This window comes from Homarus americanus, unplaced genomic scaffold (assembly GCF_018991925.1).
Source record: "Homarus americanus isolate GMGI-L3 unplaced genomic scaffold, GMGI_Hamer_2.0 scaffold30858, whole genome shotgun sequence".
Taxonomy (NCBI): domain Eukaryota; kingdom Metazoa; phylum Arthropoda; class Malacostraca; order Decapoda; family Nephropidae; genus Homarus; species Homarus americanus.
This window is the reverse complement of record NW_024737697.1, coordinates 3,530,815-3,657,396: the sequence shown is the minus strand read 5'-3', so window position 1 is coordinate 3,657,396 and position 126,582 is coordinate 3,530,815. Positions and strand designations below refer to the sequence as shown.

The window sequence follows — 126,582 nt, the reverse complement described above, 5'->3', positions numbered from 1 at the left end:
ATACACCTACCTTAGAACGGAAAGAGGTATAAAGGTTGTAGTTGGAGACTTGAAAAGGCTTGGAAGTTACTGCATTTTTTAATGTATTATGTATGATGTTTAGTGTTTATTAAAGCAGTTTTGGAAAAGTTTATGGGTATTTCAGTGTTTCTTGGCTACTGGAATCAAACTAATTATTTCCATTTAAATCAATTAAAATATAATTCGTGATTTGACAATTGACAATGCCTTCTGGTATTTAACCCATGAAATATTGAAACTCCACAGTAACTCTTGGAACAATCTACCAGAGAGTGTTGTGATGGCACCGAGTGTGAGCTCTTTCAAGAGAAGACTTGACCAACACTGGAGCGGGTTCAGGTACATTTAGGAGCCGGTGCATGCCCAGTATTTGCCAACAGTGCGTGACAGAGACGTGACCGATCGCCCGGGTGGCTAGCGAGCCGACCTTTTGGTGAAGAAGATAAATGAAAAGGAAAAGTAATCAGAGACGTGACCGATCGCCCAAGCGGCTAACAAGCCGATCAGTAGCGAAGAGGATAAAAGTAAAAGAAAAGAAGGCAAATCCAAAAGTGTTCTGGAAGTATGTACAGACAGAAACAAGAACAAAAGCTAGAATTGCAGATCTTTACAAGGATGAGAAAAAAGTACAGAAGACTGTGAATGATCAAGAAAAGGCAGATGTACTCTCAGAGCAATTGTCACAAGTTTTAATCAAGGAACCAGATAGGGGGATACCAACAGCCAACAAGAAAGACGTGCCAGCTTTTCAACACCTGGAGATAACCGAGGGCAAAATAAGAAAGGTGATTCAAAAATTGAAAAAACAGAAGTCTCCCAGTCCAGATGGGTTACATCCAAGAGTCATTAAGGAGATGATGGAGGAACTACTTCAGCCTCTGAGGATCTTCTTAGAAAGCTCTTTTCAAGAAGGAAATATACCCGAGGACTGGCGTATTGCATATATCACAGCTATCTATAAGAAGGGAAGTAAAAGTGAACCAGGAAACTACAGGCCAGTCAGACTAACTAGTGTAATCTGTAAATTATTGGAGCCAATATTACGGGAAGAGATGATATCCCATTTGAAAAAATATGGATTGTTTAGTAATAAACAGTTTGGCTTCATTTCCGGCAGGTCAAAAGTCCTACAGTTGATTAGGGTACTAGACAGGTGAACGGAAATTATCGATGACATTCAGGCTGTGGACATAGTGTATTGTGACTTCATGAAAGCTTTTGATAGAGTACCCCACAAAAGACTATTAGAAAAAGTATCTAGTTATCGCATTGATGGAAAATATCTTGATTGGGTAAGGAATTTTTTAACTAAGAGAAAACAGAGAGTTGTGATAAATGGAGAAGTATCTGACTGGAGAGAGGTCACTAGTGGGGTCCCTCAGGGTTCTGTCCTCGGCCCCCTGCTGTTTGTCCTTTTTATCAATGACCTGCCTGAGGCAATTACACACGACAGTGAGGTATATCTATATGCGGACTACACAAAGATTTTTAAGAAAATAGAACGAGATGAGTATTGTGACATGCTGCAAGAGGACCTGGATGGGATCAGGAGTTGGACTGAGAAGTGGATGCTGAAATTTCATCCAGAAAAAAGTAAATACATGAGGATAGGAAGAACAAAAGTTGCTGACCAGGGATATCATATGTACACCACGATCAAGATGACCACTGTAGAGAAGGATATAGGGGTAGTCATCGATGATAAGCTGACGTTCTCTGACCATCTAGCTGAGAAAATCAACAAGGCTAATAAAATAGTGGGCATTATTAGAAGAACTTTTGTTCACCTGGATGCACCTGTATTCAAGGCTCTGTACACTGCTCTGGTTAGGCCACACCTTGAGTATGCTAATCAAATTTGGTGCCCATATCTCATTAAGGATATTGAAGCAGTAGAGAATGTACAGAGGAAGGCTACCAAATTAGTACCACATATCAAGGATTTACCTTATGAGGAAAGACTAAGGAAATTACAGTTACCGACACTGGCGTACAGAAGACCCCATGGACACAGTGTGGCTGGCACTACCCGGGGCAACACAAGAGCAAGGCTAAATCTCACAAGGTTGCTAATGGCTTACCTGAGTGGGTAGTGAAGTTTGAAGCAAAATTAGATAAATACTGGAATAATCAAGAACAAGTATATAATTATAGGACACAAATATGAGCCACACGCAGCCAGTAGAGAAGAGGCTATTGAGCCGGAGTCACAACCTCTTCCACAAGATCATCTGTGAGGATAAGGTTTAAGGTTTATGTATATTTAAGGTTGTTAGTCCTACATTAAGACATAAATTGAGGAATTATTATACTCACAGTAATCTTTATGGGGCGTCTCAGTTGTATCACAGGTATTAGACAAAAGCTTTTGTTGTGATGCTGACGTCAGTAATACAATGTTGCCAAAAGCGACTATCAAATAAAATTATTTTTATTTTTCCCTTAATATAAATTAACCGTCACAATATAATAAATCTAATATAAGTTTAATTTAATTATGTCTATACTAATATTGATTATATCTAACTTAATTGGTTTATTTTTATTTGAATATATTTTGATATGTTCGTGGTATTATTTTAAACATTCACTACAAATAAGATACAAGCATATCGTACATCTTGGCTTTATTGTTATACTTAAATAACTTATCATACTATATATTTCCCCAAATTTCTGTATTTTATATATTTGTTCCTTCCTTTCCGTCTCTATTTATTAAGCTTCATTCTTGTTTCATAAGAACATAAGAACATATTCCTTTTGTTCCTTATCTCTTGTCTTATGCCATATACTGACAAAACAAGCCTCAGGGGTGAGTACAGACTAAAATAGAAGTGCAGAACAAGTTATATATATACAGAGGAGGGTGAGAACAAGTCCACAGAGGTCAAGTATAGGTAATGACCCTACTAATCTTTACAAAAGCACCGCAGCGGTCGGTAGTCAGGTCAGAGGGAAAACTGACCCAACCTTCTCACCTGGTTACAAATCTTCTTAATTACAAAATTGTCCAGTTTGTACATACCGTTACTCAAATTCATGTTAACGGATTCGGTATGTTTAATGAGACTAGATTCTATAATGTTCCTACATGTCACTAAAGCAGATAAAGCCAACACAGTAGTGATTTTAAACAAAGATGATTATATTTCTAAAATGAATGACCTTTTATGTGATGCTGAAACATATTCTAAGCTCATAAATAATCCTCTCAACACAGTTAACACCCAGTTCAACAAAAAAGGTGGTTCCCCTTTTGTAGCCGCCAGGTACCATTTGGCTGATTGGGAACCAGCGTTGAATGTGTGAAGGAAGCCCTAAATGGAAGGAGGAATGCAGGATAGCCAAGGCTCGTCTCGAGAAGAAACTGAGCTACAAAGAAGCCCTCCTTGCTGTACGCTCCCAAGAAAAGAAAAAACCAGCAGAAAAGAAAAACCAAGAAAAGAAAACTCAAGAGAAGACGCCCACCACACAGAACCAAGAACACCACGTGGCCCGTGGAGCTGAAGCCCACGTGGTCAACCTCACCGTCTCTGACCTCTTCCACACCTATGAGGACTTAAAACACGAGCAAGACGAACAACAAGACCCAAACACAAACGAATGGACACTTCAAGAGAGCAAGAAGAGGAGGAGAGTGAGAAGAAAATCGACATCAAGCTAAGAAGACCAAGACATTTCCTCCACACAAGAAACCAACACACACAATCAAGCCGACCAAGCACTGAACATCCATTGTCCAACCCAACACGCACCTGACGCTAGCCTGGCTCTGTCTTGTCGCCTCCCGGCCGCGTCCAGGCGAGTTGCTGCTGCCTCCATCTTATACTCCCTCACGCAAGCGGTGTTTAGCCACTGCATCTGTTCTCTCCTCCTAACATTCACTTCAATCCTCCCTTTATTCTTCCCCTGAACCTCCTTCCCCCCTGTCACTAGCATTTTTCGATTCGATTCGCTGTACGCTGATTGGTGGTAGGTGCGCGGCCGGAGCTCAGTTGGGAGTTGTAGGGGAGAGGATCCACTACATTACTACAACTACCCTTACACATACATAAGAACATAAGAAAATAAGGAGTCTGCAATAGGCCGGTTGGCCCGTGCATGGCAGCTCCTGTCGAGAGTAACTACCATTCTCTATCATCCATGAATCTATCCAGCCTCCTTTTGAAACTTTCCAGAGTTCCCGCACTTACTACAAAGTTGCTAAGCTTGTTCCACTCGTCCACCACCCTATTTGTGAACCAGTTTCTTCCTATCTCCCTCCTAAACCTAAACTTATCCAACTTGAATCCGTTGCTCCGAGTCCTATCCTGCTCGGATATTATAAGAACTTTATCTATATCCCCTTTATTGATTCCTTTCACCCACTTAAATACTTCTATCATATCTCCCCGCACTCTTCGTCTTTCTAGGGAATGCAAGTTAAGTTTCTTTAACCTATCCTGATATGGAAGGTTTCTAAGTCCCGGAATCATTTTTGTCATTCTTCGCTGCACCGACTCAAGTGAATTGATATCCATTATATAATAGGGGCACCAGAACTGAACCGCATAATCGAGGTGCGGCCTGACTAGCGCAAGAAATAGTTGCATGTAGATCAAGTGCATGTACCTAACCTAATCTAATCTAATCTAACCTAACCTAACACAACACAACTCAGATTAAATTAAGTTTACCAATTTTTTGTGACTATGACACCAAATAATAATCGAGAAGTGATTCACAGCCCTATTTATTCATGTAGGACCATTATTTGACTTCATTGTGGCTACATTTGGGTAATCAGTTGGACCGGTGGTATCAACTATATGGAGGCGTATCATGACACTATAAACAACATTCATTTAGGACAATACAGTAGTGCAAAAGACTGAAATTATATTATCGGGCCATTGTGAGAAGAAGTTAAATAAATTATCTGTATTTTAGGATATATTTAAGGTATAAACTGTAATGAATGTGTGCTCGTAGCTCCTTGTGTTTACTGTGTTCGTATTGCTTGACTCAATCCTCGATGTTTATTAATTACATAAAGTTCTTTGTTATCTCATAAAATTTATGAATAAAAATACACAAATTGTTTATAATAGAAGAGGGCTATCTTTTAATCCTATATTAGTCATTCATAAGAATCATAAATATTGTATTACAAAGGTACGATCGAGATTACGTGAAGGTATTGAGATGCCTTAGCTAAGTGTCAATGGCAGGAAGTGGTTCACCTTACTGTGTGAACAATGAATGGTGCCACGTTTATCTTATCAAAAGTAATATTAACGGTATCGGGTTTAAGATTGGTGACAAATAGTTTTTTCCTGTTATGATGTTGTTAGTTATGCCTACAAGAACCAACAGGAGACTGTAGGAGCCTGTAGGAGCTACAGGAGCCAACAGGGACCTCCAGGAAACTCCAGAAACCTACAAGAACCTACATTAGCCGATTGGAACCTGTAGGACCACAGGAACCTACAGGACTCTATAGAAACCTACAGGCGCCCACAGTAACTTGCAGAGTGGCCATTCACGGAACTTTATATTGGTTATATATAGGGAGATAGAGCAAAGGCAAATAAGGGTAAAAGTGGAGGAGACATTTAGCACCAGAAATGACTTATGAAATTACAGGAATCTGCAGAACTCTACAGGAACCCCCAGGAGCCAACAGGAATCTAAAGGAGCCTAAGTCATAACATAAGTAATCATTATTTATTTTTGTTAATTTATGAGGAAACTGTTGCCACCAGAAGGAGTTGTTTAGTTTCGTTTATGTTTTCCACAGATGTACTTTTAAAATATCATAAATTACCAGTAGTGTACAGGGTATGAAGGATGAGGGAAAGTGCCAGGTAAAACACTGAAAAAGTGATCATATGACACTAAAATGATGTCTGTGTGTGCTTTGTATGTGAAGAAATTAATTATTTACTGTAAATACTCCTAAAAAAAATATATGCTGTTGTCTGCGCGCGTTGTTGTCTGCTTTGCTTGTTTACATCCGACCTGTTCAGTCTAAGCGTACTCTCACTAACTCCAAAGAAAATTTGCCAAAAGCCCCATAGCTTTCGGTGTTGCTTACCGAAGCATCAGAAATAGGGTAACTGAAGCAGTTAGATGTGCCAGATGAAGATATTATACAAATAAGCTCAAGTCAGCTTTGAGCAACAGTAAGAAAACTTGGAGTATCATCAATTCTATTCAGAATAGGAACACTCAACCTAAGGCCCCCCCACTCAGCTTTTATGATAAACGATACAGTTATAATGGAACCCTCCCTCATTACTAACCGCTTCAATAATTATTATATCCATGTTGGCAAAAGTCTACCAGAGAGCATCCCTGATTACCATAAGGAATTTAAAACAGACAGCAAAATGAGCTGTTCTTATTCCCTATCACAGCAGATGAATTACTAACCATCATAAAAATGTCCAAAGATGCAGCAGCAGACAACAATAATTTACCAATGAGCATCATTTAGAAAGAATCCTATTTATTTTTATTTTTTTTTTGTATATTCAGGATTAGCCCACCAGGGCATAGGTCGTTGATTCACATTGGGGCCTGGGGGGAAAATATAATAATAAAAATAATAATAATAATTAATAAAAAATATAAATTATAATAAAAATATAAAATAATAGGGTGAATTTATAGTATCACACCGGACTTTATTTCCATATTAAAAATATGTATCTTGTTATGTTTCCACAATTCTAAGACATTTTTCTTCTACGGTATTTCCACCGGAAATTAAAGATAACCGATATATTGATTTTTCAAGATTATTACTTTCGCTCAGTCACAAGTATTGCCATGGTTTATTTACTTATGGCGGAGGTGGTCTGAACTCCTGCTCACGCATCGCTGCAGACCTCCGTCTTCGCTCTTTAAGCGTCTGGGGCATGAACAACAGGTTAGGTTAGGTTTTCTTGGTTGGTTGGTTGGTTGGTAATATAATTTGTTATTTATTCTAAAAAAAAAATCCAACTTTTTCTGTTATGATTTTGGGGGGTATCTAAAACACGTGATTTCGGTGGAAATGAATATCTAATTAGTTCGAACATCATAATACAGTCGACCCTCGTTAATTCGACTAATAGGGGTGTCCGTTTTAGCCGATTGTCCGAATTAACCGATTTAGGTATTAATATTGCATTACTGTATATTTCAAAGTCATTGTTTTCATCACGATTTTATCCCACTTTCCACTGTAATACGTACGTAATTTCAGCAAAAAATATTACATTTCCGTGAATGTATTATATCAAGCACAGTATGAATAGAATATCATTGTAATATAACAGTATTTTAACCGAAAACTTAAAAAAACGAGTAACATCTCTTGAACATCGGAAGGTTAGGTAAAGTCTTTTGTTTTCGTCATGTATTTTATCCTATTTTACATTGAAATATATCACGTTTCAGCAAAACTACTATTTATTTCTGAGAATACATTCATTCGGGCGCAGTTTAGGTAAAATATACATGTGATGTAACTGTTTTTTAACTGAAAACGATTCGAAAAACACATACCCTCTAGCCCTGTTCAAGGAGAAGACTGGGAGGAGCTGTTTGGTGCTGAAGACGAAGACAAGGAAAATGATTTTGATGGATTTTAATGAAAATATTCAGAAATATGGTATCGTAGTATTTATTCAAGTGAATTAGGATAGAATATTATTGTAATACAACAGTAGTGACGATGTGGAGGAGGCGGGGAGGAGTGGTGACGCTGGAGGCGGGAGCAGGGATGAGTGGAGATGCCAGCCAGTACATTACGGGTGTACAGTATTAATTGTTTTTATAGCTCTTTTTGCATTTTAATATTAAATACTGTACATTACGTTTCAACAAAACAATTATTTATTTCTGAGAATACTGTATGGAAATGTAATATTTTTGCGCATTAGGTTGCTCTTACGTTATTGCTGATGTGTTATGATGTATTGGACTGTGATTGGGCCACGCATCCTTACCTCCCTCCGCCGCTAGCTGTGATTGGTCTAATGTAACATGACGTGCCCTGCCACCAGAGGGAAGAAGTCGCTGACCTAGCTGGGCCAGTCTCATTGTTCTCAGTTCTCCGCGTATACTGTTCTCTCTTGTGCCCGCTATTCCCTCATAATGGCTTCCGCTGGACCCCCACCACCCCCGAGAAACCTTGAACTACCTGGACCAAGCCATGGTTATGTGAAGGAAGTCATCGAGTTGGGGGAGAAAATCAAGCTCATCCTTGACAAAGACACAGTCAAGCATCAGTATGAAGTGTCTTATAACCTTCTGTCGAAAATTATGGAGCCGCATGTCCAGATGTATCACGACAACATCAATGATAGTTGTCAACTTAGTATTACGGACTTCTTTGCCCGCAACCCACCACAATCACAGCCAGCCCAAGTCAGTGATAGTGACAGTGAGGATATGGACTTTGAGGGGTTTGTCAGGGAGGCCCTGCAAACCTCTGTGAATAGTGATAGTGATTCACTCGGGGCCCCTAATCTGCCCTCTGCCTCCGAACCAGCCGCCATCCACGTGTGCCGACCCATCTCCTCTACTAACATAAGTGTTAAACACCTTTATATTTGTAGTTTTTTATTTAGATATTATGCATGTGTCAATACCATCATAAAATTATGATGTTATTTTTAATACAAGGTACGTATTGTTTCGGAAGAAGTGGAGTTTGGGAGTCGGCCCAGTCTCTATTCAATTAATCCCATATGTTCTGTTATTTCGTTTACGCGTTTCTCGTTTTACGCAGACCTCCACTGGTTCAATTGACCGCGTAAATGCAGACTATACTGTGCGTATAATTCTGGTGACTGCTACATTTTTTTAGGATTTATACAACCTAAGGTGAACCCACCTAACATGACCTGCCTCACCTTAGCCACTGTAACTTAACCAGTGGTAGGCACGGTTCCGCTAATCCGCAAACCGCTAATTAGCGAAGCTAACTTTCTCGTTAGAGGATTACCGTTTTCACTAACCATGGAAACAATTAGCAGACCAATTAGCTTCTGCTAACTTTAAGTCCGCTAACAAAATTTATACATGTTTGTTCCTGTCTGTTGTAAGCGTGTGACGCCGCAACACGTGTCTCCCACAGCCAGTTGAGCGCCTATTCTCTCTTGGCAAAGATATCTTGAGGGCCAAGAGAGCCACCCTGTCAGATGGCAACTTTGAGAGGCTGATGTTTGTGAAGGGCAACCGGCATCACGTCGAGGCGATGGAGAAGGCCCAGCCACTGCAGCCGGAGTGAATGGAATTTTTCAAATATTAAAGTTTAATATGTACTTTTTTTTTTTTTTACAGTAAATAAAGACTGTCAGTGTATGTTGAAAGAGTCATAGAATATACTGTAAGTAGTCCCTCGGTTAACGAGCACAATCCGTTCCAGCAGGTTCCTCGTTAACCAAAACCATTGTTTCAATGGGTTTTTGGGTAATTGGTTCCAGCTCACCGAAAATTGCCTAAATTCAACAAAAAAGGTAGAAAATTACACTTACTTTGAGGTGTGTATGTAGAAGGCTCCTGGATGATGATGCTGATGTGAATTTGAAGTTGGAGGTGGAGGAGGAGAAGGGAGAAGAGAAGGAAGTGGAGGTGGAGGAGAAGCATTTTACTGCTTCTTGGAAGGTGAGTCACCTTCCATGAAATTGTCAGGAACCTCTGGACTGACAGATTCTCCACCATGAACATCCTCTTTCCTTCTTGAAGTGGAAGGCTGAGGGATAGCATCTTGTTCCCTCTGCCTTTTACTGAAGAAAGTGTCAATTGTGGTCTGTGGGGCATCTCTCCTCCTCACCATTAACTTATGTTTAAAGAGGGAGACCATTGTGTCCTCAACATGACACAAAGTTAGTTCAGATTTTTCCACATCTGGGTGCTTTGAAGTCAGTTCCCTAAACTTCTCCCAGTGGTAAATCACATCTTTCAACTCTTTAGTTCACATATGGTCATCACTTTCCATTTCCTCCTCACCATTGTCAGCCTCTAACATCTCATCCAGTTGCTTCAAGTCATCAGGAGTAAGTTCCTCCGTATGAGACATCACAAGCTCTTTGACATCATCCTCTTCCACTTCAAGGCCCAATGACTGACCAATGAACACAATCTCCTGGTCCAACTCTTTGTCATCCTGAAATCCCTCAAAATCATGGACTACTGATGGCCACAGTGCTTTCCATGAAGAATTGAAGGATCTAGTGGAGACTTCTTGCCATGATGACACAATCAATTTTACAGCCTCCAGGATGTTGAATTGTGTCTTCCAGATACTGGTAGATTTGTCTCTCTCTTTCACTTCTTTAAATTTGTCTTTCTGTGCAAGATTTTTCGACACAGTTGATGTCGACATGCCATATTCTTTGCCTAGCGCATTTGTTCTAATGCCTTCTTCATGTTTCTTAATAATTTCCTGCTTGGTTTGGATTGAAATCGCTTTTCGTGATCTCTTAGGCCCCATGCTGGATTCAAACAATGTCAACACGTGATCTTTTAAGTTTAAACTAGCTGTAAATAAAGGATATTTTCTTTAAAATAACACTGCACTGTGCTATATATTGTCAATATGTAAAATAAATTTCAAAATGACCAATAATTTGCTTGGAAACAGAAAAAAGCGTTTAGTTGAAGAGAGTCTCAAGCAAGATGTTACCTCCACTGAAAACAGAGAGAGACTAACGCCTGTTTGGTGTGTTAAGAGACTGGATGGTGCGCCAGAAACTAGTGACCTTACCTTCAATTATGTTCAATAATTGTTAAAATGACTAAAAAATTTAATATTAAACTTTTAAAATTACTTATATTGAATAGTATAAACTTCTTGATATTTACTAAAATAGTAAGAAATTTAAGCCCTAGAACCGATTACTGTATTGGTGGACTGATACTAAAGCTGGTTGCCCGGTCAGTGCAAGCGAAAACATGTTCAGGTCGGCTCGTAAGAAACTCGTTAATCGAGGGATTGCTCGTTAACCGAAGTTAAGAATCTTATGGGAGGTAACTCGTTAACCGAAATCTCGTTAACCGAGGGACCACTGTAATTGTAAACTAATGTATAATTTCATTTCTCATTTATTTGTTAATTTAATTAGGATTTTTTTGTGTCAATATATTTGGTTATGCTAAGTACTGCATTAGTTCATAACCAGGATGTCATCCAAGGTGTGTGCCAAACAAAATTTTCTGAAAACTTACTTCTCACTAAAGTTTAGAGTTTTCTGTTTATTTAGCTGTGCCCACCACTCAACCTAACTTACCTAATATAGTATTATGTTACACTATCATTAAGTAGGTTAAGTTGATTCATCTTATTCCATATAAATTATCCCAGGAACTAACCTTCTTATTCACATTATTTCTTATGAGAATAATTTATTTGTTTCCTATAATTTTATTTAAAGTTGCACTTCTCAAGAATGTACAGTACTTATAATGATAACCATAGAAGACCTTTTGTACTGTGTCTTTATCCTGCCTTGAGATGTTAATATCTCCATGAAGACCAGAAAGGACTTGAATTATGATAGATATTATTCAGGTAGAGATATTCTCATTAAATACTAAAGATAACTATTAATATTTATGTTACAGAATAGTGGTACATTATGAAGGATGACTCACCACCCTGAGTCAAGTGATGAAGGTGTAGACCCAAAAGTGCCTCAGCAGGAGAATTCTTTAAGGTGAGTCTATTTGTGTTGCTACCTCTAGAGATGATGGTTCCAGGCCAGGCTACCTAACTGACAACACTACCATGAAACTTATCATACTTTCATGACAAGTTTGGTTAAACAGTATGACTTAGTGGTGTACAGTATTTTAAATGCATTGGCTACAGCTATGGTAGGTGGATTGCATTATTTTATATGCAGACAAGAGATAAAGATTGTTGTATATTAGTGTACAGTACTGTAAAACATTTTATAAAAAAGTTTTTCAACTGTATTTTTGGGTAGATTTACATAGATTTCTTCATTTATTTTCATCCATTTACATGCACACACCATACTAAAAGAAACGTAATAGAAATAAATGACGTTAGTGCAAAGCTGGGGTGCATATGAACTAATTTGATTACGGTACTAAAATTGTTTTGTCTAGTGCAAATTATAGCATGTTTATATTCAAATTAATCAGTATGTTACAAGAATCCCAGCTATGTTAATTATATTCACCCAGGTCATTTCACTGGCTTTTTATAAGAGAGAAGCTTAGTCACCTAAGAACTGATAAATATACACGCGTTAGACCTGGGCCTGTGCCAACTGTCAAACGTACTACCTCCTCTCCCCCCACGCTCCCTCGCTCGCTCCCACCCCTTCCCCCATCTGCTCGGCGTTGCTGGAATCCTTGTAAAACAGTGAATAATTTTAATATAAACGTCATGTATTTTGCACAAGAGATAAAAATTAATCACCTGTATCACATTACAGTAGTGATTTAACAGTAAAAGTGTATATGTGCGTATATAGTATTCCACATACACATAAGTATAAATAAAAAGTTTATGTGATGATTGGACAACGTCCATTTCGGTTAACGTCACGTTTCCAAGAACGTATCTAGGACGTTAACCGGCGCATGACTGTATATCTATCCAAAATTACGAGTTGAAAAATAACCATAACATAACATGTAGCTTCCAGGTGGGGAATGGTTGGAAATATCCCCACTTGTCCCAGGAATTACTTATGGTGCTTCTTTTAAATCTTTTACTGAATTTAATTACTATGTATTGTTTATTTGTAGCCATGCTGTTAACACTGATGTTGGTGATGAGGCACTGGAAGACAACAGTGGGGATGAGATGGTTCCTCTCATTCCTAGGACAGTGCCAGCATATAGGTGAGTACTTGTGACCTGGCTCATTTTTTTATGTGCTTTCCCTGGATGTATGCTATCTCTAACTAGGTAGCCTCTGTTATTGTGCATGTCTGGTGTGTATGTCTTACTCCACAAGGCAGTTGGGAGCTGATCTTTTAATCACATACATATCTTTCCATCACAACCAGTGGCAGGAAAAGTGGGAGACTAGATAGCAAATTTGCCTGTAGACCTCATGCCCACCTTGTCAGTACTGTACACACATATTGACAGCTACAGGCCACCATCTTGTCAAATTTTAGGAACAGTCCTTCAGTTGCATTTAGTCCCTTGCTGACACTCACAGACATAGACGTCTCTCCAGGCTCCTTCCTGCTATTGAGCCAAATGTCTACCTCACATTGTGCCACTACAAGGGTAGGTTATTTGAGGATGCTACAGAACTAGTGTGTTACCTTTTGGGGCAAGGCAGATACAGTATATGATCTTTTGTGTATCATATTGTTTGGGTTTGTTTACTTGAGTGGTTCTTAAACTTTTTTGCCTCGTCCTCCCCCCCCCCCTCCCCCACCCTCTGATGCAACCCTTGGTTATTATAGAGTGGGAGGGATGAGCAATCGTGTACAAGAAGCGTTCAGTTCCTGACCAGACTTTTCCCTCTGACCGCTCGCGCCCCAGTTTAGGAACCACTGGTTTATTTCCTTCATGACCCATTTGTAGATTGCTGGTGGTCAACACTGTGCCTGCACTTCATGACACAGTAAATAAACCTATGGTAGGATATAGTTTTATACTTGATGCAGGGTCTGGCCTAGGGCTGCAAAAAGTATGTCCTGGTACCGTGGTGGAGAGTATTTGTGGTGGGGAGTAATTTTGGTGGGGTTTCAGAAAAGTTCCCACTTAGGGGTAGTGTCAGTTATGATTCTATCCTTGCTTGTTATTACAGTATTAGAGTTCTCTCACCTAAAACATTTGCCATAGATGTTGTAATTCTTTCTTGTTATTCACCTTACTGTTACAACTCACCAGTACAGTACATACAGTAATATACTGGTCTTGGGAGTAGAGCATTGACGCTGTGCTGCTTTTGCTTAAAGGCTTATTTCATGTGGCATGATTCCCGACTCACTCCATTGAGCCTTATACTGTATAATAGTCTCAAGAACCTCATAGTAATTGCTGGGGTAGTTATGTGATTCCTCATTTGACAGTTATAGGACCAGAGGTTCTTGCTAAAGGAAGTTTACCATTGATGCTTTACATAAACTAGGAATTCGACATTGTCACTTGGACCATTTTCTTTCACTCCAGCTGTGTTCTGTAAGTTTTATAAGGTCACATACTTTTTCCTAACCATGAAAGAATGTTAGGCTCCAGGTATGGAGTCAAGTCAGGATTGAATGATATTGAAGTGGGTGTAGCTTCACCTCACCGAGTGTGTAGGGAGTGGCAGACAAGGAAGGATTGGTTCAAAGACTTGGTTCTTCTCTGATTTATTTTGGGGTATGAGAATGATGAATCTAACTGTTCATTCTTCCTTCCTGGAAGTTTTCTCGATGACTCTGGATATCAAGTGTCGATTCTTGTCAAGGAACAGTGCATGTAGAGGCTATGGTGTAGTACTTCATAGTACAGTAGGGATATGATCCTTTTCAGTAGGTTTCTCTCTTCTAGAAACAACATTATTGCTGTTGTGGGCACTTAGTATATGTATCTTACCCTATCATTGGAGTTGTCGGGATACACTGTTTTTTAGGCTGTTTCCATGTTCTAGAGCACACTTTTGGAATGCTGGTTCCTTCCTTCAGTAATTTGACTTTGGTCATGTGTCAGATCTGTTAGGACAGATCTTAGTAGTTTGGATGGTCCAGTGTGTGTGGCAGTTTGCCCTTAAGCTCCTGATCTTCATTCCTTTTCACTTGATCTTTCTGTTATTGTTTCTTTAAATCTTTCAGTCACATTCTCTTTATTCTCCTTATCAACTTTTTGTAACCTCACTTTTCTGATTTTCTTTCACTCTGAGCCTTCCATTCAGTTATTCTCAGTTCTAAATAATGCAAAAACACTCCTGGCACAGCTCCTAATATCATGCATATCATTCATAATACTTCAATACAGTGGTCCCTCGGTTAACGAACGGTTCGGCTAACGAAATTTCGTTTAACGAATTACCTTCCATAAGAATCTTCAATTTGGTTAACGAACAAAAATTTGATAAACAACATCCTTACGAAAATCACGTTTTGTTGTGAGCATCAGCTGATCAGCTGATGGGCTAGTCTGCCAATTCAGTAATCTGTTCTATGTTTACATTCGTTTCCAATGGAGTAAATATCAATAAAGTTGTGCTCTTTAATATTTTTGCATGTTTTATATTAAAATTATTATTTATTTTAACATTTATTTAACATATTGATAATATGTATATGCAGTACAGGGAACTAGTTTGTTGTGCGCCCATCAGATGCGTGAGTGGGCTACAAGGCGTAAGTTGGGCTTTGAAAACAGTGGAGAGAGCATCTATTTTGTTGGTGTCTTGAATATTTTTGCATTTTTCATTGAAATTATTGGTCATTCTGAACTTTAGTTAACATATTGATAATATTAGCACAGTGCAGTGTTGATTTAAAGAAAATAATCTTGAATTACACCAAGCGAACTTAAAATTTATTGGTGAAATTACTGCATCAAGCATGGGTCCCCTGAAATGTGATTTCTCCTCCATCTCCACTTCCTTCTCTTCTCCCTTCTCCTCCACCCCCACTTCTAATTCCCATCATCATCATCAACCAGTGATCTTCTACATACACACCTCAAAGTAAGTGCACTTTACTGCATTTTTTTTTTTTTTTTTACTTTGCATGTTCTTTTCGGTGAGCTGGAACCAATTTCCCAATATCCCATTGAAACAATGGATTCGGTTAACAAAATTTTCGGTTAACGAACGACCTTCTGGAACTACCAGTATATTTACCCAGGAATATCTTTCATTTTGAGCCATCTACAGTACAGTACATTATTCTCCTCCACCAAATTCTATGAGTGCATATTATTATCAGTCTCTCTTCATTTCTATTAATGCCTGACATTTCATGTTTCTCTATAATCCCTCATTTCTATTAATGCCTGACATTTCATATTTCTCTATAATCCCACCCACTTTCCTATCACTCACTCACGTTTAAGTCTAAAGTCACTATTACTGCATCTTTCACAATTAAGTTTTCAGTCCTCTTATTTCATGGTTCAAAATATGGAATTTAATATGAACTACTGTATTGTATTGTATGTGAAATGTTCTTGTGTTGGAGGAGTGGAGGGGTCAATTAGTAGCTAGGTAAGTACCCGGTACATAGATATAGAATGGCTGATAGAGTCACAGATATAGTATAATGTTGGGTATGATGGAGCAGTGTGTGTGTAGAGATTACAATGTTAAGTTTTTTAATAATAATGTTGTGCATGACTTGAACCATCTTGAAACAACATTATTTTTTGTGTATAGCTTAATGTGATGGCAAGTTATGTGTGTTAGTTGTTACAGGCCACCAATGCATATACTGTATTGTACAGTACTGTATTAGATAAACTTAAAAGTACTGTCGCTATTATGAAGGTTATGTTGTGTTGTGTAAGGTTAACAAACTTTTCAAGATTTGACACTACAGTACAGTCGGCCCTTAACATACGCAGGGGTTAGGTAACAGAGATACCCGTGAATGTTAAGAATCCGCGTATTTTTGCTGCCCCTCTAAAAACACCCATGGTCCCCCATGTCCTTATTTACCGTATATACCTGTGTGTAGTTCGAGTTTTTAAGACCAAATTTTTTGGCAAAAAATTGGGGGTCGACCTCTAAACGGATAATAGTTTCGTTAACCTTCCGATGTTCAAGATATGTTATAGTCAACCCTCACTTTACGCGGTTAATACAACCCACAGGGTACCGCGGAAAGTGAGAAACGCGTAAAGTGAACAACATAACATATGGAATTAATTGAAATAGAGACCGGGCCGACCCCCAAACTCCACTTTTTGACGACACACAACTATGTTGTAGTAAAAATTTTATCTTAACTTTATGATGGTTTGCACACACAATTAATATAGAAGAGGTTAGGTTAGGAAAAATAAAGGTTAAGTTAGGAAAAATAAAGGTTAGGTTAGGAAAACTAAAAGTTAGGTTTAACACTTACGTTAGTAGAAGAGATGGGTCGGCATACGGGGATGGAGGCTGGTTCCGAGGCAGAGGGCAGGCTACTGGCCCTCAGGTGAGTCACCATCACTGTCATCCACACTTGTCTGGGCCTCCCTGACAAATCCCTCAAAGTCATCTTCACTGTCTCTACCTCTGTCACTATCACTGGCTTGGGCTGGCTGTGGTGGGTTGCGGGCGAAGAACTCTGTTATGCTTTGCTGATGGCTGGTGTTTATGTTGTCGTGATAAACCTTGAGGTAGGGCTCCATAGTCTGCAACAGCTGGGTAGTGAAGATTTCATACCTGTTTGCGTCAGGGTCGTCGGAAAGGAGGAGCTTGATTTTCTCGATACACTCGATGGCACCCTTAACATTACTATGGGATAAGCGGTGTTCTTCTTGGGATGACGCACCACCTGCCTCTTCACTGACGTCATCATCATCTACCATCTCGTCGGTAGTCACATCAGGATCCCTTATCACCTCCAGGATGCCGTCGTTGGTGGTCTCGGAGAAGCCTGCAGCTGTAACACTCTGCGCAGCTTCTCTGGCAAGGTCCACTGCTACTGCAACAGTCTGAACCTCACCAGTCACAGATTGACTCTGCCTAACGGCCGGAATGCCTTGCAACACATGTCTCCATGCGTGACGAACAGTTGCTACAGACAGCTGATCCCATGCCTCCACCAAGAAGTCCACAGCTTTCTTGATGTTGAATATTCTCCAGAATTGTTTGAAAAGTATTTTTTGCTCTGTCAACTGTTGATCCTCGTCGTCTTCGCTCTTGCTATCGGTGGTGGTGTCACTCGGGTTACGCAAATCTTCCATGGTGTTGGTGTAGTCGTTCAGGAGCTTGAATTTTTTAGTTGAGAATGCAGCTTTTACATTACAGATTAACTCTTGGTCCATGGGCTGTAATATAGACGTAGTGTTGGGAGGAAGGAAGACCACTTTTACGTTGGGGTGACGATCTAACAGTAGGGGCGAGTGTCCTGGTGCGTTGTCCAGCAGCAACAAAATCTTGACTGGCACATTCTGTTGCTCACAGAATTTCTTTACATCGGGAACGAAACAGTCATCAAACCAGGAGAGGGACAGTGTAGAGAACATCCACGCCTTACGTGCGGTCAGCCAGTGGACATTTAGCTTCGTCATGTTCATGCTCTTGTAGGCGTGCGGCTTGCGGGCTGTGTGGATCACCGATAACTTGAGCTTTCAGGTACCGGAGGCATTGGTGGTAAACAGGACGGTGATGCGCTCCTTCTGCAACTTCCAGCCCCGAATCTTGCTGGCATTCTTCACAACGAAGGTCTTGGAAGGTAGCTTTTTCCAAAAAAGACCAGATTCGTCCATGTTAAACACCTGGTCGTCGGTGTACTGTCCTTCCTCCATAATCTCACGTAAAAACGGAGGAAATTCCCTAGCCGCAGCACGGTCAGCACTAGCTTCTTCACCACCAATGTTGATATTGGTGATCTTGTTCCGCATCTTAAACCTCTGTAACCACCCAGAGGAAGCATTAAAGGGTTTGGGCTCTGTAATTCCCATCTTTCGTGACACTGCAGCATACAGCTCACGTGCGTACTCCTTAGCAGAGCGCGTGTCCACTGCCATGTTCCGTCGCGCCTGACGCACCAAGTAGCTCACAAGTAATTTTTCCGTCTTGAGAAGCACCTGGTTGTGGAAATACTTGATCATAGAAACACCTGTAAACTTTGTGATCTTCATGTGCTCCTTTATCTTGGCTGCATCCTTCTTTATCGTCCGGATCGTAGATTCGTTCACACCATGCTGGCGCGCCAAATCAACCTGTCTTGTTCCTTTCTCTAACTCTTGAATGATCTTGTACTTCACCTCGTAGCTTAAGGAACGTCGTGTCTTCTTGGGCTTAGGGCGGCTGGGTCCAGGCAAGGAAAGGTTTCTCTCTGGGGGCGGCGGTCCGGCGGAAGCCATTTTACAGAACAATGGATGCACGACTACACGGTGTGGCCTGGAGGGATGAAACTGCCGCGGCTAGGTCAAGCGTCGTCTTTCCTCCCTCTCTCCCTCCCCCGGGTGGACACGTCATATTACTTTAAACCAATTACAGCTAGCAGCGGAGGGAGGTAGGGATGCATGGCCAATCACAGTCCGATACGTCATATGACGTCACTGATAATGCAACAGAGACATGCACCGCGCAGCTTGCCCAAGCGGAGGCGGGAGCAGGGGCGAATCTAAAAATAGCGTCGATCCGGACACTCTCCGCGTAAAGGGGTACACGCTCTGCAGAATGTAAGCATCCCGGGGTCCGGCAGGGCACCGTGGAAACGCGGAATGTGGGACCGCGTAAAGTGAGGGTTGACTGTACTCCTTTTTTTAATAGTTTTCGGTTAAAATACTGTTATATTAGTGATATTCTATTCATACTGTGCTTGATATAATACATTCACGGAAATGTAATATTTTTGCAACTACAATGCTGATGTCAACACAAGCGTGGTTACAGCGAGACTGACTGACTGAGGGAGCGCAGGAATGCGGGGTGGTGTGGACGATGTGTGTGTGTGGTGTGCAGTGTGTAGTGTCGCGTTCGATTTGAATAATGTATATTCCTTTTAATGTATATTCCTCCAGCGGCAATCCGCGTACAGTATTTGCAAATCCTTGTAAGTTAAACCCGTGAATGTTAAGGGCCGACTGTATACAGGTAGTGTAGTGCTTGATGGTTGATCACTACAAGCTACCACAGTCTTCTTGATGTCTCGTTTATTTAATGCATACTGTACCGGAGATAAAATACAAGTAAGGATAGTTCACCAAGCACAGCTCAGAGATGTCACTGTTGTAAACACATGTCATCTGGTGAGCTCCGTGTGTGCCCACATCTGCTCACATGACCAGTGTATCAACAATTATGATAATTTGTGCAATATACAGGTGCACCAGCAATGCTCAAATCCCAAGCAGAAAGCACATCAAATATTACAGATTTCCCAGAGATAAGAAAACTTGTAACAAAGTGATCTGGTAAAATAAACACTAAATTTGCTTGTGTGTGTTCTTTCCACTTCAAAGAAAGATATTACAGACTTGAATATCGAGTAAAGAAAGTGCAGTCAAAAGTTTCACCAAGAAAAAGTAGATCACTGTATCCATGGGCTGTACCAACCCTACAACTTCCAATGGCAAAATCAGATGTAGGTATGTATTTCAATATCAATGTTCAAGCATTCTAGTCCTTGCTATATAAAATCAGGAAATATGATGTCATGTCTGATTCATACTACGTACAAGGCTATGAGTGCAAAACAAAAATTTTTGCATTGCTAATACAGTATGCTAAAAATTGAGTTGCTTCATCCATGTCATCAGCGAAATGCCCGATATCCCCTGGGTGTATCCTTGTAACAGTTTACTAATTTTTTTTTTTCAATATTACTTATTGTTTTGGAGGACTCTAAGAAAATATGGCATTCATTTTGTTATACCTGGTCACAGAAAAGCCTTAGCCTTACGATTATTATTATAAAAAAATTAAGCAATCAAACGTCAACAAAGACAAGGCTGGGAACATCTGTGACTGCCCCCCAATTCTCCAGATGACAAGTGTCACTAGTGTAACATCATTGAACGGGGTGGAGCTAAAGCTTGTGACATTACAGTGGTCTGTCCTTACTGTTTACAGTTCTTGTACTGTACAACATAATAAATAACTTATGCATGATCAAAACCTCAAGAGAGTTAGAGCGTACAGTAAAGTACAGTACAGTACAGTACTGTGAGGGAGAGTTAATGCAAGAAAAGTGCAGACACAACAAGTAGCAACACTTTACATAATTATGCTTTCTTACACCATCTATGTACAGTCTCGTTCAAGATTCTTTGAACACTGCTGGAGACAGCTGGCAACTCAAGGCCGTTTGTTTACTATAGTATGTAGTATAATATAATACGAAACAAAAAAGCCCAACCAGTAAATAAAGCAACGGGGAACTAAGTAACCAATCACTGATCACTTTTACATTTTATTCTTAATTTTTACAACGTACTATAGAAAACAAACGGCCTTGAGTTGCCAGCTGTCTCCAGCAGTGTTCAAAGAATCTTGAACGAGACTGTACATCACCCAGTGTTAATGTTGTACATCACCCAGTGTTAATGTTGTACATCACCCAGTGTTAATGTTGTACATCACCCAGTGTTAATGTTGTACATCACCCAGTGTTAATGTTGTACATCACACACTGTTAATGTTGTACATCACACACTGTTAATGTTGTACATCACACACTGTTAATGTTGTACATCACACACTGTTAATGTTGTACATCACCCAGTGTTAATGTTGTACATCACACAGTGTTAATGTTGTACATCACACAGTGTTAATGTTGTACATCACCCATGTTGTACATCACCCTGTACATCACCCAGTGTTAATGTTGTACATCACCCAGTGTTAATGTTGTACATCACCCAGTGTTAATGTTGTACATCACCCAATGTTGTACATCACCCAGTGTGTTTGTTGTGTTAATGTTGTACATCACCAGTTAATGTGTACATCATGTTAATGTTACATCACCCAGTGTTAATGTTGTACATCACCCAGTGTTAATGTTGTACATCACCCAGTGTTACATCACACACTGTTAATGTTGTACATCACACACTGTTAATGTTGTACATCACACACTGTTAATGTTGTACATCACACACTGTTAATGTTGTACATCACCCAGTGTTAATGTTGTACATCACACAGTGTTAATGTTGTACATCACACAGTGTTAATGTTGTACATCACCCAGTGTTAATGTTGTACATCACCCAGTGTTAATGTTGTACATCACCCAGTGTTAATGTTGTACATCACCCAGTGTTAATGTTGTTCATCACCCAGTGTTAATGTTGTACATCACCCAGTGTTAATGTTGTACATCACCCAGTGTTAATGTTGTACATCACACAGTATTAATGTTGTACATCACCCAGTGTTAATGATGTACATCACCCAGTGTTAATGTTGTACATCACCCAGTGTTAATGTTGTTCATCACCCGGTGTTAATGTTGTACATCACCCGGTGTTAATGTTGTACATCACCCAGTGTTAATGTTGTACATCACACAGTGTTAATGTTGTACATCACACACTGTTAATGTTGTACATCACACACTGTTAATGTTGTTCATCACCCAGTGTTAATGTTGTACATCACCCAGTGTTAATGTTGTACATCACACAGTGTTAATGTTGTACATCACACAGTGTTAATGTTGTACATCACACAGTGTTAATGTTGTACATCACCCAGTGTTAATGTTGTACATCACACAGTGTTAATGTTGTACATCACCCAGTGTTAATGTTGTACATCACCCAGTGTTAATTATTGTACATCACCCAGTGTTAATGTTGTACATCACCCACTGTTAATGTTGTACATCACAGTGTTAATGTTGTACATCACACAGTTTTAATGTTGTACATCACTCAGTGTTAATGTTGTACATCACACAGTGTTAATGTTGTACATCACCCAGTGTTACAGCGGCGGTTTGCTGTACTCAGGATTTTCGTGAACATTGACCCAGTCACCGGACCTTGGAATCAGCTGTGTCTACTGTGAGCGACACACACACAAGTCTCCGGGATTGCGGCAACAATTTCACATTATCAAGAAATTCTAGAAAGGATTCTTCAATCAAGCCTACAAGATATAGGTAGTATCTAGGCATACATAAAGTATATACACACATTTACACGTTCAAGACATGCCATCACATTGATAGGACATCAATAGGTTAATGTCATTGTTGTAAGTGCTTACTTATGTTAATACATACTAAGGTTTCAAACTACATATTTTAATGATGTCAATGACACATCTTCTTAAAATAAAAATGTGATAGTTCTACAAAAGTATCACAGACTTAAATTTTCAGCCATGCCGTGTAGTACCCTTCACAACTCAGTACCATTGCTCTCCGCAAACATGAATGTTTCGTTGAAAGAGTCTTAAGCACCACACACTCATTCATCTAGTGTGATGACAGTAGCAAAAGTTGTACATTGCTCAGAAGGTGCGTTCTTAACCACGAAATAGGCGAAGATTATTTCTGCCATGTTGCTTTTGATATTGGCAGTAATGTTTGTGTTTTACATGAAGTTTCTTTCCTGTTTTCAGTCAGTGTCATCCAAGATGAAAATTGTTCATAACATTTTAACCCAAAAGGCACTAAAGTATAGGTCCTCTGTAGTAGCTAATACCCCTACAGTAGTAGAATCCTCAGCTTAGTGTCTACACCTCTGTTTATAACATGGCTAGGGTTGCCTAGGATGTACTGTACTCTGTGAGTTATTTAGGCCTCACGGAGCTTGGCTGGTAGGTGACCGAGCGATGTAATGGGCCCCTGTCTCATCAACAGAACATATTATATAAATGGGTCAATACATCTGATATTATATTCAGATTCACCACCCTGTAACTTTCCACTGGCTATGAGGTGACATGTTCAATGTACGTGATAAGGTGTGCCCACGGGAAGCTGCGTCATACTATGCTGAGTAAAGGCATAAGTAGCCGGCTCTCTGGCCACCTGAAGCGAGCAGTAGTTTGATATCCTTGACTAGAGGAAGACGTTAGTTGAGAGCCGCAGTGGATGGCTCCGTCTTTCCTCGAGGGGGAACGATGTACCCATACTGTTCTCCCTCGATGGGTCACTACTCATGAGTCACTCACAGCAACTTATATCGTAAGGACGTGAGCTAACGTTTATATTACATAAACGCCTTCCCTTTCTCATTCACTCATATATAGTGGAACTTACGGTTGATCTACACTCAGGAATTATAGATACAATCCTTTTAGAATAAAACAAGGAACTACAGTTTGGGTTTCGTTACTTAAACCCAAATAATAAATATATGTGAACGGCCTGGTTAATTGGACAATCCAGCCGATTCAATGTTGTACATCACCCAGTGTTAATGTTATACATCACACAGTGTTAATGTTGTACATCACCCAGTGTTAATGTTGTACATCACCCAGTGTTAATGTTGTACATCACACAGTTTTAATGTTGTACATCACTCAGTGTTAATGTTGTACTTCACACAGTGTTAATGTTGTACATCACCCAGTGTTAATGTACATCACCCAGCGTTAATATTGTACATCACATAGTGTTAATGTTGTACATCACACAGTGTTAATGTTGTACATCACACAGTGTTAATGTTGTACATCACCCAGCGTTAATGTTGTACATCACCCAGTGTTAATGTTGTACATCACACAGTGTTAATGTTATACATCACCCAGTGTTAATATTGTACATCACACTGTGTTAATGTTGTACATCACACAGTGTTAATGTTGTACATCACACAGTGTTAATATTGTACATCACACCTCTCACGTTCTCCAACTTTGTCTTGCCTTGCAAGACCGACTGGAGAAGGTTGAGAAGGAAGTCCAGAGTCTCAAGGGCGAAAACTTAGCCTTGAAGCTAGTTTTAGAGAAGAAAACCTTTGCCAGTGTCGTGAAGGACGGTGAAGTTGAAGTGGATTCATGGAAGGTAGTTGCTGCTAGTGCTACAAAATGCACTCTAAAAAGGCACTCAGCTGTAGACCTAAACAACAGGTTCAGCACCTTAAGTGACGAGTGTGAGGAAGGTGCTATTAACACCACGAGTGCTACTCCCTCTGTTAGTGTGGAGAGAGGGAGTAGCGCAGGTAAGAAATCACCACACTCAGGTAAGGTCAAATGTGTTTCTGTCATGGGAGACTCGATGGTGAAGTATTTAGGTAACAATCTCTGCACTAAAGCTAGGAAGCTCGAGTGTCTCCCCGGGGCAGGGATAGGTAGAGTACTGGAGAGAGTGGAGAACGTCATTGATGACTGTGGAGACAACCCCATAGTCTTACTCAGTGCAGGAGGCAATGATGTAGGTAAGCTTACCAGTGTCGAACTGCGTAAGCTGTATAGGGAAGCTCTAGATAAGATTAGGGTGAAGGGTGGAACTCCTATTGCTTGCTCTATCCTACCTAGACATGGTGCCAGTCGTGAATGGATGTCCCGTGCAATCGGTTTCAATTGCTGGTTGGAAAAACAGTGTAAAGAGCTGTCGACGCCATTCATTGATAATTGGAGCCTGTACTATGGTGATGATAGTATGTATGCAAGGGATGGGGTGCATTTAAGTAGGAAGGGGGTGGCCGTGCTAGCGAAGATAGTTGACAGGGTAGTAAAGGTGGGGTTTTAATATGTCCAAATCCCATCAATGGTAAAGAGAGGAAAATACCATGTGAAAATAACAGCAGTGAAACAGAAGTAGATAATGCTGAAAATATAGTTAGTCATAATAACAAACATCAAAGTAATAAATGTAAAACAGATAGAAACGGAAGAAATATATTGAGTGTTTATTATACTAATAGTGACTTTGAACACCTTCAAAGAGATCTAGATACCTTACATGAGTGGTCAGTAGACTGGCAAATGAATTTTAATACTGATAAATGCAAGGTACTACAGATAGGGAAGACGAATACAAACGTTAAGTATAAACTAGGTAACACGGAAATAGAAAACTCAGATTGTGAAAAAGATCTAGGTGTATTTGTTAGCAACGACTTGAAACCTAGAAAACAATGTATTAGCGTTCGCAACAAGGCAAACAGGATTCTTGGGTTCATATCTAGGAGTGTGAGCAACAGAACTGCTGACGTTATCTTGAAACTTTACCTAGCATTAGTGAGGCCACACATGGATTATGCGGTTCAATTCTGGTGTCCTTATTATAGAATGGACATAGATTCTTTGGAGAGAGTACAAAGAAGAATGACAAAAAATGATCCATAATATTAGAAACCTTCCATATGAAGAAAGACTGAAAAGCTTAGGCTTGCATTCATTAGAGAGGCGTAGAGTTAGGGGAGATATGATAGAGGTGTTCAAGTGGGTAAGTGGGATTAACAAGGGTAAAATGGAAGATGTTCTGAAGCTCAGTAATAACGAAATAACTAGAACAAATGGCTTTAAATTAGATAAGTTCCGATTCAGAAAGGATATAGGCAAGCACTGGTTTGGTAATAGAGTTGTGGATATGTGGAATAGGCTACCGAGTGCTATAGTAGGATCGGGGACGCTAGGTAGCTTCAAGACAAAGTTGGATAGGCACATGGAAGTGCTGGGATGGGTGTGAAAGGGATCTGCCCTGTATGGGCCAGTCGGCCTCCTGCAGTATCCCACTTTCTTATGTTCTTATGTGTTATGTTGTACACCACACACAGTTAATGTTGTACATCACCCAGTATTAATGTTGTACATCACCCATGCATCACCCAGTGTTAATGTTGTACATCACCTAGTGTTAATATTGTACATCACCTAGTGTTAATGTTGTACATCACCTAGTGTTAATGTTGTACATCACCCAGTGTTAATGTTGTCCATCACCCAGTGTTAATGTTGTACATCACCCAGTGTTAATGTTGTACATCACCCAGTGTTTAGTGTTGTACATCACCCAGTGTTTAGTGTTGTACATCACCCAGTGTTAATGTTGTACATCACCCAGTGTTTAGTGTTGTACATCACACATTGTTAATGTTGTACATCATCCAGTGTTAATGTTGTACATCACCCAGTGTTAATGTTGTACATCACCCAGTGTTATAATTGTACATCACACAATGTTAATGTTATTCATCACCCAGTGTTATAATTGTACATCACACAGTGTTAATGTTGTACATCACACAGTGTTAATGTTATACATCACCCAGTGTTATAATTGTACATCACACAGTGTTAATGTTGTACATCACCCAGTGTTAATGTTGTACATCACCCAGTGTTATAATTGTACATCACCCAGTGTTAATGTTGTACATCACCCAGTGTTAATGTTGTACATCACCCAGTGTTATAATTGTACATCACACAGTGTTAATGTTGTACATCACACAGTGTTAATGTTATACATCACACAGTGTTAATGTTGTACATCACCCAGTGTTATAATTGTACATCACACAGTGTTAATGTTATACATCACCCAGTGTTATAATTGTACATCACACAGTGTTAATGTTGTACATCGCACAGTGTTATTGTTATACATCACACAGTGTTAATGTTGTACATCACACAGTGTTAATGTTGTACATCACACAGTGTTAATGTTGTACATCACACAGTGTTAATGTTATACATCACACAGTGTTAATGTTGTACATCACACACTGTTAATGTTGTACATCACACACTGTTAATGTTGTACATCACACACTGTTAATGTTGTTCATCACCCAGTGTTAATGTTGTACATCACACAGTGTTAATGTTGTACATCACCCAGCGTTAATGTTGTACATCACACATTGTTAATGTTATACATCATCCAGTGTTAATGTTGTACATCACACAGTGTTAATGTTGTAATGGGCCCCTGTCTCATCAACAGAACATATTATATAAATGGGTCAATACATCTAATATTTTATTCAGATTCACCACCCTGTAACTTTCCACTGACTATGAGGTGACATGTTCAATGCACGTGATAAGGTTTGCCCACGGGAAGCTGCATCATACTATGCTGAGTAAAGGCATAAGTAGCCGGCTCTCTGGCCACCTGAAGCGAGCATAGTTTGATATCCTTGACTAGAGGAAGACGTTAGTCGAGACCCGCAGTGGATGGCTCCGTCTTCCCTCGAGGGGGAACGACGTACCCATACCGTTCTCCCTTGATGGGTCACTACTCATGGGTCACTCACAGCAACTTATATCGTAAGGACGTGAGCTAACGTTTATATTACATAAACGCCTTCCCTTTCTCATTCACTCATATACAGTGCAACTTACGGTCGATCTATACTCAGTAATTATAGATACAATCCTTTTATAATAAAACAAGGGACTACAGTTTGGGTTTCGTTACTTAAATCCAAATAATAAATATATGTGAACGGCCTGGTTAATTGGACAATCCAGCCGATTCAATGTTGTGCATCACCCAGTGTTAATATTGTACACCACACAATGTTAATGTTGTACATCACACAGTGTTAATGTTGCACATCACACAGTGTTAATGTTGCATATCACCCAGTGTTTATGTTGTACATCACCCAGTGCTAATGTTGTACATCACCCAGTGTTAATGTACATCACACAGTGTTAATGTTGTACATCACACAGTGTTAATGTTGCACATCACACAGTGTTAATGTTGTATATCACCCAGTGTTAATGTTGTACATCACCCAGTGCTAATGTTGTACATCACCCAGTGTTAATGTACATCACACAGTGTTAATGTTGTACATCATGCAGTGTTAATGTTGTACATCACACAGTGTTAATGTTGTACATCACCCAGTGTTAATGTTGTACATCACACATTGTTAATGTTGTACATCACCCAGTGTTAATGTTGTACATCATCCAGTGTTAATGTTGTACATCACACAGTGTTATTGTTGTACATCACCCAGTGTTAATGTTGTACATCACCCAGTGTTAATGTTGTACATCACCCAGTGTTAATGTTGTACATCATCCAGTGTTAATGTTGTACATCACGCAGTGTTAATGTTGTACATCACCCAGTGTTAATGTTGTACATCACACATTGTTAATGTTGTACATCACCCAGTTTTAATGTTGTACATCAACCGATGTTAATGTTGTACATCACCCAGTGTTATTGCTGTACATCAACCAGTGTTAATGTTGTACATCACCCAGTGTTATTGCTGTACATCAACCAGTGTTAATGCTGTACATCAACCAGTGTTAATGTTGTACATCACCCAGTGTTAATGTTGTACATCACCCAGTGTTAATGTTGTACATCACCCAGTGTTAATGTTGTACATCACACAGTGTTAATGTTGTACATCACCCAGTGTTAATGTTGTACATCACCCAGTGTTAATGTTGTACATCACCCAGTGTTAATGTTGTACATCACCAGTGTTAATGTTGTACATCACCAGTGTTAATGTTGTACATCACCAGTGTTAATGTTGTACATCACCAGTGTTAATGTTGTACATCACCCAGTGTTAATGTTGTACATCACCCAGTGTTAATGTTGTACATCACCCAGTGTTAATGTTGTACATCACCCAGTGTTAATGTTGTACATCACCCAGTGTTAATGTTGTACATCACCCAGTGTTAATGTTGTACATCACCCAGTGTTAATGTTGTACATCACCCAGTGTTAATGTTGTACCTTACTGTGATAATGATTTTGGGTCAGTACAGTATAGTACAGTACTAACCTTGGAGAGGTTTCATTGACAACAAGTATATGTTGATGTGTTGTGTGTAGCTGTCTGCCGATACTTGTAGTATGATCAACAATGATGTCCCTTCCCTCCGGCCGCGCATGCCAAACTCTCTTTCCTGCACCCGCGCAGGATCCCCCCTCTCTCTTCCTCTCTCTCTCTTCTCTAATATCGACGTCAGACTTGCTCTTAAAGGCGAGTCGGCAGTCTACAGTCAGAATGCACAAGTGTGCCTAAAAGGAGTGTTTCAGAGTTCTCTTAAGTCAAAGTTAAGAGTGAATTTTGTTACTCATAAATGTGTTAGTCTTTGGTTGAGAAAGGTTTACTCGTAAACCCGGAAATAAAATTTTGAGGCAAATTATAAACTTATTGATTACTTAAGAAAAGAAAGCGACAACAGTAGTGGACGTCCCTATGGGTGTGAGTGTGGTCGTGAATGAGGGCGACGATGAGCGTGAAACCGAGGGGAACTCTCCTAGCTCACCGCCCAAGTCTCCCGTACAAGTGGTGGTGGAGGTCACACATGCCAGGTACAATACCTAACTAACTAGTTAATGTGACTTTACTGTATATATATAACTAAACTGCCCCCACCCTAACTACTCTAGTAACTACTTACACCAACTATATATAATAGTGCAGGTAACAAGTTAGAAGTATACCTTAGTTTAGTATTGTGCAGTAGTATCTAAAGAGCGTTATAGTATGAAGTGGTAGTTAGTGCCAGGCTTAATATTGTTACTATGCCCTGTACCATAAATCACAGTATAGTGCTGTAGTTCGCGTTATGCAAAAAATAATGTGCAGTGCATATTTCTTGTTGTGTAAGTGTCAAGACAAGTGTGTGATGGAGGTAGAGGTAGTGTGTGGTGGAGGTAGAGGCAGTGTAGTGGAGGTAGAGGCACTGTAGTGGAGGTAGAGGCACTGTAGTGGAGGTAGAGGCACTGTAGTGGAGGTAGAGGCAGTGTAGTGGAGGTAGAGGCAGTGTAGTGGAGGTAGAGGCACTGTAGTGGAGGTAGAGGCACTGTAGTGGAGGTAGAGGCACTGTAGTGGAGGTAGAGGCAGTGTAGTGGAGGTGGCATAGGGAGGTTGTTTCATCTGGTGCCACCATCGTCATCCTGGATCGATGTGTCCGGTTGGTTGGGAGTCACTTTGACCTTCCTCTGTCCTTCAAGTGTCCCATGTATGACTTTGTTTATCCCAGTCTCTCTCGTGTGTGTGTGTGTGAGAGAGAGAGAGAGAGAGAGAGAGAGAGAGAGAGAGAGAGAGACCACACCATAGTGTGTCTTGGAACCTTGAGAAACTTACAACGTGTGGAGGGGAGGCAGGCAGCAGGGTGTGTAGAGTTAATGAGGGGACAACAGAGTCCTGGCAGTTGTTTTATGGTAAAAGATAAGTCGGGTGAACGAGAGCACAACGTGAGTATTGGCGAACTGATCCAGTATCTACAACTTTGTATTACCGTGGGTGTATGTTGATGATGGTGTAGTAGGGGAGTGGTGGTGATGGTGTGGTAGGGGAGTGATGGTGTAGTAGATGAGTGGTGATGGTGTGGTAGGGAAGTGGTGGTGATGGTGTGGTAGGGAAGTGGTGGTGATGGTGTGGTAGGGGAGTGGTGGTGATGGTGGTAGGGGAGTGGTGGTGATGGTGTGGTAGGGGAGTGTGATGATGGTGTGTGGTAGGGGAGTGGTGGTGATGGTGTGGTAGGGAGTGGTGGTGATGGGTGGTAGAGGAGTGGTGGTGATGTGTAGTAGATGAGTGGTGGTGGTGTAGTAGATGAGTGGTGATGGTGTGGTAGGGGAGTGGTGGTGATGGTGTAGTAGATGAGTGGTGATGGTGTGGTAGGGGAGTGGTGGTGATGGTGTAGTAGATGAGTGGTGATGGTGTGTGTGGTGTGGAGAGGGAAGGATGGTGGCGTGGTAGGGGAGTGGTGGTGTGTGGTAGGGAATGGGTGATGGAATGGTAGGAGAGTGGTGGCGTGGTAGCGGTGTGGTAGGGGAGGGTGGTGGTGGTGCGGTAGGGGAGGTGGTAGTATGGTAGGGGAGTGGTGGCGTGGTAAGGGAATGGTTGTGTTGTAGGGGAGTGGTGGTGGTAGTTTGGTAGGGAGTGGTGGTATGGTATGGGAGTGGTTGTATGGTAGGAGGGTGGTGTGTGGTAGGAGACTGGTTGTGGTGGTAGTGTGGTAGGGGAGTGGTTGTGGTGATGTGGTAGGGGAGTGGTGGTGGTGGTATGGTAGGGGAGTGGTGGTGTGGTAAGGGTGGTTGTGTGGTAGGGGTGGTGGTGTGGTAGAAGACTGGTTGTGGCGGTGTGGGAGGGGAGTGGTGGTGGTTATGGTGTGGTAGAGGAGTGGTGGTGGTTATGGTGTGGTAGGGGAGGGTGGTGTGGTTGGCAATGATGTGTTGCATTATAAGCCATTATTGTCAGCCTCTGGTAATCATGTGTGTGTGAAGGAAGTAGTAGCTGATAAGTCTGACGCCAGCAACCCTCGGGTAGGTTCTTGGGTTATTTTTACCTTTCCCAACTTGCGGGGTATGTCTGCCTTCAGACAGGAGAAGTTTAGCCGCCCGTACAGTCAGTGAGAAAAATGTCAATAGTTTTTGTGACATATTTAATGTGTACCAAACGTCGAGTAGTGACACAAAAAATATCAAAGTCGATCTTTTTATATAGTTAAACACGCATTAGACATAACTAAGTTTATTAATAAACATTTGATATGTAACATGTGATACCCGCATGTCATTTACCTCAACTGTAACATACTACAGTACATGGTCTCAGAGCTTATTTGTTAAATGGTGACTTTCTTCCTTCATCTTTGCTTCTCCCGAGAGCCTAATGGACGCCAATTGAATAAACGGTAGTTGGACCATTGCGTCAGTTGTCTTCACTGAACCTCGATGTTAACATCAATAGGGCGAGTGTTTTTCATACGAGGTGCGGGCTTTTACTGTACTTGTTACTTCAGTTCTTTAAGATTTAGTAAGATTTTTGTTTATACTATAAGCAGCGCAGCACCTATTGTACCTTACTTTAATAGAGGGATAAATGTACTTGGTATAACGCTGTTTAGGGTTGCCATACGTCCGTATTTTCCCGGACATGTCCTCCAGTTAGGTCTCGAAATCTTCACCCGGAAGGAATTTTTTAAATTCTTCTAAAGTTCGGAATTTCAGCTAACATCATTTTCTCCACGGAAAGAAACATGAAACTGTAATGACGAGAGAGAGACTGTGAGAGAGGGGAGGTGGAAACAGTAGAGATCTTGTTCAGTTTTCGTCAGCTGATAAGTCACGTGTCCACCTGTACGGTGTTGTCAACTTAGCTGCTAACAGTTTTTGGGGTAAACTGTAGTGCCATGTACTGCTTTTCCTTGTTCTTCACCCACGCACATTATTATATATATATATTTTTTTTTTGTATTCAGTGCTATTACAGCCATAAATGAAATGATGAAAGTATACCATTTTTTTTTACACTAACATTTGTTTTTCTTGTCCTGCATTTAAGGCATTTTAGCAATTTTCAACCATAATCTAGCCACTTTCGTTATATTATTTACGTGTGTCGACAACTATGACGGTGACCGGTGGTTGGCCAGTCGTTAACCTGCAGTGACAGTGTTTGATCTTAGTCTTTGTTGTGGGTATGTCGCTTTGGTGCCACAGTTAGTGCTTACGATTTGTTGTACTTTTCCAGAGCATAAAACGGTCACGGCTGCATCAAGGTTACATAGCGCCAAAGTGTGTGCCAGGTGGTGGGAGGGGGGCATGATGTCTTCGGGAACGTCCTCTTTTTTTAATGTTCAGATATGGCAACCCTAGATAATCTTATTGCTGTAAACTTTATTATATTACGAATAACAAATGATTTTGTAGCTGGATAATGTATTTTATTTTTTTATGAGTAACACATGTCAGCGTGTACAGTACTAGCTTAACCAAGGTTAAAATATAATATTACCAAACACATGACATCTAGCTTTGAGGACGAGGTGTGTCGGCGATACACCTGCGAACAACTTTATATTTTTTCCCGCCTCTGCTAACGGTCGTGTAATATTTCAATGTGATTCTGATCTTTAAAAATGCTTTTTTTGCATAATGTAGTATTACTGGTACGTAATTTGTCTTAGTATGCCTTATTGTGGGTAAAAGTAAGTATATATTGTATGCATCTTCCGAAAGCGTGAATTTGCTACCATAGTTTTACAGTTAATTCATGTATAATATTTCTGATAAACTTCCTATGTGCTTATGTTTGAAATAATGACAGTTTGCTTCATTGTTTATATAATATTAAGGTGAATGACAGACCCTACTGGTAAACTAACTTGTGTTTTATAAGTCTAATTAGATAACTTGCGTCGCCTTGACTGTTATCACTAGTGAGGAAAAGGTTGTGTACTGTGTGTGTGTGTGTGTGTGTTATCTATATATTTCTCTCACTAAAGTCCATGGGTGTGTTACGTACTTGGCACACCTGCTGTTACCTCTTCCATGGACGGTGGTGTCAGCTCTGAGTGACAACCGTGTACAGTCCCAGCCTAAAACTGGTCCCCTGTTGTCATATATTTGTAAGCTAACAGGTGGAGCATTTTACAGCCAACCATGATAGCCGCCCGACCTGTGATGGGAGGGGAGGGGAGACTCACTCGCTGCATCAACAGGGAATTAAGACGCTGATCTCTCTACCTTCCTCCTCCTACGGTTTCTCTTCCTCTTCGATCTATGCGCTCTCCTCCTCCTCCTTGAGTGTGTTAAGGTGATCGTCTTAACTTATTGTGAAGACCCAACATTGTCTTAGTCTTTATGTTCTTGTCATAAGATATAACTGGTGGAGGTGAAGAAGGTGGATGAAGAGAAAATGGAGGGGGAGGAGGAGAAGTAGGTGGAGGTGAAGAAGGTGGATGAGGAGGAGAAGCAGTAGATGGAGGTGAAGAAGAAGGCGGATGAAGAGAAAGTGGAGGAGAAGAAGACTAAGGTGAAGGTGAAGAGAGTGGAGGAGGAGGAGAAGTAGGTGGAGGAGGAGGAGAAGTAAGTGGAGTAGGAAGAGGAGGAGAAGCACTGAAGTGTTGTGAGTCCTGAAGTGTTGTGAACCCTGAGGTGTTATGAGTCCTGAGGTGTTGTGAACCCTGAGGTGTTATGAGTCCTGGGTGTTGTGAGTCCTGAGGTGTTGTAAGTCCTGAGGTGTTGTGAGCCCTGAGGTGTTGTGAGTCCTGAGGTGTTGTGAGTTGTGAGCCCTGAGGTGTTGTGAGTCCTGAGGTGTTGTGAGTCCTGAGGTGTTGTGAGCCCTGAGGTGTTGTGGGAGCCCTGAGGTGTTGTGAGTCCTGGTGTTGTGAGCCCTGAGGTGTTGTCAGCCCTGAGGTGTTGTCAGTCCTGAGGTGTTGTCAGTCCTGAGGTGTTGTCAGTCCTGAGGGTGTTGTGAGTCCTGGGTGTTGTGAGCACTGAGGTGTTGTGAGCCCTGAGTGTTGTGAGTCCTGGGTGTTGTGACTCCTGAGGTGTTGCGAGTCCTGAGGTGTTGTGAGGCCTGAGGTGTTGTAAGCCTGAGGTGTTGTGAGCCCTGAGGTGTTGTGAGTCCTGAGGTGTTGTGAGGTGTTGTGAGTCCTGAGGTGTTGTGAGCCCTGAGGTGTTGCGAGCCCTGAGGTGTTGTGAGCCCTGAGGTGTTGTGAGCCCTGAGGTGATGTGAGCCTGAAGTGTTGTGAGCCCTGAGGTGTTGCGAGCCTGAGGTGTTGTGAGCCCTGAGGTGTTGTGAGCCCTGAGGTGATGTGAGCCTGAGTTGTGAGCCTGAGGTGTTGTGAGTCCTGAGGTGTTGTGAGCCCTGAAGTGTTGTGAGTCCTGGGTGTTGTGAGTCCTGGAGGTGTTGTGAACCCTGATGTGTTGTGAGCCCTAAGGTGTTGTGAGTCCTGAGGTGTTGTGAGCCCTGAGGTGTTGTGAGCCCTGAGGTGTTGTGAGCCCTGAGGTGTTGTGAGCCCTGAGGTGTTGTGAGCCCTGAGGTGTTGTGAGTCCTGAGGTGTTGTGAGTCCTGAGGTGTTGTGAGTCCTGAGGTGTTGTGAGTCCTGAGGTGTTGTGACCCACTTTCATGGTTGTGAATCGTGTTGTACAGTGACCTCCACGCCCGCACTCGCCAAATGGTTTCACTTTGTGTCAGGATTTATATCTCACTTTAACTGTCTCGGAGAAAGTACCAGTATAAGCCGGATTATTTCCCGTATAGCAAAGAAAGTATCACTATACCACACCTACAGCAGAAAGTACCACTATACCACAGCCTACAGCAGAAAGTACCACTATACCACACCTACAGCAGAGTACCACTATACACACCTAGTACCACTATACCACACTACAGCAGAAAGTACCATACCACAGCCTACAGCAGAAAGTGCCACTATACCACAGCCTTCAGCAGAAAGTACCACTATACCACACCTATAGCAGTACCACTATACCACAGCCTACAGCAGAAAGTACCACTATACCACACCTACAGCAGAAAGTACCACTATACCACAGCCTACAGCAGAAAGTGCCACTATACCACAGCCTACAGCAGAAAAGTACCACTATACCACACCTATAGCAGAAAGTACCACTATACCACAGCCTACAGCAGAAAGTACCACTATACCGCAGCCTACAGCAGAAAGTACCACTATACCACAGCCTACAGCAGAAAGTACCACTATACCACACCTATAGCAGAAAGTACCACTATACCACACTTACAGCAGAAAGTACCACTATACCGCAGCCTACAGCAGAAAGTACCACTATACCACAGCCTACAGCAGAAAGTACCACTATACCACACCTACAGCAGAAAGTACCACTATACCACACCTATAGCAGAAAGTACCACTATACCACACCTACAGCAGAAAGTACCACTATACCACAGCCTACGGCAGAAAGTACCACTATACCACACCTGCAACAGAAAGTACCACTATACCACACCTACAATAGAAAGTACCACTATGCTACACCTACTTTCATCGTGTGGTAGTTTTGAAGAGGATTTTTAGCGAGTTATTAATTTCACGTTTTATTTCACAAGTATTCTTCTACCGACGAGTGAGACTTAAAAAAAAAGAATTTCCAATTATGAATGAAAAAATATTTCGAGTTATTATGTCAGGTGTCCATAATAATATATTATGACAATAGAGAATGTATACACACAAGGACTACCGCGGTGTTTATGACTAGACAAATATTAGCAGATATCTACCAGTGTATTACGCCGTGGAAATTCTGTTAGTGGCCCTCAAAGTGTGAATAAAATGTGCACTTGTGTTATCTACACATACGCTGAATTGTGTACCTGCATTGTCTATACACATGCTGAATTGTATACATGTATTGTCTATACACATGCTGAATTGTATACCTGCATTGTCTATCTATACACATGCTGAATTGTATACCTGCATTGTCTATACACATGCTGAATTGTACACCTGCATTGTCTATACACATGCTGAATTGTATACCTGCGTTGTCTATACACATGCATACATATTTTAGTGAATAAAACTGAACTGAATTGAATTAAAGTACAGTAGTTGTGTACACTTTAGTTATACATGGCGGACAATGACTCGAGCAAGGTGTCTTTTCTCAGTAGATGTGAGAAAACAACTTACGGAGAGATGGGAGAGATGCCGTACAATTGTTGTTAGTGAAGTGGCGGGCGTGGATACGTAAGATGAAGAGAATGTTATATAAGTGTTAAAGTGAGGCGGTGGAAACGAGGTCGAGAAAGGTAGTGGTGAGAATGTGTTATGGTTCCCGTAATGTATACTAACAAGTTGCCCTCTGCTGATACCATAAGGGCAGTTCAGAAGTGTAGAAAGGTTACGTCACATATGCTATGCGGTTGTCTAAACTCGCCAAAGTTGAGGCAAATTTACCTTCCGTTTCAACGTAGTACCAGAATCCTGGAGGATAGCGAATGTAATACCGATTTTCAAGAAGGGGGATAGATCACTATCCTCTAACTACCGCCCAATCAGTCTAACATCAATAGTAGGCAAATTACTGGAAGCAATCATTTCAAACTCTATTCGAAATCACCTGGAGAAGCACCGATTGATCAATGATTCCCTGCATGGCTTCACAAGCGGACGTTCTTGCCTAACTAATCTATTAACATTCTTTTCATCAGTTTTCGAATCGGTGGACGGGGGTCACAATTATGATGTGGTATATCTCGACTTTAGCAAAGCCTTCGACAGAGTCCCCCACGAAAGACTAATTAGAAAGGTAGAAGCTCATGGCATCAAAGGTGACATCCTTAAATGGATTAGGGCGTGGTTACAGGACAGGAAACAGCGAGTGAGCATTAACGGCACTAAGTCCCATTGGAGCAACGTCACAAGTGGAGTTCCGCCAAGGCTCAGTACTTGGACCATTATTATTTATTATATACATAAACGATATAGATATCGGCATAGACAGCAACATAAGTAAATTTGCTGATGACACTAAAATAGGACGTGTTATCAAATCTGACGAGGACTCGGCAAAACTACAGGAAGATCTAAACAAATTTTTCGAATGGTCTGAAAAATGGCAGATGAAATTCAACGTCGACAAATGTAAAGTACTCAGTATAGGAGATGTAAACAGGGAAACCAGATACCAGATGAACAACGATGCCATAGAGAAATCCGACTGCGAGAGAGATTTAGGAGTAATGATAAGTAGGAACCTTAAGCCAAGTAAACAATGTGTTTTTGCTCGTAACAAGGCTAATAAAGTACTTGGGTTCATACAAAGGAGTGTTAGTTACAAGACTAGCGAGGTCATCCTAAAACTGTATCTTGCTCTTGTGAGACCACACCTGGATTACGCAGTTCAGTTCTGGTCACCGTATTACAGAATGGATATAGAATCCTTGGAAAGAATTCAGAGGAGAATGACAAGACTAATCCCGGGCATTAGGAACCTTGAGTATAGAGACAGGTTAAAGCATCTTAATTTGCACTCCCTTGAGAGACGAGAGCGAGGGGCGACCTGATAGAGGTGTATAAGGAAGGCAGGGCTAAACAAAGGACATTACAAAGGTACTCAAATTATCCAACCAGGAGCGAGCTCGTAACAATGGTTTTAAATTAGACAAATTTAGATTTAGGCGTGAAATAGGTAAACACTGGTTTGGAAACAGAGTAGTGGATGAATGGAACAAGTTACCAAATATCATCATTAACTCGAATACGCTAAATTGCTTCAAACATAGGTTGGATGTTCATATGAGCAATAGGGGTTGGGTGTAAACGGGACTGCCCAGTATGGGCCAATAGGCCCGCTGCAGTTTCCTCGATTCTTATGTTCTTATGTTCTTATGTATCTCTGACACTGTCGACGGTGTAAAATAGTTTCATATCTTTTTACTCGCCAGAAAGTGTTCACGATGCTAAAGCGGATGTATTACTGTACTGTAATAAGCGAGGAGAGGACGTGGGCTGAAGACCATCCTGTGTGTAGTAATGCTTGCATGTTATCTCTTGTTACCGCGTACAAAACCTTACTGTGTACCTGCAGAGTTTACAAGATACTACGTATAAAACCTTACTGTGTACCTGTACAGTTTACAAGATACCACGTACAAAACCGGACTGTGTACCTGTACAGTTTACTAGATACAACGAACAAAATCCTACTGTGTACCTGCAGAGTTTACAAGATATCCATAATATTTGGTGAAGTAAAATCATCACTATTCGATCAGTAGTTGTTAATCTTTTCCCCTCCATTTCCCTCTTGTGAAACCTCCCAAATCCCTGTGGACCCCCCTTCATTTATCCCCCAAAAGCCGTTAAAATTAATAATGAAAATAATAACTATATAAATGTATACCTATAATACTATGCCAATTTAAGTCATCCAGTGATTTCAAAGTCAAATGCAAAGTCAAATTAAAAAGAGGGCAAATCCTATCCTACTAAGTTGAAATGAATAACAAAACATTGTTTATTTCAGATTGCCCAATTTTTCTTTAAAAATTTCCAACTGTTCATTGTCCGCCGTGGACTCACTGAAATATTGCCGTGTGTGGACCCCACTTTGAGAACCCATGTATTAAATAATTAGATGAAGCAGCGATGATATAAACGGATTGTCACACTTATCACCGTGGAAGATGACACGACCAGTGTAAGATGATCGGATGAAAGTGTGTAGTTGTATCTGATGAGTGAAGGATACAGTCAACACACATTCATCTTGATTGTAAATTAACATACTTGAATATTATTTTGGTTGTAAAACACTATTAGAGTATTCTGATATGTAAATGGGGTGACATTAACCATCCTAACATGGTTAAACATGTTTCAAACTTTAAGAAATACAGTAGTTTGAGACTTTGTTTCATTTATTGTGACTAATGTGATACAATGATTAACTCAAGAGTAGGAGTTTAAAGCTTGGCGTCTGAGCAAATTACAGATTTTGACAAAATTGAGTATCGGAGTGTCATAAAATCCCCAAACAGAAGGTTCCACAGCAAAGGAAATTGATTGTGGTATCGAAGTCTAAGAAGACAAGCATAAACGTCACATGTTGGGCTTGTGTAGCGCAGACGACCCCTCATAGTTCACCACAGCAAACATGGGCGCGAGGGCCCTGGTTGACAGACGCCTTCGTAGTGATGGGGGTAGTACAAAATTTTTCGACCCGAATGAACGGGTTTTCAGTTGGTGGTGACGTATGGTCAATAAATGGCATTTTGCAATCTGAATCGATAGTTGTAAAACATGAACTGAAAAAATATTGCAACAAATGACGTAGGTGACATATACTTTGAGTTCGAACATTCACTATGTTGAGTGTCCGAGTGAATGCTCGAATATACAGGGTAAAGCATAATGTCTCCTACGTCATTTGTTGCTGTATTTGTCTTTCCGGCGCTGGCGGCTATCTGCCTTGGTATGCAATCGGGCTAACTCGAAAGTATTCACACGAGAGTGTGTCGATACTTTAAAGTTAGCCCGACTGCATTCCGAGGCAGACAAACGCTGGATAGACGCTACCGCCGCCCCTCCCACCCTAGATGTAGCCCTCCACGCGTTACCATCTGTGGAGTCACGTCATTGTATCATAGCTGGATGATCGTCATACTCAATTCCGATTGATAGCAATGTATTAGAAGTAGTGAAAGTGGTAGTGTTGGTGGTAGTAATTGCAGTAGTGATAGTGTAGGTTTCAGTCGTGAGGTAAGATGAGCTGCAAGTTGGGTTACTTCTACCACCCCCGCCCTCTCCATGTTCTCCTGCAGCATGAGTGTGATGCAGCAGTTTGGATGAGAGAGGACGGTGCCTGCTACACTAACTCATCTTGTTTCTGTATTTAACATAGCAAAGTGTTTGATGGTGGTGAAGTACATGAATTGTTAGTTATGTGATGGCCGCACACACCGTCTGCCTTATGTGGTAAAAAACAGATATTCTTTTACAGAGTTTTCGTCTCCTGATATCGTCTGACAAAGGCTTTCCTGGAAACATTTGTGTGTTTTACCCGCCACCTTTAGAATGTCTCCACGTGGTAGACGGTGCAGTCCAGGGTTGTACAGTACAGTACATTACGGTATATAAATGTGGCACTTAAGGCCCTACCTTACACTATACCACAACACTACTTACTGACTTTGTCTTTGAGGAAGAGAAAATATAGTGTCAGCAATAAACTGGAGCTATTAATATTTTACTGAAAACCATGTGTAGTATAATATCTCCGCCTAAATAATGAGAAAGTTGGCCTTGGCTCTAGTAAATATTGATGCCAAATACTGGCTGTCAAATACGCCCAAGATGTTTTCGGTATGAACCTATAACATTACTTTCATTTTAGTGTATAAAACTTTTCAGAATTATTAAATGGAAACAGTAGTTCTTATGGACTGACAGTCATACGCACAGTCAACACACACTACAGTATGCCTCACCTAAACGCCGTGTGGCGATACAATAAAACACTAATGACTGAGATGAAAAGAGTGTGGTAGTGGGGCTGGCGGCAATATCCGGGGTGGTGGTTTGCCGCTTTGGACCACGTGGCCGCTTGGTGCCACGAGGCAGCTTGGTGCCACGTGGTCGCTTGGTGCCACGAGGCCGCTTGGTTCCACGAGGCCGCTTGGTGCCACGTGGTCGCTTGGTGCCACGAGGCCGCTTGGTGCCACGTGGTGCTTCCTACCACAGTTCAGTGAGGGAGTAATGGTGCTTCATAGGTGATGAAGGGTAGTGTTTCATAGTAAAGTGAGGAAGGTGTGGTGCTTCACAGTAAAGTGAGGAAGGTGTGGTGCTTCATAGTTAAGTGGGGAAAGAGTGGTACTTCATAGTTAAGTGGGGAAGGAGTGGTCCTTCATAGTTAAGTGGGAAAGGTGTGGTGCTTCATAGTTAAACGAGGAAGGTGTGGTGCTTCATAGTTAAACGAGGAAGGTGTGGTGCTTCATAGTTAAGTGAGGAAGGTGTGGTACTTCATAGTTACGTGAGGAAGGTGTGGTGCTTCATAGTTAAGTGTCAAAGGTGTGGTGCTTCATAGTTAAGTGAGGAAGGTGTGGTGCTTCATAGTTAAGTGTGGAAGGTGTGGTGCTTCATAGTTAAGTGTCAAAGGTGTGGTGCTTCATAGTTAAGTGAGGAAGGTGTGGTGCTTCATAGTTAAGTGTCAAAGGTGTGGTGCTTCATAGTTAAGTGAGGAAGGTGTGGTGCTTGTGAGGAAGACATGATTGTCAACCTATGGACTAAGCTATTACTGACGACGGACAAAACGAGTCCAACAAAGATACAGTATTAATCTTATCTGTTGTTATGTTAGGTTTAAATGTCAGTCATCACTAATGATTTAGTCACTCCTGGGACCCAACCCTTGTCCAGAAGGTCACTGCTATTATGCCTAATGTTCAAGCAGTACTTGTGTGGTTGAATCATAGCTATCCTACTGTCAACAGCGGCTGAACCAAACTGCGAAAGCTTTGACGGATGTTTATCTCCTGGGTGTAGCGTATTTCACCTAAAAATTAACCACGCTAACCTAACCTAACATCATCCCACAAATAAAGTTAAACCGTTTAATCTTTAGGTGAAATAAGCTGGGGTGGAAATTCTTCAGCTAATCCCATAAAACTCTGTTTTTCCTGAATACAAGAAATGTTGAAAAACTGACATTATCATAGTTAATGGTTATTGTAAAGCTGATTAAATCATCTTTTGTAATGAATGCATTTTATGTTATTTTGGCAATTCTGATAATAGACTATGTTCACTGGCAGTAATGCACTCACAGTAAAATGAAAATAACGTGAGGTGTGATTGTTCATTTAACTTTGTTTTGTTTTTTGTCTCAAGGATGCAACTACTGTGTGTCCCGAAGTGGTGGATGATATAGCTCCACTACCTACCGGTAGTTTACGAGTACATAGTCACGTGTGAGGTTTTCATAAGGCCTCGTACACATCAAGATACATTGTCTGGAAGCAGTCGCGCAACAATGTTTCTGGACTGTTGAGAGATAGTCGCGCAACAAATTTGGATTTTTCTGAGCCGCGAAAAAGTCCAGAGAGTTGCCATATCTGAACATTAAAAAAAGAGGACGTTCCCGAAGACATCACCCCCCCTCCCCACCACCTGGCACACACTTTGGCGCTATGTAACCTTGATGCAGCCGTGACCGTTTTATGCTCTGGAAAAGTACAACAAATCGTAAGCACTAACTGTGGCACCAAAGCGACATACCCACAACAAAGACTAAGATCAAACACTGTCACTGCAGGTTAACGACTGGCCAACCACCGGTCACCGTCATAGTTGTCGACACACGTAAATAATATAACGAAAGTGGCTAGATTATGGTTGAAAATTGCTAAAATGCCTTAAATGCAGGACAAGAAAAACAAATGTTAGTGTAAAAAAAAATGGTATACTTTCATCATTTCATTTATGGCTGTAATAGCACTAAAAAAAAAAATATATATATATATATATATATATATATATATATATATATATATATATATATATATATATATATATATATATATATATATAATAATGTGCGTGGCTGAAGAACAAGGAAAAGCAGTACATGGCACTACAGGTTACCCCAAAAACTGTTAGCAGCTAAGTTGACAACACCGTACAGGCGGACACGTGACTTATCAGCTGACGAAAACTGAACAAGATCTCTACTGTTTCCACCTCCCCTCTCTCACAGTCTCTCTCTCTCTCTCGTCATTACAGTTTCATGTTTCTTTCCGTGGAGAAAATGATGTTAGCTGAAATTCCGAACTTTTGAAGAATTTAAAAAATTCCTTCCGGGTGAAGATTTCGAGACCTAACTGGAGGACATGTCCGGGAAAATACGGAAGTATGGCAACCCTACCAGAGACAATGTTGCACAACAATGTATCTTGGTGTGTACGAGGCCTAGCACTCTTCTTACTGAAGAAATACGAGGAGGGAAGGCATCATAAACAATAAATGGTACAAAGCGAATTACTTCAACCCTCCTGGACTCGGGTCATGTTTCACTGCTTGTAGCCAACATCAGTATTACCTTCACCCCATGTGCTCAATTCATCTCTTTGTTTGCTGTTATGATGTGCGTTCGCTTATCTTTTAGTGAAGTAGTGATTTAAACAAACATCTATTTATTCCTTCCTGTTAGAGCTTGTCACCAGACGGACATTCAGCTGGTACTTTACAATATTGTGCACAACACGCAGTAAGAGGTGGTGAACCTTGTCCTCCACACCACCAACAAGGGATCATTATTATCAGTGCTTACTGTGGAAATACTCTCATAATCTCTGTTCCATTTCCTGACCCCACATCACCGTTGGTACAATACCAACCTTTGGGTCACTGTAAGGCGAGCGAGCACACATACGTGGACGCAAAAACGAGGAACTTAAGATTGATTTTGATTTTGCCGCTTACAGCGGCTAGTTTATTGGACACCCCACACTCATCCTGTGAGCGGTAGCGCAAAAGGATTACAGATTAGAGTTTACAAAGGGTCATAGTAATTAACCCCCGTGGTCAGGATATTATGGCACTGAATGTTACACAGTATTTCAATTACATTATTTGTTTAGTTCTATACATAAAGGTTAACTTCTTCACAACTGCGCGAGTACAAGCGTGTGAGGCAGTATGTCTGGCCGCACACTTGTTATTCACATTTGCGTGAGAAGTATTCAAGCACATTGTGTATTTGGTTATATACATGAGAACTGATATAGTTACTTAGTGCAAAAAAGTGGATACAATCTTAATATGTCGGCTATCTTGCCATTAGAGATGAAGTGTTGTGCCATTTCACACACAGTGTGCTTGGTGGACCTGTCCCTAAAAGGTTCTATCTTCACACAGTCGAGGACGTAGTGTTTACATCTGCTTGGGGAACATGCTGCCAGAGGTACTTATATCCTAACCTTAATCTAGCGGTTACATCATCTTGTAATCTAGTGATCTTGTTACTTGCTCCATATACAGTACATGTTTCACTTGATACATCTCATCATGGTAAACTATAGATCGACTAGTCCCTGTTTGCACTTGTCCACTTGCGTCAAATTCATCAATAAGTTCTCTCCTAATTACAGTTTTAAGGGTTCTTTTTGACAGACCCAAATTGTATTCAACAGTGTCTTTGTTTGACGCGAGTTTGGCGAGGTCATCAACTCTGTCATGTTTTATGAGGCCTATGTGAGAGGGGATACACAACAGTTTGACCTTGACACGCCGGTCAACAAGGTACGCATATTTGTGACTGGTTTCAGAGACAAGCGCGTGACAACTTGAGTTGAGGGTGTCAAGGGCAAGTAGTGAGGATAGAGAGTCAGTGATGATGAGAATGTCAGTGACATTGGTTTCAATGAATTTAATAGCTGTGAGTATGGCAACTAATTCAGTTTGTAGAGTGGATACCCAGTTGTTAATTTTAACTCCTTTCTCAATTATATTACCGTCAGGTTGAGACTTGAGTCTCAACAATAGCACTTCCAGCCCTCCCACAGGCGGTGTTAGGAGATCCATCAGTGTACTGTAGATGGTCTATGTGATATTATCATCATTCTGTAGAGTGTGTAAGTGTTCAAGAGCTCTCACTTTGGCAGTGTGTTGGAGATTATTACTTTGTATAATTATTTTTTTTTTGGCGGATATGTTGGTATTGTGATATCGAAGGGAACTGTCCGCCAGGGTGGCAGGAAGCGCTGTTGTGTCTCAACTTTGTACAGGTGGTCTAATCCAAACATCTTCATATGTGTAGCTGTAGTTTGGATCCATTTATATTCACCAGTCCCATGGTTCATACATTCTAGCAATTTTAAGGAAACAATGTTATAAGGATCACCACGCAGAAGCCTCAGGGCTATCATGAGGTTGACTTCAATTATTCTATCTTTGACACTGGGTATACCTAGTTCTTTCCTCATATTAAGTACTTTAGTGCTCATGGGACATCCTAGGATAATTCTAAGGGCTTTATTTTGCATTTTCTCGAGCTTGTCAACGCCTTTCCTGTCACGAAGGACCAGGGCTGGTGCGTGGTAATCTATCAGAGATCTTATATAGCCGAGGTACATTGTTTTAACAATTCTAATATTAGCACCATAATGTGGGCTGTACCCCGCTACACTTCTATGAGGTTTCAGTCTGTCAGTACATTGGCGGGTTAGCTGTTGTATGGCAGGTAAGGTACAAGGGACGTTGACACCAAGATATTTCAAAGAAGAAACATAGTCAATAATGTTGTTAAGAAGGGCGTCCTGGGGGGCATGGCGGTGTAGCTAAGATAAATAAATTATTGACGGCATTAATCATTAATAACGGATATCCTTGTGTAATATGTGTTGAACAACACTCGACAATGAAGGTCGTAACAGAGAACAGACCAACCGCCCCAGCACAAAAAACTATTGCTGACAAGTGGTGATAATGATAAACATGAGGGGCGGCTGGTCATGTGAAATGATTTTGTCAAAAGGGACCTGTCTGTTTCAAGAATGGGACATGCATCATATCGACCTAATACTGCCAGTGTGACGTCACTCGTACAATATTTTATTAATGAATCATCTATCAGTATTTCACTACTGTATTATAATACACAAGTTTGATATATAACAATATAATACTGAAAACTAATTATTCACTAAATAAAAGCAGGTCCTATTTCAAGGAGATCTGGTTGGCTTGAGAACAATGTTAGTAAATGCTTATTTGCTACTAAATTCCATCCATCAATCCTACACAAAATTTATGCCCAAATCTGTGTCTGACGAGGCGTCTATATCTAATCTCTGGTGGGGAGGGAGGGTCCGGAGGAGGTGGGAAGAGTAACTCAGTAGGGGAACTCGTCACTGACTTCTTTATCTCAGTTTTATTGGATGGTAGGCACCTCGTCTACCACGTGGTCGCCTGGGTATTGGCACAGTATTCAGTTACACTGACTCAGTCTGCTCGCCTGCTCACTGTCGGGAGGTTGCGCGCTCCAACATTTTGAACCATATCTGATACAACCTCGTAAATCGTAATATTCCGGATTTAAGTTCCTTGGCAGGTCATGTGTGGATAACTAAGTTCCAGAGGACTGTATATGGTTAAAGATCACATTTCAAGAATGATTTATTGCCTACGTTTTATTTGTCGCACCAGAAAATCTGTCATCTAGTTCAACATCTCCCTCTCTTGTACTCCGCCAGGATGTTGTCCAAGTGAGCATAATTCAACTGTCTGTCTACCCTACCCTTGTTGCTTGCTATAGTACGTTTATGACTATAGCATCATGGTGTACTCATACGCCTTACTCACGTTGACTTTATTTTATTTATTTATTTTTTCATTAAAGGATGTTCTGTTATTACTGCACACATCTCAGGAAAATAAAAGATTGAAAGTCAGGAAAAAATTGCACTGGTGCGATTTTGAAGCAATGAACTATACAAAGATTGCGGAACAAGGCCCCTCAACCAGAACATTTGGGTCATGCTGTTAAGTTCTTACTCGTACTGTATAAAGGGTATTATAGCCTACTGTTCTTAATCGTACTGTATAGGGGGCATTTTGCTGTACCAAATAAACAACATAGAGGACACAACCAAACAACATACTGGACAACCAAACAACATATTGTACACAACCAAACAACATACTGAACACAAACAAACATAATGGACACAACCAAACAACGTACTGTACACAACTAAACAACATACTCTACACAACCAAACAACATAGTAGGTAGTAGGCAGGTACTACCGCCTGGGAAGATATTGGAAGCATAATGTGTTGTCTAATGGTAGACCCTGCTGCTATATGGCATCACACAAATTGTGACCAAGTTCCAGGTTTCTGATCTGACTTTCTGCCTCATTTACACACAGTTGCAGATCTCAATTGTTTCTCTTACTTGACAACATAACATACATATAGTATAGCATTTCTTACTGTTTTTTTTTTATTTTTTTATTTACCGTTCTTTATTACATTATTATTATTATTATTGTTGTTATCATTATTATTGTATTTTACTTTTTATTATAAATTTTATTTACTATGAATAATTATTACATTTTCGCCCCGATGTGGGTCAGTGACCTGTGCCCGAGTGGACTAATCCCCGTAAAAAAATGGACACAACCAAACAACATAATAGACAACCAAACAACATACTGTACACAACCAAACAACATACTGGACAACCACACAGCATACTGTACACAACCAAACAACATACTGAACACAAACATACATAATGGACACAACCAAACAACATACTGGACAACCACACAGCATACTGTACACAACCAAACAACATACTGGACAACCAAACAACATACTGTACACAACCAAACAACATACTGGACAACCAAACAACATACTGTACACAACCAAACAACATACTGGACAACCAAACAACATACTGTACACAACCAAGCATAATGGACACAACCAAACAACATACTGAACATAACCAAACAACATACTGGACACAACCAAACAACATACTGGACACAACCAAACAACATACTGAACACAAACAAACAACATACTGAACACAACCAAACAATATACTGGACACAACCAAACAACATACTGAACATAACCAAACAACATACTGGACACAACCAAACAACATACTGAACAACATAAACAAACAACATACTGAACACAACCAAACAATATACTGGACACAACCAAACAACATACTGACACAACCAAACAACATACTGGACACAACCAAACAACATACTGGACACAACCAAACAACATACTGGACACAACCAAACAACATACTGGACACAACCAAACAACATACTGGACACAACCAAACAACATACTGGACACAACCAAACAACATACTGAACACAAACAAACAACATACTGAACACAACCAAACAATATACTGGACACAACCAAACAACATACTGAACATAACCAAACAACATACTGGACACAACCAAACAACATACTGAACACAAACAAACAACATACTGAACACAACCAAACAACATACTGGACACAACCAAACAACATACTGAACACAACCAAACAACATACTGGACACAACCAAACAACATACTGGACACAACCAAACAACATACTGGACACAACCAAACAACATACTGGACACAACCAAACAACATACTGGACACAACCAAACAACATATTGGACACAACCAAACAACATACTGGACACCTCACCCTAAGTAAATGAGGAGTACATATCCACAGGCTACATTGTCAGGACTCTTCCCAAAACCAGTTTAAATACAATATCCAGCTCTCTCAGAATCTTCAGTATCCATGTTGCAACACAAACTCACACACAACTCATCTACCTACCATATGCTCAACATTTGCAACACAAACACACACAACTCATCTACCTAACATATGTTCAACATTTGCAACACAAACTCACACACAACTCATCTACCTACCATATGCTCAACATTTGCAACACAAACTCACACACAACTCATCTACCTAATATATGCTCAACATTTGCAACACAAACTCACACACAACTCATCTACCTACCATATGCTCAACATTTGCAGTACAAACTCGCACACAACTCATCTACCTACCATATGCTCAACATTTGCAGTACAAACTCGCACACAACTCATCTACCTACCATATGCTCAACATTTGCAATACAAACTCACACTCAATTCATCTACATACCAGATGTTCAACATTTGCAACTCAAACACAACTCATCTACCTACCATATGCTCAACATTTGCAACACAAACTCACTCACAACTCATCTACCTACCATATGCTCAACATTTGCAATACAGCCTCACACATAACTGACCTACGTACGATATGCTTAACATTTGCGATACAACCATATGCTCAATAACTGCAACACAGACTCACACACAACTCGCCTAATCTCACCATATACTCAACATTTGCAACATAGACCTTTAGCTTAATTTGCAGAAAAGATATCAAAGCCAACGGATGCCTTCACCAGAATATGAAGTTTCCTTGAAATGAGTTTATTTGGTGATAACTCCACGTTGAATTGTAATCTCTATTTGGTCAATTGTGTTAATTAGCAGAACTTTTCCTGCAACACTCCAGTCACTTATATTTTCTGACTCTGGGATACAGTACATAATTTTTAAACCTATTAAAAAGGCTGTCCTAAAATTCATGGCAATAAAGCAATAAACATATTGAAGTTACCAATTGCTTCATTTATGGAAACCTCTGTGAGATTGTTGAGAAAATGCTGAAATTCTCAACCCTTGGGTTCACTCTCCTCAAATTACAGTTTTGTACCTACTGTCTAATATATTGTATTTATGTCTCCCACCATACTGAACCTCAGAGGGAGACATGGGGTAGAGGGTGCTTCCTAATTATAAGAAGGGGGTTATAGGGGTCCTCATCTGTACAGTAATGTTCGGTATTGTACTGTACAAGGGGGACAACACCCCCTTTGGTGGGCTTAGGGAGGCAAAGACCCTCTGAGGCTCCAGTGTTTGTGTTAATTTACAGACTGAAACATAACACTAGAGTACTGTGCATGCATTCAAAATGGTTATAACAAGGGCTACAGTAATAGGGGTTGGGGTTCCTGGACGTGGGCAGGATGGAGTTCATGGAAATCCTCCCGGATTTTCCCTGATAACTGATAGAGACCCTGATAATTGATAAAGACATGATTTTTCATAAAATGTCTTGATTAGATATTACACACCATAAAAAGATTACTTTTCTGGTAAAATTTTTGCATGTAATGTACAGTACTGTACACCATTATACTCTTGAAATAACAGGATAAATTGTTAAAACTAAGTACAGTACAGTACATTGTACTGTAGTTATCAGTATTATTAAACCTGACTTAAAACTGTTTCTACATACAGGGTACTGTATAATATTTTGAAACTCGGTTATAGACACTTTTTTTTCTTAGTTTTAAGGAAAACCCATTCAGAAAATAAATGTTGCAATACCTATATTGAAAATTTAGTGTCATGTCTTCAGCTGATGATGATCATGTTAAACATTACAGAGCTGGTGTGGTGTACGGCTGCTTCCTGCTCTTAGGCTTGGGTACTCTCCTGCCATGGAACTTCTTCATTACTGCACAGACGGTAACTTGTACAGTACTGTACAGTGGAGTCTTCATTTACGCGGTCAATTGAACCTGTGGAGGTCCGCGTAAAACGAGAAACGCGTAAATGAAATAAAACATATGGGATTAATTGAAATAGAGACTGAGCTGACCCCCAAACTCCACTTTTTCCGACACAATACCTACGTTGTAGTAAAAATAACATCTTAATTTTGTGATGGTATGCACACACAATTAATATTTAAGAGAAATACAGTCGCTGGTTAATGTCCATTTAAATAATGGACTCAACTCCCCCCCCCATAGATGGCACAACAGTTGCCTTGGCAGGTGAATGCTGAATTGGCAGTCAGGGCTTTGGTGAAACCCACCTTGGTGTGTGTGCGTGTGGGGGATAACTGCTCTACTAGTCCCACTTACTTGAGGCTGAAGGTACATTTTGGGAGAGGAAAGGGTAAATATATATACCCCCTGTATATAATAATCTACATTATTAGATTAACCCTTGTTAACATTAGAGGACCTTGTCTAACAGCTCTACTATTACCTACCAGTATGGACTGTTGCCACACTACATATATTTAGGACTGTTGCAACACCATTTATGACTTTCTGCAAGTAGGCATATCTGCCAAGTAGCTGTCTGTCACTACAGATGGGCTTGTTTATTCCAAGATTTTACATGTTTTATTGCAAATATAAATTTTGCAGATACATTTATTTTTGTTGGCAGTACTGGGATTACAAGTTCCGGAACACATCAGCCACCAACGAGACAATGCCAGAGCCTACAGAATTACAAATATTATACACTCCCATGCAGGTGTGCTTCTCTCAGATACCCAATTTTTTTTTCCTGTTCATCAATGCTCTCTTCAGTCACAAGTAAGTTGCTGTGTTCACTGTTCTTTATTGGATGAGAATATTCCACGACAGGATATAGAGTTTCTTGTTTGTTAACAATGTTTTCTTATATGGCACTTTACTCTCACCTGGCCAGGATCCCACAGCGTCTGAGACTCCTTGTGTCTCTAACTCTGATGATCATATTCTTCTCCCTCACCACAATGCTCACCCAGATCAACACAGATGAGTGGCAAGTGGGCTTCTTTATATTAACTATCATCATCATCATTCTTATCAATGGTAGGTGGTTGATTTGTCATATATGTTTTTTTTATTATGGTGCAAGTCAGGATTGACAAAAAACAAGAAAACCAACACACACACACACACATATATATATATATATATATATATATATATATATATATATATATATATATATATATATAATGTGTGTGTTGGTTTCTTGTTTTTGTATATATATATATATATATATATATATATATATATATATATATATATATATATATATATATATATAATATATATATATATATATATATATATATATATATATATATATATATATATATATATATATATATATATATATATATATATATATATATATATATATATATATATATACAGTAGTACCCCACTTAACGCGGTCAATAAAACCCACAGGGTACCGTGTTAAGTGAAAACCGCGCTAAGTGAACAACAGAACATATGGGATTAATTCCAAAAGAAACTGGCCCGACCCCCAAACTCCACTTTTTCTGACACAATACCTATGTTCTAGTAAAAATAACATCTTAATTTTATGATGGTACATGCACACAATTAATACTTAAGAGAAATAGAGAAATACAGTCGCCAAGTTAATGTCCATTCAAATAATGGACTCGACTCCCTCCCCCTCTTCTCACACTACACTCACTGGCTCTTCCCTCTGAGAAATTTTGGGGGGAAACCACTAAATTTTAATAAATAATACCTCAAACTAAAGTTAGGATAATACAATTGACATTGCTGGATTCCTTGTAAGACCTGGAATATTTTGAATATAAATGTCATATATTTTGCAAAAAAGATAACATATTTACTCAGAATAAACATTATCTCTAAAATTTGTATGTCTAATGCAAAATCTATGATGTTTATATTCAAAATGATCACCAAATTGTAAGAATTCCAGCAATGTAAATTATATTCTGGCCGGGTAATTTGTATGAATTTTATGAGCTAAAACAGGCAGGGTGGCGGGTGGGGCGAATCTAAAAATAGCTCTCGAGCCGGACACTCTGCGCGTATATGTGGAAAAAACCCGCGTTAAGTGAAAGTTCAGCTCTGGCGAGGCACCGCGTATACGTGAAATCGGGCTAAGCGAAACCGTGTTAAGCGGGGTATTACTGTATATTTATTCAAATGGTAACGAATTTAAGCCCTAAAACCGATTCCTTGTACTACTGTATTGGCGGACTAATACTCCAGCAGCTGGTGAGCAAGCCAAAGCATGTCGAAACAATTTCGTAAGAATTGCGTTAACCGAAATGAAGATTCTTATGGAAGGTAATTCGTTAACCGAAATTTTGTTAACCGAGGCGTTCGTTAACCGAGGGACCACTGTACAGCATTTAGAATATGGTGTGTAGGGAACATTAGCTACTGTAAAGCCCATGTGACTGTGAGAATCGTATATTAACTAAGTAGACCAGACCAACACAGTACAGTACTTGTACTATATGTTTAGTCTGTATTAATCTTGTGGTTTCAGAGGTTTGTTGATACTATACATTCCAAATGAACTGTGTGTTGTCATTGTGAACTGAATAAGGAGACCAGAATGATATTTAAAAGTGGATAAAAAAAAAAACAGGTCTGTACTATACAGTACAGACCAGCCAGAGAGGGTCGGCCTTATTCAGATTTCCAGTTGAGTGAATTCTACTTTAGCAGGAGTTAATTGTATTACTGTTGGTATTGTGGGGTTTCGTGATGTTGAATCGCACATAGGATGGAGGTGAGAAGGGAAACTCAGCTATGGCGGTTTTCTTATATAAATATATTATATACAAAACAGTCTGGTGCTGGGAAGTTGCTGCGTGGTAGAGAAGTTAATGTGCAGGAGCTTATTTAGAGGAGGTGTTGTGTGTTGCAGAGCTCTAGGTAGAATGGACTTCACGGCGAGACTGGGAGCTTATATATTGTACACGTCCACCGAAGTAAGCGTCGCCGGTGTCGACCTCCCCTTAGTCTAGACGGCTAGGCTTGTCATAGAAGCTTCGCTGAGGGATCTGTTGATTAGCGACTAATGGCAGTGGCAGTTGTAGGGGAGAGTATCCACTACAATACTCCCCCTCCCCTCCGAGCGCTGCAGGAAATTTGTCGGCAGGGTTGTATTCCACATGTGAGACATAACGGGCGGGGGTGTGGACCACTCGGCCGCTACGGGTGACGACTCCATCTAGGGACACGAGATCTGTGGGAGAAGCAGAGGGAAAAGGAGGGTTGTGGATAAGAGAAAGTTGTACTGGCGAGGAATGTGGTGCTCCTCTCGCGGCAGGTGCAGGGGTGCCGGGTGGGGTATCTGGGTCATTAGGGCCAGCTGCAGGGTCCACATCAGGAGCAGGGTCCACGTCAGGAGCAGGAGGTACCCGAAGATGAAAAGAGGGTTTGCAGAAATGTTGTGGGCGAGGTGGTGCTGCAAGTGGCAATTGTGGGCAGACAGGCGAAGGAGGTGCGGGATGAATGTGTTCAGGGCGATGGGAAGGCTGGCGTGGAGCAGTAGCCTTGAATGCAAAAATTGCTTGTCGTAGTGTTTGCAGTAGGTCGTGACGGACAGCAAAAGTGAAGTGGTCAAGGTCAGAAGTAAGGCATGTGATATGCTGCTTGATAGTGTCGGAGGTTATGGAGTCTACCAATCCCCGTCGATGTCGCTTCCTCGTGTAGTTGCAGGGAGCCTCACAGTGTCTAGCGTTAGCACCAAAGCGTTGATGGTACCAAGAGAAGGGTAAATACACTGTGCTGGGGGCTGGCAGCGGGGTGTGAGGCAGGATGGGGATGTTGGGGTCGGTAGGACGCAATGTGTGGGGCAGGAACAGGAGCAGCAGCAGGCATGGAGGAGCACAGCTGCTCGAGGGTGTCCATTCTGCGGTGTGGAGATTGTAAGGTCCCTCAAGTCTTGTTTGTCTGGTGGAATACTACTTCTCTGAGGAGCGCTGATTTGGTTGACGAGACCGAAGCTAAGTGATGGTGTGGCCACCGAGTTGTTAGCGGCTGCATGGCGCACAGCAGTGTATTCGTGGAATACTCTGTCTGCAGTGGCTGCATAGGTCGCCGAGGTAGTAGAGTAGTCCAATGCTGAGAGGATGAGATGAACTTCTGCAGGGAGCTTCTGAGTGTGAAGCTGGCACAGGATAGTGTCAGGAAGCCCGTCTGTGTGGCGGGAGTTCAGTCTCCGCATCTCGTCCCAGAGGCGTGCAGGAGTTGAGTTGCTGAGGGAGAGGCCGGATAGGTCTTGCAGGAGACTGGTGTCAGGCCGCTGGTATCGCCTCTTGAGAGCATCTCGTAGAGCTGCGAATTTGTTGTCAGCTGGAGGGTTGGTGATGACTTCTGCAACTTGTGTGGCGACTTCTGTGGGCAGGGAACAGACCAGGGCGACGTACTTCTGTTTGTCTGTAGCTGTTGAGCCGATGAGAGCTGCCTCCATGTGGATTAGCCAGTCTTCAATGTTTTCTTCAATGTTGTGATTGAAGACTGGGAGAGTGATCCGTTTCTCGTCCATCCTGTGTGAGTGCGTTTCTCCGGGGGTCACCATTGTGGGGTTTCGTGATGTTCAATCGTACATAGGATGGAGGTGAGAAGGGAAACTCAGCTATGGTGCTGGGAAGTTGCTGCGTGGTAGAGGAGTTACTGTGTAGGAGCTTATTTAGAGGAGGTGTTGTGTGTTGCAGAGCTCTAGGTAGAATGGCCTTCACGGCGAGACCGGGAGCTTATATACACATCCACCAGAAGTGAGTGCCGCCGGTGTCGACCCCCCCTTTAGTCTAGACGGCTAGGCTTGTCAGAGAAACTTGACGCGAGTCTAGACGGTTAGGCTTGTCAGAGAAACTTCGTCGCGGGATCGGCTGATCAGCGACTAACGGCAGTGGCAGTTGTAGGGGAGAGTATCCACTACAGTATTAACACTTGATTACCAACAAATGAGAGTAAATGTACAAAAAAGAAGAAGTTTAAACACAAAGTCCATTGTGGTTCTTGCTGCAACAGATAGGGTTAAGCCCAGTGGCAAAAGAATCTTTTATTTTCAAGATACTGGGACAGCGTACTATACTACAGTATACTGTACTGTACAATACACTATTTTCTAGTAATCATATTTATATTTTGTTTACAGGTTCTGGTGCAATCTTCCAAGGAGGTTTATTTGGTGTAGCTGGAATGTTTCCAGAGAAGTACATGACTGCTGTAGTGTCTGGACAAGCTCTTGGAGGAGTGTTTGCCTCAGGTGCTCGTATTATCTCCCTCTCAGTAGGAGCAAAGGATGAAACTGCTGCTTTCATTTACTTTATGATTGCTGTGGGAGTAATGATTCTAACCTTAGCTGCCTACCTCTATATGTCAAAAACAGTGAGTAAATATTATGTGTTATACCTATAGTATTTTGAACATATATGTACTGTACTGTACTCACATTAATGTGGAATAAGCACACTTCATCTTTAAGTAATGTAAGGAATTGGAAGTCATTTGATACCTATGATATAAAATGTTTCGCTCATATATAGTTTATTATTTCCTACCAGTGGAACTGAGGACCACAGTATAGGATTTTTCTTTGTCCTTCCTCAGTTTTCTCACAGACTTGGTGCCAGTTTGGACAATAACCTAATAAAAATAACAATACTGGGTGTTCTGATTAAAACTTCCCGTTCGACATTGGCAGGAGATATGTTAGCTTGTGAATTAACCTGCAATTAATAACAGTACAGTACCGTATACATTTGTTGTTCCTTGTTATACCCACACTGTTCTAGATACAGTAAATATTGGAAATGGTCACAGTAAATGTTGAAAGTGAATACCATCCCAATATTTACTGTAAATACTGTAGAAGAAGGAACAACTCTATTGTTAATTATTGTAGGTGCACAGGGACTTTTCTAACACCCTGTACTGTACATAGTATAGCTGTCAGAGAGATACGGCATATAAGACGCACCCCCATTTTAGCCGGGAGTATTTAGGAAATAACCTATGCATGTATTTTCCTCTTGTAGCCAAAATTTTCTTAAAATATTATACGTATACAGTACCTGAGTACCAGAATATGTGAGGAATTAATAAAAATAATACCAATAAATAAGGTACAAAAAAATGCAGTATTACCAAGCCAGTAAAAAAAATGCCAAATGAAAGTTTAACACAGTAGCCATTTGCATATACGTACTGTAGTCCCTGGCTCACCATAGCAATGCAGACGCCACCTCCGCCGATTCCCAAGCAAAGCTCCCCCTAGAACCGATTAATGTATTGGCGGACTAAAACTAAAGCTGGTTGACCGGCCAGTGCAAGTGAAAACATGTTGAGGTCGGTTCGTAAGAAATTCGTTAACCGAATTTTTGTTCGTTAACCGAATTTAAGAATCTTATGGGAGGCAGTTCGTTAACCGAAATTTCGTTAACCGAGGCGTTCGTTAACCGAGGGACCACTATAGTGGTTTTTTTTGTGTCTAAATAAAAAACGTTGAATTAAGAACTCGCGAAATTTGAGAAGCTACTGTACGACATTTAACCCTTCAATATGTCTTCAAAGAGACCACGAAACAGTGAAAGTGGTGCTAACGTAAGCGCAAGTCATTATCTGTCCAGGAAAAGGGTGAATTTCCATGGTCTGGCACCGGTCAGGTCCCGAGGTTGCCGGACTAGAGAGGTACAACCTGTACTATACAGTATATTAATAATGTACAGTATGTGAGACTCAATAAATTATTTAAGATAATATTTTCTGCACATTCCAGGAGTTCTACAAACACTACAGTAATTGCCAAGCACCTGAAAAGGACAAGGATGAATCCCCAGCTACCAACAGGACATTAGGTGAACAAGCAAAGATCTTCAAGGAGATATGGCCTGTGGGAGTTTCTGTGTGTGGAGTTTTTGCAGTAACCCTTGGAGCTTTTCCTGCTCTCTGTGTTAAAATCATTTCAATGTCAGAAGATGAAATGTGGGCAAGTTAGTATTTTGATTTGGTCATTGTTTATGATATTTGTTGCAGCCAGAATTTTTTTTATTTTTTTTCAGTTTTCCATTGAAGAAGGAATCTTTTTGCAATTTTTTTTTTTATACTCGGAGTCATAATATTAAGTACAGTAGTACCCCGATTTACGCGGTCAATTGAACCCATGGGGTACCGCGTAAAGTGAACAACAGAACATATGGGATTAGTTCCAATAGAGACTGGCCCGACCCCCAAACTCCACTTTTTCAGACACAATACCTACGTTGTAGTAAAAATTACATCTTAATTTTATGATGGTATGCACACACAATTAATAATTAAGAGAAATATCAATAATATTAGTTTTTTTGACACTTACATTAGTAGAAAAGATGGCTGGGCACACAGGGATGGGGGGTTGGTTCCGAGGCAGAGGGCAGATTATTGGCCCTCACCTGTATCACTTGTATCAATTGTAACACTATCCGCCACATAGGCTTGCAGGGCCTCTTTGTCAAACCCCTCAAAGTCCATATAAGTCCATATCCTCACTATCACTGATTTGGGCTGGCTGTGGTGGGTGGCGGGTGAAGAACTCGGTAATGTTTTGATGACTGGTCAACCTTGTGCGCATCCTGCCCACGCCGCTTCCCGCGTATATGAGTAGATGCACCGCGTAAAGTGAAAGTCCGGTTCTGGCGAGGTACCGCGTAAATGCGAAATTGCGGAAAGTGAAACCGCGTAAAGCGGGGTATTACTGTAATTAAATTTTTATATACAGTATGTATTTATTTATGGGATACATAGCTTTGTGAGAGACCTGCATGGCAATACTTTCCCAAGAACCTCAAAGATAGTGTCTGGCAATAGGGAACATTGTTCAAGTGGACAATGTATTGATGTTGGTGAAGAACACACTGCAGTCTACCACTTGTTAGCTTCATATAAGTTGGGTGATGTCTATGCTTCCATACTCCAGCTCCCTGGACCTCCATGATATCTTCTGCCTTGTCCATAATGTGTCAACCCACTACAGAATTGTTCAGTGGGATTGTGTCCAACAATCAAACTTTTTCCATACCAATCGTATTATGTACGTACCACTGATGTAGTTTCTGGAATGATGAGCACTTCTGCGATGATGCAGTTTCATTTTCTGCACAGGAAGCAAAGCCCCTTAACTTGCTTTCATTGTTGATTGATTAGTGATGTGAAGAGCACCATTTTTCTCTTCTCTCAGCTGAAGAATGTGAGGTTTTTGTTTGTCCAGTCAGGATGGTTTGTTTTTTATACTCTTCCAACTTGCATGTTTTTATCGACTGGTGAGAAAATTTACATGCAGACAACACTGATGTTTTGTTACACCCTTTTGAAGAGTGTCAGTGAAGCTGGACCAAATGCAGGACTCATCCTTACTCTACTTCTTGCTCATAGCGATTTTGACGAGATGTTTGCTGAAAGAATACAAAAAGTAAAAAAAAAAAATTTTCATGGAAAAATGTGCTAAGAATATGAAAGAACTGGGGAAAAACTGGATGAGTTGACGGTCGGAATTTTTTTGTAAGATGACAGGTCAATGGGTAAAGAAAACGCTTAAATTCACTATGGTAATTGTTAACGCTCATAGGAGCGTTATTGGTTTGTTGCTGGAGAAATAAACCCTCAACGTTGACGCGTACCATATAATTCGGTCAAAACCTGTTAAAGAACATTTCTCATATAACAAATGCTGTTATCTCACCACACATATTATGAAATACAATCAATATACAGTACATAGCCTGTTAACATCTTAAATATAACTCGCATGTTATAACTATTGATACAGGAGACAATTGGTATAATATGATCAAATTGCAGTACACAAATATACTTATTAAAGTTATTTAGAGTTTCTTAGCAGATTCTAATACTTCACGATCACTCACGTTTTAGGGTCTAGTGGTCTGAACCAACGTGTTGTCTGTCCTGTAGAAATCAGTAGACTACCCTCGAAGGGCAATCTCAGCCCGGAGGCGAGGGCCATATGTTTTCGTATTGAAACACCTCAGCAGATTGGTCAGCAAATTCGTTGCAACACTACATCTCTTATCTCATACCCTCTCTCTCTCTCTCTCGCCTAGTTTATCTTATTATGGTTATCCCTCTCTTTCTAGCTTATCTTACTGTGGCGGTAACAGTAATGATGTTTTAAAATAAATTGGGCCAAAAAGTGTCAAAAATAAGATTTCAAGTTGCTAAAAAGTCACGTGGCTGCAAAAAGCTCTGTGATTGGTTGTGATGTCACTGGTTGAGGTGAGCTTCCCAGCAGGAGATGGCCAGCTGTAGTTGTCCAACCTTCCTGCCTAATAAGCTCTGTAAATAAATATTATTAGATAATTAATTGTGCTTTACTCTGCAACACAGTAATACTATTTTGAATATATAAATATTACTAAGCATATAAACTAATTCAATGGATATTAGCTGCCCATACAACAGATTTCATAGTATAAACATTCCAAACAATATTGGTATTATTTTGGTTTTGGTCATCTGGGGAACCTTAATATTCTAACTATGGGATTAGGTACTTTAAACAATAAGACACAATTATCTCTACAGGATTTCTGTTGCAAAACATTTTTCGATCACATAAGAAAATACAGATCAAATGTTAGGTTAAGTTAGGCTAGGGTATGATGAGTTATAAGGTTAGCTTAACATACATCGGTAAGGGGGGGTTGTAACTCAAAACTACCAATTTCCGATAGAAATGAAGGTTCTAAATCGTTTATAACACATCATAAATCACCAGAAAAAAACAAACCCAATATAGCCTATCTCGAATCTAAACATCAAAATACTTATGGTAGTTAAAATAAAATCTTACCCATTAATTACTATAAATGATGATATATCCCAGTGGTTCACAAGCAAATCATCAAAACAATAACAGCACTATGTTGTCATGTTAACTAGCACCAGGCATTCTCAAAACAAAGTCCAGACAATGTCATTACTTATAAATTTACTCGTATCTCAATCTAGTATTGACATACTCTGTAAATGCACTGAGAAAAAAGAGAAAGTCTACCAGGTAAGAGTACATGACAGCTGAACTGGTGTGAACATGGGAGTTTTTTATGTCCAAAAGAACATAAGAATGGAGGAAACTGCAGCGGGCCTATTGGCCCATTCTGGGCAGTCCCATTTACACTCAACCCCTATCGCTCATATATCCATCCAATCTACTTTGAAGCTGCTCTTCATGGCACATTTCTTCACTTACGAAATTTCCATGACTTAGACCATAAAAAAACACCCTTAAAACTTACTTGAAAGTGGCATTTTGGGTCTAAAGAGCAGTGGCGAACTGGCCCACCGGGATACCTGGAAATTTCCCGGTGGGCCCCAAAGTGATGGTCCATCACTTTGGAAATAACGGAAAAAAGAAAAAGAGATGAGGTTTATGAGATATTAACTCAATCCTCCCTAATGCTACCGAATGTGACATTACTAGGTCCGTACCAATGCGCCCGAATGCAACCTGAAGCTTTTGAGTGGGCCCTTTTATAAGTTTTTCCGGTAGAAATTTTTGACCCAGTCCGCCACTGCTGAAGAGCCCACCCTTTCTACTACTGTACCTCCGACTGCAGCGATGAGTTTGAAACTAGTGACGTCATGGCAAATGGCAACCTTGTTTCAAGAGAAATAAACTTATCTCGATTATTATAGCAGGACTTTAAACTCTTATTACAAATTATATATACTGTATCACTCTACAAACGTGGCAGAGTGTATTTCTTGAGTTTGCCCAGAACCATCAACTCGTCCATTGTAATGGTAAAATGATAAGTGATAATGTAAAATAAAAAAGCTGGAATTTCCATTTTCTTTTTGGTGGCATAAAAATAATATGCCTTCATAAGTGAATTAAGAAAGATACTTTTGAACACTCAAGGACTAAAGTTGTGGACAGCAGAACGGAACCTACACTCTGGCAATGAGAAAAATCATTAATTGAAACTATGATATGATGTAAATAATGAAACAATAATAAAAAATATAAAAAATAAAATAATATAAAATAAAATGCAGTAAAGTACCCCTATTACAGTCAAAAAAAATTATACATTGTCAGAGGTCATTAGGGTAGGTTCTGTGCAGCAGTCTATGACTTTATTCCAAGAGTGTACTACATAATAACAGGCAGGTAGCTCACACCAGAAGCTTCTTCACACTTTACCTTTGTGGTTTTTTAAGTTACACACACTTTAATAAGTAAAAGTTTGTAATCAAGGTGATCTGTACACTGTTGGCTTGGTGGAAAGAGAGAGAGAGAGAGAGAGAGAGAGAGGTGTTTTAGCTCACCATGTAAAAAACACTCTTGACTTCAGCTATAAAATGGAATTTCTTATCCTCTCCTTCTGCTCTTTTTGTCACATGAGAAAAGAAAAAAATCTTGCATTTGATGTAGTATTGAATATTTTATTGCCTTAAAAAAACTAATACAGTAGCATTACTGATTTTTGACAATCCAAGATGAGGTTGCACCAACTTGAAATCAATAGCAATTATCTTGTTCTTGCCTCACCAAACCTTATGATCACAAGTGAACTGGTGGTGCTCTTGATATAACCCGGCTATAAAGTGAAACAACATTGTAAACTTAAATTAACTAAAGGACTATGTACAGTATGGCCAAGAACATTTACCACAAACAAAAAATAAAGTTAAGTTCGATATTTTTTATCTCATATTTATTAAATTTCCAATTTTAAATTACTTTATTTATTTACAGGTGTGTATTTCCAGCCAGTTGTTACCTTCTTGTTGTTCAATGTAGGAGACTATTTGGGTCGCCAAGTTGCTGGATTCATAATGTGGGTGAGTGTTAGGATGTGTTGCGTTATTAATTTTGTCCACCACAACACTGAAGCTCAAACCTTTTTGTAATCTTCCTTCCTATTATTTGTCAGTCCATCCATATTTTCTTCTTTGTGATTGACATAAATATTGCTCTGTATACAGTAGGTTCTCAAATTTTGCGAGTTTTTAATTTGACATTCTTTATTTGGACACAAAAAAACCTCTACACAATTTCAAATTTTGACGGCGGAGACGTTCACAATCGTGTAAACAGCGTCATTTCTCTTATGTATAAAAGATTCATTATTGTTTATTACTGAATGTCTTTTTGATTGAATTAATGTTTATGTGTGCAAAATGAACAATACAATTCATTATTAATACGTAGAATATTAAAACACACGAGGAGACGAGACGGCATTGTTTTCGTTAATGTTTACAAAACCAGTGACTGATTGGTTCTACATATAAAACTGAAGAAAATAAGACCCTGGATGTAGCTATAGTAAAATTAATGTAAAAAAATTAATATGGTTGTTTTAAGCAATGTTATTTAATGTTAATAAATGGAACAATAAAAGTAGCTAACCATTAATGGTAAAGAAAAAAACGTGAGATTGCGTATGTAAGAGCGCACGTGTGAAAACATATCGTCATTATTCTACATTTAAGAATATGAAAGCAACACTTATTTACTGTTCATATATATTTTAATTAATGTTTCTGAATTTAAAACAAAAATTCTACCCACCAGTGGTGGTAAAGTTGAAAACATTAGGACAGCCAATGTTGTTGTGTGTGTTTTTACTCAGATGACAAAGTTGCCTTGTCATCAGGTTCAACTCTAGCTGAAGCTGTAGAACATAAGAACTTTTTCTGTGTTGTTTTTAGTTTTTATTTAACTTTATCTGTGTTATTTTCGTTGGTTTATTAGGATATTGCTTTATTACAGGTAGTAATTCGCCAAAAAAGTGGGGGAAATAAGGCAAAATTTAGCCAAACATCAAAAGTACCAAACTCAAATTAATTTTCTCCATAGGACGTTGTATTTAAATTTGGACGAATTGAATTTCGCGAGGTTTTTACAGTCTAAATAGGTGTCCAAACATGAGAGCCTACTGTATGAAAAAATGTCACAAGAAAAATGTCAGGGAAAAAGTCACAGGAAAAATAAGTACAATAAACCCTTGCCATTCACGAGGGTTAGGTTCTAAGAAATGTCACTAATTGGCAAAACCACGAATATCAACTTTTATACTACCTTAGTGCACTAATATATACCCATACTGTGTATGAGAAACAATGTCACCAATACTATACTGTACTTACATTTGTACTATATGTGGAAATTTGGAGCTTGACGAAGTGGTGCACTGTACATAGGGAGACACCTGGTTACTGAAGTTTAGGGGAATCATCCGGATCACTGTTGAAGAAGGGTGATGCAATGGTGGTTGGTGGAGAGCTATACGACCGGGAGGTGTCGTGTGGCCGGGACGTGGGTGGTGAGGTGGTGAGGTGGCTGGGAGGAGGAGGAGGAGGGTGGAGCGGCTGCGGTAGTAGCTGGTTCTTTCTGAGAAACATTGTGATTGGAAGTTGTTTCTTCTTTGCTTTGAGGTCTTTAAACATTTCCTGTTAGGGAAACAATACCTGGTTGATTCCTTGGACAATCTTAAGACTCCATTCCATGGATGGGTAGTGGTCAACAATGAAATCAGTTAGAATCTTCACCTGTCAAAATAGTTCACCAAAATTTTTTAAGTCCCAACCTTCTTGTTGCAATTCCATAATTTCTTGTTCATCTTCCTCAGCACTTTTTACCAACTCTTCCAAATCCTCTTCTGTCAGTTCATCTCCATGTCCATCAATCAGCTCTTCCACATCTTCAGCAGCCATGTCCACAAACCCCTCACCACCTAATTGATATGCAACACTCGCAATGTCATTCACATCCTTTACCATCGATGGAAATCCCTGGAAGTTATTCACACACTCAGGCCATAAGGTTTGCCAACAAGCATTCACTATCTCTGGTTTGAGTTCATTGAATTCTTCACTGATGTTGATAATGCAGTCCGCAATGCTGTCCTTCTTCCAACACTTGCTAACATCAAAGTCAGGGTCTGTGTCCATGGCACTACGGATATGACCAAAAGAGCGTCGGGTGTATTATACCATGAAAATGCGTACTACACCCTGATCGAGAGGTTGAATAAGAGCAGTGGTGTTAGGTGATAGGAACACAACCTCTACACCTGGATGGCTAAATTGCAAACTTTCTGGGTGGCCTGTTGCATTATCCATCAATAATAGCACCCTGAATTCCATCTTCTTGGAAGCAAGGTACTTTTCCACTTTTGGAACAAAGCATTTATGGAACCAATCCAGGAATCCTTGCACAGTTACCCATGCCTTTTTGTCTGAGTGCAAACAAACTGGCAAAATATTATTGTTTTTATCCTTTAAGGCCCTAGGGTTTGATGAGCAGTAAAGAAAGCCAGGTATGATCATGTGGCCAGCTGCACTACCACAGAAGATGAGCGTCACTCTGTCCTTGGCTGCCTTGAACCCAGAGGCATGCCTCTCCTGCTTGTTTATATATGTTCTACCAGGCATTTTTTCCAATATAGACCAGATTCATCAGCATTAAACCCTTGCTCTGGTCCATAGGTTTTCTTTTCTATTATTTTATTTAACTTGGCGGAAAATGCATCTGCGTCTGTGTGGTCAGCTGATGCGGTCTCCCCAGTCAGCTTCACATTATGAAGAGAGAATCTTTTCTTAAAATTCTTGAACCAACCTTTACTGGCACTAAAAATTGGTTCAGTAGCCACACTAGCCCCTTCACCATCTGTTGACTCGTAAAAATGAGCATAAAGGGCTTTTAGCTTTCTCAAGAATCACATTGATGCTGTCGATCGGAACATTTTTGCGGTGCTGGTCCTCAATCCAAATGTTCAGTGCTTTTTCTGTTTTTACTATGTTCTTGTCACGAACAACCTGCACTACTTTAGCACTTGCTTGAGCACTCGCTTGAACAGAATCACGAATTACTTGTTCATTCTTCTTTATATACCACACTGTGGATTCGCTCACACCAAACAACCAACCAACCCTCCTATAACTTGTCTAATAATTTAACTTTCTTTATCAGGGTCATCACTGACTTTTGCCTCTTACGTTTCACTCCACTAGCACTGACACTAGGCAGTCTTTTAGGGTCCCTTTTCATAAAGAAACACGAAAGTTTTGAGAGTACAACACGAGATGCTGGGTCACAGACACTGGGTGAGCACCAACAGAGGAAAATGAGATGCCGCGGGCACATGGGGTGACTCATTGCGCTGTGGGAAAAGGCTCACAAGCCAGCCACCATAGCCGCCATCTGCTTACCACGAATCGTTGAAATCACGAATCGCAAACCCGCAAATGGCAAGGGTTTACTGTATGTAAAGATAGTTTTTCATTTTTGAACATGTTTAAAAAATGTTACTTTTGGATAGTTTATTTTTTTAATGACAAAATAAAACATTCAAAACCAAACCAAACCTAAGCTAACTTGATAATGGTGTCTAAATATAAATGCGACTCTTTTCCTACCCAAAATTGTGACTTTTTTTTCCGTTCATTGACTTTCCAAACCATCCTCTTAACTAACAACTCTCAGGGGTAGAAATATTTGTGTAGTTCTGGTCAAGAATGGCTAGGGATGACCCCTCAATTACCCCTCACCTGTCCACAGCCCCTCAATTACCCCTCACCCATCCACAGCCCCTTAACCACCCTCACCCATCCACAGCCCCCAATCACCCTCACCCATCCACAGCCCCTCACCCATCCACCCCTCACCCATCCACAGCCCCTCAACCACCCCTCACCCATCCACAGCCCCTCAACCACCCCTCACCCATCCACAGTCCCTCAACCACCCCTCACCCATCCACAGCCCCTCAACCACTCATTTACCTATAGCTGGAGGCCCACTTAGCAATATAGTACGTGTTTTGTAGTGTATATTGTGTGTGTGCTTTAAAGTGTTTTTGATAAATAACTCGGCTTTCATCAGGTTCATTTTGGTTACATTGGTGGTGATAGCAGTCAACCGAAATAAGAACTACAAAATGTCCATGTCAAAATATGGGAATTAGTTACAGAAATATTTTTCACACTTGCAAAGTTGTTCGGGGTGATCTATAAATCATCATTTGTTTGTTTTTTACCAAGCTTGTTGCTTAAATGGCAATCTATCGTAACCAAGAACTGCATTGCTTCTTTTCTGAAATTAGCAAATTATGTATCCTATCTGTTATTTCTTATTTTCACTCTTGATACAGGCCATCAGCTGGACTCAATCCCATTAATTGCAGATGATTAATAATTATAAGATATATTCACAACATATCAGCATACTTAAAATATGAAATATAACACAGTACAGAGTTCATAAGAATTGGTAAGATTATCTTATTATTGTGTAGGAACAATTGTATGTGGTAAAATTTGTAAATGTCTTACAGTACGTATGTAGTTTTGTTAAGGTAATTTTAATCAAAGAGGTGAATAATTTATCAGTTAAGATCATTCTCTTTTCTGATATATAATTGATCCATTTTTTTTCTCAGCCTCGACGTGGATCAAAGATTCTGTATTTCCTGGTTTTACTGCGCATTGTATTCATTCCTCTGTTCCTGCTGTGCAACCACAACCCAAAGTCCCCCATCCCTTCATTATTTGCCCATGATGCCTGGTATGTGGTTTTCATGCTCCTGTTCTCCCTCTCCAATGGTTATTGCTCATCGCTCTGTATGATGTACGGCCCAAAGTAAGTAACTGTTGGCATTTTTGTCATGTTCATATCTAATGGTGTGATATACTGTATGAATATGTTACTTTGGTATTGTTTCTCAATAACATTTCAAATAATGAACAAAACCTTATTTGTACATGGTAAACACTTGTTGTTAACAACTGATGAATGTGTTGGTCCATTTTCTTTTAGTTATCTAATTTTTCTGGGCTTACACTGCAAAGAAAAAGAGCTTGACTACAGTTTTGTAAAATGGGAGTAATTTTGGGTACCACAAAATAATGAAAACAAATTACTGGATTGCAAAATATTGAGGGTCTTCTGTAATAAATATTTGAGAATATCCAAAGATTGTAGAGTGTAGTTAAGAGTGTTCTTATAGAGTGGGTTCTGTTTTTGGTTTACTTATTTTTTATGAACTTGTGTTTTATCTTCCTCTTTAGGATGGTGTCTGAGGACAAGGCTGAGGTGGCCAGCAGCATGATGGCTGCCATGCTGGGCTTAGGGCTACTGACTGGAGGTCTGTCATCATTTGCCTTTGCCCTCATAGGCTAGAAGATGCTAAACTGATGGATGAGGTAGACCAAAGCTTTACAGTCAAATCTTTGCTAGTTTTAAATAATCTGGTAAAGGAGTCGCTGTAGAGTTGATCTGCTGGAAAACAAATAATTTGATTGGACATCTTCACCAATGACAAAAAGTTACTGGATTATTTTGATGGCCAAAAAAGAAAATAATTAACAGTTAGTTCAAAAGTTTAATCTTGTTTAGTGTATTACATATTGCATTGAGTACAGTACAGTACAGTATAATGTTTAGTATAGAAATATATGGTGTATAATACTTCAATGAGAATTCTTTAAGGTTTTGGGGAAATCAAATCTCAAGCAGAATAATACAGTATTTTTTTCTGAAACTGTTCAGTGATGAACAGAGAAACTTAAATATTAATTTATGGACACATCAAGGTGTTCAATGTCATTTGTGTTCAACCATTATACGTACAGTATAGTGTACTGTACTATTACTTTCTTCTTGAAGAATGTTACTCACATGACAACACTTGAAGTTAACTTCTGATCATTCACACTTTTATGGTTTTAAGACTATGGTACTGTACTGTACTTTATGTATTGACTTATGACTGTGTCAAGTTACATCAGTCTACACAGGCAGATAAGATATACTGAACTGTATTAAGATATGGACAAGAAATCTTTGAGCTCATCAGTTTTCTTGTTAACAAAACTACAATCTATTTATATTTTTAAATAAACTACAATACTACATAAATTTGATAAAGCAGGGAATATCTTCAGTGAAAAAATGTTCTATGAGTCTATAGTAGAGTGGTCATAACCAATTTATTCTCACAAAGTTGAGAATGAAAGGTTTAGTAGTTATTTACAAATTATTCTATTTTTTATATATTCTGCACTATTTTATTTTTATTTTATTAAAAGTATTCTAATTATGTCCTTATTAAATAATAATACACTTTTTAACAAATTAGAATTATTTCTGAAAAGTTTCTTCATTTATATTGATGAATAGAAGTACAGGTATCTCTCATTTAATGATAATTTGCTTAGCAACACTTCAGTTTGGCAATATAAAATTTTTAACACCCTTTTTTGTTTAATGATTGTCAATTTTCATTTTAGCGAAGTTCAAGTCACTGGAAAAAATTTATCAGGAGGGAAGTCTGAAAACTGGAGATTGTGTGCTCAAATTACGCATCATTACAATACGTACTCTAATGTGGCTTAGAAATAAAGAAAATATAATATAAAACTATAAAATAAGAAAAATGAAGTGCATGGGTTTGTATGTGTGGGTAGTGAAAGTGTATTCAGGTATCCCTCGATATACGAATAGGAAAAGTACGGTTCGTTTCCCCAAGGACAAAAATACCTAAAAACACGAAATCGGTTCACAAACAAGAAAAAACAAAATAAGATTAAATAGTACACAACTACTGTAATTTACAAGTTAACACATTAAAAATATTAATAAAATACCATCTAGATGAAAATATGAGCTAAAACCATTAAAGAAAAGCTAAATCAAAGTTTAACACAGCCACTATTTGTATAAGCACTGGCTATGTCACGTGTGGCCGCGCTGCCGCTCTAAGCCTGGCCATAGCAACCCCACCCGGCTGGGGACGCTCCTCTTCCCGACCTTTATTAACATTCCCACATCCTTCTCTCGCACACACATATTCCCTTTAGGTTTTTGACCTTATGATACCCTGTAGTAGTTATTTTTTGTACCTTTTTAATTTTTTTTGCACATTATGTATGTAAGATTGTATGTGCATGTAACCGAGTGAATAAAAAGAAAGAAGTTAAATTTTATCTACGCAAAATCATGAGTTAAATAATATCCATAACATAACTCCCCCCAGCTCATCCTGATAACTTTTGCTGACACATGAAAAAATGCTTATTCTCATTATGGTTTTAATCTTATGATAATTATTTTTGGTGCACATTCTGTATGTAGGATTGTGTGTGCTTGTAAATGAATAACAAAAATTAAGAAAGTAATATTTATGTACCCAAAATTAGGAGTTGAAAAATAACCATAACTCCAACCTCAGCCTACAGTGCATTTTTTCTCAGCTGAGAAGAGATGCCCCACCCCCTCCTCAAGTGTTACAGCTGATTGACTGTGTTTAACAGTTAATTCATGTATAATACTTCTGATAAACTTCCTACTTGCTCATGTATGAAATAATGAACGTATGTGTCTTTATATAATTTAACCAAATATCTTTCTCGTCAGAAACGGTCATCCCAACGATTATGAATAAACTCATTTAGAAATACATCATTACTTGAGGATAAAATCGGACAGATATGCAACAGCCAATCAGCTGTAACTCTTGAGAAGTGGGCAGGGCATCTCTTCTCAGCTGGGAAAAAACACACTATAGTAGGGGTGTGCAATTTGTTTAAGCAGGGGAAGCTTCCGTAACACCAAAAAGACGTGGTAATTTAGGAAATTTGTGTACCGGTAAGTGGATTTTAGTATCTTGAATATTCGTATAACAAGGGATATCTGTATTAAGGCAGTGAGCTTTTCTGCAGCCAGCTGCACTCTCCCTTCTTCTCCCCCTATGTGATGTCATGCCATACAGGCAGCAGCTACACACGTATCTTTAATCAGCTTGATGACTGCTTGGTTGAACTGTGTTGTGTGTACACTATACCCTCGTTAATTCGACAAAAAAGGGGCTCTAGGTCACTTGAATTACCGAAAAATCAGAATTAACCGAGTTAAAAATATTTTCACATTCGACAATTTCTGAATTTTTGTGTTAAATTATTTGTTCGTTTTCTGTTAATTTTTTAACCTTATTTGGATTGTTCCAAAGATTCTTCCTCATTATTCCAACCAACAAACATACTCAGTAACCATGCCTTGGCTGCCACACAAGATATTCTATTTATAATTACTGTGCAAACATACCGTAAATATATTTTAAATGTATATAGTACAGTAATAAGAACATAAATAATACAGTAATAAATAAAAGTAACACACTGTGAGGGGAGCCGACAAGGTGAGGTGAGGAGACGAGAGGTGATGAGGCAAGAGGTGAGGTGATGAGGCAAGTGAGGTGAGGTGACAAGGCGAGGCACTTACACAGCACATGTATTATCAGCACTACTAAACCATTCTTTTATAACATTTTAATTTCTAATTTCTATTTTAAAAATACAGCTGTTCCTCGACTTACGACGGGGTTAGGGACCCAAATCCAGGTCGTAAGTCGAATTGGTCGTAAGTCGAAAATGCGAAGATAATGCATAGAAAATCTAAAATGGGCGTTTCTTTTTCTTCTCAGCACCACAAAACTCTCACTTTTAAGCATGCCAGCCATTTTAAAGGGAATTACAAACGAAAAAATTTTCAGTACACAGCGCAATCACTACGCCGGGACTCGAAAATACGTAATTTGAAAATTTTTGGGTACGAATGGGGCGGTTGTGTGTCCGGGTGGACGTAAGTCGAGTAGGTCGTAAGTCGAGGAGTAGCTGTATTTGAAAATTAATTTTTAATTACTTCTTTAATGTTAACAAAAATGTTTTTCTTCAATGACATTACACTAAAGTTAACACTAACATACAGTATATATATCCAGGGAGAACACTAGTGTCCAACACGCATGCCGCATGAATAGTAAACAACAGGGTGTTGTCAGACATACAGGCATCCACGATGCACAATAATAGTTTATTCACTGTTTTATCACAAATTGCATTAATTTTACTTACTCAAAATCTTGCAAAATCTTTCAGATATATATTTCCATCAACACAACATTATCCTACAAATCTACTAAAAACATCTGCTTTTAGGCGGTAAGCATCTCAACTGATGAGGTGACAACGCCGCATAACGTCGCGCCTACTCTGGTGACCTGCTCTCACATGATAGCATCCAAGACTATATAACACTAAGACAATTCCCAGATAGACAATATTTCCACTTGGACTATTCCTGGAAACATGATTCCCACATGGACAATTATAACTAAAAATCCTTCATACATCACAAATTCTATTAGAAATACTGAGTTTATTATAGGAATATATTATGAATTATATTATAATGAATGAATTATATGAATACAGTACAGTATACCGGTAACATAATTATATTAGGAATAACAAGATACAACATAAATTATATTAGGAATGTTTTATTATAAAGATTACTGATTGTTTCCTCCCACACCCCATATTTCCACCTTTTTAGCCTTGATATTGTTATGAAAGTGAATATTAAGCTTGTCAACCTAACTTACTGATATGACCTACAATATGTAATACAGGTTAGACCCTGCTAATTCGAGATCCGATAGTCCGGCAACTTCGTTGGTACGGGACGGTGTTTGAATATGGCTGTTGTTAGTTATGTCTGTCAGAGCTCACTTCCAGTGGCTGTTGCCACTATTTTACCTTTAAATACTTATAATTTACCCATAAATATGTCTCCTAAGAGACTAGCAACTAGTAGAAGTGGTTGTAATGCGGCAAAACGTAAGCATGTGACATTAGCTATTTTAGAAAAGGTGTCTACTGTATACTGAAGAAATTAGACAGTGGTACATTGGTCAGGGCTTTGTGTGCAGAATATGGTGTGGGTTCATTGACTGTGTACAGTTTGTCATAAAGAGGTCCAGTAAGCCTGGGCTAGATTTACGCTGATGTAAGTTGTTTTGGTACCAGTAATAGTACATTTTATGCATTATTTTGCCCTTTTTTTTAACCTCAGCTTCAATGGTTCAGAATTTTCGCTTATCCGGAACTGATCTAGTCCCAAGCTTCCCAAATTAGCGAGGTCCAACCTGTACCTTATTTTTTCATAAATAAGAATATAGGTACAGGTACTCCTCGACTTACGACCTACTCGACTTACGACCACCCGAACATACGACCCCCGCAGTCGTATAAAATAATTTTCAAATTACGTATTTTCGAGTCCAGACGTTAGTGATCGCCCTGTGTACTGACAAAATTTTCATTTGTAATTCCCTTTAAAATGGCTGGCAAGCGTAAAAGTGAGAGTTCTTGTGTTGCCGAGAAGAATAAAGAGACCCATTTTAGATTTTCTATGTAATATTTTCACATTTTCGACTTACGGCCAATACGACTTACGACCTGGTCGTCGGTCCCTAACCCCGTCATAAATCGAGGACTGCTGTATACCATGAAATATTTTAATACAAATAAAATTTTAATTATTATATTAATAACAATTAAAATAATATTCATTTGTTAATCAGAATATGTAATTCATATTTTATTTTTATAACTTATCTTAATATAATTCATAATTTATTCCTATAATTCATTCATTTTAATATATTTCATAATACGCTATACAGTAATATCTCCGTTAGCCTCAATCCCTCAAACTCGCAACTCTCCGATAGCCGGATTTTAATTTTTCTAGGAAAATCTTTCCCAAAGCCATAATTTTCCAGAAAACTCCGGCTTTGGGAACTATTTTCCGAGGGGTACATTTCCCAGAAAATTACAAGAAAATTTTCATACCCGGAAAATTCCAAGGATGGGGGAAGTTATTTTCCGGGTTTGAGAGATGAAAATGAGGTGCATTTTCTGGAAATCCAGAGAAAAATTTTTCATTAACCGGAAAATTCCGGGGATGAGGGATTTTTTTTCGGCTTTGAGAAAGTCGTCTCGTTACCCGGAAATCTCTCATACCCGGAGGTGCCCTGCACCAATTGTTCCAGCTAATGGAGATATCACTGTACCTATACTGTACTTCTATAATAATTATACAAATGGGATGGCAAAAACCGGACAGAAAAGACGAACGTCCAGGTTGGATGACGCCTGACCCAAGTCTGCTTAAGGAACCATGAGAGCACAGTTGAATCAATGAGACTGATATATCAAGCCCATCACCACATAACATTTCGGAACCACTCACTTATTTTGGATTCATTCCAAATTCAAATCATTTAATTAATTTTTTAAAAACATGAATTTTGCCAAAATATGAATTATAAGGATTTGAATTAATGAGGGTACAGTGTAGACTGTACAGTACCAGTAAATGTAAGGAATAAATAAAAATAATAATAAAAATAAAAGACAAATTACTGCATTGCCATTTGGTAATTGTTTCACTACACACGAGACAGCAACATGAGATCCCCCATGCTGCTCCCTCCCCTCTCTCCTGCTGTCTGTACTAACTCCCACACACTTAACAAATGTGTGTTCCCTTTATATTTTTTATCTTATAATTATTATTTTTGAATAGTCTGTATGAATGATTGTGTGTGCATGTAACAGAGTAAAAAAAAAAAAAAATAATTAAGAAAATTATGTATATCTACCCAAAATTATGAGCTGAACAATAACATCATTTACAGCTCAGCCTCACCTGCTCTGAGTGATGAGTTGGCTACACAACTACATGCCATCTTCATAGATATTATTCCTCGTTAGCCCTAGTTTAGCGATCATTTCACTTAACAATGGGTTTTTCAGGAGCTCACCCCTCATTGTTAAACGAGGGATGCCTGTACAGTACTAAACTCGCACAAACACACACACACAGTGCCCATCATCTTGATACACTATACCAGTACATAAGAAGCCACATGTACTAGTAAAGCTCTTGGGTCACATCCGTGTGCTAGTTTCCTGTGTGTCATCACTATTGGAGTTGCAGGTTTGTCTTACGAACTCGGTGGTTTGGTAACCATAAGGTCACTTTAATTTTTGCTTTAATTACTAATGTACGAGTAGTCCAATGTGCAGAGTAAACTTGTAGTAGGAAGATTATTTTTATTGTCCTAGGTCAGGGGTGTCAAACTCATTTGCCAAGGTGGGCCAGATTTAATATGAGTACACAGTATGCGGGCCAAGTAACATAATTATGAGCACTTCGCAATCACCTCTTAGGTGAGTAGTACAACAAAATAAGAAAGGTGGATTTAGTCTGCGCTCGTGCAAAACCCTTAAAAACAAACAAATCAAGTGTTTATTTATCTTGATCAATCTTATTGTTTGCTACTGCTGCTTCCTGATAATTGACTCCTCTTGGTATGGACCAGTTTGGCACTAATGACTGAGCTGTAGCAACCTTCAGTATTGAATTAAGGTGCGCATCAGTAAGTTGGGACCGAAGCCGAGACTTGTTCAAGTTCATCACAGAAGAGAGTTGTTCACAGACATATGTACGTACTTCCGAACATTGACATACCGGTAATCTTTGAGGCAAAACATTTGATCCTGGGATAATTTGGTCCAAAATATTGATAAAATGTGCCAACATCAACACTCGAAAACTTGTTCCTCAACACAGAATCACACTGGAACTCAATTAATTCTAACTGAAGATGTTCTGGTACCTCATTAACACCAACAGAGAATGGGTCCCGAAAAATGAAAAAAATCCTTCTCAAGTCTTTTAAAGTCAGCAAACCTTTCTTGTAACTCATTCATTAATTTGGAAATCTTGATGCAGTACTTTTTTGTGTTGATATCAGGGACTTCAAGGTCGGAAAGTGAGAAAGATTACTCTCTTATACTTGCCATTCAAAAAGCTGATGTTGATTGAGTATTTTGTTCTAGGAAACAGCAGACTATTTTATTCAGCTCAGGGATACACTCATTATTTAGTTCTAGCTCCTCAAGGTAAGGCTGGAGCAGCAAATGGGCCGCAGGCTGCATGCAAGAGTGTGTCGGGCCGCATGCGGCCCACGGGCCCCATGTTTGACACCCCTGTCCTAGATGATTGCAGTGTTGCATGTCTGACAGTACAGTTGGGTAATGCTTGTACTATATTGCACTGTACTGTACTTTTAGTGCTGTTAATTATTAACTCTCATCCATTGTTCAACATTGTAGAAATGAAATTTGTACTGCTATTGGTATATTGTGAACTGTATTTTAGTTCTTGCATAACTTACTGCTGTCCCTTGAAATGAAAGCATTAAGAAAGTTATGAGATGCTATTTATAAAATACAAAACAAATATAAAAAGTATATTTTAGTTGTGATATGTCATTTTTTTATGAATTTTTCTCATCTCTACAGGACAAAATATTTGATTGATAATTTGTTCTGGCCATTTGTAGATTATTTTGTTACATTTTCTTGGAGATGAATCCTCAAGTTCATTAAATGGCATGATAGCACAGTTGGAAGTGATTCACACAACCAGTCCAAGAGAGGGGGAATTCATTCTCACGATTAGGCTGTATACTAAGCTGCTCCCTTACTGTGTCAGTGCCCCAGGCTAAGCAAATCCTTCTTGCCTTTAAAGTAATCAAGTGTATTCAAGTTGGTTAGGATTGCACCATTTAATTTACAGTGGTCCCTCGGTTAACCAACACAATTCATTCCAGAAGGTCGTTCGTTAACCAAAAATTTCGTTAACCGAATTCATTGTTTCAATGGGATATTGGGTAATTGGTTCCAGCTCACCGAAAAGTACATACATTACAAAAAAAAAAAAAATGCAGTAAAGTACACTTACTTTGAGGTGTGCATGTAGAAGGCTCCTGGTTGATGATGATGATGATAGGAATTAGAAGTGGGAGGTGGAGGAGGAGAAAGGAGAAGAGAAGGAAGTGGGGGAGGAAGAGAAATCACCCCATGCTTGATGCCTCATTTCACCAATAAATTTTAAGTTCACTAGGTGTAATTCAACACTGCACTGCGCTATATATTATCCATATGTTAATTAAAGTTCAGAATGACCAATAATTTCAATGAAAAATGCAAAAATATTCAAGACACCAACAAAATAGTTGCTCTCTCGATTGTAAACAAAGCCAAACTGAACCTGTACAGGGAGTACTGCATACCTGTATAATATTATCAATATGTTAAATAAATGTTAAAATGACTAATAATTTTAATATAAAACATTCAAAAATATTAAAAAGCTCAAATTTATTGATAATGTACAGGGTATTTACTCCATTGGAAACAAATTTAAACATAGAACAATGTGTTTATGCTCGTAACAAGGCTAATAGAGTACTTGGGCTCATACAAATGAGTGTTAGTTACAAGACTAGCGAGGTCATCTTAAGATTGTATCTTGCGCTTGTGAGACCTCAGCTGGATTACGCAGTTCATTTCTGGTCACCGTATTACAGAATGGATATAGAATCCTTGGAAAGAATCCAGAGGAGAATGACAAGACTAATCCCGGGCATTAGGAACCTTGAGTTCAGAGACAGGTTAAAGCATCTTAATTTGCACTCCCTCGAGAGACGTAGAGCGAGGGGCGAGCTGATAGAGGTGTATAAATGGAAGTCAGGGGACATTTTAAAGGTACTCAAACTATCCAACCAGGAGCGAACTCGTAACAATGGTTTTAAATTAGACGAATTTAGATTTAGGCGCGAAATAGGTAAACACTGGTTTGGAAACAGAGTAGTGGATTAATGGAACAAGTTACCAAATATAATCATTAACTCGAATATGCTGGATAGCTTCAAACATAGGTTGGATGCTTACATGAGCAATAGGGGTTGGGTGTAAATGGGACTGCCCAGTATGGGTCAATAGGCCCGCTGCAGCTTCCTCCATTCTTATGTTCTTAATTGTAAGTACAGTACTGTACCCCCTCAGCTGATTCTCATAACAACAAACTGGTATTTTAGTTCCCTCTACAGTACTGCATATATTATCAATAATTAATGTTAAAATGACTAATAATTTTAATATAAAACATTCAAAAATATTAAAAAGCTGAAATTTATTGAAACAGGTGTGTTTACTCCATTGGAAATGAATTTAAACTTAGAACAGATTACTGAATTGGCAGACTGGACCATCTGCTGACCAGCTGATGCTCACAACAAAACGTGATTTTCGTAAGGATTTCATTAATCAAATTTTTGTTCGTTAACCGAATTGAAGATTCTAATGGAAGGTAATTCGTTAACCGAAATTTCATTAACTGAGGCGTTCGTTAACCGAGGGACCACTAGAAAATATAATCTGTATTTATGGCTACTTTTAGAACTGTGATAATGGTGTGACCATTTTATTTTGCAAGTTTTAGATTCTCTCATAGGCTAAAGTTATTTAAGTTTTCTTGTTTCCTTTTGGAACAGAATACAGTACATTACTGTAACTACCTGATGTAAGATTTTAGACTTATGGTGCACAGCCTCATCCTGTCTTACTGTGACATCTTGCTTCGTTCTCCTAGTAAGGGCCTTGCCATTATCTGTTTGTAACATTTTACTGATTTCGTTCTATTACATTAGTGTAGTGCTCAAGTGATTTTGTTTGCACTGTCTATGGTTGCAGAATATTTACTCTGTCGAATTTTAAAGTAAATTTGAGAATGGATGTACAGTACAGTATTACCTCCACTTTATCACTTGCCTTTCAGCCAAGTATTCTTGTACTGTACTTCCCTTTTATTTGTTTGTTTATCTCATCTTATTCCAACCCCAACCATGTAAGGCTTTGTCTTGTGTTGAGGTAAACCTAGTGAAACGAAGTTTATGCTTTGCATTATTATTACACACATATATATATATATATATATATATATATATATATATATATATATATATATATATATATATATATATATATATATATATATATATATATATATATATATATATATATATATATATTATAAATCCACAATGAAAACGTGGATAAGATAAATCTATATATATATATATATATATATATATATATATATATATATATATATATATATATATATATTACTATGCTCACAAAGTATTAGTTTGTCAATAGTAGTACAGTACTGTACTGTACTTAATTTAATTTGTTCAAGATTAATAGTTCATTGACAATACTTTATTTACTTTTTTCCAGTCTGTAATTACTCTTACCTTATTACATGCTCCAAATTTTATTTCTCTCACTCATCCCCAGTAGATATAGATATCTTCTTTGCCCTTTAATTTTGTCAGGCTTCAATTGTTGGTACAGTATAGTCTGCATTTACGTGGTCAATTAAACCCGTGGAGATCCTCGTAAAACGAGAAACACGTAAACGAAATAACAGAACATATGGGATTAATTGAAATAGAGACTGGGCCCACTCCCAAACTCCACTTTTTTCGACACAATATGTACGTTGTAGTAAAAATAACATCTTAATTTTATGATGGTATGCACACACAATTAATATTTAAGAGAAATATCAATAATATTAGGTTTTTTAATACTTACGTTAGTAGAAAAGATGGCTGGGCACTCGGGGATGGGGGGTTGGTTCCGAGGCAGAGGGCAGATTGTTGGCCCTCACCTGTATCACTTGTATCAATTGTATCACTATCCACCACAAAGGCTTGCAGGGCCTCTTTGTCAAACCCCTCAAAGTCCATATCCTCACTATCACTATCACTAACTTGGGCCGGCTGTCGTGGGTGGCGGGTGAAGAATTCGGTAATGTTTTGATGACTGGGCGCCCTTGTGCGTACCCTGCCTGCGCCGCTTCCTGCGTAAATGATGAAATTTACCACGTAATTAAAACACTTCATTCTGGCAAGGCACCGCGTAAATGACCAAACGCGTAAACAAAAACCACGTAAATCCAGACTATATTGTGCTGATTTGTACAGTAATGTCAGTTTTGCACATTTGTATACACAGTACAACTTTTCAGTTAATAGAGGGTTGTTGGCCTTGTTATTGTTCCCCCACTGTACCCCCAGCCTGTCTTTTAGATTACTTTATGGTATTTCACTGTTGTCTGCTGTTGACATTTCAATTTCAGTTCAATATCTTCTACAGTGTTTAACAAAGTTTAACATGTCAGTGTAACTTTGACAGAAAGTGTCTCAAATAGTACCTGGGTCACTGTGATCCTCTGGGAATATGAAAATAATTTGGCTGTGGTGCAAATGGTGCCTGTCGTACAACCTTTTCTTGGTTAATGTATCTTACCATGACATGTACTATAGCTACCAACGTTACTGTGAATATCAAATGAAAGTAATTTTTCAGTCCATGTCAGCCACATCCACAGTGTTTTATCATGGATTTCTTAACTTTTTGTAGTGTTGGGTGTAGGTACTGTATACCTGTATTGCATTACCAGTTGCCATCTTTGTCAAACTTTTTAAAAATATAATATATATTTTAGACCATCTAACTACAGTAGAGATGTATTTGTGTAATGGGATTCCACTTCACTGCCATTTAGTGATTGAGTGTACTATACAGTACAGTATTTACAGTACTTTTATTAACTCAAATGGGAAATTTTCCACATTATAATTTATCTCATTTTTTATTGTTGTTATCCTGCTGTCTGGTACATATTTAAATCATAGTTAAGGGCCAAGTAATGAGGTAGTATGAGTGTTGTCAGCATACATTGCCACACAGTGACACTAAAGTGCCTCACCTTCAATTTTTTTACTATGTTGTAGTAAGCAATGGATGGTTGATTTTGTTGGTGTTAAAACCCAGTTCACTCTGATTGTGTGATATATATGTATTCAGTTTTGTGTGTGTGTGTGTGTGTGTGTGTGTGCATATATACTGGAAATGTACTTTTATTTAAAGAGTTTTTCACCTCAAAATTGTTACAGTGCTCTTATAAATGAGGAAACATATATCCCTCAGCACACTAACCTCCTTAAAGAGTTGAAACTGTTAATTATATTGAATTTACATAAATCTTGTTCATAATTCCATTAAGTCAGTCACTATACGGGAAAGCCTCCAATAACGATGGTTCTACTAACAACGATTCCTATTTAAAACCCTGGTTAATTAATGACCTAATTCAATTTACACCATTATTTTATGTGTATTTACGCTGAAAATAGAATAAAAAATTAAATTAAATTAAATTTTCATAAATATAAGAACTAAATCCCAATATGTATTATACAAAAAAAAAAAAAACACGCCTTGCACACGGAGTCTGCCGGGCTCGGGAGTGGTGACGCCAGCATCACTAGTATAAACAGTCGCAGCTTGGCAGACCTTTTGTTACCACACATCTGAGCAGGAACAGGAGAAAAACTTTCTCAGGTTTCTTATGGCACTTTTGTGTTCCTATTCGACATGAGCAAGTGATGGGAGTGCTGGCTCAAAAGCTAAAAGAAAGTGCACACCCAGTCCTCGCTTAACGTTATGGTTACGTTCTTGTAAAACACAATGTTAACGGAATCAATTTTCCCCATAAGAAATAGGTAAAATATGCTAGTTATGTTCCCCAGCCTCCCTTTGCCCCATAAAATACATTACTCATATGTGCATAAATTCAATGGAATTTTTATAAAAAATATATACCGTATTTTACATCCAAAAAGATAAATAAACTAATTTAATGTTTAATTAATCAAGGAACGTCGAGCACAACTTGTCTTTGTTGCACTCGTAGAAGTACCACTTCCAGCACTAGCCTTAATCTTGTCTGTGCTGGTCTGGATAATACTCACTGTTGTGGGGTCAGGCCTAACGCTACACCAATGTCCACAGTAAGTTCACCTTTCTCAAAACGGTTGAAAACCTCCATTTTCTTAGTAAGGCTAATGGTCTTGCATTGTGCTTCTTCACAACACTAGCATCACTAACATTTGATGGGTGCTTGGGAGCCATTTTGAATGGTTTCAGTACAGTATTTATAGCAAAAACACTTAAGTGCACACATACGCTGAGGAAGCTTAACAAAGATTGGGGAGAAAATGCTTGGGGACGCTGTGATGCTCCGCGAGAGAGAGTAGCACACCAAGATGAGAGAGGGTGGCGTGCCATACAAAGTACATAGTCCATGTTGGGTGACAACGTTATAACGAATCGGCCGGGTTGTAAAACAAAGTTGTCGTTATCATGGGTATATAAAGAGTAGCAATGTTATAACGAAACAACGTTAAGCGAGGACTGGGTGTACAGTCAGTTCTGCTATAACGCGATAGTTGTGTGCTTGTAAAACATCGTGTTATAGAAATTCGTGTAATAGAAATAACATGGCTTATGGAGAAAATAGGGTTAGGTGCAGATTACTACTCGAAATCGAAAAAATTTTAGTAGTTAACCTAACACAAAGGTTAGCACAGTCTAAATAAATGTTACTTTCATATCTAATAATGAAATCATACAGTAAATGTAACACTTTACCGTGAAGAAATATGAATATAACTTGATGGGGGAGAAGGGTGATTTTGAGGTTGATAACATCGAGCTTCTCTTCAAGTGTTATAGCCTTTCTTTTACGATCATCACCGGGAATGCGATCACCAGAACGCTTCTTGGAGATATTCTTCTTTACCATATTCACAGTTAATACCACAAAATTGGAGAAATAGTAAGCAAAAATTGCGTTACAGCAAACAAGCGTTCGCGTTATACAAATATCGTTCCTCTATTCATAAATCGCGTTAGAGCCAATTTGCATTGTCAAAACACGCGTTATAGCAGAACTCACTGTACTGTATAAGTTTAGCCGAGATACTAGATATGTTAAAATGATATAAAAGGGTGAAGGGTCTGTGGATATTATATGAAGCAAGCAATATTTTGCCAAGTGGATCCATAAACAGAATGAAGCATTAAAATAAAAAGAATGTGAAAAATGCATATTACCCCTACATAAAGATGTACAGTACAGTATAATGAGAAAAAGAAAGCAGCTGTGCAAGGTTCTTTCGACACTTTTATTATTTGAAGGCCTAAACCATCAACTTTAGGTACAGCTACACCATCAATTTCAGGTTCAACTACACCATCAAATTTAGTATTGGCAGCAGCTTCAGCAATAGCTACAGGTTCAGTGACAGCTTCAGCAACAGCTTCAGGTTCAGTAACAGCTGTTCAGTAACAGCTATGACATTTTTATGGAAAGCTATAGCTTCAGCCAGAGTTGAACCTATAGCTTCAGCCAGAGTTGAACCTACAGCTTCAGCCAGAGTTGAACCTATAGCTTCAGCCAGAGTTGAACCTACAACTTCAGCCAGAGTTGAACCTACAGCTTCAGCCAGGGTTGAACCTGATGGCTTCGTCATCCGAGTAAAAACTCACACAACAACATTGGCTGTCCTTATATTTTCGACTCTACCACCACTGGTGAGTAGAATTTTTATTTTACATTCATCAGTGAAGAGGAGGAAGAAGGTGCGGCAGTCTCCGAAGAACACAATTTAAGTCATAGTGATATTAAGGGTGCCATGGAGTGTGCAGAGAAGATGAAGTCGTTCCTTTCCCGCGACAATGACGATGACCGCTATGAAGTCTTCCATAACCGGCTGGTGCAGGCTATGGAGCCGTACATCAAGGTGTATCACGACAACATCAACGCCAGCCGTCAGCAAAGCATAACAGATTTCTTCACCCGCAACCCACCACAGCCAGCCCAAGCCAGTGATAGTGACAGTGAAGTTGACTTTGAGGGATTTGTCAGGGAAGCCCTGACAACTGTAAGTGACAGTGATGATGATTCACCTAGTAATGGTGATTCACCTGAGGGCCAGTAATCTGCCCTCTGCCTCGGAACCAGCCTCCATCCCCGTATGCCGACCCATCTCTTCTACTACCGTAAGTGTTCCACATAATTTTTAGTTTTCTAACCTTACCTTTATTTTTCCTATGTTAACCTTTATCTTTCCTAACCTAACCTCTTCTATATTACTTGTTTTTTCATACCATCATAAAGTTAAGATAAAATTTTTACTGCAACATAGTTATGTGTCGTCAAAAAGTGGAGTTTGGGGATCGGCCTGGACTCCATTTCAATTAATCCCATATGTTATGTTGTTCACTTTACGCGTTCCTCACTTTCCGCGGTACCCTCCGGGTTACATTAACCGCGTAAAGTGAGGGTTAACTGTATATATATCTTGATAAAATCACACGGGAAAAGGGAAACAATGGAGCACCTTAGCTTTCGTCTTTATTCAAGACATCTTCAGATGTCTTGAATAAAGACGAAAGCTAAGGTGCTCCGTTGTTTCCCTTTTCCCGTGTGATTTTATCAAGATTGATCTTATCCACGTTTTCATTGTGGATCTACATGATATATATATATATATATATATATATATACAGTCAACCCTCGCTTTACGCGGTCCCACATTCCGCGTTTCCACGTTTACGCGTTCAATTGTGGCATTACACTCTGTAGGTGCGCGTGATCCACGTATATGCTGATAACCACATAGGAAATGAGAAAACACGTAGCGGGCAAGATTATTGCCCGAGCCCTCCTAAACAGACTTATTCCTGAGGCAAAAAACTTCTTCCCAGAATCTCTTAGGTGGCTTTGGACCATCACGTGGCATCACTGACGTGATCTTTGCTGCCCCCCAGATACAGGAAAAGTGCAGAGAACAGCGTCGTGACCTGTACAGGATCTTCATCATATAACGTAAACTGTTGATCTACTTTCTCTATTCAGCCGGGATGGCACTGAAGTTATTTACAGGTGGTTCACTTGACTCTATAATCTCTTGTATCCATCCATCTGTTACTGGGGGAGGGTTAATGTATCAGTTAGGAAGGGAAATGGAAAGAGATATTTTCCAAGTCAAATTTATTCAGCAAAGACATGATATGAAGTCATATGTGCTCGTCCTATTTCTAACTAGAGATACCGTGGGGGAAAAGGAACCCACTATACACCCGTACGACTACAGAAAAAAAACACAATAAATACAAGTTACCACACCTCAGTACGACACTCGCAGGGCCATCCAAAAACCTCCACACTCCACTACATCCAATGCAAAAACTGTCCGTGTTTCCAACTCTGCTGCTAAGCACACATTCTGAGTGTCCAATCAGAGCCCGTTTAGGGAAGCTCTCTGCCGGACCCTCAGCCGGATTGGCTGCCCACCAAAATTCATCGCCATTGTGATGCAACTCCACGATGGCATAAATGGCAGTGTCCTTTACAATGGCACCCAGTCAAAATTCTTCCCCATCCAAACGGGGGTAAACGAAGGATGCATACTGGCACAAACTCTCTTTTCCATTTTCTTGTCTGCCTTCCTTGCTCGTGCCAATGCCAATTTACCCGGCAGGGTAGACGTCCAGTACCGGATGAAGGGACTTTTCAACATAAGGCGACTCCAAGCAGGAGGCAGGAACGAAGGTGTAGGCAGCTTCCATTACTATACTTTGGTATGAAGACGACCTCACCCTTGTGGCTCACATTGAACACGACTTACAGAAGATCCTGAACACGTGCGCAGATGCGTATGCACACTTCGGCCTTAAGGTGAATGTACGTAAGACTCAGATCTTCTTTCAACCCTGCCTCTGGTTCTACCACACCTCCACTATCCCTCCAGCTTAACGGTACTACCCTCTCTCATATTACCCACTTTCAGTATCTTGGCTCCCACCTGTCCACCACCTTGGACATCGATGAAGAGATTCAACATCGAATCAGATATGCATCTCAAGCCTTTGGCAGACTCCATACACATGTCTTCAGCTGCAGTGAGCTGAAATTATCTGCAAAGTTACATGTATATCGGACAGTGGTCCCACCCCACCCTGCTAAAAGGCAGCGAGACATGGGTCACATACAGGAGACACCTCAAGGCACTTGAAAACTTTCACCAACGTAGTCTACGTTCCATCCTCCGATTTCTCTGGGAAGACAAGAGAACAAATGCCGGTATTCTCGCTGACACCAACTGTAGAAACATCGAGGCTACCATTATACATGAACAACTACGTTGGACTGTCCATGTTACCCGTATGGACAACAGTCGACTGCCAAAGCAGCTACTTTACAGTCACCTAACGCATAGTAAATGTTATGTTGGCGGGCAACTGAAAAGGTATAAGGTTAGTCTTAAGACAAATCCTTTCACCTGGGAGACGTTCACTCCACACCGTAACGCTTGTAGGAGCACCCCATAAGAGGGTGTCCATACTTTTGAGTTAGCCCGACTGCATACCGAGGAAGACAAACGCCAACGCCGGAAAGACAGCATGGCAGTCGTTGATTTGGTGATCGTCCAATAATAATATAATTGTTGGTGCAGACATGGGTTGTTTAGTGTACACTCAACCCATAGGACAGTGTAAACAATTATCTGGTCTGTTAGGAGTTTCCAGATTGTCCGTGTCAGTGGCAGCTACGCTAAGCTGTTGACATTTTATAGCAAAGCGAAAACAACAGTACCAGGAGTGTCATTGTGGAGATAATTCTTTACAAGGATATAAGAAACGAAAATATGTTATTTGCAGTGCATATTATATTAACACAAGGTGTATTGAAATTACATATTAATACTAGAAATACATTAAATTTTATACTTGATAGAAGAACCTACCAAAATTATCTGCTCTGAAGAATTAGGTGACACAAAATGCTCTACCAGTTAATACAACAAATTATACATCAATTAGCATAATAGTTTAAACACGAAATGATGCAATACAATCAATGCCAGCTAACCAGCAAACGTTAGAGCTGACACACCAATTGCTACAACAGCTTCATACCAACTAATAATACACTCACATACCAACACATATAATAACTGATGCTCCACGAGTCCATAACAGTACTGTAATAATAATAATAACAATAATATATACCATAATACTGTAGCACCAGAATCAGTGTTTGTTTAAGTACTGGTTTTATCATCTTTCACTGTTTGCAAGTATTACGTTGATCATGTTTTACTGTTTGCAGTGTTACGCTGATCATATTTTACTGTTTGCAAGTGTTATGTTGATCATATTTCACTGTTTGCATGTGTTACGTTGATCGTATTTTAATTTTTACAAGTGTCACGTTCCAACAAAGACTGTTATATAACTAATTAGTGTCATTTCGGTAGTAATAGTGTCAACTGGCTGTAAGGTTGATTGAGAACATAACAGTGTTATTAGTGTGAGAAAGCTTCTAGAGACTGTGTAATAAGAGTGGATGTTCATGACATTGTGTTATTCATTCAGCAGATGACAAATTTCAAGAGGCAGAGTCAATAATTCTTTAAGAGCAGATTGTTTAAGCGTTTAGTTGTTTCATCACGTAAAAATGTAAAAACTCGACAAATTTCTTCAACAAATTTCGAAGATTTACAATGATATGGATCCATTGGTCATCTCAACAGGTCATACCGTTGTGTCGTTCTACTCTTCTTGTCCTCTCATAATTACTGACACTTTGTTCTTTAATCTTCTAGTGGAGACTTTTGTTAAGTTTCCAGAGGTGAAGATTAAGGAGTGTACGGACAGTCTTCCCCTGGTTCACAGTTGGCTTGATTTTCTGAATGATCATTAGAGCTTTTAGAATGTTTGTGGCCGGTAGGTCCTTTATGACCTTTATGGCCCTGAGGTCCTTTGGGGCCATGGGGTCCTTTGGAACCAGGGGGTCCTTTGGGACCTGGAGGTCCTTTAGGACCTGGAGGTCCTTCAGGTCCTGTGGGTCCATCAGGGCCAGGATAACCTGTAGGGCCCTTAGGACCAGGAGGACCTTTAGGGCCAGGAGAACCTTCAGGGCCAGGAGGACCTTCAGGGCCAGAGGGACCTTCAGGGCCAATAGGACCTTCAGGACCAGGAGAACCATCTGGACCAGGAGAACCATCTGGACCAGGAGAACCATCTGGGCCTGGAGAACCATCTGGGCCTGGAAGACCATCTGGGCCTGGAAGACCATCTGGACCAGGAGAACCATCTGGACCAGGAGAACCATCTGGACCAGGAGAACCATCTGGACCAGGAGAACCATCTGGACCAGGAGAACCATCTGGACCAGGAGAACCATCTGGACCAGGAGAACCATCTGGACCAGGAGAACCATCTGGACCAGTTGAACCATCTGGACCAGGAGAACCATTTGGACCAGGAGGACCATCTGGGCCGGGAGAACCTGGAGGACCCGAGGGATAACCGTGTTCTGTGGGTGCACTGATCTCACCTGTAAACGAATCAAGTAAAAATATCACATAAAGTTAAACTTGTTTCGTGGTCTCATTATTATGAGTACTAACTAAAAAAGTACGTAGTGACAATATTCTGTACAAGGAATGCAAATTTTTTGGGGGGTCTGTATCCCCTTTGAATTTCCTTGTTAAGTTTCCTGTAAGCTCCACTTCCTCTTATCATCTTTCTTCCTCTACCTATTTTCTTTAAAATTTAATTTGTCATCCACTTACTTTTAGCCTCGTCCCTCCTATGTCCTATAAGTTTTCCCCAGTCTCTAACATTATTTCTTTATAATTATTAAATTGTTGTCTGGTCCTTGTTCAACAAAGTTACCCTCTAGCAATACTGAAAATTTGCTTTCGGTTTCAATTTCATATTCTATCGTTGCCCCTGTTTTGAGCTTACCTAAATCCTATTATTGGGACATGGTCTAACCCACAATCTGCCCCTGGATAGGTCTTGGTTCGGGTTATTGAATTTTTTAATCTTTTCCGAATTAAAATAAAATCTATTTGATTCCTGACAGTGTTATTTGCATTGTCCAGGAGTGATACCCATGTATAGAGAAGCCTAGGATGTTGTTCGAACCATGTATTTGCAATTATCATCTTGATTTCCTTATAAAAGTAAACGCAAGAGAATACTCACAACATATTTGTCCAGTTGGACAAGATTTTCCTTTGTTTTTTTTGCATTTCTTCTTCCCTTTACGTACGCACAATCCACCCACATCAGTGCAACTCTTCGTCTTCCCCGTGCCTCCACCATACTTGCGATCTTCTCTCATTGCATTCACATTCATCTCTTTCAGGCTCCTTCTCTTCTTGATTTTATTTTTCCTCCATTCCTCCTTTCCTTCTATTCCTTTCATATTCTCTGTATGATATGGACACAAAGTAGTACCTTCAGCTGTGTATTATTATATTACTCTTATATTACTCCATTAATTATGTATCGTAAAGTATTACAGAACATGTAACACCATCTGTGAGGGAATTACTACACCACGTCAGGTCCCTCATAACACCATCTGTGAGGGAATTACGACACCACGTCAGGCCCCTCATAACACCATCTGTGAGGGAATTACTACACCATGCCAGGTCTCTCATAACACCATCTGTGAGGGAGTTACTACACTACATGTTTGCTGTTCAACACCTCAGCGCACAAGATCTACGTAACCTCCACTGTAAACATTAATCTGTGTGTTCACTGCATGTTCCTTTACCTTTCTCTAATGAAGGCTTTTGTTAAACCGCCAATGTATGTAATAAGTCATTTTTGTCTAATGTAAATTTTCAGCCTTCGGGCTGCAGAACTTTTTCAATAAACCGTTAATTATTATTATTATTATTATTATTATTATTATTACATTACTTTGCTGTCACTCGGAATCGAGTATGACGATCATCCACAATTATATGAGTTATTAAGGATGTCACCTTCGTTGGTGACCTCTAAAGTAACTTGAGAGGCCGATACAGGACCGGCAGGGTCGTCCACAGATATTGAACGTGTGGAGGACTGGCGCTTGTCTGTCTCAAAAAAGTCGGATTTGATGCCTTTCTTGAATGGTGCTCCTCCAAGCATTACGGTGTGGAGTAATCGTCTCCCAGGTGAGGGGGTCGATTTGGCACTTTTTCAGGTTTGTCTTAAGACTATCCTTATACCTTTTCTGTTGCGTGCCAGCGTTAAGTTTACTATTCGTTAGGCGACTATAAAGTAGCTGCTTTGGTAGTCTATTGTCGTCTATGCGGGTAACGTGGCCAGTCCAGCAGAGTTGTTTATCACACACACACACACACATATATATATATATATATATATATATATATATATATATATATATATATATATATATATATATATATATATATATATATATATATATATATATATATATATATATATATATATATATATATATATATATATATATATATATATATATATATATATATATATATATATATATATATATATATATATATATATATATATATATATATATATATATATATATATATATATATATATATATATATATATATATATATATATATATATATATATATATATATATATATATAAAATATATATATATATAGAGAGAGAGAGAGAGAGAGAGAGTTTTCCTGCAAATTTAAACAGCAGCACTAATGACCTATTTAGTCTCTTTTTTTCACAATGATCCGTCCATATATTTACCGTTGCCAGCATTGTTGGGGCAGCAGACTTGATCTTCCTCTTGGCAGACATGTTCAGCAGGTGTGACGTCACACTGGTCAGCGGGCACACAATTCCATCCTTCCCTGAGACAGTCACTCTCACCCTGCACCAATAATTAGTTAATATTAACACCAATTTCATTGCCCACACTCTAAGATGATATCATAAAAAAACGAAAAATAAGTACCTGACAGCTTTGCCGGTAATCCTTGGTCAAATTGCCTAACTGTTTACCATTGTGATTTAACTGCACTGTCTCGGTACATAGGAAACTGTGTATTCCCACGGCCTACCTGCACCGTATACCTACAATACATATATTTATGCTGCACTGTATAACTGCATAGTGTACATACGTGCTTATCCAATTGTAAACCCGTATGACATATTCACTGAAGATATTACCACCAAGTTATCGTGCGCCAAGGTACAATAATTATAATAAGATATCTTGTTCAAGGGATAAGTTAGAAGCCAGAGATGACTAACACAGAATGAAATGAGAACTACAGCATATACCTCGAGTAATTTATCCTTCGTCCAGTCAAGGTGGGAGGGGGTGATGCAGTAATTAGTGTGACTGTATCCGTCTGATTGCATTCATGAATTTTCTTTAAACCAAAAGTTTTTGTGCTTAGTAAAAACTTATAAAAGTTTATTCAGCCTTATCCCGCAACTAATGAGACTTGGTCAAATATGTGTGTATGGATTGTTGAAGAGCATACAGTATAGTGTATGCTCTGGTGTCTTCAGTAACTCATAGAACCAGGGGACAATCTCCTCCTCGGACCAAGTTCCTCCTCAGGCCAATCTCCTCCTCAGGCCAATCTCCTCATCAGACCAATCTCCTCATCAGACCAATCTTCTTCTGATACCAAGTTCCTCCTCAGACCAAGTTCCTCCTCAGACCAATCTCCTCCTCCAAACTCCAAGAAACACAATTCATGAATAAAATGTTCACTCATCCCAAAATGAGGAGAGATTTAACTTTTCTAAATCAGGGGCGTACAAAATATATTTATTATATTTGTTTACAGCAGAGAGCAGAAAGAAAAACGATTTTAGCTAAAGAAAGGAGGCGTGGTGAGGGAGGCGGCAGGGAGCACAACAGAGGGCAGGGGTGAAGGTGAGGGAGGTGGCAGGGAACACAACTGACCGCAGGGGTGTGGGTGAGGGAGGTGGCAGGGAACACAACTGACCGCAGGGGTGTGGGTGAGGGAGGTGGCAGGGATCACAACTGACCGCAGGGGTGTAGGTGAGGGAGGTGGCAGGGTGGCAGGGAACACAACTGACCAGGGGTGTGGGTGAGGGAGGTGGCAGGGAACACAACTGACCGCAGGGGTGTAGGTGAGGGAGGTGGCAGGGAACACAACTGACCGCAGGGGTGTAGGTGAGGGAGGTGGCAGGGAACACAACTGACCGCAGGGGTGTAGGTGAGGGAGGTGGCAGGGATCACAACTGACCGCAGGGGTGTAGGTGAGGGAGGTGGCAGGGATCACAACTGACCGCAGGGGTGTAAGTGAGGGAGGTGGCGTCTTTCTGAATAATCTTTATCTGTCGTGTTACTCGTTGGTGTAGTACAGTTCGTGATGTGTCTTTTATGTGGATCATATTTCACCAATTTTGTTAACGTCTATTATTTATATATTAGTTTTAATTAGTATTATTAATGAACAAGGGAATGAGTTCTGTACTCAAACTTTGAACAATTTCGCCTACCACTTCGTGTTGCCAATTTTTCTTATGCTGCAAGAATTCGTATGTTGCAGTAATGGTGGTAAGGAACGTCTTGTTCTAGAAGAGTGTTGTAGCAGTTTCCTTGTTTCAATTACTGACACAGTGGCCTAGGCGACCACTTACCACACACCTACCCGGACACAAGGAACCACAAGGTGAGGTTTCATTACACAAACGTAAATACTCTAGTATCAGTATACGTATCTGTACCGATGTAATCCCTTCTAAACCATCCACCAAGTCTTTAATCAAGGCTGGTGCATAAGTCTTTATTGAGGAATTATTTTTAAGTGAACATGAACGATAGGGGCGTCGTCTTAAAACTCAAAACCAGTAGAGCAGATGAGGAAGCTCCCAGACCCTCTGACCCCTTCAAGCTTGACCCACAGAAAACGATTATAAGAAAAAATCATAGAGATGGAACATATATATATATATAACACGAGGAGCAAACAACCACCTTGTGAAATATAACTTAAGTCAAGAAACAATCTCTTGTAACGAGAGACGCATCATCAAGTAAAATGTATCGATAGTACATAGCTACACGGAGGTGTTTCAGCATATCGAGACTTGGACGACAAACATTCCATAGACTCACTTGGACGGTTGAGGACAGAACTGCCGCCACCAGCAACAACAACAGTAGGCTCAACGTTCTCAACATCAGCACCATCTTCTGGGGATGACAGTCGAGTGTGTCCATACGCTGTCACTACGCCTTATATACAAAAATTCACACATATTGCACATGCGCAGTGTTGGTATAATATGGACAAGAAGGGTAAATGAACTTAGCGCTTGATGAATGTGACTGTTGTACCACCATAGTCGTGATTTATTGTGTATGATAAGGCCAGGTCGATGACTGCTATGTTCGTTTATAGGGAAAGAGAAAAGTGTGAGTGAGGTGGATATATTGCATAATTATGTATGAATTATTACTTTCAGACACTTGTCACCTTTTTGGTATTTCCTTAAAAAAAATATTAACTAAGGTAAATTGAAATCCGAATTTGGTACATGTGTGAAAAATATTTAAATCCTCCAGCTAATATTATAGTGATTGGAGTAAATGATTCCTATTTATCCTTAAAAGTAAATATTATTGTGTAACTGGAGCTTCAGTTCCTGGTCACCACAGGAAATATTTAGTAACTGTTAACAGTGTCACCGGTCCTTGGCGTCCACAGGGTAACTCTTTTAACAACTGTTCCCGTAATCTCCCTAGTAAAGAAGACTCTACAGTTAACATTTCCTCACTTCTACAGTCGCGGCAACTTCAGTGGAGACTCAACAGCTTGTGGGTTGTTCACAGTCTAAATATCCGATATCCTAAGAAGACACAGTTCATACCAGACAGAAGATAAGTCTGTCATGAGTGTTATTGCAAAGTTAATATTTCATAAGGTTGTAAGATACACAAAATTGCATCACTGCTATATATTCCCAAATTATAGGTCCGGGAGAAATACTGAGAGAAAGAAATTTAACGCTGGTCAACAAGGAATGGCGCTCCCAATACAGTAAAACGAATAACTTTCTATCTTAACAAAACTTAGAAAAATTGGTGTTTGATGCAAGCTTAGGAAAAAGTGGCATCCCTAAAATTTACACAGACAACACTTTAATGTTCTTGAAACGCGAGGTGATGGTCTATTGCTCCCGAGGTGTGGGGACGTTCCCGAGGCATGAGTGTGAGGACGCCCCCACACATCTAACACTGGATGAGAGACCCAACTCACCAATAGCATTGGTCTGTGATGTTGAGCTGTTACGGTCAACACTGAAAATTTCAAGATCAAATGGTTCTCTGCCCAAAAAAACCTTAATCCCAATCGCCTCCGAGGCATTACGGGCCTGAGCATTAAGGTTAGAGCCCATTAAAATTGGGATCCATTGGAATTAGTACTGGGACTGGGACCAAATATTACTAAGCTACAATCCCAATGGTTAGGTTAGGTTGTTAGCATTTAGGGCTGGGACCTGTTTGACGAATCAACGACTGTTGGACAGGACATGGTCTCCAAATCACGAAGCCGATTAGCTTATCACCTGTAAAGCAGGATAATGAAACTATGGCAGCATAGTGAGGGCCATTTTACCTCAGGGTAACAAGAGGTATCCAGGAGAGATACGGATGCCTCTAAAACAGGTGATTGTGATCACTGTACTTACTTGAATGGAAGAGGTGAGACTCTGACGGGAAGAAGGTGGGAGGAAGACTCCGATACCCTCAGAGACGGAGTGAGGAAAGGGGGGGGGGAGATTTTCATATAGACAACGATGGGACCACAGGCGACCACAAAGCCGGTGTTAGGACAAGGAGTGGGTTCGACGTCCGCGAGAACGAGTGGGAGGGATACCAACGTCCTCAAAGATAAAAGGGAGACGCGTAATGTTCCTTTAAAACTGCTGTGGGGTGTAAAGGACTCTAGACTAAGCTAATGATTAAAACGATGATAAATGAATATGATTATAAGGACGTACCCGAGTTATGGTGCGTTAAATTTCCCTCAAAGAGTTGTTTTAATTGACACTTACCTGGAAAAAAAAATTCCAATTGACATTACCTGTCATCTAACCCACCCCCGACAAAAAAACAAAAACACCCATATGATTATTCACACTTAACTCACATGAACAACTAAGGCAGATGATCTTAAGCATTAGTTTATGCCAAATGGATGACTAAGACAACTTGTTCAATGTCAAGAACACAACAGTATTATTAAGTAGTTACCTTGTGCTGGTGGTCGCGGAAGCTCTGACGTCGTTCAGGGTCACCTCCTGGCACCGTCTTGACACTTTTATGACACTTTATGACACTTGACAATACCCTGCTTTAATCCACGCCACATATTACAGCTTGCAATAGTTCATGACACTTCTCAACATTTTACGACATTAATGATAATTTTCAACACTTTACGAGACTTTAAAGCATTAATGACACTTTATTGACACTTTGGGATGTCACAGCACTTTATGAAATTTTTTTGCACCATATGACACTATTGTTTTATGTTGCTTGGAAAATTTATAACTATTTGAGACTTTATGACACTTTGACACCAGGATATTATGTCTTTTTACGGCACTTTAGAACACTGACACTTTAGGACACTTCATGTCATTTTAGGACTCTTTGACACCTTAAAATACTTCATGTCACTAGGAGAATTTAGGCCACTGACAATTTTGGATACTTTGACCATTTAGGACAGTTCATGACATCTCTGACATTTCATAGCCCTTTTTCATTGTGCAGCACATCTTACAACATTATACGACTCTTACTATACTTAATGGCACTTTATCAGAGCAACTGGCACCAAAAGCACCTTATAAAACTTTTGCATAATACATGAATCTTTGTGACATAACGTGACACTTTATGGCACTTTACGACACTTTATACCACTCTTATGACACGTATGGGTGTTTTTTGCGCCCACAATTACTTTGTGACACTAATAAGTCTTCAAGACACGAACACTTCACATTACCAATAAAATTTCATAAAACAAACACTTCATAAAAGAAACACTTCATAACATTTATAAACACTTTAAGTTACTTATGAATACGTAATGATACGCGTGATCACTTCCTAATACATATGGAATCTTTACGGCACTTAATAGAACTTTTTGAATCTTAAGACCACTTTGAAAAACTATTTTACAACAATTAAAAACTCTTGTGACTCTTACGAATACTTCATGACATTTACAAACACTTTAATACACTGACGAACACTTTACGATACTTTGTAAACCTAAGCCAATTTCAGTGTTTTCACCGGCTATTTGTTTGTCTATAATCCCTGGTATGCGTCCTTACTGCTACTAAGGCAAAGACTGAGCTTCGTAGTCCTGTGACTCCTGTCTTGTAAGAGGCCTTTGTTGACATTCTAGTAAATCTGAAACCGCAAAACGAAGCAGATTCAAGATTTGAGCGAACCGGCCAAATCTCGTCCCTGAGTTTGGTCGTGTTTTACTCATTCGTTTCTCCACACACATATAGCTTTAGAGATTTTTGTCTTTATCTGTTCTTATTATAAATTATAGGTAATGTACAGTAGTAGGCAAGATTATATGCCAATATTTTAGTTCGTACTATAAAGGCTCATTTTGGGATGATTGGGTCTGATGTATCGAGTATCGAAAAGCTGTTCCTGAACCCTGGAAACAAATACTTTGTCTCAAAGTGGTGTCAATCAACTGATGACAGAAAGTAACCATAATTGTTTATATTGTTTCCCCTCTTTATTTACTTAAAACACAAACATACAAACGTGAAACAAACGTAAAAAAAAATAACATTGTATTAAACAACATATAAGGATAGGACACATTCTAAATAGTTTTCTTTTGCCAAAAGTCAACACTTTCGAAGACGTGTGTTGTCTCGGGACGAAGCGCCTATCAAGAGAACGCGGGCCATTCCTTGTTGACCACCGTCAAAATTCTTTCTCTAAGCATTTCTCCCGGACCGATAGTTTGGGGAAATTTGGCAATGATAATATATATATATATATATATATATATATATATATATATATATATATATATATATATATATATATATATATATATATATATATATATATATATAAATATATTAGAGTATATATGTTCAAATGTAAATATAATACGTGCATGCGTTAAGAGTGCTCATGCCCATGTACAGAATATACGTACTGTATTAGTTTTATGTATGCGTGTGTGCAGTTTTAGGCACAATGTGTTCACGTGACTGTGTATTTGGACTCATGTGAAGGTACACATGCACGAACAACAGGTGTAAGTGCAATATTTGTGGAAGTCTGATAGGCAAGGAGAATAAATATTACAGTAGCTGGCCAGACCCGCCGGAACAATGCTGAGAATATATATGTCTATACAATATTTAGATACATTTATACACTATGTATAAAAATGAATATTAGTGTACCATGACAGAGTGTATCCTGTGCAAAGGTGAGAAGAAATGGACGAAAAGGAAAGAAATGTGCGTGTTTGAAATTTTTGAATGAATTACCACGAGAACAACCTAACCTAAAACTAACTTAATACTAATCTAACACTAACCTGACCTAACCAAACCTAACCTAAACTAATCAACCGTTACGTAATGTAATGTAACCTAACTTACCCTATCCTCCAGGTAGCGTCAAGGTATAGACTGTTAATCTATAGGTGAATTAAGACTTTGTAAGAAAAAAGGAGTAAACAAAAGGAGAATATAATTAAAATAAAAATAAATTAAGGAGAAAATGTAAGAAAAATAGAGCAAGAGAGAAACAAACAGACAAATCGGTATATATGTAGAGATTGATAGGTAAACGGACTGTCAGGAAGCGATATAGAGAGATAGAAAGAGATTGAGGAGTAATGATAAATCCAATACAACTGACGGGAGAGCGGTAGAGATTGTCTGACACTTAATAATTTATCATCGTTTTGATTGACGAGCACACCTGTCTTCCTGAACACCTGCACCTCCCAGCTGTTGCTACTTTTGTTGACGAGGGTGACGAGGGTAGTTGTTTGTTGACGAGGGTGTTAACAGTGATGTTGTTTCTGTTGACGAGGGTGACGAGGGTAGTTGTTTGTTGACGAGGGTGTTAACGGTGATGTTGTTTCTGTTGACGAGGGTGACGAGGGTAGTTGTTTGTTGACGAGGGTGTTAACGGTGATGTTGTTTCTGTTGACGAGGGTGACGAGGGTAGTTGTTTGTTGACGAGGGTGTTAACGGTGATGTTGTTTCTGTTGACGAGGGTGACGAGGGTAGTTGTTTGTTGACGAGGGTGTTAACGGTGATGTTGTTTCTGTTGACGAGGGTGACGAGGGTAGTTGTTTGTTGACGATAGCGATGTTGATGGTGTTGATAATGGTTGTGATGGCAGTGATAATGAAAATGGCAACAATGGTGACTGATGATGATGATGATATGATGATGAAGAGATTAATAATGGTGATGAAGAGAATAATGATGATGAGGATGATGATGACGAGAATAATAATGATGAAGAGAATAATAAGGATGATGATGATGGCGAGAGTGATGAAGATAATAAAGGCTACTTACACCATTCTTCTAAATATAAAGGTCTCTGATTCAAGCGATAATTATTGACATATGGGATTTATTTAACGTGAATCTAAATGTGAGTGTTAGGTGCATCTACAGGTCCAGATAGATATGTTGTTCTACAGTGAAACCTCTATATAAAGGACTTCTCTCTCCATTTAATCCGTTAGATGGAGGGTTTCACATCTAATGGGTATCTTGTAACACACTAACAGGCTTTGATAACTGAAACCTCTATTTAACGGACAAAATAGGGAGGGAATTCTGGTATATCGAGGGTCCGTTAGATGTGAAACCCTCCATCTAACGGATTACATAGGGAGAGGTGTCCGTTATATGGAGGCTTTATTATCTATTTATATATTTTTCTTCAATTATATCGTGAAAATATCGTTCGCTATTAGACGGCAACTCACTTGAGGATAAAGGCACCAACAAGGGTTCAGTATAGCAGGAACAGGTTTAGAAGTCACCACATTCTGTATATCGGGGTTAATTGACACGAGAACAAACATTTGATGTACCCTACACTTTGTATCCCAGAGTCAGTCAAAGGGCGCATCACAATACTAAATGAATCAGTATTGTCATATTGTTTAGTATCCAATATATCTTAAACAATATTGCCTTCTCACCACTGCTTTTGTTGTGAAGTTTACATTATACTGTCCCTGTTTACATGTTACTGGTGAATGAGCGAGGATGGAAGATGGCATTAAGTGTCCTGGCTCAACCTATCACGTTAGGCCTACATTGAGGCCAAGTTGTCCAAACTCTTTCTACTCTATGGCGCTGCCCTAACCCTTGCCTTCCTACTATTCTGTACCCTGTCTCACTACCCTTTATCACCCTACCACCTACCCCTTACCCAACACCCTCTATCCCACCTGACTGGAGGCCATCTTGCTGTAGGCTGCTGCTCTCAGGTCAGGTCAAGCTTGCTCTCCTCACAGCCCACACACTTTCAACATAAGAACATAAGAACATAAGAATGGAGGAAACTGCAGCGGGCCTATTGACCCATACTGGGCAGTCCCGTTTATACCCAACCCCTATTGCTCATATAAGCATCCAACCTATGTTTGAAGCTATCCAGCATATTCGAGTTAATGATGATATTTGGTAACTTGTTCCATTCATCCATTTCTCTGTTTCCAAACCAGTGTTTACCTATTTCACGCCGAAATCTAAATTTGTCTAATTTAAAACCATTGTTACGAGTTCGCTCTTGGTTGGATAGTTTGAGTACCTTTGTAATGTCCCTTTGTTTAACCCTGACTTCCATTTATACACCTCTATCATATCGCCCCTCACTCTACGTCTCTCGAGGGAGTGCAAATTAAGATGCTTTAACCTGTCTCTGTATTCAAGGTTCCTAATGCCCGGGATTAGTCTTGTCACTCTCCTCTGGATTCTTTCCAAGGATTCTATATCCATTCTGTAATACGGTGACCAGAACTGAACTGCGTAATCCAGGTGAGGTCTCACAAGCGATAGATAAAATTTTAAGATGACCTCGCTAGTCTTGTAACTAACACTCCTTTGTATGAACCCAAGTACTTTATTAGCCTTGTTACGAGCAAAATCACATTGTTTACTTGGCTTAAGATTCCTAATTATCATTACTCCTAAATCTCTCTCGCAGTCGGATTCCACAATGGCATCGTTGTTCATCTGGTAACTGGTTTCCCTGTTTACATCTCCTATACTGAGCCCTTTACATTTGTCCACATTGAATTTCATCTGCCATTTTTCCGACCATTCGAAAATTTTTTTTAGATCTTCCTGTAGTTTTGCAGAGTCCTCGTCAGATTTAATTACACGTCCTATTTTAGTGTCATCAGCAAATTTACTTATGTTGCTGTCTATGTCGTTTATGTATTTAATAAATAGTAATCGTCCAGGTACTGAGCCTTGGGTAACTCCACTAGTGACGTTGCTCCAATGAGATTTAGTGCCGTTTATGCTCACTCGCTGTTTCCTGTCCCGTAACCACATCCTAATCCATTTAAGGATATTACCTTTGATGCCATGTGCTTCAACCTTTCTAATTAGTCTTTCGTGGGGGACTCTGTCGAAGGCTTTGCTAAAGTCGAGATATACCACATCATAATTGTGCCCCTCGTCCACAGATTCGAAAACTGATGAAAAGAATGTTAATAGATTAGTTAGACATGAACGCCCGCTTGTGAAGCCATGTTGGGAATCATTGATCAACTTGTGCTTCTCCAGGTGGTTTCGCATAGAGTTTGAAATAATTGATTCAAGTAATTTACCTACTATTGATGTTAGACTGATTGGGCAGCAGTTAGAGGATAGTGATCTATCCCCCTTCTTGAAAATCGGTATTACATTCGCTATCCTCCAGGATTCTGGTACTACACCTGTTTTTAATGACATGTTAAACAACTTTGCTAAGGGCATACTAATGTTTTCCTTACATTCCTTTAATACTCTGGCAAATATCTCATCGGGACCAGGTGACTTATTAGGCTTCAGTTTGTCTATTTGCTTATTAACATCGTTACTAGTCACTACTATCTCGCTTAATTTGTTTTCTTCACTATCTCTGAATAGAGTCGGTGCCTCGGGTATCATGTTTAAATTTTCCTTGGTGAAAACTGTTGAAAAATATTTATTCAGATTATTGCTCATTTCTCCGTCGTTACCAGTTAGCTCGCCGGTATCTGAACGTATTGGTCCAATCTTATCTCGTGTTTTAGTTTGATACATTTGGTAGAATACTTTGGGGTTTGTTTTCGCCTACCCTGCGCAGTACTAACTCAGCAGTGAGTGTTAGATGTTGTGACTGCGATATCTACCCAGCAGTGATCGGGTATTCTGCAATGCCTACCAGTTGTATTACATTTGGGTGCAATGAAAGGGCTAAGAAGAAGTCTGATCCGTCTATTACATTTCACCCCAGTAAGTTAAATTTTAATTTTGTTTTTAGTTAGCTTCCCAGAACGAATGTGTTTGATTGTAAACAGGAAGGACTTTCTTATATACACACACATGGGATGAAAGATGATTAATATTACATCTCGATATTAATCTTTTCACAGGCTGCCGAAGGACCCGTGCAGAAGGTAAAAATGAGTTTTGGTTCTATGAATAGACAACTTCACACCAGGCAAACAAGCACGCCTCTGCTCTAAGCATTTTGCCCCCTGAAGATTTTGACAGGACTTCTTTGTCTTGTGTCAGATTATGAGAAAATGCTGCTCCTAGTATATTTGAGACTTTCCCTGCTCACCTACAGAAAAAGACAAATTATAATAGGAAGCCCCCCAAAACTCGGACTGTTTGTGAGCCTTCTCCATCTGAAGCTGCAGCTTCCACTCTTTCTGTAGCAGAAAATCACCTAGAAGCTAATTTAACAAATTCTCCATCGAAAGTGATGAAGAAGAAATTAGAGGAAAAACTGGTGAAGTCTAGGGAAAAAAATATAACTATTGCAACAGAAAACACGACTGAGAAAGAAAAATGCCGACTTGTGTTCTGTGATTAGTGTATTAAAAGAAAAAACGTCGTGAAGACAGTCTGACTATTTTAGAATCCTGTGCTGGTGGTGTGACTGACCTTGTGAAAAGACAGATTGCTAGCAATAGCGGTAAGCCAGTACATGCTCAATATGCCCCTGGCTTTGAGAAGTTTTGCTCTCACTTTGAACTTTTACTCTCCACAAGCATATACGTTCATAAGAAAACTTTTGATACTTGTCTGTTGCATCCATGAACACTGGAAAAATGGTACAATACAGTAGAAGTGAAATCAGGATTTACCGAGGCATCATTCAGTGCACTCAAACAGAAGGTCAAGAAATCCACAGACGAAACTTCTGGTAAATATTCTTTCTTTGGTGATGGATGAAATAGCTATTCGTCAACATGTTAAATAGGATGGCAAAAAATATCAGGGGTTTATCGACTTGGGAGCTGAACTAGATGATGATTGCTTGCCTGTAGCTAAAGAAGCTTTCACTTTTATGGTAGTGTCACACAAGCCTTTATGTATTGCTAGAGTTCCTGAACAAAACTTTATTCCAAGGCTTGGCAATACACATGTCAGAAAGAGATCCTCTCAATAATCATCTTGTATTGGTAATCAAAGCAGTAGTTGAGACCTATCTACTGTACAGGTGAGCTACACATATGCAGGCAAACAGTTCACAGCACGATACGTATCTCTCAAAGCAGTCAAAAGGAAAACTAGCATGAATAAGTTAATGTTGTTCAGTGGAATCTAATGATCAGTCTGCAAGGTAATAATGCACAGAAATCCCCCTGTGCTCAGGGTACCAGGTTCGTGCCATGATAAGGGTAATTGATGCTAATGATTATTGTTGTTCATTGAAATTTAGTTTTATTGTACTATAGTATATAATAAATGGTTGAAAATAAAATAATAGTTTCACTTAATCACACAGGGATGGTATGGATGAGTGTAAACAGTGCAAACCAGTGTCAATTAGGGTCACTAACCTCCTGGCGCGCGACCAGCCTTCACAAAGATAGCCGACGAGGGGGAGGATTAGCTTCACCTGGCAGTACTGGGCGCGCGCGGCAAACATTTCCCAGGTATATTTTAAGTAAGCTTCAAACTGGTACTCGATAGAGGAAGAACATAATGCAGGTTTAATTCATTTAGTGATTTGTTTATTAATATTTAGTTTTTTGTGTAATAAATTAATCAATTTACAACTTTATGACAGTACATGAGGTATACCTAAGAAGTTTATTCACACGAGTCGTTCACTATTGAGACTCACAACCTCGGAGTAGAGAGACAGGAAGGTGGAGGCGCACACCAGCCTCTCTGTACACTGCCGTGATAGGTATCACATGTCGACTTTTTCCAGCATTAATGAACGCCTAAATGAAAATATTCCGTATATCTGAATTAGGCATTTACAGTTAAGTTTTCAAATTGTCACAATGTTATGATGTGACAAAATAATTTGGACTGGTGTATTTTGAACTCCACTACATATTTACCTTGTATTCGCATTAAAAAAAAAATATATAACTAACCAACCAACCAAACCAATAAGAGGACAGTGATATTCTCGGCAGGACAACTGAGTGTAACAATAACAGATAATATTAAGAAGTTAAACCATATGTATAAATTATTCATCCCAGACCAGACTTGGTCGGATTCACCTCTCAATAAGCTGTAGACGCCGACGTGATCAAAAGTACCATGACCACTGTTGGGTCTCCCCAATGACATGAAATTCGCCAAATTTCTGAGAAAAGCATCAGTGGTAATCCCTTTCGTGTCAGCGCTCTTGTACGACTGCCATATTAGTTCCGGCGACCGTAAATAACAATAATACATGATAACCTCATCCATCACTGTAGACTGCAGCAGTGTGACACCAAGTAAAGTTTGTTGGAAATGAAAACACCACAACAGTCACCCAGTTAGTCTGGGCTTTGACATTGATGTTGTGAAGTTTTCCTGTGTTTACGCATTGAGCTGTGACACTCAAACTTGAACTTAAAGAAATCAAATGGGTCTTTAGTGTTTATGTTGTGATTGTTACAGGTTGTTGTAAAACTTAAAAGTGACAATGTCACAGTTTGTTGTAACATCATCATGGTGTCTCTATCGATACAGGAGTCATGACGCAAGTAAGAGTATTGTAGTGGACTTCTCCCCTACAACTGCGTATCAGCATTGACACCAGATGTTACGGTAACCTAGCAACAGAACTAGAGACCGGCAACTTTCTCGGGTTTTCCCAACATGACTCATAGAGGACTCACGGCTGCTGGGTATATAAGCTCTGTCTCTCCATTGAGATTCATTCTAGCCACTCTTCTTGAACAAGCAACACCTCCTCCTCCGCCACTGCCTGGCGGCCCTCGCTTCTCCTCGCCTGCCTGGCGGTCCTCGCTCCCGCCAGCGAGCATGGCGACCCACCAGCTGTCCTTCTCTGAGCTTCTTCACCAACCAGCTCTCTCATTCTGGTCTCTCTTCTTGAACAAGCAACACCTCCTCCAGCAAGCTCCACGCTGTCAGCATTCATTCAACCAGGAGGCCAGCAACAGGCAACATCTTCTCTAACGAAGCTCCTGCACATCTACCTCCTTCAACACGCTACTCACCGAACGTCTCTACTGAGCAGCTCCTCACCACACGGCACCTCCAGCACCAGACTGTAAATCATATAACTTATATTATACAAGAAAACCACCTTAGAGTTTCCATCCATCCTGAGTGCTAGACAACATTATACCACGGATCCCTACAGTATTGTAGTGTAGCAAGACACCAGCCTTTGTGTATGTCCATATCTGTTACTGTATTATAAATCATCTGTCGTTAAGGGGATAAAAGGCCTCACATTTCTTCTAAATAACATGGACCAATTGGCTATTACCAGGGCTGTAAAAGGGAAATTATATATAATTGTTGGTTTTAACAACAGCTCATAATATTTTGTGTTTAATTAACTCTTTATTTCTTCAATGGCCACACAACAAGTGATAACCGTGGTAATTTTATGAGATGTTCTTATTACCACCATGCTATTGTACTATTCCGGATGATACTAAATGTTTACATAATACTTCCTTGAGATAAATGTATAGAATACATCAGGTGCCTCAAAGAGAGCTCAGGTTTTCAACTGGCTCAGCCATGTTAATATTGTTATTATTATCCACTCTGTATCTGTATTTTTCTGGCTAAATAAACTGTTTCAATTCAATTCAATTCAACATCTTGCCTGCTGCTGCTTCACCACTAACATAATTAAACACACTGCTTGCAAAATATGATGTCAATAAAACGAAGAGAATTATAACAGCATTGTATTGTGAACATGAGACAAAGTGTAGTAGACTTATCTCAAAGTTGGTCCTTCATCAACTACATAGAAAATATGAGTACTCAATCGTTCATGTCTCTTCAGCTTATACCTCAACGAACATCTTTTACGATCATTACCAGTCTAGTATGCAACATCAGTCTCATCACCACATACTGTACCTCATGTCACACACACACATACACACACAAAAGAAAAAAGAAAAAAAAACATACATTCAGCCTAGTATCACATTACGTCTGTCACCCACACTATATCTCTATTGACTCACGCTCTAAACTCCACTTCTACATCCTGGGATTATTTTTAGTGTTGTTACAGGATGATGATGTCTCCAAACTTGTTTATAACTGAAGACTGTAACCATATTCACATCTCGTTTCCACTGTAAACACCAACACTTAATGGCGGGAGGAGGAAATCGTTGCCAGCCAATCCCCTTCCAGGAATTGCTTTAGGGAAATACATTCAAAAAATAGCAAACGTCCATTAAATATCAATTTCATTTTTGTTATAAAAAGATATAAATAGAATTTAACTCTTATTCAATACCAACAGATATTTCTTATATGCTCGTATACAGTACATAAGGAAAGCCTACTTAGTATCTCTTACACTGGAGATGTACAGTATACCCTGGCCATTATTTTCCTATGATACAATGCTTCCTAACAATATACAATTTTGTGAACGTTTCAGCCTCGGTCAGGATAAACTACAGTATCGAGTGAACTGCGGCTCCTGTTGTAGATAAGCCAAATATTAAGGGATAAATTTTCTGAAAATCACTGGCTTTTGCACGTGTCGACTTGGAAATGGACAAGCTGATTCCTGGATGGTAGATAAGGGGCCTCTGGACATTGCAGGTTAATTGTATTAAGCTAGAAAAATTCATTCAATGAATCATTAAGTTAAAATAAGCTGCATACTGGTTCCTACAAAGCTTCCAATGGAGTTTTCAGGGTTCTACAAACTGCACAATATATACTGTACCTATGACATAGACTGTGGGAAGCTACAGACAGACCTCAAAGAAGCCTTAAGTGACAGAGTTTCATTTGTTATTGACACAATCCAAACATACAGATAATTAGACCAACGCCAGAAGACTGGGATCTAGCAGGTAGTAAAATAAGCAAATACTCGGCTGTAAAGTAAGCCTCTCCAACCTTCCCAACCATGTGGACATTTTGTAAGACAACTGTGAACTTTGAGCTGGACTTGTGGCTCTATGCATAATGCTAGTAGTGACCATCGTATCTCTATAAGATTTCACGTGTTGTCAATTCTTACAAATATAGTTATCTTTGTCGTGAGTTTTAAGAGTCTTGTAAGAACTGACTCATATGAATAGCCACTACATTTTCACAAAACTGGAACAAAAATTACTAACTAATAATAACGCTAAAAAACAGTTAGCTTTACAAAATACTTTTCATAAATCTGAAAAAAACGTTCGTTTAAAAAGCCAATGCTGTGCTTCAGCTCCACCTTATGTTAAGCTCGTTCTGCTGCCTGAAGCTACAGTATATTTGGGTCTTAAATGTATCAACATTGAGTAAAGTTGTTATGTACATAGTGAGCTCTAATTCTAAACTGGTTTCTGGTCCCTTCCGCCTCATAGTACGCCTACGTTCAGAAGATCTGTGAGAAGTTCCAGGACTCTCTCTTCTCTGGCTGCGTTACCTAGGGCGATGTCCACACTCCCGACCACCACCAGCGCTGCCATTGCTTGTGCTGCTTTGAAATCTCCCTTTAAATCATCTTCGGTATATTTGACAGCCGCTTTTTCGATGCCAAACTTGGTGAGTCTTGAAGTAAATGCATCCCAATAGTGTGAGAGAAGCTCTGTTTGATGTTTGCGTCGCTGCGAGACTTCTAATGATGTACAGAGCAACATGGCCACATCTATGGCGGGTCGTCCATACATAACCGTCTGCCAGTCAATAACACAACAGCGTGTGGTATCTCCCTCTTTCTTAAAGAGAAGATTATTGCACCAGAAATCACAGTGCACTAGTGTGTTGAGTTTGTCTGAAGGAGCCAGGATACCTCGCAGGACTTCCACAGTGCGCTGCCCAGAATACCTCTGTAAGCCCTCTCGGACAGCAGCACGATCCTTACGAGATGCCAGGAACTTGAGCAGTAGTGGAAGGCCTCGCTCGACCAGGCAGTTGAAGGACTCCACAGCTTGTTCCATCGACAACAAGTAGGGATATCGCTCCTGCAGGGGTTTTTTCTCCTTCATCTGCAGTGCGAGAGCAGCAGCGTGAACGTTGGCCACAGTGGTGAGTGCCGACTGAACCTGCGACAGCGTCAGCCCCTCCGTGAGGTCTTGCATCTTGTAACCTCGCTGACACATGTCCGCCAGTACCAAGATGGACTCTGAAGCCTCTTTGTGCTTGGCATAATACAATTCTGGGGTCCAGACGAGACTGAGGCAGTCCTCCGTCAGATACTGCCGTTCTACGCCCTCTAGTGCTGGCTTGATCTGCAAAGTATGCATCTAGGTTAAACACACACATCAAATTATATTGTTTCATCCATATTACCATCACAGTAAGTAGAGTGATGTAAGTGATGCTTTTCTGGTTGAATAGACAGTTCCAGTTTAATGAACACTTATAACAATTGCCTAACAAATTACGTTAATGGTTGACCTTTGAGAACGTGTGTTAATTTATCTCAGGAAACAAACCCGAGAGTCACAACATGGAGAAAAAAAAATAATGTTCCCCCAGCACCACTGCCTGTTTGGTCATCTCTCACTTATTGCCAAGAAGGTATGTGTAGGAGTAACTACTGTATATTTTCTCGAAGTTCATGAACAATAATACAGTACACGAGAGAAAATATAATCCAAGGCTCTCATCCAAAGTCTCTCCCGGCTTTGTTGGCGGTTACTTGGCGTGTTGATGTAAACATTTAACAATCAGCCAGCTCAACGTTTGCGATTCCTAAATGCAGAGGGAAAACGTAATTGGAGAGTAAGATGCAGATGAAGCCCAAGTATTACCAGGATGACTTGTTAAACAGCATCTCCTTTAAAAGTGGACCACATGGCCCATTATGTAAATATTGACTTTTTGCTTGCCAGCGAAATATATTATATACTGTAGTACGCTGCAGCCTGGCTTTAATGCACGACTAACCATGTGGTCCGGGTGACCATTGAGAGGACTCGATAATCTCTCTTTCACTGTCACTAAGCTTCTCTTTCACACATAGTGAAATGAAAACTTCACATTTTTTTCTTGCAAAATCAAAACACTCTGACTGAGGTATAGGATTATGTTTGATTAACTACTGCTTAAATTGTGTACGCTCTCATGATGAACTTTTCACTGGGAGTAAGTTAGTCGCCAGTGAGTGAACTTTGCCAATGTGAGTTGGAAAGTTTTATCTTCAATAAAGTCGTACGGACAGCACCAAGGGTTTTTCCCTTTTATAGCTTCAGGGGAGAAATAAAATGCCAGTGGCTAAAGGTGTAGATAGACCTGATTGATATGATGCTTCCACGTTGGCGTGTGGAGTAACCTACATCGTCCTCACTCTCATGGAGAGGACACATGAGGTGCCTGGGTACATTTGTCAGCATACAACAAGTGTCACAAAAAACACGTCTTGACCAACACTCCTCATATTTCCGTCACTGATGAGGATAAACTTTACTAAATGTAGTTGAACCTTTTATGTGACAGGATGAGAGCGAGGTAGAAGGAACGAATGCTGGTTTAAGGCTGTGTTGTGTATTAATTAGTACTGTACACTGAACCCTAATTTGATATTCATTGCTTTGGAATTCGCGCAAAATCGGCAGGTTTTGGTGCTGTCGAAGTCCCGAGGCATCTTCCAAAAACCGCCCCACAAATATTGCATCAGGTTGGGTGACGAAAGCAGACATTGACTCAGTATACACACAGTATAAACAATATAGAGTACTGCACCTACTTGTACTTACTATAAATACTTCAGGTGTTATTGTGAACTTTAAACAGTAGACATAATGAATAGTTTAGTGAAAGAAAAAAATAATGTAAGCAGTGTGGGTCAAATTTAGTCTATTTATTCATACTGAGAATATTGTCAATATTAATCTTCCACCTGGGGTGGAAAAGAAGTAACACTGATATACATTATCCAAGGAGCCACAATGAGGCCCCAGGGAGGTGAGTGTCCAGTGGGGTGCTGGAAGTGTTGAGCAAGTTTCATTTTGGGAACTGCGGCCAGAGGTGGTGGTGAGGAATGTCCTTATGGCCCACGAGGCTTCTCTTCGTGGATTGTCAGACTTTACCTGTCCTCGTTTTAGCAGTGTCACTCTAATAGCTGGCAAAACAGTGAAGCCTCGATAAATCATCAGCTGACTCCCGCCTCTAGGAGACTATATACTGTACTGTATTGGTAAGGTTTATTTAGGTAGACGCACAGGTACATGCAATAGGTAGATAAATAAGGAAGAACGACATTATTAACGGCACTGCAGTAAATAAAAACAACAGAAACAGCATCCTATCCGTACACAGCAACAGGGAGTCGACTCTCTTATCGCCCTTAACAAAATTAACAAGCGTATTTTCTCTCTCCTCCTCTTTCCTAATCCTCCGTCTGTACCTGCTCCCTCCCTCCCTCCGTCCCTCCGTCTCACCTGACACTCCAATAACACGTAACTCTTCCCCAGAGACTCTACCCTCCCCCTAGTCTCCATAACACTAGTCTAGCACCGTGTACCAATAATGGCAACAACACTGGGAGTAATGTTAACCCTAGCCGCATCACTCACCGGGGGCGCTGCCTCTCCCCCCCCCCCCCCCTCCCTGGTAGCTTTGACCTGATTAGCTTTGTTTATTATTAGAGGCAAGGAACTGGAGCCACGAGAGGGTGAAAGATAAGAGGTGAGGGAAGAGGTGACAAAGTAAATAATGACTGAGGAAAATATTCAGAAAATGACACTTATTATTATTATTATTATTATTATTATTATTATTATTATTATTATTATTATTATTTTTATTATTATTATTAAGGAAAGGAGAAATAATTTAATATTAGTATAATTATAACTGTTGTTCTTACTTTTGTTATTATTACAGTTCTACAATACTATGTTTTGTATCTATAGTCACCATCACCACACAGTCAGCCTCACCACACAGTCAGCATCACCACACAGTCAGCATCACCACACAGTCACCATCACCACACAGTCAGCATCACCACATAGTCAGCATCACCACATAGTCAGCATCACCACACAGTCAGCATCACCACACAGTCAGCATCACCACATAGTCAGCATCACCACACAGTCAGCATCACCACACAGTCACCATCACCACACAGTCAGCATCACCACACAGTCAGCATCACCACACAGTCAGCATCACCACAGTCAGCATCACCACATAGTCAGCATCACCACACAGTCAGCATCACCACACAGTCAGCATCACCACACAGTCAGCATCACCACACAGTCAGCATCACCACACAGTCAGCATCACCACATAGTCAGCCTCACCACCACATACCTCCCTCACCGCATAAAATCACTCCCCTTCGCCACATATTTCCATCTACCACATACTCACCCTACATGCTCACTATTTCCAGACACTCACTACCACATAGTCTCATTACATAATCATCATCACCACAAGTTCCTCATCACCACCATACACTAACCATCGCCATTACACCACTACACCACCATATACTCACCGCTACACCACCAGTCACTCACTTCTACACGACCATACACTCACTGCTACACCATTACACTCACCACCACAACACACACCACCACACCATCACATACCCACCTTCTTCACTCACCTCGGTATAAAACTTGATCTCTCTCAGGTCAAAGAGCGTCTCGATGACGAAGGCGCGGTTGAAGGGATCCTGTGGGAGGAGCTTGGCCAAGAGGTGGGCGTGGTGGTTCTGCCCCCTTGCGCTGTATGACACGCCTACCGACAGCTGTTCAGACAGGTAGCCCTCTCGCTCTCCACCACTGGCAGGGCTAACGCTCCACTCACGCAGCTGTGGAAGGAAACGTGGGTGAGAGGAGGGAGGAAAAAGGAGCCAAAACAGAGAGAGAGAGAGAGAGAGAGAGAGAGAGAGAGAGAGAGAGAGAGAGAGAGAGAGAGAGAGAGAGAGAGCCTCGGATTACGCATTACTCTAGCAACTAACACTGGAAGGTTTGTGGAAAGTGTATGGTGAGAGGAAGGAGGAAAAAGGAGTGGTGTGAGAGAGAAAAGGAGAGGAGATAATTAGACAGAGAGAGAGAGAGAGAGAGAGAGAGAGAGAGAGAGAGAGAGAGAGAGAGAGAGAGAGAGAGAGAGAGAAGCCAGATATAGATTGAAACAAAGAGATACAACGTAAAGAGACATGGAGGGAGATATCAATATTGAGTCGACTGAGCCAAAACAGGATATTACAGAATGGATTAAAATTGTCTCACAGAAGTTTGAACCTGGAAGATCATATCGTGTGTACAAACTACTCAATGTGAAAGCCCTTTGGAGTTATAACTTGGAGGTCACGTTAGGTAATGGTCAAGGGTAATCCCTGATAGAGTTATCCGACATTAGTGGTGGTGGGAGAATAAGTCTTACCTAACCATGTGATATAAGGAGACTAGTGTGAGTCCTCCCCTACAGGTGTGACAACAGAGTACTTATTTAACCTTTGTGGTAGAGAGCCCAGAGTCCGTCCCAAGTGTGACCACAGACCATAGACTTGCTTTCATGTGTGTTCTCGAATAGTTACTCATAAGTATGTCTCAGAGTACTAACTTTAAGAGTACTAAGGTCAAGTGTGCCCTAGAGTACTAACTAGAAGGTATACCACAGAGTACTAGGGTCAAGCGTGTCCCAGAGTAATAAGTTCAAGGTGTACCTCAGACTACTAACCTCGATGTCCGGCCTAGAGTTCGGTGCGAGGGACTTGTGGTAATTCTCCAGGATGTTCTCCAGCCACTCCCTGGTGGCCTCCCGGTCGTCGGTTGGGGAGGTCGGGGTGGAGGGCGATGTCGGGGTGGTGGGTGTGGTCGGGTCGGACGCCATACCTCGGCTCTACTATTTGTGGCCAAATTGATCAATATATTTTTATTCTATTAAAAACACTGTAGAAGATATTGAAGACAATTGGATTTTGGAAATATTGAATACATGACGTCATTAAGCCACATGACTATTGGAAACAGTAAAGGCGACAATCAAGTGTAATTAATTTGAAACTTTGAGAGCAAATATTGTTATTATCTTGCGCACTGGCTGTATATATCGATATCTTAATTTACATATATTTCTAAATATAAGAAATAATAAAAATTAATTGATAGATGAAGCAACAAAAACATTTAAACGACAAAGTTATCGATATTATCACAATTACATAGTTCAAAATGTTCTAATAGGTTGACCCTTCAAAACAGTTTAAAAAGACTAATGAAGAGTAATAGGCCATTAATGGTTATATTCTGTTAAAGCATAATGGCTTTAACATGTGGCCTTCTAACTCTCACACAGGAAGGACCAATAATGACGATAACAGCGACCCAAAATCAGTTCATCCTCGCACTTCACAGCCTCGAGTCCTGTTGGAGGTTCATTGGTTCGAAGATTAATTGGTTAGAGGGTTTATAAGTCCGGTCCGAAGATTCATTAGTCTGAAAGACTATGTAAACCAATGAACCTTCGAACTAATAAGCCCTCGAACGAATAAGCCTTTGAACCATCGAACATTCACACCAATGAATTCTCGGAACACTTGGTAGTTGCCGTTTAAAAATCATCTCTCGTCTTGTTCATGGCATCAGCATCTGCTCTTCCTATACAGTAAAAGCTCCTTTACTCCAGTCTCCTCTCAACATCGCTCCCGCTATCACCGGAGCGAGACGTTTTCCTGACAACCGATTTGATGCGATTCGACTTCCTGTGGAGTTTGGATCCTGTGTAATCTCTCCCAGTCGGCACAGACGCGTGAAAACTTTGGTAATCCTGACCTGCCTGCCCCTCGTTCAGTCCTGATTTATGACCTGGTCTTAAGAGAAATAGATGTTGCATGTCTCCCATGTATAGGTGAGATACACTGCTAGATATTCAGCATATTCGTCATACAAGTTTACATTGGTTCAGCATGTATGCAATACAGGTATACAATTATACATAGATAGTGAAGGTATGCAAACACTAAAAACTAAGCTGGAGGAATACCTAATTTAAACTCCATTATATTCGAAATTTCTTTACACACACACACACACACACACACACACACACACACACACACACACACACACTTACATATATTAGGCAGGCGTAAGAGGGTAGAAGGGGGGTCAGAGTGAGCCAGATCCCATAATCTAATGACCTGGAGGAGGATATAGCTAAGCGTTTTGGGAGGCTCTCAGAGGTGAGGAGGAAAACCTGGCTGGACCTCTTTCATATATCACTACTACAGCACAGCACAGCAATAACGTTAAGTAGTATAACATAAGTGTTACCCCAAAGAAATTATTTAAAAATCATGAAATCCATTACAGTATATAGTACTTTCTACTGTGCCGCAGGTTGTCCAGTATTCTGCCTTCTGTGCCGCAGGTTGTCCAGTATTCTGCCTTCTGTGCCGCAGGTTGTCCAGTATTCTGCCTTCTGTGCCGCAGGTTGTCCAGTATTCTGCCTTCTGTGCCGTAGGTTGTCCAGTATTCTGCCTTCTGTGCCGCAGGTTGTCCAGTATTCTGCCTTCTGTGCCGCAGGTTGTCCAATATTCTGCCTTCTGTGCCGCAGGTTATCCAGTGTTCTGCCTTCCGTGCCGCAGTATACCGTCTAGTGTACCGCAGGTTACCGAGAACACAGGAAACCTTCGGCTGGCCAAGTAATAGCGTAAACATAAGTGTAATTTCCCCAATTAGTAGACTTTCCTTCCAAACTTCTAAGGTCATATGGCCACAAATAATGTAACTTATGTAAAGACTGATGGTATGGAAAAACAACTTAGATTTTATTGGCGGGGAACATGGCGAGGAACATGGGGGGAACATGACGGGGAACATGGCAGGGAACATGGCGGGGAACATGGCGGGGAATATGGCGGGGAACATGCGGGGAACATGACGGGGAACATGGCAGGGAACATGACGGGGAACATGGCAGGGAACATGGCGGGAACATGGCGGGGAACATGGCGGGGAACATGGCGGGGAACATGGGGGAATATGGCGGGGAATATGGCGGGGAACATGGCAGGGAACATGGGAACATGGGGAACATGGCGGGGAAATGGCGGGAATATGGCAGGGAACATGGCGGGGAACATAACGGGGAATATGGCGGGGAACATGGCGGGGAATATGGCAGGGCAAACCCACTTCAGCTAGACCACAACTTTATCTAAACCACATCAAAACATAACGATAGCGAGTCAGACCAGCGAGCCACCCTCGGTAGCTCAGACCATGAGCCAAATCATCTAGTCCAGTCCAGTGAGCCAGACCAAAGAGCCAGTACAGCGAGCCAGACCAACTAAACTTTTAACGATTTGGATCAAAGTGGGTTACGGGCCAGTCGCTGGAGCAGACTGGTATAAATTGCTGCCAGTCAAAAGCGGTGAACTAATGTCATGTCTTTTACAGTACAGTTTTCCACAAAATATTTAGAAAATGCTATTCCCGCTGATATTATCATTACTGTTGGTGATTCCTTTATTTTTTCTGAACGCGATTTTAATGTTTGAGTAATTATAAATAGTGTACAGTTTAGGTCACGTTGTTTATACTGATATGAGTTTGTGTTCTATTATTTGATCAGGTTCCAGGGTTCCAATGGCCTGTGTCTGTGCCTTTCCAGTGTTTTGTGGTTTTAGACAAATTTATCCTTGATAGACGTGCAGTGTTATAAAAAAAAAGGAATAAAAAATGATCTTGTATAAGTCATTGGACCTACATTAAAGTCATCATAAAAATTAGGAAACAAGAAAAATGAAAATATTAACTCCCAGCTTATTTTACCTGATTATTAAACACCTTAACGCTGCCTGTGTTGTGTTAGGTTAAGTTAGTCTCAAGGTGAAATACGCTGCGGTGTCTAGTCTTCTGGTGATCCCTCATTCTATATCCCTCTGTACATTTTTCTGGTAGTGTACTTACACGTGGGACTCAACGCTATTATCTGAAAAATATCACAATGAGATAAATTTATATGCGTGATAGAATACGTTGGTGCCGTTGTAAAATTGCGTGGAATTAGTTATATTAGTATTATTACGGAGTAATTCTATATAATCACTCGGTTGGTTTCATTAGATTTCATTTCAATAATTATAAAACTTTTCTTGCTCGTTGCCGCTGAAATCTGATACAGTGGCTGTGTGACGAATCTTAAGATCTGGACGCTGAGTGTGGCGTGTCGAGGATACCTTCAGTTCTGGTGACGTCCACCTCCTCCTCTCACGTTTTTTACTTGTAATTAATAATACAGATGTTAATAAGTAATGAAATCGAAAATCTAGAGATATAAACACGAAGGTCATGTTAGGTTAGGTTAGGTTAAGTGGGTGGCTACTCTTCACGTGATCCCATGTAGAAATAAACAGGTACTGTAGGTAGGCAGGTAAGGTATGAGCCAGTACGGTTGGTTCAGCTAACCTCACTTCATCCTAAATTGTCGATAAATTATATTCTCATTTCTAAATACTTCCAAATATAACATTATTACGGCCACATCTCAAAGTATTTCCACATATCTTAATCAACACATCACATTATCATACTCACATCTCTAAATGTTTCCAGAAATATTTCCTCACGTGGAAAAAGGTTGACGTACGTATGTACGTACGTGTGTGTGTGTACGTGTGTGTACGTGTGTGTGTGTGTGTGTACGTGTGTGTGTGTGTGTGTGTGTGTGTGTGTGTGTGTGTGTGTGTGTGTGTGTGTGTGGGCCGTATTTACGATATATACTGGCGGCTCCTCATTAAATTATTCCGCGTGAAAAATTACGGACGTGATCTGGCTGTATCCCCCCCTGCCCCTAAGGCGCCGAACTGATGGGGACCTGGTCTGAATGCTCAAATATTCTCACAGTATTTTTTTTACCCTTAACTGAGGCTGAGAGAATGCAGGTAGTTATGATGAAGTTTTAGTGGATTTTTTATAACAATTTGGAAGCGATCTTCTCGTGTTATTACTGTAGGGAGGAGACACTATCTTATATTATTAGAGCACCTTATTTAGCCTAAAAACTTTGACGAATTGGGTCTCGGGTAGTGTTTATAAAAGTCTAGGCAGTTTTGGGTGTGAGGTGGTGTTAGAGTTGGTAGTTGTAGACGTGAGGTGGTAGTAAGCTGGTAGTTGTAGACGTGAGGTGATGGTGAAACAAGTAGATAGTTGTAAACGTGAGGTGGTAGTAGGCTGGTAGTTGTAGACGTGAGGTGATGGTGAAACAAGCAGATAGTTGTAGACGCGAGAAAAACTTTACTACTCGTAGTAAACTCACGCGTCAGCTCAGAGTCGCTCCACAACATCAGATTTATTCACAAGAAAGGTTCCTACTCAGCGGCAGCATTTCTCTCGAAGATTTCTGCTCCTTCAAAAAATAAAATAACGTTTGTGGTATGACAGTATCCTTAAAGACCTGCCTCTTCCTCTTCTTTTTCTTCTTCCTGTTCCAACTCCTCCTCAGAACCCTCTCTGGCACTTTCTTCCCTATATGACTTTACCCTGAAGGAGTTGCTTCCGACGGCTACTCTTAAAAGCATTCTTCGACACTCTCCTTCTATGACATTTTCTTGGGGCTTTTCTGTCGTCACTGGAGCTGAAGACTCGCCTTGGCACTCAGCCACAGACTAAGTAAGGAGGGTGTGTTCTTCTGTGAGGGAGCAGCGCTGGGCTGGGCATATCCTAGGTTGCATTGCTTGAGATCGCTGTGTTATGATTCCTGTGTTGTGCTGTGAACAGCATTGGGGTAAGAGAGTTGATGCTGTGCTGCACTGTTCTGACTCGCTGTGTTATGAGTGTTCTCGTGCGGTGGGTGAGTAGCGCTGGGCTGGGAGAAAGCTAGACTGCATTGTTTCAACTTAACGTTATGGCTCAGGTTGGCGCCTGATGGTAGCCACGAGTCTTAGACAACTTCCTCCACTGTTCCAAGCAGTCGGATGCAGCGCCTCAAGTTATCTCAAGCTGTGATTATCTAGATTGTGGAGTCATCGCCCCCAAAAAATGTTGTGAAGGAGTTAGTGCGGCTCAGAACACGTGAAACACATCTGCCGGGCTCTGACAGTGGCGGTTACGCATCAACCTCCAGAGTTTCAAAGATTTACTCAGTTTTGACTTCTGCCTCGTGCAAGAGCTCATGTCTTCGGGAGCATCTCTGTGTAGCATGGAAGCTCTCATGTTTGTGCTTCAGTTAAAGTGTCAACTTAATTTACAAATATTCGATAATTCAGGGCCTGGGTTATAGGACGCACGAGGCAACGCTTTTCATAACAGTGAGCCTTTCCTTGAAGCCCTACTTCTGACCTGCATACAGCCCGTCCCCAGCGCTGATTAACTACTTAGAGAATGAACACACACACACACAACATCCATCACCAATGGGCCAATGTTGGGCCATTCCCCAAATCCCTTCCCTGACCCATCCCCACCACCGGGATATCAGCATTATCCCGACAATAGTGACAATCTCGTTTCGGAAAGAAGTGGAATCAGTGTTGAACAGTGATGAACAGTGTTTAAACCAGTGAATTCAGCACTAGAAGAGTACCAGTGAGAGCCGTGACCCACCAGTGAGGTTCACACCCAGAGATGCACCCCTGGGAACCGACCGCCACCATCTGACCAGGCGGTGTTAATCGGCTTTACACCTGACCATAGGATAACAAAACACCACTTAGCAGAGAGTGTGGTACTGTGAGGTCTTTCATATCAACACATTATGGACGAGTTACTACACCACGTGAACACCACACCACCTGGTGTTTCCATGACCACGCGAGGTACTTCATATCAACACCTAAGGACAAGTTACTACACAGCACCACCCGATGTCTCAATGACCACGCAAGGTCTTTCATATCAACACCTATGGACGAGTTACTACTCCACGTGGCCCACGTGACCTCACACAGTATGGCAAGAGACTAGCCCGGCCATCAACTGTTAAACGACCCACCCACCCCATGTCCTTGTATGTAAAAAGTAATTTTTGTCTAATTAATATTTTCAACCTTTGGGCTGTTTAAATTTTCCACTAAACCATTAATTATTATTATTATAATTGCACTTATGGTTGTTCATGAACACAGAACGAATCTTAAGTAGAAACAATATTAATATTTATACAATTGGTTTTGGTGTATATACTGGACACTTTACTATCTCTAAACATAAAATATAATTATGTTTACACCTTGTTAATCCTAACGTAACTTAACATGTCTCTGTAAGGATGAACACCAGTACGAATATTAATATATAGTACTGTATTTGGCTCCTATATTGTACGTACGTATTTCAATGAATCCTGATTCCCGTACGTGTCTCGGTAAGGACAGATGGTAAGGACGACCAGTAAGTATCTTAGTGGAAACAATTTGCTGATCTCTTGTATTCCCAGTCGCTATGGGTCCCAACATAACCTAACCTAACCTAATTTACCCAACACACAACCATTAAGACTGGGGCCCATTAGGACTGGGAGACTCTCTACAGATCTGGGGCCTACGAGGACTGGTAATATATCTCACTTTTTAAGACTTGTGGCCCTTCCAGATTACAATCCTTTAAGATCAGGTTAGGTTACGTTGAAGGTCACTTAGGATTTGGGGCCCATATGACCAGTCGCCTTGGGCCACTTAGAATTTGGGGCCCAGTCACCCTGTCTCTCCAGGGCACACCGCAGCCAGAGAGAATTCCAGTGGCTATGCAGTCATCCCCGACAGGCACACTTTTGTGGATTAAACATTTCACTCAGAAATAGGACCAGTTTAAGCTGCGAGGTTCCATTACTTCTCTTATTTATAGACGAGATCGCCGCGGGAAGAAGGGAAAAATTCTCGCAAAACGGAGACTCAAATTATTCTTCCTCTTTCTGGGAGTACGGCTTTTAGCGGTTAATAACGCAAAAATATATATATTTGTATGTAATTCTCAGTAATAAATGTCATATAGAAATCGCAAACCGGGACGTGTACTGTATTTCGTTCTTCACAATGCTACAGACTGTGTAGGCTTATTATGGACAAATTGCCGCTGAAATTTCCCTCATGAATAATTGCATCTGTGTTTAAAATAGATAGATAGATAGATAGTGTGTATATAGGTCCATTTTTCTCTCTCAACCGTAAAATTTCCAATAGTTAATCCAAGAAGAATCATTTAACATCTTACAGCAGGTGTTATAAAGTGTCCACAGCGCACAGTATATTGCCACCTTTTAAAAGACTCCACTTCCCGCCCTTATAAAACTTGAACCATTAAGTTTGTCTCTCGTGATCCTCCACGTTGGGCCACTACCACTGGGACCTTTAATATTACTACACACTTTATTTGTATGGATGTATATATTTAGTATAATGTCTCTGTGTTCGTTATGATCGGCTACAGTTATGAAGATAGAGGTAAAATTCAGCCTGGAGATAATTTAGGTAAGTTTCCCAGAAAAGTCAAAATAATCTAACTTGTTGTGTATGTGATGATGATGACCCTAATAAACACGGCCAGGATGAAGGGACATTAATAGAAGGGATGCCATTGATTATAGTGAAACAGGACCACCATAGATCATAGTGAAACAGATCCATTATAGCTTATAGGGAACCAGAACCATCGTTAATTATCTTTTGGGTGGTAGCGTATGGTCGTATATGTAGAAGCTGTGATGGTAAAGCTGTGTAGTGTTGTGACAGACCCAGTCAGGCAGACCACGGCTGTACGGTTCACTCCCGCCAGTACAATATACTCTCTCTCTCTCTCTCTCTCTCTCTCTCTCTCTCTCTGCTTGACTCGGGCTTCTCTTGTTTACATACTGCCTTTGTGTCAGTATAATGCAGCAGTGCATAAGATGATAAAGGAATGGGTACTCTTTAACTGCAACTTGTTAGTTATGGTGATGTACTGTACGATCATAGTGTGGCCTTGTGACACACACACACACACACACACACACACACACACACACACACACACCATTTACACAGACGCAAACTTGGTAAGATATGCATAAACTTGTTATTATTTGCTAGTCCTTGTGCAACTTCTTTGTTTAAGTTTCTGTGTGTGTCCGAGGCAGGACCTCTGTTAGTGAACAACAAGGAAAACTAAAACAAACCGGTATGAGATTATTATTATTATTATTATTATTATTATTATTATTATCATTATTATTATTATTATTATTATTGTTATTATTACTATTATTATTCTCTGGACCTGGTCTGTGTGAGTAACAATAATCTGAGTGTGGACACAAGCTATTTACCCTGACTATATTCTTAACACTATATTGGTACAACTATATTGGTGCAGGAAACGAAGCGTAATATGGTACAATAAACCAATCACCTGAAGATTAGTCACACTAGCTAATGATAAAATACTCTAATTCTAACTAGAGGGGTTAAATTAGGTTAGGTTAGTGTGATTAATATTAAGATGATATAAGCTTGAGAGGATAATCTTCAGGTGTTCTTCCCCCCACACAAAACAACAACATTATACTACCGGAAATAATGAAGGATTACAGTTAAGAAACACAAAATTTTAAGGGGGTACCACTCCATGTTATGTAAATGAGGGAATCGAATGCTGACAAACTAATTTTACGCCACTTTTCTATCTGCCTGTGGTGGTTATTACTTTCCCACATGTTCCCTAATTTATTCCTTTATTGGCCCTTATTCTAAAAATCTCTTTCTCTATCACTTTCAACATTTATTTAGACTTTCTTCACGTATACTCTCTTCCGTTTAACACTTCACAGTCTGGTGTTCCAGTGGCTTCATTTTTCATTTCATTCGCTTATTGCCGTTTCCTCTTCCCCCTAACTTGTCTTTTATGCTTCTTACAGCGAGCGACTTCCTGCTTCCCAATTCCTTACTAACAAGGTTCACGGTTTCATCCCCCGAGGCTCTGAAACATTGTCGCCTTGATATGACTAATGCCGTTTGTCTGTTTTCCTCTGCTTTTTTTCTTTCTGTCTGTCTGTCTGTCTGTCTGTCTCTTTTTTTTTACGGGGATTAGCCCACCCGGGCATAGGTCACTGACCCACATTGGGGCCTGAGGGGCAAAAATTTAATACTCCTGTAATAATAATAATAATAATGCAGAAAAAAAATTCTGCCTATCTACCTATTGGACAAACTAAAATAATAATAATAATAATAATAATAATAATAATAATAATAATAATAATAATAATAATAATAATAATTCAGATGAGTAAATTTTATAATAAAAAATACAAAAATAAAAATAATAAAATAACAATGATAATAATAATAATAATAATAATAATAATAATAATAATAATAATAATAATAATAACACTGCAAGTATAATAATAATAATAATAATGATAATAATAATAATAATAATAATAATAATAATAATAATAATAATAATAATAACAAAGAACCATACAGAAATACAAAAATAAGAAATACAAGATCAAGAGTGAGAAACAATATATGTATGTTGTGTTGTCAATGGTAAGAGAAACAATTGACACCCTGCAAATGTATGTAAATGAGGCAGAAAATCAGATCAGCAACCTGGGACTTGGTCACAATTTTAGTGATGCCATATGGCAGCAGGGTCTACCATTCCGCTATACATTATGCTTCCAATATCTTCCCAGGCGGTAGTACCTCCCTGTTTGGTAGCTGCCTACTACCTACTACCTACTGTCTGTCTGTGTCTGTTTGTCTGTGTCTGTGTACTTCTTTGTCTGTTTTTCTGTCTACTTGTCTCTCACTCTCTCTCTTTTCTCTTCTTACGACACAGTTCCGGAGCGTTGTCCCGAGAGTTCGACACTTTGAGACATTTTAAATCTCACTGGGAATGGGAATTTATATAAAAGCAAAGACGGAGTGCTATAACAATTATATAACAGGTAGACGACGCTGTTATAGTCCTATGCGAAGTTAGTTGATTATAGGTGCATGAAAAGCAGACTGAATTGGAGTGGGAATGTTATCGATTACTGAAGAATTGAGGTCAGTTATTGTGGAATGAAGTATAATGGAGTTTTAACAAGAATGTGGATGGATTATAATGGAATGAAAGTGTAGGTGATTATACAGTAGAATATAATTGAAACAAACTTCATAAATTATAGTGAAACAGAAACATTATACGGGATTTCAACATTGCGTTGGTAATAAATTATACCGGAAATTCGGTGAGAGGTCATAGTGTTTACCGAAATATGAAGCAGGAAAATGAATTATAGAGAATCCGGATTATAGTCGTGCATTAAAGCAGAAGATAACCGAGGTCATTAATTATAGTCAAAATGAAATGTTGTTTATTCGCCTATAACTGAACTGCGATGATTAGTAATAGTGGAACAATCATAGGACAAATTAATTATAGAAGCACTAATGTATGGTGATAGATTATATGACATTGATGTATGGTAACAGATCGATAGGCAATCAATGTTGAGTCACATTAAGAGTAGGGCCCACTAGGAAGGACCCCTATTCCTGTATCTAGATTCGGTTGGGGCCTATTACAACTGGGGTCCCATTAAATGTAGGACCTATTAGGATGAGAGCCCCATTAGAAATAAGGACAATAAGGAGTGGGGCTTGTTTTGACTGAGCCCTATTAGGAATTGGGCCAAATAGGAGTGGTGCACTTTTGAAGTGAGGCCCATTAGAAGTGAGGCCTATTAGAAGCGTGACTCATTAGACCAGTGACCCAGTGAGATTGATCCATGGTGATATATAACAGTGACCGAGGCTCCCCGACAACAGTGCCCCGCTGGTTCCGACAAGAGGAATGTTTCGAAAGTGAAGTCGACCACAAAACTACGGCGGCCGCTCGTAACATGGATTAATGGTTGCTTGAAAGCTGGCTGGTTGTGGTGGTGATGGAGAGGTTGGTTGTGGTGGTGTGATATGGTGGTGAAGAGGCTGGATGGTGTGGTGGTGTGGTATGGTGGTGGAGAGACTGGGTGTGGTGGAGAGACTGGTTGTGGTGGTGGTGGAGAGTCTGAGTGTGGTGGAGAGGATGGTTGTGGTGGTGGTGGAGAGGATGGTTGTGGTGGTGGTGGTGGAGAGTCTGGTTGTGGTGGTGGTGGTGGAAGTCTGAGTGTGGTGAGGCTGGTTGTGGTGGTGGTGAGAGGCTGGTTGTGGTGGTGGTGGAGAGTCTGGTTGTGGTGGTGGTGGAGAGCCTGAGAGTGTGGTGGAGAGGCTGGTTGTGTGGGTGGTGGTGGAAGTCTGGTTGTGGTGGTGGTGGAGAGTCTGGTTGTGGTGGTGATGAAGTCTGCTGTGGTGGTGGAGAGTCTGAGTGTGGTGGAGAGGCTGGTTGTGGTGGTGGTGGAGAGTCTGGTTGTGATGGTGGTGGAGAGTCTGGTTGTGGTGGTGGTGGAGAGTCTGAGTGTGATCAGCTGTAGTTTAGGTTAGGTTATTGTGGTGTTAGTGCCTTTTTATTTGTCCTCTCCCCACACACCCCCTCCCCACACCTTATCTCCCCACACTTCCCCCTCCGCCTCCTCTTCCTTTCCCACACCTCTTCCCTGCACCTTCTCTTTTCTTTACTTCCTCTCCATCTTCTCTCACCTCCTCTCTACCTTGTCCTTCAGGTCAGATCCATCATCTTTCTAACCGTAAAATTCGCCTCTTCAGCCTTCACCACTCCTCCTCTCCTCCTTCTACCCTTCACCTGCCACAGCCTTGTTCTGGAGCCCACCAACCCTCTCCCAGCTCCTCTCACTGGCCCTCTCCCAGCTCCTCTCATCAGCCTCTCCCAGCTCCTCTCACCATCCCTCTCCCAGCTCCACTCTCCATCAGCCCCTCTCCCAGCTCCTCCTCACCATCCCTCTCCAGCTCCTCTCATTAGCCCTCCCAGCTCACTCACCATCCTCTCCCAGCTCCTCTCATTAGCCCTCTCCCAGCTCCTCTCTGCATCCCTCTCCAGCTCCTCTCACTAGCCCTCTCCCAGCTCCTCTCACTAGCCCTCTCCCAGCTCCTCTCACCCATCCTCTACCAGCTCCTCCTCCTAGCCCTCCTCCCGGCTCCTCCTCACCATCCCTCTCCCAAGCTCCTCTCACCTAGCCCCTCTCTCCAGCTCCTCTGTGGGCCTCTCAGCTCCCTCAACAGCCCTCTCCCAGCTCCTCTCATCACCCCTCTCCCAGTTCACTCTCACTAGCCCTCTCCCAGCTCCTCTCACTAGCCTCTCCTCGCCCTCTCCATCCTCACGGAGAGCAAAATCAAACCTAATGATCCTGGCTGTTGGGTGAGGGAGGGAGGGAAGGGGCTGAGAGAAGGGAGGAGGGTGATGGAGGGAAGGAGGTGATGTGGAGGAGGGAGGGAGGTGAGGAGGCAGGGAGGAAGGGAGGGAGGGAGGGGAGAGGTAAGGGAGGGAGGGAGGAGGTTAGGAGTGACAGGGTCAAGTAGGAGAGAGAGAGAGAGAGAGAGTGTGTGTGTGTGTGTGTGTGTTATAACAGCTGGTAACAAAGTCCTCAGCGTCACCATCTGGAGGGAGCTTGATTAACAAATTTATTGGCAAAGCTTGGAATACAGTTGACTTGTTCTGAGTAGCTCAGTCAGGTCTTGACACTGTGGGTGATATCACTGTTCACAGCCACGCAGGACAGTGAGTTGGGCAGGTTAAGCCTCTACCTTATTTTTGTGTGTGTGTGTGTGTGTGTGTGTGTGTGTGTGTGTGTGTGTGTGTGTGTGTGCAATAATCAACATATAAGATATAGTGACAGTATGTGTAATAACAACAACAATAATAATAATAACACACTAATTACTATGTAAGATAACAAACAATGAGACAAAGTTGACAAGGTCGTTATACTAGGGTTAATGGGCGACCAATTAAAACTACCATAAAGGAGTTATTACCAGAATGTAGTGCATTATACTGCACTTATAGCTGATGATGGTGGCTTATCATCATCATTATTATTATTATTATTATTATTATTATTATTATTATTATTATTATTATTATTACTCGTAGTAGTAGTAGTAATGTTATGCAATTATAGTGATGTACCTTCTGTCTGTATTCGACTTGACAGTTACCTGGACAAGTGTTGAGGGGGTCACTCACTCGAGGGGGTCACTCACTAGAGGGGGTCACTCACTAGAGGGGGTCACTCACTATAGGGGGTCACTCACTCGAGGAAGCCACTCATTACAGGGGTCACTTACTACAGGGGTCACTCACTAGGGGTCACTCACTAGAGGTCACTCACTAGAGGGTGCCACTAGAGGTCACTCTACTAGGGGTCACTCATTAGAGGGGGTCACTCACTCGAGGGAGTCACTCACTACATGGGGTCAATCACTACAGGGGGTCACTCACTACAGGGGGTCACTCACTATATACTGTGAGTTATTACCCATGATGGATGGTGGAAGCATTTAGCAAGGTCATTTAACTCAAGCTATTACGATTGGGATCCCTAGGGAATAGGAACCAATAGTACTGGGGCCTGTAAGGACTGGGGACCATTAGTACTGGGGCCTGTAAGGACTGTGGACCATTAGTACTGGGGCCTGTAAGGACTGGGGACCATTAGTACTGGGGCCTGTAAGGACTGAGACCATTAGTACTGGGGCCTGGGGACTGTGGACCATTGGTACTGGTGCTATGAGGACTGGGGACCGTGGTACTGGGGCTGGGACTGTGGACCACCGTGGTACTGGGGCCTGCCAACCAGGACTGGGGACCGTGGTGCTGGGGCCTGTGGGACTGTGGACCATTAGTGCTGGGGCCTGTGGGACTGGGGACCATTAGTGCTGGGGCCTGTAGGACTGGGGACCATTAGTGGGGCCTGTGGGACTGTGGACCATTAGTACTGGGGCCTGTGGGACTGGGGACCACAGTAGTACTGGGGCCTGTGGGGACTGGGGACCATTAGTACTTCAGGGCCTATAGCCAGGGACTGTGGACAGTAGTACTGGGGCCTGTAGGGACTGGGGACCATTAGTGCTGGGGCCTGGAAGGGACTGGGGACCATTATTACTGGGGCCTGTAAGGACTGGGGACCATTAGTACTGGGGCCTGTGGGATTGAGAGACCATTAGTACTGGGGCCTGCTCAGGACTGGGAACCATCAGGACTAGGGCCATCAGGACTAGGGCCATCAGGACTAGGGCCATCAGGACTAGAACCATCAGGACTAGGGCCAGCAGGACTAGGGGCCAGCAGGACTAGAACCATCAGGACTAGGGCCATCAGGACTAGAACCATCGGGACCTGGGAGCCAGCAGGACTAGAGGGCCATCAGGACTAGGGCCATCAGGACTAGAACCATCCCAGGACTGAAGGGCCAGCAGGACTGGGGCCAGCAGGACTAGGGCCATCAGGACTAGAACCATCAGGACTAGAACCGT

The 126,582-nt window shown here is 40.3% G+C and overlaps 4 protein-coding genes across 9 annotated transcripts; 1 reads left to right on the top strand and 3 right to left on the bottom strand.

Moving 5' to 3' along the window:
- Nucleotides 1–5,216: 5,216 nt before the first annotated feature.
- Nucleotides 5,217–103,896, top strand: LOC121873553 (equilibrative nucleoside transporter 1-like). Of its 4 annotated transcripts, XM_042377195.1 has the most exons (12): nucleotides 5,217–5,719; nucleotides 11,623–11,714; nucleotides 12,781–12,876; nucleotides 50,898–50,979; nucleotides 51,694–51,845; nucleotides 51,961–52,106; nucleotides 56,209–56,441; nucleotides 57,832–58,045; nucleotides 62,815–62,900; nucleotides 67,505–67,704; nucleotides 68,133–68,267; nucleotides 101,231–103,896. In XM_042377195.1, exons 2-11 carry the CDS (start codon nucleotides 11,644–11,646, stop codon nucleotides 68,242–68,244), a joined length of 1,392 nt encoding a protein of 463 aa, XP_042233129.1. In that variant the 5' UTR covers nucleotides 5,217–5,719; nucleotides 11,623–11,643; the 3' UTR covers nucleotides 68,245–68,267; nucleotides 101,231–103,896. The 4 variants fall into 4 exon arrangements, with proteins under 4 accessions (XP_042233129.1, XP_042233128.1, XP_042233130.1 ...); XM_042377194.1 differs by lacking the exon at nucleotides 101,231–103,896 and having other exon boundaries at nucleotides 68,133–71,483; XM_042377196.1 differs by lacking the exons at nucleotides 5,217–5,719; nucleotides 11,623–11,714; nucleotides 12,781–12,876; nucleotides 101,231–103,896 and adding an exon at nucleotides 29,559–29,876 and having other exon boundaries at nucleotides 68,133–71,483.
- Nucleotides 86,394–92,787, bottom strand: LOC121873554 (collagen alpha-1(I) chain-like). 2 transcript variants are annotated; one of them, XM_042377199.1, is made up of 5 exons: nucleotides 92,668–92,787; nucleotides 90,309–90,432; nucleotides 88,746–88,973; nucleotides 87,826–88,089; nucleotides 86,394–87,663 (listed from the first exon to the last, which is right to left on the bottom strand). In XM_042377199.1, the coding sequence occupies exons 1-5, from the start codon at nucleotides 92,770–92,772 to the stop codon at nucleotides 87,389–87,391; spliced, it is 996 nt and encodes a 331-aa protein (XP_042233133.1). In that variant the 5' UTR covers nucleotides 92,773–92,787; the 3' UTR covers nucleotides 86,394–87,388. The 2 variants fall into 2 exon arrangements, with proteins under 2 accessions (XP_042233133.1, XP_042233132.1); XM_042377198.1 differs by having other exon boundaries at nucleotides 86,394–88,089.
- A 1,079-nt stretch (nucleotides 103,897–104,975) lies between the features above and the next one.
- Nucleotides 104,976–117,730, bottom strand: LOC121873552. 2 transcript variants are annotated; one of them, XM_042377193.1, is made up of 4 exons: nucleotides 115,016–117,730; nucleotides 111,918–112,082; nucleotides 110,839–111,045; nucleotides 104,976–107,497 (listed from the first exon to the last, which is right to left on the bottom strand). In XM_042377193.1, exons 2-4 carry the CDS (start codon nucleotides 112,068–112,070, stop codon nucleotides 106,625–106,627), a joined length of 1,233 nt encoding a protein of 410 aa, XP_042233127.1. In that variant the 5' UTR covers nucleotides 112,071–112,082; nucleotides 115,016–117,730; the 3' UTR covers nucleotides 104,976–106,624. The 2 variants fall into 2 exon arrangements, with proteins under 2 accessions (XP_042233127.1, XP_042233126.1); XM_042377192.1 differs by lacking the exon at nucleotides 115,016–117,730 and adding an exon at nucleotides 113,562–113,663.
- Nucleotides 117,731–125,761: 8,031 nt separating this feature from the next.
- LOC121873570 (ejaculatory bulb-specific protein 1-like) lies at nucleotides 125,762–126,424 on the bottom strand. Its single transcript, XM_042377214.1, has 2 exons — nucleotides 126,301–126,424; nucleotides 125,762–126,000 (listed from the first exon to the last, which is right to left on the bottom strand). Exons 1-2 carry the CDS (start codon nucleotides 126,422–126,424, stop codon nucleotides 125,762–125,764), a joined length of 363 nt encoding a protein of 120 aa, XP_042233148.1.
- Between the last annotated feature and the right edge of the window lie 158 nt (nucleotides 126,425–126,582).

Coding starts and splice junctions, on each gene's coding strand:
- LOC121873553 (XM_042377195.1), top strand. CDS start 11,644: ATGACTCACCACCCTGAGTCAAGTGATGAAGGTGTAGACCCAAAAGTG. Junction 12,877..50,897: donor AGGACAGTGCCAGCATATAG/GTGAGTACTTGT, acceptor TAAACATTACAG/AGCTGGTGTGGTGTACGGCT. Junction 67,705..68,132: donor TGTATGATGTACGGCCCAAA/GTAAGTAACTGT, acceptor CTTCCTCTTTAG/GATGGTGTCTGAGGACAAGG.
- LOC121873554 (XM_042377198.1), bottom strand. CDS start 92,772: ATGGACACACTCGACTGTCATCCCCAGAAGATGGTGCTGATGTTGAGA. Junction 90,433..92,667: donor TTCTGTCCTCAACCGTCCAA/GTGAGTCTATGG, acceptor TTATTGGTGCAG/GGTGAGAGTGACTGTCTCAG. Junction 88,090..88,745: donor TCCAACTGGACAAATATGTT/GTGAGTATTCTC, acceptor ATTCGTTTACAG/GTGAGATCAGTGCACCCACA.
- LOC121873570 (XM_042377214.1), bottom strand. CDS start 126,424: ATGGCCCTAGTCCTGATGGTTCTAGTCCTGCTGGCCCCTAGTCCTGCT. Junction 126,001..126,300: donor TGATGGCCCTAGTCCTGATG/GTTCCCAGTCCT, acceptor AATGGTCCCCAG/TCCTACAGGCCCCAGCACTA.
- LOC121873552 (XM_042377193.1), bottom strand. CDS start 112,070: ATGGCGTCCGACCCGACCACACCCACCACCCCGACATCGCCCTCCACC. Junction 111,046..111,917: donor ACTCTAGGCCGGACATCGAG/GTTAGTAGTCTG, acceptor TTCCTTCCACAG/CTGCGTGAGTGGAGCGTTAG. Junction 107,498..110,838: donor AGATCAAGTTTTATACCGAG/GTGAGTGAAGAA, acceptor CATACTTTGCAG/ATCAAGCCAGCACTAGAGGG.